At 46.2% G+C, this 144,179-nt stretch overlaps 2 protein-coding genes across 3 annotated transcripts; both read left to right on the top strand.

Moving 5' to 3' along the window:
* The first annotated feature begins 51,323 nt into the window (after positions 1–51,323).
* On the top strand, positions 51,324–116,853 carry RPH3A (rabphilin 3A). 2 transcript variants are annotated; one of them, XM_055405118.2, is made up of 20 exons: positions 51,324–51,394; positions 55,843–55,854; positions 68,464–68,610; positions 87,749–87,878; positions 89,394–89,480; positions 89,627–89,798; positions 91,832–91,870; positions 91,969–92,121; positions 93,862–93,948; positions 96,702–96,764; positions 98,661–98,900; positions 101,053–101,132; positions 104,248–104,322; positions 105,773–105,882; positions 110,641–110,767; positions 112,745–112,801; positions 113,529–113,683; positions 114,253–114,334; positions 115,643–115,739; positions 116,723–116,853. In XM_055405118.2, exons 1-20 carry the CDS (start codon positions 51,324–51,326, stop codon positions 116,851–116,853), a joined length of 2,115 nt encoding a protein of 704 aa, XP_055261093.2. The 2 variants fall into 2 exon arrangements, with proteins under 2 accessions (XP_055261093.2, XP_088683968.1); XM_088827842.1 differs by lacking the exon at positions 55,843–55,854.
* A 3,422-nt stretch (positions 116,854–120,275) lies between these two features.
* LOC148774896 (2'-5'-oligoadenylate synthase 1-like) lies at positions 120,276–135,564 on the top strand. The gene is made up of 6 exons (XM_088827860.1): positions 120,276–120,332; positions 123,782–124,054; positions 124,829–125,138; positions 126,812–127,005; positions 130,438–130,670; positions 131,466–135,564. The coding sequence occupies exons 1-6, from the start codon at positions 120,276–120,278 to the stop codon at positions 131,665–131,667; spliced, it is 1,269 nt and encodes a 422-aa protein (XP_088683986.1). The 3' UTR covers positions 131,668–135,564.
* The last annotated feature ends 8,615 nt before the right edge of the window (positions 135,565–144,179 follow it).

The following is a 144,179-nucleotide window of genomic DNA, read 5'->3' as shown; positions in this document are numbered from 1 at the left end:
GAGTAGAGGGAGGCATCAGTTTCACCTACACCTCATGGACAGACTATAGGGGAGAAGTGATTTACTTGAAAAGCAGTCAGGAGCAGGGAAATGTGTGCTGCTTGGGCAAGGTTACAGGTGATTTCTGAGATAATGTGCTAGTCTGGGTCCTTCAGGAAGCAGACACTGAGATTAAATACTGCAGGATTTAATTAGGGGAAACACCTGGGGGAGGAAATAGCAAGGCAGCTGGAAGGCTTGGCGAGCCATCAGACTCTGAGTGAAGAGGAGAGAGAAGGAAGATGCAGTAGGAGTGTCCTGGACTCCCAGGCATTGCAAGAAAGTTTCAGCAAGGTGTCAGGAGTCCTCTCCTGACAGTCTCTGGCAGAGAAGTCCCATCTCTCCCCCATTAGTCCTGTTTTAGCATTCCCGCTGCTTTCAGTTACTGGCTGGGAACAGCCCATGGGAAGCGTGGCCTCGTTTGCACCGATGGATTTGAGAGCACAGCAGCTGGCGCCCTCAGTCAATTAAGCTTCCTGTAGCCGGAGCTTTGTAAGGCACGTTCTCATGGCTGTCACAGATAATAGCTCATATTTGTAAAGTATATCATAGATTAAAAGGTGCTTTAATAGGTCTTAGCTTAATTAATGCCCATGATACAGATAATGATCGTCATCTCCTTTTCCCATTTTACAGATGGGGAAGGTAAGACAGGAGAGGTCATGATTTGTCCAAGCCCCTAGTCAGTGAAGAGCTGGACTCAGATCCTGACCTGCCTCCCTACCTATCATCCCCCCTCTGTACTCTTGTTGAACAGCATACCCCAAACTCATGTCCACCTGGAGCCTTATTTAGAAATAGAGTCTTTGCAGATAGAGTTAGCTAGGTTAAGGCCGGCCATGCTGGATTGGGGTGGACTCTAAATCTGATGTGACTCGTACCCTGGTAAGAAGAGATAAGGACAGAGCCACCGGAGAGGCAGAGAGGAGAAGCCCACATGGTGACAGAGGTAGAGATCAGAGTGACGCGGCCGCAAGCCGAGGGTTGCCAAAGATTGTCAGCAACCACCGGGAGGGAGGAGAGAGGCATAGACAGGCCCTTCTCTACAGCCTTCAGGAGACAGCATGGCCTTATTGGCACCTCGGTTAGGACTTCTAGCCTCCAGAACTGTGAGAGAATAAATCTGTTGTTTTAGCCATCCAGTTGGTGGTAATTTGTTACAGTGACCCTAGGACACTGACACATCCTCTTAAAAGAACCTGTCACCTCTCTGATTTTCCTCTCTGTGCTGTGTGACTCTGCCCCCACCCAGCCCCATGGGCAGTGCTGATTAGATAAACCCAAAGCCACAAAGTCTGGTAAAGCAAATATATGCCAACTAAAAATCCAGTGATTAAGACTCCACAGTTCCACTGCAGGGAGCATGGGTTTGATGCCTGGTCAGAGAACAAAGATCCCATATGCCGTGTGGTGCAGCCAAAAATAAATAAAGAGTCTTAATAATAAATAAATTGCACGTTAAATTCCACCCCCCCCCTCAAAACAAAGAAACAAACCCAAAGTCACAGAGTCTGTGGTTAGTTAGTGAAAGTCACTCAGTTGTGTCCAACTCTTTGAGACCCTATGGGCTATACATGGAATTCTCCAGGCCAGAATACTGGAGTGGGCAGCTATTCCCCTCTCCAGGGTATCTTCCCAACCCAGGGATCGAACCCAGGTCTCCTGCATGGCAGGCAGATTCTTTACCTGCTGAGCTACTGGGGAAGCTCCAAAGCCACAGAGTCTGTGGTTAGTTAGTTAGAAATACTGGATCAAGAAGATTTGGGTTGTATGCAAGTCTAAGGATAGCATCTGAAAAAGAGACATAGGCATGTTGATATCATTTGTCCCCTGATGGGACGTGATGAGAAGGGATTCCTGCTGGAAGTTCATAACTCCAGTCTAATCATGAGAATCATCAAACAAACTCAGATTGGGGAGATGTTACGCAAAACATCTGACAGTACTCATCAGGTGTTTATGTCATGGAAGAAGGAAAGACTGAGAAATTTCAAGTTTGGACAAGGAGACTAAGAGATGAGATGACTAAATGAATGTTGGATCCTAAAACAACCAAAAAAAGACATTGGTAAAATCCATAAAAAGTCAGTATTGTACCAATGTTAACTTCTTAGTTTTGACAAATGTACCATGTAATGTAAGATGTTAATGTTAGGAAAAGATGCATGAAGGGTTTGTGGGGACTCACAGTTCTTCTGTAAATCTGAAATCATTGCAAAATAAAAATACTTATTTACGAAAATAAATCTCCATACATTTGAAAGGGAATAACACTGATGTTTCGCTTCCCAGGTGACGCTAAGCGGTAAAGAATTCACCTGCCAATGCAAGAGATGCAAAAAACATGGGTTCGATCCCTGGGCCAGGAAGATCCCCTGGAGTAGGAAATGGCAACCTACCCCAGTATTCTTGCCTGGAAAATCCCATGGAGAAAGGAGCCTGGCGTGCTATAGTCCACGGGGCCACAGAGAGTGGGACACGGCCGAGTGACTAAGCACACAGCACACAACACAGACGTTTAGTGGTGATTTTTACTGCCTTCAGACTGAACAGGCATTCTTTGAACACTTGCTGTTTGCTGGGTTCTTTCATATGTTTCAATCCCCCTGTGGTCCTTATAAACATCTAGGAAGGTGGATAAGCTTGCCCCCATTTTACAGGTGAGGATGGAGAGGCTCAGAATCACCTCTCCCTTTCCCTGCAATGAATTACAGCAATATCAGGATGGGCTGATGAGGAGAAATGATTTTGTGCTTTGTTGCCCCTCAAGGTTGACTTGAGAATGGCACATAAATTCTTATGAAAAGTACCCTCTGGAAATTATGTAATTCCCCCTAAAAACCAGTAGGCATTTTCAAAATGCAGCCAGATTCTTGTTCCCTGTGGCTCTCTCTCTCTCTCGGTTTCCTGTGCTAGAAAGGGCTGGTGTGAGGTTCCTGGGTTTGCTGCCTGAGTGAGCAGGAATGTCCCATGTGACTGCAGCTTTAGAAGCATCAGCTCTGGGGCAGGAGACTTGCAGCTGTCCTCCCCCACAACCATCACTCCCTTTCTTTCCTCCAAGCCTCCTCCTCCATGTGGGACCCTGGCTGGATGGGTGGCCTGTATTTCTTTCTGCTCAGTGTCTTTGCAGTTTCCTGAGTGTGGTGATAGTGGTAGAAGACTCAGTGAGCTTTTTGCATCCAGCCCAGAGGAAGAAGCAACTTTTATCTAGGAATAAATAGTTGGCAAAAATGATGCCCCCAATCATTCTTTCATTCAGCTATTTATTTAGTATTTATCCTGTTAGGTACATAAGACGGATGTAGTCCCCTGTGCTCAAGGAATAGATATCTGGAAGCAGCCAGCACCTCTGGCCTTGGTCTTGGCAGGTGATGATGATCTAGCCGAGGTCCTTCTAAACTTGTCCACAGAGAACAGCATCTGGAAGACATGGGGCTTCTTGCAGAATCCTTTTCACCAGTGACAAATTCTAGTTATGATAACTAAGCCTGGAACTTAGGCTGGTCAGATGTCTGTCTCCCCCATGTTTTGGATCACAATGGAAAGAGACAAGCTGTTATAGTGGCCAGATATGTGCAATGGGCACAGAGAAAAGGAAAGTCCAACCCTGTTGGGAGGAGTTGGGGAAGGCTCTTGGAGAGGGCAGTTCCAGGGTCTTCCGTGTTTGCTCAGCACAAATATGGTACTTAAGAGCATGGGCTCTGATGTCAGACAGAAGTGAGCTGAGTCCCTGCTTGACTGCTTGCTAATGTGTGAGTTTGAACAAATATGTTAGCTTCTCTGAGCCTCAGTCTTCTCATCCAAAAAAGGGAGATCAACCCTAGGACTTATTTTCCAGGGTTGCTATAATCATTTAACAATATCCTGCAAGTAAAGAACTTAGCTAAAATCTTAGGAAATTGCTATTATCCTCCTTCATAAATTCTGGGGCGGGGGGGGGGGACTACCAGGGATCAGAAAAGAGGAACTATCAGAGAGGTCTCCCTGGAGGAAGTGACCTTTGAGTCTGTAAGCTTGGCAAGAGCAAGGACGGTAACACTTTTGCATCCTTCTACACGACTAGCATCTGGCAATCAAGTTGGCTCTCAGCATGTTTGTTGAGTGAGTAAATGAATGACTGGCCAGAACTTTGAAGGAGGGATATAAGGATCTTTCCAGCATTTCTGTCTTCCCAGGGACCATAGTTATTAATGGGGTAGCTCAGTTGGTAAAGAATCTGCCTACAATGCAGGAGACCCCGGTTTGATTCCTGTCAGGAAGATCCACTGGAGAAGGGATAGGCTACCTACTCCAGTGTTCTTTGGCTTCCCTGGTGGCTCAGCTGGTAAAAAATCTGCCTGCAATGTGAGAGACCTGGGTTCGATCCCTGGGCTGGGAAGATCCCCTGGAGAAAGGAATGGCTACCCACTCCAGTATTCTGGCCTGGAGAAGTCCATGGACTGTATAGTCCATGGGGTTGCAAAGAGTTGGACATGACTGAGTGACTTTCACTTTCAAGCCATATATACCATTTTGTACATTTTAAAAATTAAAAACAATATTTTTTGGTCATGCTATGTGGCATGTGGGATCTACTTCCCTGACCAGGGGTTGAACCTGTGCCCCTTGCACTGGGAGCATGAAGTCTTAACCACTGTACTACCAGAGAAGTGCTTTGTATTTTTTTTTTTTTAAATAAAGATTATGTCTTTCGGGGGTTATACCAAGACTATAAGTGTGGGGCTGCTTCACCTTCCCTGGTATGAAATATTTTTGTTGCCATTGTTCAGTTGCTAAGTTGTGTCCAACTCTTTGTGACCCTATGGACTGCAAGCACTCCAGGCCCTTCTGTCCTTCACCACTTCCCAGAGTTTGGATCACAATGGAAAGAGACAAGCTGTCATAGTGGCCAGATATGTTCAATGGGCACAGAGAAAAGGAGAGTCCAACCCTGTTGGGAGGGATTCATGTTGCTCAGATTCATGTCCTTTGAGCAGTGATGCTATCCAACCATCTCGTCTTCTACCACCCCCTTCTCCTTTTGCCTTCACTCTTTCCCAGCATTAGGGTCTTTCCCAATGAGTCAGCTCTTCTCATGTATACCACAGTTTATTTAAACGACCCTCCTACTGTTGGATATTTAGGTTGTTTCCAATTTGTCATCACGATAAGCATTGTCATGATGACAGTCTCTGTTATTGTTCAGTCACTAAGTTATGTCAAACTCTCGGCAACCCCATGGACTGCAGCACACCAGGTTTCTCTGTCCTTCATTTCTAGAGTTCACTCAAACTCGTGTCTATTGAGTTGGTGATGCCATCCAACCATCTCACCCTCTGTCGTCCCCTTCTCCTCCTGCCCTCAATCTTTCCCAGCATCAGGGTCTTTTCCAGGGAGTCAGCTCTTCGCATCAGGTGGCCAAAGTATCGGGGCTTCAGCATGTCTGTAATCTTTGTACGTTCATCTATTTGTTTCTTTAGGTTAAATTCCTTAAGAGACTCTCAGGGGTCAAAATGGTAGGTGCATATAATTTTTAAGGTTTTGGACACTTTAGTGCTAGATCACCCTCCAGGAAGGCTGTGTCATGTACATTGCTGGGTATTAATCGGCTAATCTGATCTCCAGCCTGCTTCCTGAAAAATGGCCTCTCACCATTTCCACAGCACTTTTCACTGCCTTGCCTGCTTGGCCAAATGGGATTGCTGGAGAGAACCAGCCTCTTCCTTTTTCAAGCCTTCTGGATATCTGTCGTGTCATGTTAGGATTACGTAAGTGTGATCTTGAGAAATTTCCTTGGAGGAGAGATGCTCCCAGATGTTGGAGCGAGTACTGGGGAGGGGAGGGAGGGACACCTAGGGCACTGGGAGGTTAGTCACGTGGCATGTCCCCCTTCCCACCCGTCCGCTTCCCTTGACTCCCGTGGAGGTAACCTTGTTCAACCTCTTTCTACTGCACACACAGAACAGAAACAAGCGTCCTCTCTGTACTATGCATCTCGCAGCTCTTTTATAGACTTGTCATCTACTGTTTTGTAATTTGGGGGACATTTCTCTATCTCTCTGGCTGGCCTGTAGCATGGAAGGGTAGAATCCTACTCCTTTCAGTATCCCCAGTATCTGGCAGAAGGTAATGACAAAACAAAACATAAGATGAGGATAATAATAACAATAGCAACAGCTAATGTGCTGGGCACTTGCTATGTGCCAGGGGCTCCCCTGGTGGCTCAGTGGTAAAGAATCTGTCTGCAACGCAGGAGACACAGGAGACCTGGGTTCGATCCCTGGGTCCGATCCCTGGGTCAGGAAGATCCTCTGGAGAAGGAAATGGCAACCCACTCCAGTATTCTTGCCTGGGAGAATTCCCTTGAACAGAAGTGCCTGACAGGCTACAGTCCACGGGGTCACAAAGAGTTGGACACGACTGAATGACTATCATATCATATCAGGAGCTTCCCAGGTGGCTCAGCAAGTAAAGAATCTACCTGCAATACAGGAGAGCTGGGTTCAATCCCTGGGTCAGGAAGATCCCCTGGAGAAGGGCATGGCATCCCACTCCAGTATTCTTGCCTGGAGAATTCCATGGACAGAGGGGCCTGATGGGCTACAGTCCATGGGGTTGCAGAGTTGGATACAACTGAGTAACTAACACTTTCACTTTCAGGTACTTCACAGACTGTATCAAGCCACATATTTTATCTCATTGAATTATTCCCTTAAACATATGTTGTAGGTATTAGTATTGTTCCATTTTACAGATGAGGATGCTAAGGCTCAGAGAGATAAAGTTACTTACTCAAGGTCACACAGCCAGTGAGTGGAAGAGGTGGGACCCACGACAAATTCCCTTTCAGTCATTCTTCTAGGTGCTTGGTGAGTATCTAAGTCACTTCCTGAGGAGCCAACTTTCCCTTTGAGTGTGTGTGCGCTCAGTCATGTCTGACTCTTTGCAACCCCATGGACTGCCATGGACTGTCCATGGGATTTTCCAGGCAAGAATACTGGAGCGGGTTGCCATTTCCTACTCCAAACTTTCCCTTTGCTCCTTCCCTGATACTGGCTGATGAATGGGAGATACCGACAGATATCTGTTCTCAGCAGAAGTGAGGAATCTGGTTTACTTATTTTAAGAGGAAAGCCAGACCAGGGTTTGAGAGGGTATTCTTGGAGGTGTGCTTTGAAAGACCTAACGGGATATAGTTCTGCCTCTCCTGATCTCCCCACTTTCAGTCAGAGTGCCTGGGATCCCTCCATTATGGATTCATTCTTAAAAAAAAAACAAAAAAACCTGGAGCTTAAAGCTTCTTGTGAAAATGTGGATTCTCCCAGCAAATGTCAGTCCCCTCCATCCCTCATGCCTTAGTGGGCGTCAGGACAGCTGAACTTCTTTCTCAAGCTGCTCTTCCTCACTCAACTCTTCTTGTCCAAATTTAACCAGCTTAAAATCTCACTCCGCAGGCGAGTTTCCTGGCCTCTCCTAGCTTGTTCTGCTCTCTCCCTGTAGCTAGCAACTCTGATATTGATCATCTTGGATGATGATCTAGCCCCAGTTCTTCTAAAAGTGTTCAAAGCTGGCTGTATCTTGAGATATGGGGCCCCTTGCAGAATCCCATGATCTACTGTCATATCTCATTTACAGCTATACGTGCAATTTCAGGTGGTCAGACACCCTCTTTCTGAGATTTCAGTAAAATAAAAGATACAAATATTAAACATTCTAAGGATAACTCACTTATTCAGCACTGCATGTGTTCTAAGCCAGGCTCCTCTGTCCATGAGGATTCTCCAGGCAAGAGAATTCCTTTCTCCAGGGGATCTTCCCAACCTAGGGATCAAACCTGCATCTCTTATGTCTTCTGCACTAATAGGTGGGTTCTTTACCACTAGTGTCACCTGGGATGTCCACATGCAGAATTGACAAAATATCAAAGTGGTCTGGGCCCTGAGAACTTAGAGACACTCAAAACTGAACTGTGTTCTTGAAGCATCCAGTCTGATGGGAGAATGGATTATAATGTATGCTGGACCCAGGGAGTAGGCTGTATTTCAGGAGCTCAGATGATGGACTAATATATGGTTAGTCTTCAATAAGTGTTATTTATTTGTTATAGGCAGGAGGAGAAGGGAACGACTGAAGATGAGATGGTTGGATGGCTTCACCAACTCGACAGACATGAGTTTGAGCAGGCTCTGGGAGTTGGTGATGGACAGGAAAGCCTGGAGTGCTGGGGTCCATGGTGTCGCAAAGAGTCGGACACAACTGAGCGACTGAACTGATTCGTTACAGACCAGGAGTAGATTCTGGAGGGGGTCTGGGAGTGCAAAGATTCTGCCTTCTTTCTTTATTTTCTTGTCATTAGACCATGCTTGTGAATTTCCTGGAGTAAATGGAGCTCCCAACCCCCACCCACGAGAGATGCAGTTGCTAAAGGTATTGGGGGCAGGGCAGTTAGGTAAATCTAGCATACCTCAAGGATGGATTTAGGGCAGATAATGCTATTGAAGTGCTGGAAATAAAAGAGAAAATCAAACCTATTTTTGCCTTACATTGCATCAACTTATGTATACTTGCATAGAAGAAAACATTATGTCACTACTGGAAATTAAAATACAATATTTTTTCTGATGCACTTTAAAATAAATATATAACATTTAAACCTTTAAAAAAATGTGTCTATAGGCCACCTAACATGACCCTTTTCACCTCAGCACAGCATGTATTGCCCTTTGGAAAATGCCTCTCTTCAACAATAATCATCATCACTATAGTAACAATAATAAGCAAAGATGATACACATGGGGTTTTCTATGTGCCAGGTACTCTAAGGGATTTACATACATTAGTTAATGACAGCCATATGAAGAGATACTGTTATAATCTCCACCTTACTCATGGGAACACTGAGACACAGAGAGGTTGGGTATCTTCCTCCAGGCCACACAGTTTGTATGTGGTAAAGCCAGATTGGAACCGACCTAGCTTTACCCTAAAACCTGGCCTTTTAACCATTTTGTTATACTGACTCTGCTGATGCTCCTTCTTCCAGTACCAATAGTAGTTTGAGGCTGGATGTTTAACTGCACTCCTTGTGGAAAAAAATGAGCCTAGCTAAGCACCCAGCACATAGTAGGGGCTTAATAAATAGTAACTGCTATTTTTTTTAGAGTATATAACACTCATCCACATTCATTGAAATGTCCTAGCCACATTTGCAGGTAGATGGGAAGGGTCTTGCAGTCCCATTTTACAGTTGGTGAAACTGAGGTTCAGAACATACAAGTGACCTATCCAGGGTCACACAACTGGTGAGTGGGGGGAGCCCAGGATCAAGCTCATAGCACCAGAAGGCAAGTCCAAGTTTCTTTCCCCTAGAAGTGCCTTGCCTGATAACACCGAATTGACTGGTTAATAAGTAATACTTGTTGATTTGTTTTAAAAGCTTATCTTGTCACGTCCTGCAGCATCTCTCCTGTACTTAGCCATATTTTCTCCAAAGGGGACTAATGGGCTTTCCTAAGATTTGTCCTTTTCCTGGTGGGACAGGATCTTCCAGGGCACAAAGCAATTGTGAGAGGAACCCAGCGATTCTCTCTCCCTCTTTAGCTTTTTCTCTCTTTCTTGCTCACTTGTCTCTCTGCTCCATCTACTTGTTTTGTCTTTGACTTATCCCCTGTGATGAGTTGTGCTCCTGGAAAGCTGCCCTGTGACATTTCTTCTCTTTTGTGGTCCCGATGATAGCATTTTCCTGGAGGCTCTTAAAAAAGAGAAGGAGGGAGTGAATAAAGCATGTCGTGCCCTGCCAGTGCCATGCAGTGACAGAACTTGGCGGTGGGCTGAGGCTCTGAGCATGAATCTTCTCTCTTGTAGGACCTCCTCCTGTGTGCACTCGTGTACAGTCGTGTGTGCACACGCACACCTGCACACACGTGTTCACTGTATTGTTTAGAATAGGCAGTGACATGACTGACGCCCTGGGTCCTCTGGCCAAGAGGGGGCTCAGGTGTGATTCCTGAGGCTGATTTGCCCTGGGTTTCTTATTGTAGGGTCCTCCAGCAGACTTGCTGTATGGGTTTCCTATGGCTGCTGTAACAAATATCAACAAACTTGGTGGCTTAAAACAACACGGATTTATTGTCTTACAGTTTTGGAGGTCAGAGTGCTAAAATCAAGGTGTTGGCAGGGCTGTGCTGCATTTGGAAGCTCTCAAGGAGAATCTGTTTCCTTGCCTTTTCTAGCTTCTAGAGGCTTCCCTCATTCCTTGCTTTGTGACCCCTTCCTCCATCTTCTGGAGAAGGAAATGGCAACCCACCCCAGTGTTCTTGCCTGGAGAATCCCGTGGACAGAAGAGCCTGGTGGGCTGCTGTCCATGGGGTCGCACAGAGTCGGACACGACTGAAGCGACTTAGCAGCAGCAGCAGCAGCCTCCATCTTCAAGACCAATAACACAGCTGTCTCTCTCCATCCCTCCCTCTGTTTCTCTTTACTTCTCTCTCCCTCTTCTCCTTCCCTCTCCCTCCATCTCCCTATCTCTCCCCACCTCTCTCAACCCTCTCCTCCATTATCACCTCTCCTCTCTGATCCTCCTGCTTCCCTTTGCCCTTATAACACCGTAGTGATTACACTGGGTCCACCCAGAGAAACTCAAGGTAATCTCTTTATCTCAGGATCCTTAATCACACCTGCTAAGTGCCATTTGCCACATATAGTAACATGTTCACCACTTCTGATGATTAGCATGTGGACATCTTTGAGGGCTATTATTCTGCCCCACTTGCCAAGTGAAATGGGAACATTTGCTCTTTCTGGACAAACTCAGCACCATTTCTCTGGGAGACAGGAGAGCACATGTCCCCTGAGACTGACTGTTCAGATTCACATCCTGCCCTCCCCATCTCTTTCTAGCTGTCTTACCTTAGGCATGTCACCTGTGCTCTCTGTGTCCAGTTTCTTCATCCCTGAGATGGGCATATAATGCAGTACAACCTCATTTTGCTGTACAAGCCATGAATATTGCGGGGGTGATGAAACATGTCAGCTGGTGAACCATACGCACGTGAAATAATGCAGGCAGCAATTTAAACTAGGATGTTATACAGCGTAATAGTTACAAACCTCAGTCCAAACCCAAGTGGTACCATTTATGAACTAAAGGGCTAGTTGTTTGAGGCAACCGAGTCTCAGTTTTCTCATTTTTTAAAATGGAAATCAAACAGTTGCCATCTTAACACACAGGATTGTTGTGAAGATGACATAACAGCATGGTCATATGAGTCACCCAGCACACGGTGGGAAGCTCTTGCTACAGTCACCACCACCATCACCACTGTTTGTCTATTCTGGAGGTGATGGAGAGTCTTAATGGACTGCCTCTGGCCTCAGCAGCACAAGGACAGGCCAGGACAGCTTGCTGAAACCAGGGCCCTGAGAAATCCCTTTGCAGTGCTCCATCCTCGAGAGGATCAGAGCCTGGCTGGGCTTAGTTAGCCTTGGGGTGTCTGGTGTCCAGGCATCTCCCTGCTGCAGAGCTGCCAGAGCTTACAGCCGCAGCTGGTTCTCTGAATGAAGGGTTCTCTCCAGAAGCTCTCAGAATGGAAGAGGGGTTTGAAGATGGTGACCAGGGAGGTAGGGAGGCTGGAGGCAAAATCTGAGAAGGCAGAGCTGGTTCCTAGATGGCATGGTCACTGGGCAAGGTGCAGAGCTCTGGTTTCAACCATATTATTATTTTTTAATTTTGCTGCAAAGCTCTGTTCCAATGAAGGCTTGGGCAGATGCCCAGTATGCAAAACATTTAAAAGTGCAACTGCTCAGGTCTTGAAAGCAGGGGTGGAGGCGGGTGGTGGAACTCAGGCCTCACTTACACTCCAACAGGGGCCTCTTGAGAGGGGGCCAGTTTGAGAAAAAACTAGCAGGGTAGCAAAAACAGAAGCCCTGGAATCAGACAGACCCAAGATTTGCATTTCTGCCTGTGCCACTTCTTGGCTGTGTGAGCTTCAGGGCTTTACTTCACCTGAGTCTCAGTTTCATCAACTGAAAATGGGACAATAACAGCACCCACCTTGTAGTTATAAAGATTGGAGTTAGCAACCGTAAAGTGCTTAATACAGGTGGCAGATATCTAGGCATTTAGCAGGTGGTAGCTATTTTCATTCCCTAAGGGTGATCTGAATTCATGATAGACCTTCCCAGAACATGTGCCTAATGCCAGGGAAGCTGTGAGGGTGGGGGAAGGTGGGTAGACATTCCTTAGAACTGGGAGCCAAAAGACCTGGGAATTAATTGGATTCTGATTCCAGCATTAGCATCCTATGTGGGTTTCTTGAATCAGCCTTCAGATGTCTACTGAGACATGTATCTGATACTGTTCTAGACACTGGAACACGGGCATCTGAAAGGCGTAAGGTCCAGACTCAACTCTGCTACTCTCTATCCTTTTGGCTGTGGGCAAGCCACTGTCTCTCTCTGTTCCTCAGTTTCTCCATATGCAAAATGAGGGCATTGAACCTGTGTCATAGGATCTTTCTAGAAAAGATTCAATGAAGTTCTGCCAAAGAATTGTAGAATGCATTTGAACTTGACTCTGAGAGAGACATCCTGAAGCATGGGCTTTGGAATTCTACAAGCCTGGATTTCAATCCTATGTCTGACATTTCCAGTGTAACATTATGCAAGAGACTTAACTTTTTGAGTCTCAGTTTCCTCAACTGTAAAATGGGAGTAATAATACAGTTCCCTCAAAAGGTCATGGTAAAGATTCAAGGAAATGACACATGTAAAGTCCTTAGCCAAAGGGCTTGTGTGTAGTTGGTTCTCAATAAAATGACAGCTGCCATCATCATCACCACCACCATCATCACCATCATCATGATCATCGATAAAGTGAGGCTCTAAGTGGTCTCTAAGATCCTGACATTTTAAGCCCTACTTTTCTAGGAGGGGATTAGGTGACGAATGTGGTAGCTCACTCTGGACCCTCTCAGTGGGACTGTCTAGAGGAAGGTCCCTAGTAAAGAGGGTTCTGATTCACTTTGCTGAGAAGTTCTAAACAGATCCTGGTCTATTTGAGATTTCCTGTCCTTTCCTCCCAACAAGCAGGAATAAGACCCATTGAGATCTGGAATGTTGGAAGCCATGGGAATCAACTTCTCTCTTTTATGACCCAGAGGGAGGATAAAGGGAAGAGGGAGGTGGGAGGGGGGTTCAGGAGGGGGAACTTATGTAAACCCAGGGCGAATTCATGTCAATGTATGGCAAAACCAACCAATATAATATTGTAAAATAATTTGCCTCCAATAAAAAATAAATTAATTACTTAAAAAAAAAAGTTCATCAGTGTTTGGGATGCTCAGAGAATGCCTGGGTTAACAGTCATTCCTAAACAAAGGTTGTATTTATTTAACTGATGAATGCCTCATTATATTAATAAAGTATTGAAAAGAAAAAAAAATTATATATTTTATTTATTTATTTTTTTGCTGTGCTGGGTCTTCTTTGCTGCACACAGGCTTTCTCTAGTTGTGGAGAGCGGGGGCTACTCTTCAGTCATGGTGTGCGGGCTTCTCACTGCAGTAGCTTCTCTTGTTGCATCACACAGGCTCCACGCAGGGGCCTCAGTAATTGTGATGCATGGGCTTAGTTGCCCCACGGCATGTGGAATCTTCCTGGACCAGGGATTGAACCTGTGTCCCCTACATTGACAGGCAGATTCTTATCCACTGTACTACCAGGAAAGTTCAGTCAATTTCTCTTTATGTATTTCTCCTTTTAATGATTTTATTTTCTCGTCTATATAGTGATTTCACTTCAGAAGATGAATCTGGGTCTTTGGGGTTTAGGTCTTTGGCCATGGCTTGATTGTCTGAGTTAGACCTTCTATAATCTCCCAGCTTCATCCCACTCAAACCATGAACTGAAAGGTGAGGCTGGCATATACCATTCTGGATTGGCTGTCAGTTCCTTTCTCCTTCTGTCAAGACATTTGAATCACAGGACAGGTTATGGATCATGGGATTATAGCAGCCTACATCTTGGATGTTCTTATTGTTGCTTTTTAACTTCTTGCGTAGTCATATGCTCATTTTATGCAGATAAGACTTGGAGATGTTAAGTGACTTTTCCAAGGTTGTATGGGGGCTCGATTTGGTTCCAGAAACCTGTCAAGCGCTTATTCAACTAAGCCATCCTGCCCCATAGAAATTTCCATTTCCTAAGCCTCATCTTCCTGCCCTGATTTTCAAGGCACCTGAGGTATAGGTCAGAAATCTGCAGCATTGTGGGTGAGGACAGGTCAGCTAGGCTGATTTGGTGGGGAGGAGCCACTTGGAGGCTCCCACACTGGGGTCAAACTCTTTTCTGAGCGAGCAGTGAAGGTCTGGGGGCGTATGTGGAAAAAGGGCTGTAAAGTTACAGCTTCTTTGCTCCGAGAGTGAACGACAAGATTAGAACAAGTGTGTGGTAGGTAGGCTGTCACTGACTTCACTGTGTGATGTCGAGAAGTCCCGTTCCCCACCCCCACCCCACCTCCCCTGGACTCTCCCCCTTTTCTTCTCTAACCATCCAATTACTTAACTTCGCAGCCTGAGGGTTCGCTTCCCGCCCATCCCCTCCGCCGCATCATTTTAGCGCTGTCCGCGGTGCTGATCGCCAGTCTCCCGATTGCCATTTCCACTAGCTAGGATCTCTGTGCGCCCAATCTCACCTCCCGGGCTCCCACCCCTCTTTCTCCAGGTACCTCACACATAAATCACTGCGGGGGGAAGGCAGGCTTGGCTCCCTCTGCTCCGGGAAATCGCTGCCCCCTCCCTTGCTCACACCGGGTTTTGCAGCAGTGGTGGCAGCCGCCACTGATTCCCGCACCGGGGAAGCAATTGATTCGTCTACTGCTAGCAGCCCCGGAGTTGCCTACGAGGACGACAGAGAGAAAGAGAAAGAGAGACAAACAGGGAGAGAGGACAGAGAGAGAAAGAGAGAGAGATTCAGAGTGAAAACCTTCATCCGTGTGGAGGGCAGGCTGAGGGAGCCACTGTCTTTACCTTGTCGACTGACTGGTCTGAGTTTTCTCCTCTTCCGCCAGTGGTATTTCTTTTCATCTTGGACCTGCGAGATTTAGGGATAGTTGCTCTGTGTGTGTGTGTGTGTGTGTGCGCGCGCGCGCGCGCGTGTGTGCAGTTGCTTTGATTTTATTTTGGGAAGAGTAGGAAAGTCAAATGAACAATTTTCTTTCAGGCACCTCCGCTGAGCTTTCAAACCAAGTCATCCAGAGTTAGCATCTTCTCACCCATCAGGGAAGAGAGGAGTTGGCAAGAATTTCGCTCGCCCATTCCCCCTGCAATCCTCTGGTGTCTTGGTAAGTGATATTCTTCTCAATTGTGTAAATGGGCTAAGGGTATTGGAGTCCCATTTGCAACGAGGTGTGTACATGACCTGGTGGGATAGAGGTTAGGTGGGAGAGAAAGGGTGTTGAGAAATGACCACGTTTATTTGCCCACATTCTGCAGTGTTTGATTGCCTTAGCAGCACCCCAAAGCCAAATGAGATTTCGGCTCACTGCCCAGGGTGGGGGTAAAATATGCTCATGTTTTAGGCAATGCAATCAAAATTGTGGCTTCTGCCCAATTTGTCCTCTCCCTTGCAACAAAAGCTTCTGAAAGTAGCCAGCAGTTTTGTGAGTGAATTAACCCTTTGTGGTACTGGCCAGCCTGGCATGGACAGTCTCTGGGTATTCTGACCTAGTGGGTGGGCACCTTGACTCTGGGTGAGAGAGGATCACTTATGGCTGGATGGTTAACCCTTGCCTAGGGTAATGTAGGCATGCCAAGTGAAGCTTGCATAGGAGCAGGTGCAGATTGTACCATCTTCCAGGGACAGCTGAGTAATTTAATTGTGGTGATTTTGTGCAAGCTTGCCTCTTCACAGTTTCCTGAAATGAGAGATCTGGGAAACATGAAAGGATCACATTTTTCTTGGAATGAGTGGTCAGGCAGGTCAGAGGGGAGCAGCCAGCTGTCTGCTGAGCAGACAAGGTTTTATTTTCACAGGTGGTATAACCTGTAAGTGATTACACAGAGGGTGCACCAAGCCCGGGGGACTTCATCCTTGAGCCTGTCTCAGAGTAGGGAAAGGAGTGAATAAGGTTTGTTTGGCTTCTGGGGAAGGGTTCCAGGCTCCAGCTTCAAATCTCTTCCAGGACAGACCATACCCTGCTCTAGTTTCTCTATTCTAGGCTGATGGGATCAGCCTCACCAACCTGTTAGTGAGTGGGAGGGGGAGGTCCCTTGTAACTGAATCCAAAACTCACATTTAATTTTAAATGCCTTTGCTGCTAATCTGTGACCCATCAAAAGGGGATTTGCTTTGCTTCCTGATTTGATTATATCTACCTTTCTGGAAATGAACGTCTTTATTTTTAGCATCTTCACTATTATCTCAGGGGCCACCCCCTCCCCGAGGATTTCCTCTTCCAGTTCTTATTCTTGGAGGTGGGAGGAATAAAACATCAGCCCCCAAAACTGGCAAGCGTAAGCATGGCCTACTCAGTCACTTTCTCCAGCCCCAGAGCCAAGTGGGGACACCAAAATCCCAAAGCATATGACTGCTCAGGCAGGACATGACTTGTGAGGCAGTGGGAAGGGATGCTTGGTGGTTAGTACCAAAGAGTTGGTCCTCAAAAATTCCAGGTTTTCCTTGCTGAGTGACCTTGGGGAGGAAGTTGCCTTTGTCTCCTCCTTGGGAAGCCTAAGTGTGAATGATGAATGTGGGGAAATTTGGAACCACAGTCAAATAAGGAGCCACAGATCAGCCCCTGGGTGATATTTAAAATTTTAAACTTTGGCACTAACTGGTCAGACTGGACCAGGGCTGGGGCCCTGGAGTGGGGGATCTCAGGGGTCTCCTGCTGTGCTGAGTGTTAACTCTTTAATTGCTGGATTACAGGGAGGTTTAGGGGGCTGGGGCAATATAACCAGTCAATGCAATATAACCATCCAGTATAGGAGTGTGTATGTGTATATATATATATATATAAAACCAGAGTTGATTTGCAATTTTGCATTAGTTTTAAGTGTACAGCAAAGTGATTCAGTTACACATACATATGATAACCACTGGTTCAGCCATGCAGGGCAGGCCAGCCCACCTGAGGTAGCTGGAACTGGGCCGTCCACCCATGGGTGCTTTTTGAACATCTACTCGCTGCCTCCCATCCTTACTTCCTTGGGGGTGGTTAAGATCCAAGAGGCTGCCCTCCCTCCCCCTTCATCACATTTGATTTGGTGCATTGTGGTGCACCAGCGTAAGGAAAACAGATGCTTCTGGAAGGAGCTTTGGAGTTGGATCAGGAGACCCAGCCCTGCCTCCACTTTCTGGGCCTCAGTTTCCCCATCTGTGCTATGAAGTAGCTGGTCCAGGTGGCCCCACAGCCGCCTCCATCCCTGAGGCTCTGTAACTGTGTGATGGGTACTGAGCATGTGTATTTGTGCTTGGGCACACTCACGCTTCTAGGAAGGGTTAGCCCTGTGTTTGGGAATTGGTCAGATGTGTTGAGCAGGTTTTGCTTGGGTGAATCAGGATGGAAACTGCCTCTTGTAAGAACTTTTCTAGGTTCCTAGAATCCTGTGCTCAGCTGGAGAGGGTCTTATTGGTTTGTGGCTTCAGTTGCATAGCCATCCAGGTCTGGCAGTGCTTGAAAGCCCTCTAGAGACTTATCCCAGAAAGACACCAAGGATCCCGTTGAGAACCTCCACTCTGTAAAGATGCCTATGCCCTATAGCCCACCTGAGCACCTCGAGTTCAGAACCTCTGATCTAGTCTTCAGGGGGACCAGGAAGGGCAAGCAGCTTGCCCAAGACCACACAGTGAGTCATACACAGCAACATACAAAGACAAGGCACCCGCCTTCATTCCTGGCTCCAGCAGCTGCCACACCCCTGACCCAACCTGGGTGCAGGGGTGGGACCTTCAGCAGCTCCTTTCCAATTTTCTATCCTGTGAGGTGATCAGGAAGCATAGCTGTGGGGACAAATGCGGACGTTTCCTTTCTCAGTGGTGGGAGGGAGGCAGTGGCCAGAGGTTCTGCAGTCCGAAACGGTGGCCTGGGAGGTCAGTCTCCCCAGCTTGTTTTGCCTTTTGTTTTCTTGCTGCCTGTACACATCCTGGCTGCCTATCTAAGGCTGTGAGTCGGGTCAGAGTGGCTGCTCCGGGGGTCTCTTTGTAAGCCAAGATATTTACTCTTTATTTAACCCTCTCTCTGTCTCTCTGTGGGTCACAGAGAATCTGACACTTTCTAATAAAAACCACCATGGCATATGGGCTTATCTTCTGCTCCTTATCCCCTTCAAGTTGGGAGCTGTTCATGAATGCAGACAAATCAGGAGTTGATGTAAAGGCGATGAGAAGCAAACAGCATGGTTTATTTCTGTTAAGCACTGTGGCTGTAACCTGGGATAAAAATAAATCCGGGACCCAGTAGTGGTGGGCTGGAGTGATGAGCTTAAATTATTCAGCTGCCACCCAGGATGGAGATCCTTGATGTGCTAGGAGAGTGAAGGAGGTACCACAAAAATAGCCACCTCTCCTTCCTGTTCCCCACCCCTGTCTGTTTCTTTAACCAGTCTTTTTAGCCTCTAGGGGCTGCAGTGTGAGATTCTGGGAGCAACCAGACCAAGTTTGAATCCTGGCTCCAGTGCTTGGTTGCTGTGTGACTTCAGGCGAGACCCTTAACCTCTCTGAGCCTCATTTTCCTCAGGTGCAGTAAGGGAGTACAGTGTGTTGGTAAAGAGCATAGCCTCTGGAAATAGGTCTCCTGAGCGTAAATCCTGGTTCTAGCACTTTCTAGTTATGTCATGTCACCTCTCTGGGCTTCAGTTTCTCCATCTCTAAAGTGAGGATAATAAAGGAACTGTGAGCATTTTGAGTTAAAGCTTGCAAACTGCTTCTCACTGAGCCTGGCAAGGAGTAAGTGTGCAATAAATGTGAGTGATGGGGATGCTGTTGGTGATGGTAGCAGTGAAGTCAGCCCTGATCTCAATAAGACTGAGTTAGGATAGAGAAAGCTGACTCCTCTGTGCCAGGCATACAGCTCTGGGGCCCAGGAGAGAGAAGACATGTTGTGGAGACAGGGGGCTTCCAGTTCTACTTACTTAGTATGTGGCCTTTGTGCAGTTGCCAGGGGGTGGGGGTGGCGGACCTCAGTTTATTCACCCATGAAATGGGCATAATGACCACCTTTCTTTAAGTCTTTGAGGCCCCAAGGAAACAGGGCAGTCGTGAGTGTGGTGGGCAGGAAGGCATTCAGGAGGAGAAGCCCCCTGACTACTCTGTCTTTTGTTTCTCCAAATCCTTAGGAGGCTTTTGCTGAATCATCTCTACTCACCAGCGTGGAGCCCAAGGATTTTTCCTAGGAGACTTGAGCTTTCCCTCCCTTCCCTGTCTTGGTGCTTTCCCTGCCACGGTGGGTGTCCCTACATACAGCTCCCAAGATGCTTCAAGGCAAGATCCTTAGGGCCAAGGCTGTACCCCCGTCCTTTTTAGAGTCACAGTTAGCATGGCAGGGGCTCAGTAATGACTTGCATGAGTGAAGGAATGAAACCTTGATTGACTAGTGAGCTAAGCCTTTAGCCTATGGTCTAGCCAGTGACCTGCATGCAGTAGGTCCTTAGTTAGCATTGGTTCATTATGATGAGTCATTGGTGAAGAGTTTAATAAGGGTTGGCTTTCATCTCAGATCTGCTACAGGCAAAGAACTGGCCTTTCTCTCCTGTCAAAGAGTTAGCTGACATTTATCCATATGTCATACATTTATTGAGTACTTACAGTATGCCTGGCACCATGGTAGGCATTGGCAAAAAAAATAATAGTGACAGAGACAAAATCCCTTTGGGACTTAGATAAAGTAAGCGACTGCCTACAAAATGTGATCTTTTCAGGAAGGGGGCAGGTTTTAGTACAAAGAGGGCTTCCTTCATCACCCTAAAACACTCAGCTCACTGATATGTGAAAATCCATCATTAAAGTTTCATTCTTTGTCTTTAGGCTTTGCTCTTGGATGAAGAGCAGATGCTTTTGGGGTGGAATAATGCATCCTGCCTTATTAGTCACTTACACTTTAGCGAGGAGGAGTTGTAAAATCCTTTCTGAAAAGCGAGGGGAGCTTTTTGAAAAGCTTTTTGTGAGTGAGAAGCGGCATTTGCACAAAGTAAGCTTGCGGCTTTACCTGGGAGGGCAAAAGGCAGAGAAGACAAACGTTGCTGGGGTCACATTCTGCTGTACAAAGCTCTCAGTGCTCAAGAGACTGATTCACCTGAACTGGGTGGTTCATCTGACTCGGTGATTCTCAGAGTACGGTCCTCGCCACCTCCCATCCCCACCCCCAGCGGTATCACTATCATCTGAGAACTTGTTAGAAAAGGCAAATTCTCGGGTTAGATTCTGGACCCGTCCCATTAGAAACCCTGAGTGCAGGGCCCTGGGCTCTGTGTTTTCCTAAACCACCAATGCTATAGATTAAAGAGTTATTCGAAATGCAAAATACTTTTACAGGTGTTAGTTATAACAGTTCTAGGTGTGTTGTGAGCTTCAGACTTTTTGCCGTGGTCCCCCACCCTCCGCATCACCCAAGGCGCTAAGAACTGGGTCTGTTGCCTCCCCAGGACACATCATTAACTTTCTGCCACTGGCTCCCTCTATTTCCCATGGGAGCACGAGCTGGACCTAGCATTCCCTGCTAACCTGAGTGCTCTAGGAGACTGCTTCTTTCTCAGGCAGGATGCAAGGACTCAGGTTATAGGATGGTTCGTTGTCAAGGTGGTAAGGATCACCCCTCCAGTCTGGTCAGGGAACAGACTTGGTTCCTCTTAGTTCAGCACAGCTTCCCATTTGGGCCAGGGAAAAGTGGGAGACCAGGGTGCAGTGCTGAGGCGCCAGACTGCATACGCAATGTCACTGTGGTTTCTTCGAAGTAATTGTTTTTATTTTTTTATGTCATTTTATTTTATTTATCTCATTACTTTTAAAGACATAATGCACGCTCAAATCTCATTGTAATGGAGCTGTGTCAGACTCTGGCTTAGGAATGCAGCTAGTGAGCAAGATAACTGGCCTCGGGAAGCTGGAGGCTTTGCCCACCCCTCTGTAATCAATCAACAAGAGGAAATTCACCTGACAGCGTCATAATGATGTTTGGTTTGTGAAAGATTTATTTGGAGAGCGGGAGAAAAAAAAAATCTCTCTGCATCTCTTAATATAATCTTCTAAGTTCATTCAGCTGCCTTTTTCTTCTTTCTTCCTCTCTCTCTCTCTCTCTTTCTCTCCCTCCTTTTCTCTTGAATGCATCTATACCATGATAAGCAGCAGCTTGTGAATGGAAGCGGCTTTCAGTAGAGAACAGATTAGGCAAGCAAGTTTGGTGCCAGCCATTGATGGCGAGGTGGTGTCTGGGGCTCCTGTGAAGAGAGATGATTTCTCAAAGTTTGTCGGGAGGCCCTCTATGCAAGATGCTGCCAGGAGGCATCTGTGTGGTCCGCTCTTCCCCCCAGCCCAGCCTGCCCTGTCCCGTCCCCTCTGTCAGTTTTTTCTGTCACCGTAGCACTGTGTCTCTAAGTCTCTGTCGCTTCTCTCTCCCCTTCTCACACCCCCACCGCATCCCCTTCTCCATCTTTCCCACCCTTTAAAAATTCCCTTTCTTTCTTCTCACAGTTCATCTTTCCTCCCCTTCTTTCTCCCTCATCTGATCTCTGCTCTCTCCCTCTGGCTGGCATTTTCTCCCAATCTCTTTCCATCTTCCTCTCCTAAATTCTGCCCTTCCCCATCCCATCTTTGGTCTCACCCAGGTAGATATACCAAAGTAACTTGCGAAGGGAATGCATTTACAAGTCCCGAGACCTCAAGTCGGGTCTCTGAGTAGGGTGAACCAGCTCTCCCAGTTAGCCTGGGGCTGGGGATTCTTGGCGGGCAGGACTTTCTGTGTTAAAACTTGGAGAAGCTCAAGCAAATCAGGACCACTTGGTCATCTTACTGCTAAGGTCAAGTGCTTGGGACTTTGTGGAGCTTTCAAAAGGCCAGAGATGTAACTTCCTGGGACAGTTGCCTGTCCTTCTGCTCTGGAGAGGAGCAGAGTGGTTTCTGAAGCCCTCCTCAGCCTCAGTGTGTTCAGCACGGCTCTGCATGGCTCTGAAGACTACTTGGGCATACAAAGGCCAGTGTAGTCAAGGCCATGGGGCTGACTCCTTCCTCCTTTCTGACTTCCTTCCTCCAACAAGACTGACCACCCAGCCAGTTATCTCTGCACTCCTTAGTCACGAGAAAGATCTGGCGAGAGACTGCAGGTGGTCCCTATGACAGAGATTCCCAAACTTGAGCCTGGGTCAAAATTCCTTGGAGGGCTGTTAACACAGAGTTTCTGATTCAGTGGGACTAGGATGGGGCCCAGGAATTTGCATGTCTAGCACATCATTCCCCTGGGACATGGGTGCTGCTGCTCCAGGAATTCCACTTTGAGATCCACTGCCTTCTGCAGACTCATTCCCTCTCATTCAATTATTCCCTCATTTACTCCTTCATGCTTTCATTCTCAGATATTTATTGTGTCCCAGCATGTGCCAGGCACTGGGGACTCAGCGAGGAAGGAGACAGAGTTCCCTGCCTTTCTAGAGCTGACAGTCTAGTGAGGAACAAAAGACACACACAAACAAGATGGTTTTAGACTATGTCACGTGCTCTGAAGGAAACAGCATGACATGACAGATAGTGATAAATGGTGTGCAGGGAGAGAGATAACTTAGTAATTAAAATTTAGTTATATGCTGTCCACCTGAAATTATCACATAGTTAATCAGCTATCAGTTCAGTTCAGTTCAGTCGCTCAGTCGTGTCCGACTCTTTGCGACCCCATGAATCACAGCACGCCAGGCCTCCCTGTCCATCACCAACTCCTGGAGTTCACTCAAACTCATGTCCATCGAGTCGGTGATGCCATCCAGCCATCTCATTCTCTGTCGTCCCCTTCTCCTCCCACCCCCAATCCCTCCTAGCATCAGACTCTTTTCCAGTGAGTCAACTCGTCACAATCAGCTATATTCCCATACAAAATAAAAAGTTTTAAAAATTAGTTACAAAAAGGATGGCCGGGGAGATGGTAATGGTTGGATTGAGAGCTGAGTCTCTAGAAGGAGCCAGAAGGATCCAGGCTGGGGGAATGACAGTTGCAAAGGCAGAGGCAACTGTGTTGTCTTGATGGAACAGCAAGAAGGCCGGTGCAGTGGGTCAGGGGGGAAAGTGAGGGGGCCGAGGTGGGAGGGGCCTGCGGGCTGCAGGACCTGCCAGGGTAGGCATGGAGTCTGGATTTCATTTCACTGGGGGGTGGGGGGAGGGTTTGAAGTAGAAGACTGGCATGACCTAGTTTACAATTTTGGTAATGATCGCTTTGTTTTCTGAGTGGAGAGCAGACTGCAGGAGGCAAGGGTGGAAGCCAGGAGGCCAATGATGAGGAAGCAGTGACGCAGCCTGGGGGACCAGGGGGTGCAAAGAAGATGGTGGTCAGATTCGGGGTCGCTTCTGCAGTAGCTCGGCCACCTCTCACTGATGGATTAGGTGTGGGGGTCCGTTCTTGGCAGTGGTTCAGCGGCTGTGATTCCGGGCACCGAAAGTGGGGCCCGTGGGTTAAGACGCCAAGACCAACAGGGTGTGCAGAGGAAGGGGCCTCTCAGGGGGGTCTGCAAATGCCCTTCCCAGGCCGGCTAATGTGTACTGTCCCCTCCCTGCTCCCCCACACCCCCAGGAAAAGGCAGCAGCTGGAGTTTTTCTTTCTCCCACGAGCAGTGGCTGGATTAACCTGGCAGCGTTAAGGAGGACATCGGCAGAACTTGGCGAAGCCCAGGAAGCCACTGGAAGTGGCCGCTGCGCCATGTCAGGCTGGGGTGCATGGCCAAGTCTCTCTCCCAAAGGTCTGGAGATCGGGGTGGGGGCTTGCGGGAAAGGTTGTTGGACAGGATGGCGGACCACTTCTGGCGTCTGCAGCTTCCTCTCTGATCGTTGGAGACCTACCTGTGGCTCACCTGAGCCGGGAACCTAGGCCAGACGGCATGTCGGCACTGAGCATGCGCCGAAGGACCAGCTCTGGGGGACCTTCATCCCCCTGCCGCGCCCCCTCCCTCGCCGCCCCCGGGCGGGGTGAAAAGCCACGTGCAGACCAATGACGTGCCTAGTATGCCTTTCAGAAAAGCATCTGCTGCTGTTTCTTTTGGTTTGCTTTCTCTCTCTTTTTTTAAACTTTGAAAGGGTTGATCTAGCCAGGGCCGACCTCCGTGTTATCTGTGTGTTTTTTAAAGACGGGCCTGGGCGTCTCAACAGCGCATAAGCCACTTTGGGGAGAAATCCCCAGGAAAAATAAATAGTGCTTATATGCTGGTTACCAAGTGGGGGCTTTACTTCTGATTAAAGTGGGAGGAGAGCTGTCCTCATTCACAGCCTCTCAATTTTCCACGGAGAACTCATCTGCTTTACAGATTAGCCTGAAATTTTCGTTCTGATACAAGGTGCCGAGAGTGAATTTATTCTTTCTCATATCCTAGTACACGACCATGACCATCATCTATCCTTGCAGGCTTCTTTCTCAGTTTTTTATTTATTCTTTATTCTTTATTTTTAAAATTTATTTAATTAATTTTAAAAATTAATTTATTTTTAATTTATTTATTCTTTTATTCCCCTACCCCACTACTGCTACTGCTGCTAAGTCACTTCGGTCGTGTCCGACTCTGTGTGACCCCATAGACGGAAGCCCACCAGGCTCCCCTGTCCCTGGGATTCTCCAGGCAAGAACACTGGAGTGGGTTGCCATTTCCTTCTCCAGTGTGTGAAAGTGGAAAGTGAAAAGTGAAAGTGAAGTCGCTCAGTGGTGTCGGACCCTTAGTGACCCCACGGACTGCAGCCTACCAGGCTCCTCCATCCATGGGATTTTCTAGGCAAGAGTACTGGAGTGGCTTGCCAATGCCTTCTCCGCCCCTACTCCACACCCCTCCCCTAATAGGCAACCCTTCTATTCTGTTCAATGATCATCTCTTTTGTTGTTCATGCACCTGCAAAACGTGTATTTTTTTTCTTAACTTTTTATTTTGTGTTGGAATAGCCGATTAACCATGTTGTAATAGTTTCAGGTGAACAGCGAAGGGTGTCAGCAATACATATACATGTATCCTTTCTACCCCAAATTCCCCTCCCATCCAAGCTGCCGCATAGCATTGAGCAGAGTTCCCTGTGCTATACAGTAGGTTGGCTATCCATTTTAAATATAGCAGTGTATACATGACCTTTCCAAACTCCCTAACCATCCTTTCCACCTGCAACCATAAGTTCACAAAACATGTATTTTTAATTTACATAAATGGTATGGTGCTATAGATCTCATTGTTTCTCACCTTTTTTCCCCCACCCAGCACTGTTTTTTAAGAGATCGTGAGATATGCATCTAATCCTTTGCTTCTAATTGTTGCTGTACTCCAAAGTGTAAATCCCCTATATTTCACCCATTTTCTTATATTAGTTTCTCTCCAGTTACCCAGATCATTTCTGGAAATTTCCCTGCAATAGGCAGCTGGGATTCTTTCAAGACATAGAGACTCATTTTAAATAGAACTTTAATGTCATTTGGGGCTTCCTTGGTGGCTCAGATGGTAAAGAATCCACCTGCAATGCAGGAGACCCTTGGTCAGGAATATCCCCTGGAGAAGGGAATGACTACCCACTCCAGTATTCTTGTCTGGAGAATCGCTTGGTGGGCTGTAGTCCACAGGGTCGCAAAGAGTTGGACATGGCTGAAGCGACTTAGCATGTAGCACTGTCATTTGAGAGGTGCAGGTTGATGCTTTACTGTTTTGCTTTGGATGGTTTGCTCAGCAAACACTGAGGAGCAGCTTCTAATATCAGACCCCATAGGCATGTCGAGGAAAGCAGAGGTCAGGTTGATGGGGTCTGAAGCCAGGGACATCTGGGTTTAAATTCTATCTCAGATACTCATTGACTATGTGACCTTTGGCAAAGTGAGTTTGTCTCTCTGAGTCTCAGTTTCTTCTATAAAATGGGAATAGTCTTAATATTCTTATTTTATAAGATTGCTTGAGAGTGAAATGAGATTATGCATGATGTGGTTTGTGTAAGGAAACTTTGTCTTAAATGATACTTGGGGATGGGATGTGGATAAATAGGTATTAATGGCCCCTCCATGTTCTGCTGAATTTACCCTGTGTGGAGGGGTGTATGTGTGTGTGTTGGGAAGCAGTTTCCTGGCTGAGGTTGAGGCAGTTATTTCCCTCAACAACCTATTGAGTAGTCATCTCCCCAACTACACAGAGAGACCCGGATCATGTCCCAGACTCAGCCGCACAAGCTGCTCTGTGTACCCCCCAGAGCCTTGGTTTCCTCCTCTAACACTAACGTGGCCCCTGGAAAAACACTGGTGGCAGCAGAAAGGATCGCATTGGCCCTGAATATGCTTAGAGGGTAAAATGCTTCAGAGGCTGGTAGTTGGCCTCCTCAAGTGGCTGTAGAGGCTCCCCAGAGCCACTCCAAGGCCCTGGGATTGAGTAGGTTTCCGCTCTGGAAAATCCTCCCTCTGGTTGTCATGGCAGCAGATCTGGAATGGGAGCCTTTATCCCGATGGAGCAGCACGGGGGCATTTCTGATTGACACAGACTGTAATGGTGGCCTCAGGGCTCTACTAGAGGGTGGTCTCTGATGCCCTTGGGAGCTCCCCACCTGCTTTTCACCCTCTTGCTAGAAAGGTGTCTGAGATAAAGTCTATCCAATTGGGTTCAAGTCCCAGCTATGCAACATGGTAATTATATCCTGGAGCTGTAGTTTTATACAGGAAGCGAATGAGTTGGGGGATAGCAGAGTAGTCCCAAGGACTAGCCCTGTGCTTTTCATTCACATGAGCGACTGCCCTTAACCCTCAGAAATCCTTGGGAAAGAGGCAGTAGTATTATGCCCATTTTGCATACAGAGTTCTGAGGCAACAGAAAGCTGGAGAGGTCTCAGTCCCGCCCCCCGCCCCCCTGCCCACCCAGTTCATTTCGTAAAGGGTGGATTCAGCAACTCAAATCCAGATCTTTGGGATATTACAGTCAAGTTTCCATAGCAAAGAAATAAACTTCCCAGGGCCTCATTCTTCTGATCTATAAAATGGGCTTATGGTCAGTTACCACTTCCCTTACTATTCAGAATTGTTGCAAAGATTGAGCAATTTAGAAACAATTTTTAACAATGTAAAGCTCTACAGAAAGGGATTGTCTAGTCTTCAGCTCCTTCTGGTTTGTAGCCAAAGCAAGAACATCACTCTTGTAAAGGACTGGATCTCACTGACCAGTAGGATGCTGTATTTTCAGTGGTTAAAGCACAGCCAATGCCTCTAGACTTCTTTGGAATTCAGCTGTGCTGCTTGCTGGACTGTGACTTTGGGCAAGTTGTTTGGCTTCTCTAGCCTCAGTTGACTCACCTATAAGATGGGAATAATAATATCATCTCCCTTGTAGAGTTGCTATGACGATTACATGAGTTAATATACATATGAAACACTCAGAACAGTGCCGAGTACATGGTCAACTATAGAAATGCTAGCTGTTTATTATTGCATAGGACCTACATTTAAAAAATTACTTTTAGAGTCAATGGTGTTTCACAATAACCTTCTTAAGGGGAGAGTTGGGATTTACTCCTTTCATTTACAGATGAAGGAACTAAACCCCATAGAGGTAAACCTTTTCCCTAAGATCACAAGGTAAATTGGGGACCAGAAAAAAGTTCAATCTTTAGGGATGACAATGGCTAAGCCACAGAACTCTAAAGCACAGCAGGTCCACCAGGCCAATGACAAGTCATCAAGCTGACAAAATGTGACAATATGCTGGAAAAAGCAGGCAGTTAAAACTGTGTCCTCAACATCCTTCCTGGTGGGCCCCAGCAGCTGTGGCTGTGAGCACTTCCAGATGGGTGGCTCCAAGTCATAAAATACAGCAGGTGGCTGACTCCCATAGCATGCTGGGAGCCCCAGGCTAAACACACAGGGTTCTGTAGGCTACTTCTCATGCTTTGGGGAAAGTTGGGTATCTCCCCCTCTCCCGGGCTTCTGTTCTCACTCCCCTGCACATGCCATCAACAAACCTCTGGGCTCTTTGTTGTTCACTCCACCAGTTGGTTGACTCAAGGTTGGGGTATGCGTGGACCAGGCATTTGTAAATAACCTGACTTGCCTGTGGGACAGCCCATCTGTTAGGGGCTTAGCATTGAGAGCTAAGACTCCTTGGGTATTCAGATCTCCATTTCATCCCTTTTAACTGTGCAGACCTGGCCAGTTACTAAAGTTCCCTGTACCTCAGTTTTTTTCCAACTATAAAAGAGGAATACTGTTAACCGCAACACAGATTTTACAGGGTTCTCACAGTCAGATGGGTTCATATGGGCAGAGATGCCAGGATCCTATCATCACCATTGTTGTTATTTTTTAGTAGCCGATACAAATTTCTCAGATCTTGGGATCTATTCCTAGTTCAGAGGGGCTCTAGGAGATCACTTGTACTAGTGGTTTCCAAACATGGATCTGGCCTGTAATAAAGTTCCCACTAGCCTTGGTGAAAGGAGGAAATTAGGCCTTTACAGACAGGCAAAACATTGCCAACTAAATTTTCCCAGAACGACTTTTCATTTAGTCTGACGTTGTCTTTTCTGCTCATTTAATGTTAAAATATGTTCTTTAAAAATGACACATTGGCAATAGTTGATGGTAGTTTCTTTAAAAAAATTTTTTTTTAGTGCCCTTCCTTGGAAAATAACAAAAACAACAAAAGTAGACAACCCTAGGGAGTGCCCCCCTAAAAGCTGGAAGAGAATTGTGCTCGTTTGAGAAATCCAAATGTCTGGGAGCTTATTTTGCCCAGTCATTAACTTCAGGGATTATTTAATTTTAGTGTATGTAAGAATCTCCTGGGGTATTTTTTAATTCTCAAGGCCCATCCCTAGAAATTCTGGCTCAGAAGGTTCAGGTTGTACCCTGGAACCTGCAAGGTAAAGGGTTTCCTGACTGATACGGTTGCAGCTGATCCATGGGTCATTCTGGGAGGAACAGAGCTCTTTCCCATGGGTGAATTCTCTTCATCACTCCCAGGGCAGTGGGCTTGAGTGCCTCTAGGATGCACCTACAAAGTCATTCTGTGCATTGCTGAACAGGTCTGATCACCGTGGTTGTCCTTCTTGATGTTAACTTAGATCTGATTCCTGTCACTCCTGATCATTTTACCTTCCAGAGCCAAACTGAAGAAATGAAAATCCTAAGACAGAACATGATCTTTAAGTGCACATTAGGTGTAATTGTATGAGGCTATAAATCTGAGTTCATTTTTGTCAGGGGGATAATTCAAAAATGAATGTCTGGTCTGCTCTGCATTGAATTTAGAGGTCCTCTCAACCAAGATGCAATCATTTATTCATTCAACATACAATTACCACTATTCAGTTGATAGATATTTATTGACTACCTACTACCATGTAGGTCAGATGTCCCCGGATAATAAAGTGGACCTTCAATTTCCACATTTTCCCTGTAAAATCAATCCTTCCTGACTTGCACAAAATAGTTAGCCAGACTTTAAAAAATAACCTATTAGGAGCTGAAAGAAAGAAAACAAAACCTATTAAGGGATATAGATGAAATGGTCAAATGTCCATTTATAGTCTTTGATTCATCAACTATATTATACAAAAATACTTATAATATGAAATAATCAAGTAATCCATAAAAAACTATGCTTTGTGCCACTGACACATATTTTAAAAACAATCAACAAACCAAAAAAGTAAGGACAATTTTATAATTTTTTTAAAAAGTCATTGCTACAAATACTTTTTGTTACAGAATGGGAAAAGGAAGAGATACCATTTGGAGCATAATGGTTGAAAAGTTTAGAAAGAATTTCCCAACTATTTTGTTATTCAAAACAAGTAAATAGAGAGAGAGAGAGAGATAATGACAGTGTAAAAACTTTAAGGACCTAGATAGAAGGTAAATTTCCATTTTCTGAAGGATATCTGGTTGAGGGGGTCCTTATGTTCTATTTGGCCATTTTTAGTATTTATCGGGCACTGTGCTCACTGTGCGGATACAGTAGAAAAGAATTTAGAGTTGGTACCTTCCCTTGAGGAGGTAGACATAAATCAGTGATGATACAAATGAATGTATAATTAGAACCTGAGGCAAGGGTTCTAAGGAGAGGAACACAAGTTTATGAGCACATGTCACAAAGAAATCTGACCTCATCTTCCTGGAGGAAGTGACATTTGACCTGGGAGCTGAGGATAGACGTTAACCAAGTAAAAAGAGAAAAGAACATTCATGGCAGGGAAACAAGGCCCTGAGATGGTGATATTCAAGGATCAAACAAGGCCAGCAGCACACAAACATAGGGTTGTGGGGAGCTCAGCGTGAGATGAGGTTGGTAGTACCTGCAGGGCCATCACGAGGCAGTTTGTCTTTATTCCGGGACAAAAGGATGACCTCGCCTAATCTGTTTTGAAAATGACTTCCTGGTTGCAGCACAGGATTCACAACGAGGAGAGGAAATACTCTAAGCTGACTGAGAAAGTTTCTTGTATTGGCCAATCCCCCCACACCCCTTCTCTTTACAGCACTGACTTCCAAGAAATCAGGAACCCAACCAGGGAGTGTTCTGCAATTAATCATGGTAGAGGGTCCAATTCCTGAAAATGTGGGGGCTGAGAGTGGAGGGAGGAGGTAGGGATAGTTGCCCGTCTGCCTGGGTTTGAATCTCAACTCTGCTGCTGTGCAGGCTTTCTGGTTAGTTCAAATAGTAAACGATCTGTCTGCAATGCAGGAGACCTGGCTTCGATCCCTTGGTCGGGAAGATCTCCTGGAGAAGGGCATGGCAACCCATTCCAGTATTCTTGTCTGGAGAATTCCATGGACAGAGGAGCCTGGCAGGCTACAGCCCATGGGGTCGCAAAGAATCAGACATGACTGAGTGACTGACACTTTCACTTTTCTGCTGCTGTGTGACTTTGAGCAAGTTACTAAACCTCCACGTACCTCAGTTTCCTCATCTGGAAAATGGGGATGACAATAACATCTACTTCCTGGGATTGTCTTGGGAATTTAAGAAGTATTTATATATATATATAATCTTTGCTTGGAATAGGCATGGGGCTTCCCTTGTGGCTCAGCTGGTAAAGAATTCGCCTGAAATGTGGGAGACCTGGGTTCAATCCCTGGGTCAGGAAGATCCCCTGGAGAAGGGAAAGGCTACCCATTCCAGGATTCTGGCCTGGAGAATTCCATGGACTGTATTATAGTCCATGGGGTTGCAAAGAGTCAGACACAACTGAGCGACTTTCACTGGAACAGGCATGAGAGATGCTTGATAAATACTGGTTACTGTTATTTTGATGATGGTGATGAAATTACAGAGTTCGACATTCTAGAGGGGGTACTCTTCATCCTTTCCACTCTCTGCCCACTGCCTCACTTCCTTTTGGACTTCACTTAAACATCAGCTTCTCAGTGAGGCCTTTTCTAATCATCTCATTTAAAATATCACCCCCCTCCAGAATTTTGCTTCTTCCTTCTTTATTTTATTTTCCCCTCTAGCACTTAGCACCATATGACATACAATTTTACTTGTTTATTTCATTTGTTGTCCATCTCCCCCCACTAGAATGTCAGTTCCACCGGCGCAGGAATATCTGACTATTTTATTTATGACTATAAGCTCAATACGCTGTATCCCACAGCGTCTGGCAACACAGTAAGTGCTCAGTAAGTACTTGTTAAACAAATGGGTACTGACAGAGTCAGTCTAATGCTCTTTGCTCTTGTTCGAAACCTGACCCACTCCCCAGGCTGCTCTGACTCGTCCTACGGTTCATTAAATGGAAAAAACAGTAAAAGAGAAAGCAAACCCCATGCCTTAGAAGGGGTCGAGGACAGTCAGGGAGGGTGCTGATGCACCGGAGATTTGGGTGATGGGAAAGAAAGTGAAGGTCTTTTATAAAACCAGCTCAGTAGCCTGATCTTTGTAACCTGATTAATGATACTAATCCTTTGTCAATATCAACATTACCTCAGCTCTGGCTGTGGCCATTGGTGGAACAGCAGACTCATTCAATATTGAAGAAGACCTGCATTGCAGGAGAAGGATGTGGACTGCGTGTGGAAGCACACGCAGCAGATGCCGCGTGACGGTCTCTTAAGTGGCGGATTATTTCTAAAAGCAGAGAAACAAGAGAAGAAAAAGCCCTAAAGCCCTCAGCCTCCCCCTGGGCTTCCTTGGTGTCTGGTAACATTTGCTCTGACTCAGAGCGAAGAGAGTGCTGTCAGCAGAAGGGAAACTATGGACCAGGCAATTTGGTCTCCTGGACTCCATTTTTCTAGCATTACTTGCAGAGGTGGTCCTTGGAGTGTGTGTGGTCTCTAGATCAGCAGCATAGCATCACTCTGGAACTTAGAAAGGCAAACTGGGGGGCTCTATGCCAGACTTCCCGAATCAGAGTCTGCAGGGCTGGGAAGTGGGCATCGGTCTACTTTCCTGAGCTCTCCAGCTGACTCTGGTGTGCGTTCAAGTTGAAGGTACACTGGCTGGAGGAGAGGGAGCCTGGAAAGAGCGTGGCTCAGGGCACATGGTTCTAAACTTGTGGTTCTCAGCCCCAGCTGCACAGTTACATCATCAGGAGGACTTTCAAAAAGTATGATGTGGGTACCCACCATGAGCATTTTCTTTAGTTGGTTTGGTTGGGATCCTAGAATTAGCATTGTTGACTCTTCCCATCCCCCCTCAACAATTCTAGGGTGCAGCCAGGGATGTGACACTTTGTTCTAAGACAGTCCTTCTGTTTACCACTGATGTGCCTTGGGTGAGTCATCTTACCTCATGTGTCCTCATTTTGGGCATCTTTGAAGTGAGCCCTAAAACTCTAATCTTGTGTGACTTGCAAGGAAATGAAGATTAAGAGGGATGCTATTGTGATATCTTTGTAGGTGTTAAAATGCTGTGCATGTAGAAGAGTTGATGAGGGTCTCCTGGGATGTGTCAATACCTTTTGATGGTTCTTGACCATTTCCTTCTGGTTGCCTCATTGACCCCTCTCATCCTCTTGGGGATCTAGGGCCACAGAATGCTCACCTCAACCCCCAAGATTTTAAAAGATCACCGAGGCTCCTCATTGGAGATTACTGCACTTGGGAGAGGAAAGATAAACACAAGGTGCAGAAGGCAGGGAAAGAAGAGGACCTGCACTTAAGTTCAGATCTTACAGGCTGTGGCTGGCAATGAGGACTCTGTATGGGAGTTATTATTCTTTTGAAATGAGAACTCCCAGTTTTTGAGCATTTAATGTGGGCCAGGACTGTGCTAGGGGTGCTGCATGTCTGATTTCATCCAGTTCTTCCATCTGTCCTGAGTAGAAGGCACAGTGAAAAGCCCCATTTTCTGGACAAGGAAGGTGAAGAGCCAAGGAAGTTGCTCAAGGTTCCAGGCTAGCAGGGGATAGAGGCAGGACCAGCCTCAGTGACATGTCTGGATTTAGGTACTTCAAATGCAGTGAGTCCCTAAACTAAAGACAGGTTGGCTTCCTGGGAAAGGTAATTCTTGAGGAGAGGGTCTGAAGATGTCCCAAGAAGCAGCAGGTGAAATGAGTGTGGGAGGAGTTGAGCATCACCTCCTCTTCAGTTTGGAGAAGGAAATGGCAACCCACTCCACTATTCTTGCCTGGAAAATCCCATGGACAGAGGAGCCTGGTGGGCTTCAGTTTATAGGGTTGTGAAGAGTCAGACACTACTAAGTGACTTCACTTTTCACTTTCCTCTTCCTTTTGCCTCTAAATCCAGACCCTTAACCCAGCGCCTCCTGCTGGCTTCATTTCTACATCACAAGAGCTTGGTTTTTTATTCAAGCCTTCTCTGTCACCAGGTCCCATTGTTGGGGACATTTTAGTTTCCTTTCTTAATTTTCCTTGCAACTTTGTCATGCAAAAACCAGATTAAAAACTCAGAATAACTGCAAAACTTCAACTCCTCTTTTAGAGAGAAATGACCTTCAAGTTTTCCTTTCTTTCCTGAATAAGAAGCTGGGAATCAGGGACAAGGGGACTCAATCTACACTCATTCTTGGCTTTGAAAGATGAGGACTATCCTACTCCCCTAAATCAGCCCTCTTAAGTGACCCATTTTATTGTAGAAACTGAGCTGGCCGCCTGGCTGGAGAGGAACTACTTGCAACTACCCCTGGCTCACTGCAAACCTTCTGCCTTTGAGCATGCCCCATGGATGTTAGAGATTAAAAATATACTTAAAAACCCATTTGCTTCCAGCAGTGGGTTGTTATCTGATTAGACTCCAGAAAGGCTGTGTACCAGATGATTCCTGCAAGCTTTCCATCCCCAGTTGAACCCCAAGTCAATATGTTCGCTCTTGGCTGGTTTCCATTCTTCTTCACCTCATTCTGCCCCCAGAAAGGCGATGGTGTAGGAACAGGACTTGAAGTGCACCTCTGGTCTTGCATGGGAGAAACTGGCCAGGAAGCAAACCACAATGACAGTCCTTTCAGGTCCTTGGCACTTTGCCTCCCAAATTGCCTCTTTGCATCAATTATCTTATTATCAGCCCTCTGCCTCTATCGCACTCTGAAAAATAAAATAGAAAACAGACAAACTACTAAGCATTGTCCCATTTAATAATCCTCTTTGTAAGAGGAAAAGTGGAAAGGTAGGAGTGCTTGCTGATTAGTATTCTATATATATTTACATATGATACATATGTATATATGATATATAGCATCTTTACATATTATGTATATATTATTTATTTTATATATACATACGTGTGTGTGTGTTTGTGTGCTCAGTTGCTCAGCTGTGTCTGACTCTCTGCCACCCCGTGGACTGACTGTAGCCCACCAGGCTCCTGTGCCTGGAAAATTCAGGCGAGAATACTGGAGTGGGTTGCCATGCTCTTCTCCAGGGGATCATCACTCCCCCACACAAGGATCCAACCCTCATCTTCTGAGTCTCCTGCATTGCCGCAGATTCTTTACTGCTAAGCCACCTGGGAAACCGTGTGTATGAATGTGTGTGTGTGTGGAGAGAGAGAAAGGGAGGGAGGGAGCAGATTATCATTCTTTGCAGTAGTTATGTTCTGTAAAGTTCCTCATCGTGGTCACTGATGAACAAATGACTGAACCATTGCTCCCAGAGGAAAATCAGGGTTAAGTTCCTGCACGCTTCTGGTCACACTGCATCAACCAATCTGTATATATCCTTGCTTTCTGTGTTTCTGTTTAAAGACACCTTATTTAATACATATCTTAATCTGCTTGAGCTACATTGATGGAAAACCTGACTCAAACTAATTCAAGTGATGCTAAATGACATCTATTGGCCAGAACAATCAAAGAGTCCATGACACAGCTGAGGTGTGACTGGATCCCATAGCTTAACAGCTGTAGGAGTGAGATCTGACTGTCTCTTCATTCTGCTTCCCTTTGGGTTACCCTCACTCCCAGGCAGATTTTCTCTACCTGGTCCAACCTCATCAAGTTAAGTTTGTCTTATCCCATCTTCAGTCCAGTAAAGAAAAAAGAGAAACTCCTTCCTAAGATATTCCAACAAAAGTTGCAGTACTGAGTCTAATTGGCTTGTATTGGGGAACCAATACAACTTTGAATCAAAAGAGGAGAATATGTTGATTGCCTGGACCATGGTCATGTGACTGTCCCATGGCTGGTAGTTGAGGTCATTCCAATCAGAACCATGGGTAAGATAGGAAAAGGATGGTTCACTAAAATAAAATTGGAGTGCCGATACCAGGAGAAGGAGGGACAGTTCTCCACTCTCCATCCCCCCATGGAACATTCCATCTTGTGGAGGGTGATTTCTGTGAACTATAGGAGCCTAAGCTCTGAGTTTCTGTATTCTAAGAACTTTAAAATTTCAGAGATGAAAGGGTTCAAGGGGCTATAGAAGGCATCATGGGACTGTGAGAGTTGAACTGGGACTTGAGGTGTTGAGTGGATGAAAAAGGCTTCTCAACACCTTACCATCCTGGTAGCTTCTGTTGCATGAACCTCGGGGAGAAAAGTGTGAATGACATCATAAAATGATGGTGGATCCCAGCTCTTAGTTCATCAGTTACTAGTTTCACCCCTATGTACATACACACACACACACACACATTTTCATATATTCACTAAAATGAGAGAAAAACTGAAAGTGAAATTGCTCAGTGGTGTCCGACTCTTTGAGACCCCATCCATGGATTGTAGCCTACGAGGCTCCTCCATCCATGGAATTTTCCAGGCAAGAGAACTGGAGTGGGTTGCTATTTCCTTCTCCAGGAAATCTTCCCCACCCAGGGATCGAACCCGGGTCTCCTGCATTGCAAACAGTCGTTTTTTACCGTCTGAGCCACCAGGGAAGCTCCAAAATGATAGAAGTAAAGTGTTAAACGTGTGCCACTGTCTGTGGTCCTGAACCATAGCTCAGGCCAAAGCTCTCTTGATGTCTCCCCAACTTTTCTAAGTCCTACTTCTTATTGGTTCTGATTCAGTTTGGGGGAAAGCCAATTAGCTTTATTAAACCTCAACTTTCCATCTGTAAAATGGACTCAATGATGTCTCTTTGAGCACTGTATGAGCCAATGTATGTAAATCATTTAGTGTCACTGGCACCCAGTAAATGGTAAATACCATTAGAGCTGTTATTCTCAGCCATTATATCCTGGAGATGTGACAGGATATAATGGAGACTGCCCCTTATTTAATTCTAACCATGTACCAGGCACTATTCTAAACACTTTTCAAGTATTAGCTCATTTAATCCTTCAACATCCCTACAAAATAAATACTACTATCACTATTATTATGAAGTTTTTCATATGAGGAAACTAAGGCACTGAGAGATTTAGTAACTATCCTAACATCATACAGCTAGAAAGAGACAGAGTTGTCATTTGAACTGTGGCAACTCAGCACCTTTCAATCTCTGCACTCCTCTGCCTCCAGTGATGAAGGTCATAGCACCCACCTGCCCAGGTCATTGTGAAGACCAAGGACCTGTAAATTGCAGAGTGCTCCATCCATTCTTGCTCTGGTGGCTGTTTTCATGGGGACATAGGGAGAGGAACAGGAACTTTGGGGTTCATTTGGGTTCTCTAGCCAACACTGACTGAGATTCATTTTTCTATTGCCTTCCCCCCATCTGGTGTCAGGAGAGCAGGAGAGAGGAGTGGATGGAGCCAAGTCTTCAAGATTTATTATTTATGGGAACCAAGAGAAGCTTTTTGTTCTTTCTGACCTGGTCTCAGATTTCTTAGAATCCACATCCCAGGGAGGTAGCGTGGCTGGACCATCTGAGGCAAAAACTGTCCTTCCCGGCCAGGGACCCTGTGACCTGTGTCCATTTGGAGGGTGGGAATTCTGCAGGAGCCCCTGGATGACACCAGGTGAGGGCTTGCCCCGCCCAGTGCTCACCTCTATGCTCTCTCCTGCTGTGTTTTCCACTGCAATGTCTCAACACCCTGTGAAGGCAGGGCTGCTACAGCCCCCATTTTACAGCCTCAAGAAAACTGAGGCTCTGAAAGGTTAAGTAACTTTTTCCAGGCTCACCCAGCTCAAGTTTAACTGGGGGTTGAACCCAGGTCCATGTGACTTCAAAGCCTGAGCTCTTGGTGGAAGATTCTGTCATGGACTTTGTACCATGTGTGAAAACGACTGTGTTGCGTGTGTGTGTGTGTGGGGGGTTGGACCTGAAGATGGTTGGTGTGTAGATGCAATTGGGTATGGGGGTGACTGTCATAAGTGTGGGTGTGTTGTGGGTGGAGAAGGTGCTGGGGGTGTGGGAGGAGGGGTGGTTAGGAGTGTGTGGAGTGTGTGTGGTAGAGGGTGTGTGGATGTATAGTTTGAGTATGAATGCGCCTAAGTGCATCAGAATGTTGTCAATGGGGATGGGCAAACCTAAGTATGTGGTGTGGGAAGGAAGGGGGCTGTAGCAGGGGTGTAGGTAGGTGTTGGTGGACCGAAATAGAGGGTGTGGGTGATAGTGAATGTGAGTGTGTGTTTGTGTGTGTTGAGGTGAAGAGGCAAGCAAAGCTCTTCCTGATCCCTGATTGCCTCTTCTTCCAAGGATGAAATGAAATATGCATTTTCCCAGGGCAGGGCGCATCTGAGACCAGAGTACTGAGTCTTTCTGTCTTATAAACGGAAGCTGGCCTTGCTTGCTTGATGAGAGAGTCAGACAAGTGAAATGTGAGGAGTTTTGCTCACACATAAGAGGAAAGTCTGTGAACTTGAACCATTCCTTTTCAAATGCAGAAAGAGGCCATTTCAGAAAAGCTCATAGCCCTCTTTACAACAGTCTCAACAAGTAGTTTTGCTGTGTGTGCTTGACCAGCTCCAGTGAATGGGAACTCATTACTTCTCAAAGTAGCACATCTCCTTCTGATACCTCTGATGGTATCAGTTCTAACAAGAGCTGGATTTTGTTTGTTTGTTTCGGTTTGGGGGATTTGGGGCCACACTGGGATCTTGTGGGATCGAACCTGAGTAGGGTTCGAACCCATATCTCCTGCAGTAGAAGCTCTGAGTCCTAATCACTGGGCTGCCAGGGAATTCCCAAGAGCTGTTCTTTACCTTATGCCAGACTTTTCCTCACTGTACCTTTCACTTGGTGCCAGATCTAGCTAGGCAGCTGTGTTATATGACTGGCTGTCCACAGTAGTGGTCAGGAGTATTGGTATCAAGGGAAGATACACCTGCATTTATACCTGGTTGGCTCCATCATTGCTGGAGAAGGAATAGGCTACCTACCCACTCCAGTATGTTTGGGCTTCCCTTGTGGCTCAGCGGGTAAAGAATCACCTGCAATGCGGGAGACCTGGGTTTGATCCCTGGGCCGGGAAGATCCCCTGGAGAAGGGAACGACTACCCACTCCAATACAGTCCATGGGGTCACAAAGTGTCGGACATGACTGAGCGACTTTCACTTAAAAGAACAAATATTGTATTATTTGCAACAGTAGTTAAGATAACAGAGTGGTTCATTTATACAAGACCCAGATCCAGGAATATCTTTGGATTTTCCACTTGCTACCATGTGACCTTAGCAAACCAGGGCCTCAGTTTCCTTATCTGTAAAATGGGAGTGCTATGTCTCCTATCTATGATTTATGAAAGTGCCCCTCAGATGAGAGGCTGCTATTTTTTCAAAGGGATAAATGCCCCTCTCTGCTCTGAGTATTTCATCCCTGAGGCAAAGGAGGGATTAGGGTGACACTTGTGGTCTCTGTGACATGAGGAGAGTTAGTTTAGGGCTGCGAATAAGTCAGTTTCAACTGAGTTTTAATCAGAATGAATGGTATTGCAACTTGAGCCTGAGTGGCAGCCAGAGGCCATTAAGCTAAATTACTTGTTTTAATACGCAGACCTGTCTAATCACATTTTCCTGTTTGGGGTTGTGTGTGTCTGTGCAAGTGTGTGCCAGTGCAGAAATCAATCCTGAGCTTTTCCTCTTCTCCTTACTCACCACAATGGAGTTGGAGCAGAGATAAACTCAATTAACAACACAACAAAGGCAAACGTCTACTTTATCAAGGAATCAGGTAATTGGCTGGGCTGTGCAGGGAGCCCTGAAGAGTGTTCTGTTAATAGTGTCTGCCTTTGCATTTTATTGTTCAGTATTTGGGTGTGTAGACTCGGGGTTCAGAGGGATTCATAACCTAGGGAAAGAGGGAAATGATGGGGGCACCTCCCTCGGGCAGGAGACATTTTTCCCCCATAAAGATCAATTCTGGATGCTCTGTCCTGCTTTCAGTGTGTGTCATGTGTTTTCTGCTGTGGACTCACTTTGAATGCATGCACTGTTATGGCTTATTGGCTGTATGTCCTTGGACAAATGACCTTACCTCTCTGGGCTTCAGTTTTCTGATCTGTAAAAGTGGGAACAAAAGCTCCTTTTTTCTAGGATCTTTATGAAGATACAACTAGATATTGCACATGAAACACTTAGTGCAGTTACCGGCTCACAGTGAGTCCAGAAAGGATGGGTTAGGTTGTGCTGTGGTAACAGCGATCCTCAACATTGCAAGGGCCAAGACAACAAGAAATCTGTATCTCACTCATGCTACCTGGATATGGTGGGTTAGCAGTGGGTGTCTGCTCTGCATTTGTCCTCACATAGGGACCCAGATTGAGGGGGGAGCTCCATCCTCATACATCTATGATTGTCAAGACAGGAAATGGGGAAGTGGTGATGTGAGCACTTGCTTTAGAGTTTCCACCTGGAAATTTTTTTTTTTTGCCAAAACAGTTTGTGTTCCAGCTTTCCAGGAAGAGGGAAGAGCAATCCTATTGCATTGTGGGAAGTCAGAAATATTTAGTTTTCAGTGCTAATGACAACCATGATGATCTAGACACTAAGTTGTATCCAACTCTTGCGACCCCATAGCCTGCCAGGCTCCTCTGTCCATGGGGTTCTCCAGGCAAGAATACTGGTGTGGGTTGCCATTTCCTTCTCCATAGCACTCTCAAATAATCCTTGCATTAGTACAGTTATATTGTTTTTATCATAATAACAGAATGTATTTTGTTGTTGTTTTTATTTCCATCATTCATTATCATGCTTCACATGCTTAATCTGGCTTCAAGAATCCTGAGACATTTCCTACTCATGCCAAAGTTGGGTTCCCATTTCTTTAAGAAAACCTAACTGATATTTTGATTAATAATAACATAAATAAATGATAGTTCCCACTTACAAGAGGATGACTTGTATCAGGCCTCATCTCATTTAATCATCACAATTCTATTTTGAGATGGGTCCTATTATTGTCCCCACTCTACAGATAAGAGAACAGGTCCAGGAAGATGAATCCACTTGTCAGGCTCATAAATGGCAGAATGGACTTGGCCCCCCAACTCATACCCTAAGTCACCTTGCTGAACTGTCTGCTAAGAATATGTGGTCTTATCCTCTGATCTTTAACTGGAAGCAGGGGTTGTCTGGGTGGAGAGTCTGGAGACGCTATGTACTGTCCTTGTTGACCCACAGAAACAGGGGTTCATCGCTGGGACCTAGTCACTCTTTTCTGATTTCCCCTTTTCCAAGCCCTACAATCACCCCAGGCTCCATCCCCCTGAATTTCTCCATTCCTTAAATATTCCATGTCCATTGAAGCCTCTGAATATTTGCTCACTCTATTCCCTCATCTTTTCCTCAAGTCTTCATGTCTTGCGTACTACAGCTCATCCTTCAGGGAGCAGTCCCAGTCTTCCCCCTTTTGGGAAGGACCCACCCCACCCCCACCCCCAGACAGAGCCCATCCCATAACCTGTCTGCTTCCATGGCATTTTGTACATTAATAAATCTAAACATTTTCTAGACACACACACAATGCAGTCCATTTGGAGGAGGGAAGAAATTAGTCTTTGTTTTTAATTAATGCCAGTTCTCTCATCCTAGCTTTTAATACCGGCACCTCATTTGTCTTATTAAGTACTTGGTTTTGCTTTTAATTAGTGCTGTTTATTGTCACTGAATTTTAATTGTCAGTGCAGGGTCTCAGCAGGCCTTGGTGAGGATGCATTACAAATGTTTCTTGTCCTCTTGCATAACCTCAGCTTGGGTGGCAGTGCCTCTGAAGTAAAGAGGGGGCATCTTTTGGGGGGTGGATGAAGATGGATTTTTTTCCCCAGACTTCAGCCAATTCTGGTTTTCTTTGAGATCCCCATTTGCTCCAAGGTAGCTGGTTTATAAAGTCACATAGAGAGAGGTTAGGAGGGTTGTAATGACAGAAATTCAATTCAAATTTGACTTCAGGAGAGAAAAAAAAGAGAACATGTTCGTTCATATGTTAAACATATAGTAGCCAAAACAGACCATGAGGGATTCAGGTGTGGCTGGATCCAGCATTCCAACAGCATCATCAGAAACCAGTCACTCTCCATCTCTCAACTCCACTTTCGTCCCTTGACAGACCTTTCCCATCTGGTGCCAAAAAGTGACCAATAGCAGCTCCAGGCTTCTGTTCTATCAGCTTAGCAATCACAATGGAAAAAGCAGTCTTTCCACATAGTTCCAGCAAGTCTTAGGGTATAACTTTACTGGTCCACACTGGGACATGTGCCTATCCCTGAACCCATGGGGCATATAATACACTGATTGGTTAGAGATGAATCTTTGGTCCACCTTTAGGGACCAGGTTTGGGTAATCGCCATCTGAGCCACGCAGATTGATATGAGAGAAGGATGGTTTCCCAAAGGAAAATTGGGGGTGCTGTTACTTTAAAAAAAAAAAGACGGGATGAGTGCTGGACAGGAAAAAGCAAGAAATCTCCAGCCCAGGCATCCACTGCAGTGTCTCACTCAGGCCTAAAAACACCTAGAAATTAGACACCTGTTGTTCTCCCCAGCCCCATCCTCAAGTAACACTACCAATGACCTCTTTGCCTAATCCTTAAAAAGTATTTTGTATTACCAGGCCTCTGCACATGTATTAACCCTTTGGCTCTTCCCAAAAACCCTGTGAAGTGGGCATGACAACAGATAGGAATTTTTACATCCTCATTTTAACCAGATGCAGAAACTGAGGCCCAGAATGACTAAATGAGATGCCAGGAAATGAATAGGGGAGCTAAGGTCAGATCCCAGACTTTGGGTCCAAGGCCAGGAATTGTTCCGCAACATGGGCTGCTCCATCAGCCAGATCTTGCTGCTTAACAAAGCAACCCACAAATGAGTGAATTAGAACAACAGCCATTTATTTATCTCAAGATTGTTTAGAAGACGCCCGGCTCCTGCGCAACCGACCACGTGCAGAATCGTGGCTGAGATGAGCTACCCCGTGCCCAGGGTTAGGGCGGTGGCCGAGAGGAGCTGTACCACGTCCAGGAGGCGGTGGCTGCTTGGGCACCGGAGGGCCGAGAGGAGCTGATCTACATTCAAAGCAGGAGGCGCGGCCTTGAGGAGATACCCCTCGTCCAAGGTAAGGTACAGCGGCTGCGCCTTGCTGGAGCAGCTGGGAAGAGATACTCCACGACTAAGTGGAATATAAGAATCCAGTGTTCTGGGGAGGAAGAAACAAGATGGCGGAGGGATAAGATGGCAAGACCACTTTCTCCCCCACAAATTCATCAAAAGAACATTTGAACACGGAGTAAAGTCCACAAAACAACTTCTGAACACTGGCAGAGGACATCAGGCTCCCAGAAAAGCAGCCCATTGTCTTCTAAAGGAGAGAGAAGAAATCCAGCTCCACCCACCAGAACACCGACACATGCTTCCCTAACCAGGGAACCCGGACAAGTCATCCGTCCAACCCCACACACAGCGAAGAAACTACGTATTAAAGAGAACTCCACAAACTGCAAGAAGAGGGAAAGGCCACCCCAAGCAAAGCAATATAAGCAAGATGAAGAGGCAGAGAAATACCCAGCAAGTAAAGGAACAAGATAATTGCCCACCAACACAAACAAAAGAAGAAGATATAGGGAATTTACCTGATAAAGAATTTCAAATTTTGATGGTGAAAATGATTCAAAATCTTGAAAGCAAAATGGAGTTACAGATAAATAACCTGGAGAAAAGGATTGAGAAGATGGAAGAAAGATTTAATAAGGACTTAGAAGAAATAAAAAAGAGTCAATATACAATGAATAATGCAATAGATGAGATCAGAAACACTCTGGAGGAAACAAACAGTAGAATAACAGAGGCAGAAGACAGGATAAGTGAACTAGAAGATAGAATTGTAGAAATAAATGAAACAGAGAGGAAAAAAGAAAAACGAATTAAAAGAAATGAGGACAATATTAGAGACCTCTGGGACAATGTTAAACGCTCCAACATTCGAATCATAGGAGTCCCAGAAGAAGAAGACAAAAAGAAAGACCATGAGAGAATACTTGAGGAGATACTAGTTGAAAACTTCCCTAAAATGGGGAAAGAAATAATCACCCAAGTCCAAGAAACCCAGAGAGTCCCCAACAGGATAAACCCAAGGCGAAATACTCCAAGACACATATTAATCAAATTAACAAAGATCAAACACAAAAAACAAATATTAAAAGCAGCAAGGGAAAAGCAGCAAATAACACATAAGGGGATTCCCATAAGGATAACAGCTGATCTTTCAACAGAAACTCTTCAGGCCAGAAGGGAGTGGCAAGACATACTTAAAGTGATGAAAGAAAATACCCTACAGCCCAGATTACTATACCCAGCAAGGATCTCATTCAAATATGAAGGAGAAATCAAAAGCTTTACAGACAAGCAAAAGCTGAGGGAATTCAGCATCACCAAACCAGCTCTCCAACGAATGCTAAAGGATCTTCCATAGACAGGATACACAGAAAGAGTGTATAAACTTGAACCCAAAGCAATAAAGAAAATGGCTACGGGATCGTACTTATCAATAATTACCTTAAACGTAAATGGGTTGAAATTTTCAAAAAGGCTAGGAAACAATTCTCATAGCCATCAATAGTTCAGTGTTGAGTTCATGAATAGTTTTTAAAGTTTGGGACAAACTGTAGTATTTGCTATTTGAAGTACTATTTGTAATTGGCATATTACTTTGTAACATTGGTCTACATTTCCATCTTAAAACGCCTAAAAATGCCTAACAGGTTTTTAGATTTGTGAATTTTAGTTGAAATGTATTTTACGATGTTACTAAACCTGCAGAAATATTGAAATATTTCAGAGAACTTATTCACTGTACATTTAATTTATTTTATTTATAAAAGTTATGAACTGTAAAAAAAAAAAAAAGATTGTTTAGAGTCAGCGACTGCGTTCAGTGCACCTGGGTGGTGGTTCTGGTCTAGGCCAGACTTGGACGATCTTGGCTGGGCTTGTTCACTTCTGGGGTCACCTGGTATGGTAGCGGGGACTGGCCAGTTTATGATGGAGCAGCTGCATAGGCTAGGACAACTGTGGCCCGTTACAACATGGTCTCTGCAAATTGCCAGAGTTGTAGAGCAGTGGGGGATGAGCTCTGTGCCTGCCTTAAAAACCCATAAAATCCCGTGGGATTTTTTGAGGGCTTATGGCAGGAATCATCTGTTATTGCAATATGGTGATGGGAGAACACTGGGGAGATGACAGTGAATTTGCTGTTTCAAGGCTGGCAGCGCAGAGAGGCCTTCATCTGGAGCATCTCTCAGACTTGTTTCTGTCCTCATCTTGAACACCAACCAGCTCAGCATGGAAGGAGTCAAAGTCTTGTCATTCCAGATTTGGCCAGGTTCAGGGGAGGCTGGGGATGACCCAACTGGTTCTGGAAGCAAAGAGAAGCCAGCGGCAGTCTGCACCCCCTGATGAAACTGGGGTAAAGGATGCTGGGGCTCTGCGAGAGTGTAATGGCAAGGCTTGCAGGCAGGTGGAGGCATGCTCAGCTCTGTCAAGTACAGTAGGTGGGGCAAGAGACCATCGTCTTTCTCTCACTGGACCAAGTGTCCTTGCCATGGCAAAGGTTTGTAGGAACCATGCTGCTGCTGCTAAGTCGCTTCAGTCGTGTCCAGCTCTGTGCGACCCCACAGTCAGCAGCCCACCAGGCTCCTCCGTCCTTGGGATTCTCCAGGCAGGAACACTGGAGTGGGTTGCCATTTCCTTCTCCGATGCATGAAAGTGAAAAGTGAAAGTGAAGTCGCTCAGTCGTGTCCGACTCTTCAGGACCCCATGGACTGCAGCCTACCAGGCTCCTCCATCCATGGGATTTTCCAGGCAAAAGTACTGGAGTGGGTGCCACTGCCTTCTCCAGTAGGAACCATGCTGCTGCTGCTGCTGCTAAGTCGCTTCAGTCATGTCCAACTCTGTGCGACCCCACGGACAGCAGCCCACCAGGCTCCTCCGTCCCTGGGATTCTCCAGGCAAGAACACTGGGGTGGGTTGCCATTTCCTTCTCCGGTGGGAACCATGAGTGCCTGTCAAAGAATCAAAGCTGGATGCATGGTTGAGACAGAATAGGATATATTCAGTTCACTTCTCAAAGTCCTTCTGTGGCTCCTACATCACTCAGAGTAGAAGCTTAAGTGGTCCGGATGATCTGACCTCCATTGCTTCATGACCTTCATGACCTACACTGCTGCTTCAGCTCCCACTCATCTCCCTCTTGCTCACTCCACTCCGGCCACTCTGCCCTCCTTATCATTTCTCCAACTAACCAGGTACCCCGGAGCCTTGGTACTTGCTTTCCCCGCAACTTAGACTGCTCACGTGGCTCAGTCCAATACCCACTTCAGGTCTTTGCTCAAATATAATTTCTCAGTGGGCCTCTACCTTTTTTTTTTTAAACCACATCGCACAGCTTGTGGAATCTTAGTTCCCCAACTAGGATTCGAACCCAGGCCCCTGGTAGTGAAAGCACTATCCACTGGACAACCAGGGAATTCCCTAGACCACTTATTTAAAATCAAACTTCCCTCTCATTCACCAACCCTTCGTTTTTCTCTAAAGCGCTCAATCACCAGCTGACACGCTTTCATTTGACTCACTGTTTCCCTACTAGAAGGGAAGCTCCATAAGGACAAAGATTTTCCTTTTTCATTCGTTTTAATGCCATATCCCTAGTGCCTAGACCAGTGTCTGCCACAAAGTAATAGATGTTCTATAATTTTTTTTTATTCTTCCCGTTTCTCAAAAGAAGCTGGCAATCTGTGTTTTTAATTATTTAAATCCTGTGCCTTTAAAATACTGGCTTACTTAAAAACTCTTGAATGGGCCAAACAAAACATACTTTCAGCCTGGATGCTGTCTGTGAAGTCCCCCCAGCCCCACTTCACTCCTGTTTGGAGCCCTTGGTGTAAGTTGCATATCCCATCCTATCAAGCAGTCTGAGTGATTCCTGCTGCCCCCCCGCAACCCGGATTTCTAATTGAGTAGAGATAGGCTGGACTCGGAGGGAGAGGAACAGGGCAGGAAAAGAGACACAGAGATGGAACCTACTTGGCACCATCCAAGCTGGTGGCTGCAGGTTCTGCTGTGAAGCATCTGGTTTAATTCCAGCTCTGTGGGGCTGAAGACTGGCTGTGGCATTGAACTCCACGCAGACAGCTGCAGCCCATGCTGGGTCCCCGCAGCCCCACCGCGGCACGCTTAGACACCTGCTGTGACTCTGAAGCTTAATGGACATTCAGGGTTTGTTTTTTTTTTCAATTCAACTAAACCCAGCAGAAGACCTTGGAGATTCTGGGGAATGGAGGCACAGTTCCTTAACAGTGCTGATGGGAGCCAGGGGAGAAGTAGGTAGAACAAAATGCAAAGGGAGAAAGGCAGGGTTCTGGAATCTTTTCTGGGCTTGGCACTGGGTCTTTGAGTCATTTTAAAATGCAGGTGATTTAAAGATTAGTACCAAGCTGTGGAGTTGGGCAGATCTGGAACAAGGCCTGGCTCTGTCACTTATACACAGATTTACCGAGTACCTGCTGCACTCACTGAGCTCTAGGACTTGTGTGGAGATTCATTGAACATCTACTGTATACCACACTCCTGCAAAGTGAGAACATAAGGCCCCTTGTTCAAATACTATAAAACATTTTGAGATGATGACAGCAAAACATTAAGCCAAGTGTGGACTCATCTAAGTACAGGGTCATTCTAAGTTCAGGGTCCTTCTAGACATGGGTCCCTGTGCAACTGTACAGGCCAAAGCTTCATGAAGTTGGTTCCACATGCACTGGAGTCATTGCTGAACAAATACAGACCCAGGCCCTGTTCTCATGGATCTTATGGAATAGGTTGGAAACAAACAGTGAATAAGTTAAAAAATAATAATAATTATATATCTTGATAAATATTATAGAGGAAACAAACAGTGAGAATTAAGTAAGGAGTGAGAAGAGGTGACTTAGAGGGTGTAGTCTGTGAAGGCTTCTTGGAGGAGGTGACATTTGAGCGGAGACCAGCAGAGCATTAGCAGAAACCAGCTATGCAAGAGTAAGAGGAAGAAGCTATCAAGGCAGAGACACAGCAAAGGCAAACACTTGGCAGCTGGAAAAGCCAGCGTGACCAGAGCATGGTCCAAGATCTAGGAACAGTAGCAGGTAGAAGGTCATGACAGTTCTCTGAGGTCACAGAGAGAGTCTTAAATCTTATATGCATTGGACAGTCAATAAATTGAAGTAATTTATTATTTTAAAATTATCTTTTAAAAAATATATGTATTTTTGAATAGCTAAAGTGTCCTCATGGTTGCAAATACAAAGGGGTATCACGTGACAGTTCTTCCCATCTCAAGCCCAGCCTCCCAGGCTCCCTCCATAGAGGCCAATGGTATTGTCCATTTCTTGTGTGTGCTTTTCAGAGATGCTTTATGCATATACAACCTAAACATGCACATTTTCCTACTTTCCCTGTCTACACAATAGTGTTGTTCTCAAACAGTGTTCTATGTCTTGGCCTTGCCACTAGACAAGTAATCTTGGTGACCAATCCGTATCCGTCATAAATTCTCATTATTCTTTGCAGCTGTGAAGCCCTTCACCATACAGATGCACCAGCATCCTGCTAGCCAGTGCTTGTTATTAGGCATTTCGATTGCTCCCTTGAAGGGCTTCAAGAAAGTCCTTGGGAAGTCCACTTAAACTCTCTGTGACTCAATTACTCATCTGTGAAATGGGATAAGGACATTTACCTCCTAAATCTATTTTGAGGATTGTTGTTCAGTCGCTACATCATATCCAACTCTTTGTGACAGCATGAACTGCAGCACAGCAGGCTTCCCTTTCCTTCACTATTTCCCAGAGTTTGCCCAAACTCATGTCCATTGAGTCAATGACACCATCCATCCATCTCATCCTTCTGCCTCCTTCTCCTCCTACCTTCAATCTTTCCCAGCATCAGGGTCTTTTCCAATGAGTTGGCTCTTTGCATCAGGTGGCCAAAGTATTGGAGCTTCAGCTTCAGCATCAGTCCTTCCAGTGAATATTTAGGGTTGATTTCCTTTAAGATTAACTGGTTTGATCTCCTTGCTGTCCAAGGGACTCTCAAGAGTCTTCTCCAGCACCACAGTTCAGAAGCATCAATTTTTCGGCGCTCAGCCCTCTTTGTGGTCCATGTCTCACATCCATACATGACTACTGGAAAAACCATGCCTTTGACTATGCGAACCTTTTGAGGATTAAATGAGATCAAACCTGAAAGGCAGTTAGCAGGTACCAAACCCTTGATATTTGAACTAGTGATTGTTGCTGTTGTTCCTTTCATTCCTTGGGGCTCACAACAGGGCTGTGGTGGACCCTTTGCTGTGGTGCCCAGCAGAGAGCTGAGCCTCTGGCTTCCAGGGAAGGTAATTATTTTATGCTTTCTGAACTTGCCGCTGCCTCACTAGTTTTAAGCCAGGGTTTTGGCTCTAACAGAACATGTGATCTCCTGACAGGGGTCTGGGTGGAGAGGTGTCTGTTCCGAGCATCAGAATTTGGAGATCAGAGTTCCTGGGCGGGGACTGTGTATCACCCGTCCCATCCCCTCATCCCCGCCTCCTGGGATCCTTCAAGGGCACTGTTCCATCTTGCTTCAGGAGGCGATGCATTCAAATGAACGCTTGGCTGTTCCTGTCAAGGGCAGCCGAGGAAGTTCATTACTGAGGACTGAGGACTGGGGTCCCCAGCAGGGACCAGGGGACCCCAGGGGGCCCAGGAAGCCTCATTCAGCTCTTGGCACAGGCAGTAATGAGCAGTTAAGGTTCTTTTCAGCATATTTCCTTCGCAACAGGAGTCATCGCTCCTTTTTCTGTTTTCAGAGTGGAACAATGAAATGGTCATATTATTCTAGGAAGATTATGTTAACCACCTGGGAGCAGATGAAATGGCTTTTCTGTAAGGGGTCTTTCCTCTCCTGTGTCCAACCATCGGAGTCCTCCACCCCCACCCCACCCACGTGAATATTTAATAATTGCACTGGTTGCAGAATAACTGCCTTTCAGGTTTGATCTCATTTAATCCTCAAAATGTTCTCCCTGTTCCCCTCCCAACTGCTCATCTATTCGGCTTCCTAGGGAAGAGGACTGTGATGTAACAAGAACCTCAGCGAAATCAGGACCCACTGGACCCCATGACCTACCTTCCAAAACTTTTTAAAACAATAAATTAAATGTGATCTCCATGGTCTCTTTCCCCTTACTCTTTGGCTATACCTGGGGGAGCAGGGAGGAGTGGAGGTCCAGAAAGAACACAAGTTTGCCTAAGTTCAGCTGGACTTGCTTAGCACTGATGAAGACTCATTCACACATTCAATAATTATTTACTAAATGCCTTATCCATGTCAGGAGCTATGCTGGGTGTTGGAGATTAAACAGAGAACAAAACAGGAAGAGTTCTGCAAGAGGCTTACATTTTAGCGGGAGAGTCCAATTGTGGTGATGCTCTTTTCACAAGCTGTGGTTTATGTCTGTGACCATCTCCCTGGTCACTGTGTGGAGCATAGACTGAGGTGGGCCAAGAGCAGAAGCAGGTAGACAGTGGAGAGGCTCCTGTAGTAAGGCAGACTGGGGCAGCAGAGATTTGGATCAGCACAGAAGCAAATTGGGCAGAGAATATTGGGAAGATTATGACTCTATTTATGACAATCAAGCCATGACTTTCTGATGGCTTGGGTGCAGAGTATTAAAAAAGAAAGCAAGCCAGGGATGACACTAGCATTTGAGACCTCAAAGCTCTGAGAGATGAGTTTTGCTTTTTTTTTACCTACCCAAGGCCAAGTTGACTAGTACATGAGCCAGATGACATCCTCTGGTAGAAATATCCTGGACTGGAGTTAAGAGCTCTTCCCAGGTGGCTCTAGTGTTAAAGTACCCACCTGCAGGAGGCAAAAGAGTTGCAGATTTGATCTCTGGGTGGGGAAGATCCCATGGAGGAGGGCATGGAAACCCTCCAGTATTCTTGGCAATAGTCCAGTATCCTTGCCTGGAGAATCCCACGGACAGAGGAGCCTGGCGGGCTACAGTCCATGGTGGGGGCAGAGAGTTGGATACAACTAAAGCGACTTAGCATGCACATATGCACCCTTCCTCTTGCATCAAAAATGAATGGGAGGAACACAGATTAAAGAGAAAGAGTTCTTAACTCTGATCCATTTCTGCCAAAAGGGGGCTGTGACAATTTCCCTCTTGTTCCTGAAGGTCCCATCTGGAAAGCGGAGAAGCTGGATGAAGCTCTGTTTCTTCCCCATACCACTCAGACATAGACAAGGGACCTGAGAAATAAGGAGTGATTGAATGACCGTTTGCATGATGACCTTTCTGGACTGATGTTTTCCAGGAGTGCTGGGCTTCAGCCATGACTGACACCGTGTTCAGCAGCAGCTCAAACCGTTGGATGTGTCCCAGTGACCGACCCCTGCAGTCAAAGTAAGTCACTGGGTATTCCTGGAAGTCATCTGCTTAGGGGCAATGAGGTACTGATCTACACTTGAAGGAGGAGAGGAGTAGTAGGGAAAAAAAGAGAACTTTCATCCCTGGGGTGCGGGAAAAAAGAAGCTGGTGGGAGTTCTGTTGTGGCAACTCCCCCACTGATTTTACTACTTTGCAAGGTTGAAGTAACAAGATGAAACTCTGAGCTCCATGCCCTAAATGAGAGATGGTCTGGCGAAATGGAAAGAGCACTAACCTATTGGTTAGAATCAGACTTGATTCTGGTCCTAAATCTGAACTAATTTCCTGAGTGAGTCTCTTTCCCTTCTTTGGGCCTGTTTATCATCAATTAAATAAGGAAGGTGGACTCGATCAGAGGTTGCAAACTGACAGGCCACCAGCTGACTCTGACTTGCAGAAATGTATTTTTTTTAGTTTTGGCCTGATCATTTAAAAATTGGGAAATTTGCATAAAAATAACTTCACATTCTGTATTAAGTAATTATTATACCTGAATCAGTGGTGTATTGGCTCTGTACCATGCTGGCTCCTTAGAGCTGTTGTTAAATTTGCAGGAATTTTGCAAGTTGGTTGTTAAATATAATAGTTACTAAAAAGTAAGTTGTATAGTTTTATAATTAAATTATATTAGACAAGGGTGGTGAATACTCAGCATTAATCATTTCTTCCTTATTTTGCTACATTTTGCTATTCTCTGTGTTACTTGTTGTCTGTGATACTTGTATAGTGAAGCGTTGTATGTTAGTAGCTACCGCATGTTTCTTACCAGTTTTGCATTTAGTGATATCATATAGGTACTCAGAATCAGCCTCAGTGGGGTTTTTCTCTAGAACTGCAACTGTTAAACATTCACCAGCTTACTACCGCCTAAAGACCTTGACAATCTACCTCTATTGTTTATCATCACTGAAGATTTTCACTCAAAGGTCTTATTTTTTGAACGCTTGGTAATTTTTTAAATTTATTTATTTTTAATTGAAGGATAATTGCTTTACAATGCTGATTTGATTTCTGCCATACATCCATATGGATTCGTCATAGGTGTACATATGTCCCCTCCCTCTTGAACTTCCCTCCCACCTCCAACCCTTTGCCACCCCTCTAGATTGTTACAGAGCCCCCGTTTGAGTTCCCTGGGTCATACAGCAAATGTTCACTGGCTGTCTGTTTTGCATCTGGTAGTGTACATGCTTCCGTGCTACTCTCTCCATTCGTCTCACCCTCCTACCACCCTTGTCCATGACGCCTATGTCTTCTGCATGTCTGTGTCTCCACTGCTGCTCTGCATATAGGTTCATCAGTACCATCTTTCTAGATTCCACATAAATGTGTTAATATAGGATATTTGTTTTTCTCTTTCTGACTTACTTCACTCTGTATGATAGGCTCTAGGTTCATCCACCTCATTAGAACTGACTCAAATGTGTTCTTTTTTATGGCCAAGTAGTATTCCATTGTGTATATGTACCACAGCTTCTTTATCATGATTGCTTGGTAATGTTTTATTGTGAGCTCAGCCTGTGAGAATCCTGGGGATCTAGCATGAGAATATTTTCTTCAGAGAGATTTGCATTTGCTTCTGCCAGGAAGTGTGTGCTGCTCACCAAGGGTGTGATCTGAGCTCCCTTAGGGGGTCCCAGATTCAGCTTCTTCATCTAGTTAGGAGCTCAGAGTCAGTCTCTGGGACACATTGGTGTTTACATTGGTTTCCTGCTCAGAGCTCCCAGTTCTGGATTCAGTTTGCTGGGTTTTCTTTTTTTAAAAAAATTGCCTTTTAAAGGTCTAACGTACCTCCAACAGTACACATCTAAAGTACAATTTGATCATTTTTACACTTATATGCATACTCATTCCCTTTTGCCCCTCCCGGTCACCACCCATCCCTAAGTAATTATGTAAATGGAATCATCTCTTTGAGGGAAGATGTCTTCTTTCACTTGGCATAATTAAATCATGATCCATCCATATTGTTTTCCATATCAATAGTTTATTCCTTTTATTGCTAAAAAAGTAATAGTTCATTGTGTGGATGTACTACAGTTTGTTTATCCATTCATCTGTTGATGGACATTTGGTTTGTTTCTAGTTTTTTTGGCTAGTACAAGTAAAATTTGTGTAGACATATACTTGTACTTCTCTTAAGGAAATACCTAGGAGGAAAATACCTCAGTGGCTTAGTAGGTAAATGTTTAACTTCTAAAAACACTTGCAAACTGTTTTCCAAATTGTTTGTAGCACTTTAAATTTCCACCAGAAGTGTATAAGAATTCTGTCTGTCTCCTTTCTTACCAACACTTGATATGATTTGTCTTTTCCATTTTAACCATTCTATGTGTGCATTGTGGTATCTGTTTTGTGACTTTAATTTGCACTCCCCTTAATGAATAATGATACTGAACATCTTTTTATGTAAGTTTGACATTCATATAACCTCTTTGTTAAAGTGTCTGTTTAAACACTCTGTCCTCTTAAAAACCAGGTCATTTATCTTCTTGTTATTAAGTTTTAACATTTTTTTTTAATGTGCTGTCGATAAAAGACGTTTGTTGGAGACACATTTTGCACATATTTTTCTCAGTCTATGACTTGCATTCTCTTTTTCCTAACAGAGTCTTTTGAAGAGGAAACGTTTTTTATTTTGATGAAGTCTATTTTGTCTGTTTGTTTCAAAGGTAGAGGGGTTTTGGAGAATTCCTTTACTTTCTAGCAATCCTCGAACTGTGTTAATAAGATTTGCCCTTAATTATCAAGGTCCTAATTATATATTGATGAGGGTCTTTCAGAGTATTTACTCCACTTGTATTCTCTGAAACAAAAGTCCCTGTCTGTTTTCTATTTCCACCTAAAACCTCCTCTAGTTCTACAAGTTTAACAGTTTTGAAGACATTATTGAACTCTGTTGATTTCCGTTTTGAAAGGAAACTTCTAGTTTCCAAGCCCTTCGCATGAACATTCTCTTGATACCAAACTCATTTGGCAAAGAATATCTTATCAGCCAAAAACTGTCTCTCTATAAGATAAACAGTTGCCTGAAGGTGGATGGGGTAAAATATTTATTTTATTTAAGAAATGTCAGTTAATTAAAACCCCATCCATCACAGTTTACTTTAGTCAATATGAAGCCAAACAATTTGCCTTACAATTAAATTAGAATTATTCAAGCAGTCTGGATGCTATTTCCTTAAAGTGCTCCAGGCTCCTGTGAAACATCTTGGCATTCCTAATGCATCTGGCTGGCTTGATTGCTACTGCATTTTCTTCAGATATTAAAATTATTTTCCAATAAATGTTAATGGGTGAATTATAGTCATCACACATGCTATCTAGTCTGCAGTAGTGATGATGTGCTAATGCAGATGATTCTCTGATGTCTTTCTCCAGTAAATTAAGAAATCTAGTCTTAATTAACTGCTGGCTAGCCAGATACACTTACTGCCTTTGTGATTTTCAAATGCCTTCCTCTCTCAGTCTCCTTGAATCCAACGATGGTGTTCGGAAGACAATTGTGATTGTGTTTGAAAGGAGAGAATGTATTTCTCTCTTGCACGGGTGGAGCAGGGATTCAGTTCTCTATGTTGGGGATACGTGGGGAGAAATGCTGTCTCTGATGGTTGACTATTCGCTGTGGCTTTCAAGTCTGCAAGCCTGAGAGTGGCAGAGACCAGAGGTGGAAACCGAGGCACAAAGGGAAGATGTGACCTGGCTGTGGTAGCATGGCTAGTAAATGGAGAGGCTGGTCTTCTTTTTAGAATGGAAGGACTTGCTTCCCCAAAATGGGGCACTGTGAGTTCTGCTTGTGGATGATCCAACCACTGTTCAGGGCTCTTTGTCCTTTCTTAACATGCTCCTTAGAACTTCCCTGGTAGATCAGTGGTAAAGAATCCACCTGCCAATGCAGGAGATGCAGGTTCGATCCCTAAGTTGGGAAGATCCCCTGGAGAAGGAAATGGCAATCCAGTCCAGTATTCTTGCTGGGAAATCCCATGGACAGAGAAGCCTGGCGGGCTACAGTCCATGGGGTCACAAAGAGTCAGACACGACTTAGCTACTAAACAATAACAATGTGCTCCTTAACCCTCAGTGTTTGAAACAACAGAAAACAAGAATGGTGGTGGCCTTGTTATCATTAAATGATTCCTCTTTAGTGCCAAAAAAATATTATTCAAATGATCAGACAGGTTAATTAATAAACTGAACTGATGGGTCATGTTCATCAAAGCTGTGAATATACAATGCTACAGCAACTGTGTTTTAGATGTGCTAAAATAAGATAATAATGACTGATAAAAAATGGAAGTAGGTCATTGTAATTTAAACCAAACTGTGTGGTTGTTGCATCCAGTGCTAATATTGTTACGAGATGTTTTTTCTCCCTAACTTTATTCATTTTTTTTTCTTTTTCTCCTTTCTTTGCCTACCTTCAGTGATAAAGAACAGTGAGTATTTTATGATACTTTTATTTTTCTACAGACTGAATTTTATCTTTTCTGATGAAAGTGGCTTGCCCCTAAGGAGAGATGGTTCAAAAAGGAACTAACATGTTTTATATATCTTATAAAAAAAATCCAAGTTGTTAAAAAAAACCATATCCCTCTTGAGAAAAAAATATGAAATTTCAAGAAAAAAATTCTTGATAAAAGGATGGAAAACATTCCTTAGGGGAGCCCTCAATTTAATTTTTGTTAGCAGCTTGTGGGATTCAGCAAGTTTATTAGCCACCTTCTGTTTCTTTTGCATTTTGCCTGGGAACACTGTTCTTAGATAAAGAAAATATTAACTCAAATGACTGCTGTCATTAATCAAAGATGATGAAGAACAGAACAGAGCTTGTGGGAAGTTATATGCTAAACACATGGTCTTTATCACCTCATGGGAGGTCAGCCTGATTTCCCAATGAAATGCCTTTGACTCAGAGGTCCCATCTTTGCTCATAACTTTTGTTTTAAATTAGATTCATTTCCTAAATATGCATGACGGATTGGATGCTGGGTCCAATAAATGAACAGTTAGGCTGCGAAGCAGATGGGGTTTTGGTTGTGTGTACACACTTGGAGAATACGGAAGGTCATTTTTACTCTCCCCACAGTAGGGGAGTTATCGCAGATCCACAAGCAGAGCACTGAGCCTGGCCTCAGAACACCCAGGCCTAGTTCTGCACTGGGACTCAGTGTCACTTCCTTGAACCCTGCCATCTCCGTTATAACATGGGTATGTTAACCCAGGTGGCTCAGTGGTAAAGGATCCACCTGCCAATGCAGCAGGAGAGAGAGACAGGTTCAATCCCTGCACTGGGAAGACCCTCTGGAGGAAGAAATGGCTACCACTCCAGTATTCTTGCCTGGAAAATCCCATGGACAGAGCCTGGAGGGCTACAGATGATGGGGTTGCAAACTGTCGGACATGACTTAATGACTGAGCATGCGCAAAACTCCTAGCTATGTTAACCCTGCCCTTCCACCTTCACTGGGATGTTCAGTCACTCAGTCATGTCCGACTCTTTGTGACCTCATGAACCGCAGCACACCAGGCCTCCCTGTCCATCACCAGCTCTCAGAGTCCACCCAAACCCTTGTCCATTGAGTTGGTGATACCATCCAACCATCTCATTCTCTGTTGTCCCCTTCTCCTCCTGCCCTCAATCTTTCCCAGCATCAGGGTCTTTTCAAATGAGTCAGCTCTTCACATTAGGTGGCCAAAGTATTGGAGTTTCAGCTTCAACATCAGTCCTTCCAATGAACACCCAGGACCGATCTCCTTTAGGATGGACTGGTTGGATCTCCTTGCAGTCCAAGGGACTCTCAAGAGTCTTTTCCAACACCACAGTTCAAAGGCAGCAATTCTTTGGTGCTCAACTTTCTTTATAGTTCAACTCTCACATTCATACATGACCACTGGAAAAACCATAGCCTTGACTGGATGGACCTTTGTTGACAAAGTAATGTCTCTGCTTTTTAATATGCTGTCTAGGTTGGTCATAACTTCTGTAAAGTACCAAGCAAAGTCAGAGGAAGGTGTGGATTACAACCTTACCTTACCCTTGTGTGTGTGCATATATATGTACACTATATATATATATACACACCTTGTATGTGTACATTGTGTGTGTGTGCATATATATATATATGGCATGTGTTCTACATTTTCTGTTGTTGGTTGGTAAAATCCTGGTCAGACAGTATCTTTTTATGAATATTGTGCATATATCTGAAAGAGATGGAAATACCAGACCACCTGACCTGCCTCTTGAGAAACCTGTATGCAGGTCAGGAAGCAACAGTTACAACTGGACATGGAACAACAGACTGGTTCCAAATAGGAAAGAAGTACGTCAAGGCTGTATATCGTCAACCTGCTTATTTAACTTATATGCAGAGTACATCATGAGAAACGCTGGGTTGGAGGAAGAACAAGCTGGAATTAAGATTGCTGGGAGAAATATCAATAACCTCAGATATGCAGATGACACCACCCTTATGACAGAAAGTGAAGAAGAACTAAAGAGCCTCTTGATGAAAGTGAAAGAGGAGAGTGAAAAAGTTGGCTTAAAGCTCAACATTCGGAAAACTAAGATCATGGCCTCTGGTCCCATCACTTCATGGCAAATAGATGGGGAAACAGTGGAAACAGTGGCTGACTTTATTTTTTAGGGTTCCAAAATCACTGCGGATGGGGACTGCAGCCATGAAGTTAAAAGATGCTTACTCCTTGGAAGGAAAGTTATGACCAACCTAGATAGCATATTAAAAAGCAGAGACATTACTTTGCCAACAACGGTCCGGTTAGTCAAGGCTATGGTTTTTCCAGTGGTCATGTATGGACGTGAGAGTTGGACTATAAAGAAAGCTGAGCACCAAAGAATTGCTGCCTTTGAACTGTGGTGCTGGAGAAGACTCTTGAGAGTCCCTTGGACTGTGAGGAGATCCAACCAGTCCATCCTAAAGGAGATCAGTCCTGGGTGTTCATTGGAAGGACTGATGCTAAAGCTGAAATTCCAACACTTTGGCCACCTAATGTGAAGAGCTGACTCATTTGAAAAGACCCTGATGCTGGGAAAGATTGAGGGCGGGAGGAGAAGGGGAGACAGAGAATGAGATGGCTGGATGGCATCACCGACTCGATGGACATGAGTTTGAGTGAACTCTGGGAGTTGGTGATGGACAGGGAGGCCTGGTGTGCTGTGATTCATGGGGTTGCGAAGAGTCAGACACGACTGAGCAACTGAGCTGAACTGAAGTGAACTGAAGCACTTTAGGTTTCCTGAGCGCTGAGAGTTGAAAGGTAATCTATGTGTTCATGCTCCTTCCCTCCCTCCTTCATGCTCTCCATCCTCTTCTCCTCCCTCTCCCTCCCTTCCCTTTTTCCCTTCATTAACAAATACCCAGTGCTTAGTATGTATCATGCATTGTGCTAAGCATCAGGAATACAAGGTTAGTCAACATCTGAGTGGATGTCTCGAAGGGTTTCAGTTCAGTTCATTTCAGTCGCTCAGTAGTGTCGAACTCTTTGTGACCCCATGGACTGCAGCACGCCAGGCTTCCCTGTCCATTACCAACTCCAGAGCTTGCTCAAACTCATGTCCATCGAGTTGGTGATACCATTCAGCCATCTCATCCTCTGTCGTCCCCTTCTCCTCCTGACTTCAATCTTTCCCAGCATCAGGGTCTTTTCCAATGAGTCAGTTCTTTGCAACATGTGGCCAAAGTATTGGAGCTTCAGCTTCAGCATCAGTCCTTCTAATGAATATTCAGGACTGATATCCTTTAGGAAGGACTGGTTTGATCTCCTTTCAGTCCAAGGGATTCTCAAGGGTCATCTCCAACACCACAATTCAAAAGAATCAGTTCTTTGTCACTCAGCTTCCTTTATGGTCCAACTCTCACATCCATACATGACTACTGGAAAAACCATAGCTTTGACTATATGGACCTTTGTCAGCAAAGTAATATCTCTGATTTTTAATATGCTGTTTAGGTTTGTCATAGCTTTTCTTCCAAGGAGCAAGTGTCTTTTAATTTCATGGCTATAGTCACCATTTGCAGTGATTTTGGAGCCCAAGAAAATAAGGTCTGTCAATGTTTCCATTGTTTCCCCATCTATTTGCCATGAAATGATGGGACCAGAGACCATAATCTTAGTATTTGAATGTTGAGTTTTAAGTCAGCTTTTTCACTCTCCTCTTTCGCCTTCATGAAGAGGCTCTTCAGCTCCTTTTCGCATTTTGCCATAAGGGTGGTGTCATCTGCATATCTGAGGTTATTTGTAATTCTCCCTGCAGTTTTGATTCCAGCCTGTGCTTCATCCAGCCTGGCATTTCGCATGATGTACTCTTCATATAAGTTAAAATAAGCAGGGTGACAATATACATCCTTTACATACTCCTTTCCCCATTTTGAACCAGTCCATTGTTCCACGTCCAGTTCTAACTGCTTCTTGATCTGCATACAGATTTCTCAGGAGGCAGGTCAGGTGGTCTGGTATTCCCATGTCTTTCAGAATTTTCCACCGTTTGTTGTGATCCACACAGTCAAAGGTTTTAGTGCAGTCAGTGAAACAGAAGTAGGTGTTTTTCTGGAACTCTCTTGTTTTTTCTATGATCCAGCAGAGGTTGGCAATTTGATCTCTGGTTCTTCTGCCTTTTCTAAATCCAGCTTGAACATCTGGAAGTTCCAAGTTTCTGTACTGTTGAAGCCTAACTTGGAGAATTTTAAGCATTCCTTTGCTAGCATGTGAGATAAGTGCAATTGTAGGGTAGTTTGAACAGACTTTGGCATTGCCTTTCTTTGGGATTGGGATGAAAACTGACCTTTTCCAGTCCTGTGGCCACTTCTGAATTTTCCAAATTTGCTGGCATATTGAGTGCAGCACTTTCACAGCATCATCTTTTAGGATTTGAAATAGCTCAGCTGGAATTCCATCACCTCCACTAGCTTTGTTCATAATGATGCTTCTTAAGGCCCACTTGACTTCACATTCCAGGATGTCTGGCTCTAGGTGAATGATCACACCATCATGGTTATCTGGGTTATTAAGGTCTTTTTTGTATAGTTCTTCTGTGTATCCTTGCCTCCTCCTGTTAATATCTTCTGCTTCTGTTAGGTCCAAACCCCAGAGGGGTTTACAAACAAATAAATAGTCAGTCACCAACAAATACACTTTATTGTGCAAGGAGCTATAATAGCAGAACCACATTGTCCTGTGGGAGTGCAATGGTGGGGAAGTATCCTGGAAGAAGTATTGTGTAAGCTGAGACTGTGTAAAGGAGGTACATGACAGAGAAGAGACAGAGGAATCCAGGTAAGGGAACAGCATACGCAAAGTCTAAATAAGAAAGAGTACATGGGATTTTAGGAAAGCTGAATGCAACTCAGTCTGGTTTAAAAGACTTCCAGGACCCCGAGATCCCCTTAGCTTCTGAAGGGAGTTAGGGAACCACAGCATCCTTCTGGCACCCCCTTGAGTCTGGTAGGGGTAAATTTCATCCAAAAGGGCCTTTATACCAGCAGGACTTGTATAAAATGTTCTGTGTTGTGGATGTCCCTCCTTCCTCACCCTCCCCTTCAGGATTCATTAAAATCTCATTCTCTGAGCTGTAAAGAGACTTCCTGCTGACACCTGCTTCTGTTGGCATCCTGGGGGAAGGGAGGGGATAAGAAGAAAGAAAAAGGATTAATTTTCTGCACACCACCGCTGTTTAATGCTTCAGAGCCTTCATGCCCTGACAGCATTTCCATCATCCCACTCCTTTGGGGAGTTATAATATATTAATAGAGACATCTGGTGGGTATTTATTACGTGACTATTGTGTGCATGAAACGTAGAATCAAGGTAGGAGGCAGGAAGAAGCTGGGAGTTTGCGCTTTGCAGTGTTTGGGGGTGGGTGGGGAACATCTGTGAGGGGCTTCCACCTGGAGTCAGGACTACTTTCCTTTTCTATTAGAGGCCACTGTTGCTGGTTTGTTGGGGAGGGTTCCTTCCAACAGTCTCTAGATGCACCTGAGCAGGTACATTCAGGTCACAGATGAAGCGCACCCAGAATGCTGGTTTCTTGAGCCTCTGACCATATCCTCCCCACACAGCTCTCTTGGCAATTCCCTTCCCTCTTTTGAGGGTTGGGCATCTGGAAAATGAGCAGGTCAATTGCAGTGATCTTTAGACTTATATTAGCAGCAAAATTCTTTCTGTGAATACAATTGTATTCAGAAGCTAGATATATAAGACAGATAAAGAGTGGAGCTGGATAAAGATCTTTAGTGGCTAAAAGCATTAAATGTATCGTGGTGCAGCTGTAAGTTAAAATAATACCAAACTATAAAGTAAATGTAGTGAGTTTAGCAAGCTTCACTTTGTTGTTGTTGCCACAGTGGATGGTGCATCAGTTCTCTTTTGCTGTGTAACAAATCTGATGCTCTGTGACAACCTAGAGGGGTGGGATGGAGTTGGAGGTGGGAAGAAGATTCAAGAGAAAGGAGACATACACAGACCTATGGCTGATTCATGTTGATATACGGCAGAAACCAACACAATGTTGTAAAGCAATTATCCTCCAACTAAAAATAAATAATTATTAAAAAAAACTCAGTGGCATAGAACAATGATGATTTATTTTCTGGAATCTGGACCTGGCTGGTGGCTCTGCCAATCTTGGCTGGGCTCTCTTGTGCATCAACTGTCGGCTGATCTAAGATGCTGTGGCTGGAATGACTCAGCTCTGCGTGCCTCTCATCCTGTCCTGAGCTTTTGTTTCAGTGACGAAAGTAAATAGAAACATACAAGGCTTTTTCAGGCCTAGCCCCAGGATGGCCCATCTCTCCCCTGTGTTTTATTGGCCAAAGTAAGCCACAGTCCCATGTGGGATTCAAGGGTTGAGAAATAGACTCTGCCCTTTGGGTGAAAGCAATTTTAAATCCACATGGCAAAGGGCATGCATCCTTAGAAGGGTGAAGTATTGAGGTCACCAATGCAATAAACTAGGTCTCATGGTTTTATTAAATATTAAATTCTTAAAAATTGCTTTTGCTCTCTCTTTTTAACTGGTATCCTTACTTTGCTAGTGGGAACCCAGCATTGCCAACTGGGCTGAAGTGAGGATGGAGGGCTTGGTTCCCTGTCCACTCTGTCCCTCCACGGCCCACTCATCTGCAACCCTTTGAGATCCCTTCAGGAAACTACAACAGCTTAGACTATTTTGGGGAATAAGAGGCAGGTTCCCTTTATAACGGAGAAGGCAATGGCACCCCACTCCAGTACTCTTGCCTGGAAAATCCCATGGACGGCGGAGTCTGGTAGGCTGCAGTCCATGGGGTCGCTAAGAGTCGGACATGACTGAGCGACTTCCCTTTCACTTTTCACTTTCATGCATTGGAGAAGGAAATGGCAACCCACTCCAGTATTCTTGCCTGGAGAATCCCAGGGTCAGGGGAGCCTGGCGGGCTGCCGTCTATGGGGTCACACAGAGTCGGACACGACTGAAGTGACTTAGTAGCAGCAGCAGCAGAGGACAGCCCTTTATAATTCTCCAGGAAGCCTTGTCCTAAGTATGTGAATAAGAGTGGAGATGGGTCAGCCCTCTTCGCCCTGACCTGCCTGAGCCACTAAGCCAGGGGTGTTTCCGCATGCAGCCACTGAGGATCAGGGGTAGCCTCTGAGGGACTAAGTGGGTAAGACTTCTCACTCCCAATGCAGGGGGCCCAGGTCTGATCCCTGGTCAGGGAACTAGATCTCACATGCCACAACAGAGTTCACAACAAAAGATCCCACATGCTGCAGTGAAGATAGAGGATCAAGGGTCCTGGGTGACGCAGCTAAGACCTGGCACAGCCAAAGAAAGAAATGATTTTTTTTTTTTTTTTAATAAAAGGAGTAGCCTCTGAGAGTCCTGGCAGGAAACAAACATGAAATCCTTCTCACTTAACAGATCTGAAATGGTCATTCAGACTGGTACAGGGCCCCAATGTACACTACTAATAAGCAACAGACCCAGGATTTGGATCTTAAACCCCACTAGGTCAAGGAGGACTCAAGCTGGGTGTGCAGTAGGCCCTCTAGGCATTTACTGGATTAAATACAATGCTCTGAGGAACTTGTCCAAGGAGGCAACACTTTGGTCTCCACTTTTGGCTTCCCTTGTGGCTCAGATGGTAAAGAATCTGCCTGCAGTGTGGGAGACCTGGGTTCGATCCCTGGGTTGGGACAACACACTGGAAAAGGGAATGGCTACCCACTCCAGTATTCTGGCCTGGAGAATTCCATGGACAGAGGAGCCTGGCAAGCTACAGTCCATGGGGTAGCAAAGAGTTGGACACGACTGAGTGACTTTCACTTTCACTTTTGGTCTTTAATGAGATCCCAACACTGGACTTTGGTCTTAAGGATATGGAGCCCAAATCCTTAGTGAGGATGCCACCTTCTTGTCACTAGAGTATTCTCAAGGCCCCCATGTTCACAACGCTCCCCACCCCACAGGAAGCCCAGATACGGCCGTTCTCTCCCTTCAGAGCAAAGGCTTTGGTTTGAAAAACCAGCTTGTTTCCTTCTGTTTGCTTTTGAAATTAAAACATGAAAATCCACAGGAGGCTTGCAAATCCCCACTGGGACCAATTGGTGACATTTTCAAACACTAGATGAGTTGTTTGTCAGTTGCATGTTTTGGAGCAGAGGACGGGGAGTGGGTAAGGTCTGGAGAGATGCTGGGAGCTCCAACAGGCCTTTTGCTCATCTGCAGATGGAGGCAATTATCCTAGTTGGGCCTCTTGGGGACCCCTATTACTATTTGTGTTTCTGGAGTCATGCATTTCCTGTGTGTGCTAATCCCAGCAAGTTGTGTGGTGGGGTTAGAGGCATTGACTTCAGGTCTGACCATACCCATGACCAGACTGTAAGCTGTAGGAATGTGTCCATGAAAGGGTCTCTACTGGGTATATGGCCCAGCATCTCACGTGTGCTCCGTCTTGGTCCCTGAGCTGCTTTTTTTTTTAAAGGCAGGAGATACCTGGAGACTTCCCTGGTGGTTCAGACAGTAACGAATCTGCCTGCAATGCAGAAGACCCAGGTTCGATCCCTGGGTAGGAAGATGCCCTGGGGAAGGGAATGGCAACCTACTCCAGTATTCTTGCCTGGAGAATTCCGTGGACAGAGGAGACTTGTGGGCTACAGTCCATGGGGGTCACAAAGAGTCAGACACAACTGAGCAACTAACAATTTCACTTCACTTTTAATACGCAGAGGGGGATCAGAAGAGAGAGAAGAAAGAGAAGTGGGGATGAAGGAGGAAGAAGAGGGGTAGTTGAGACATCCATTTCCATGGAAAACCAGAGGGACCTGGGGAGGTGGCTGGATGAGGTTGTAACTAAGGCTCTTGGGAAGGATGGGTGGTCTTCCTCATGCAGGAGTCCAGTGGGTGCTTTGCAATTGATGGGAAGAAACATCAGGCTGAGGGACATTAGCATACCTTGAGGAAGATCTTTCCAACAGAATGGCATAGACTCCTTATGAGAGAGTGAGGTCTTCACCACAGGGAGCATTCAAGCAAGGCTGGAAGGACCCCAATAGGGAGGCTGTGTAAGCCAGGCTTTTGTGTAATCCCCCATGGCCCTTCCCTCCTGGCATTCATGTCTTTGTGTAACCTCCTCGCCTGGAGTGTGGGCAGGACCAGAGTTGTGTTTCTAACCTATGGAATACTGCAAACCGGATGGGACCTCAGCCCTATGATTACGTCATGTTATGTAAGACTCTGTCTCACTTGACTGGAGCTGCAGAGTCACCTTGCATACTTGATGAAGGAAGTGGCCCATGGGATGAAGTTGAAGTCCATTTGGTTAGGAATTGCAGCCTGCCTCCAGGACACGGAGGTGACCTCTTGCCGACAGCCAACAAGAAGTTGGAGTCCTAAGTCACCTGGTTGCTGGGAAATGAATTAGATTTACCTGGAAGCTTGTTCTTCCCCTTGAAAGCCTCCAGATGAAATCTGAGCCATCTGGAGCCATCTGGAATCTGACCCATCTGACATCTGATTGTAGCCTTGTAAGATGCTGTGCAGAGGACCCAAAGCCATGCCTGGACTCCCAACATGGAAACTGTGACGTAATAAATGTGTGTTGTGTAAAGCCCCTAAGTTTGTAATAACTTGCTATGCAGCAGTCGAAAATGAACATAGGCATTGTAGATGGGGCTTTGTTCCACCCCATCTATATCCTCTGCTAGGTTGATTTTTCCAATTATCTAATGGTGCTGAAGCTGAAATTTTAGTACTTTGGCCACCTGATGTGAAGAGTCGACTCATTGGAAAAGACCCTGATGCTGGAAAAGATTGAGGGCAAGAGGAGAGGGGGATGACAGAGGATGAGATGGTTGGATGGATCACTGACTCAATGGACATGGGTTTGAGCAAACTCAAGGAGATAGAGAAGGACAGGGAGGCCTGGCATAGTGAAGTTCATGGGGTCACAAAGAGACACGAGTTAGCAGCTGAACAAAAACAACGCTACAGAACAAATCACATCAAGCACAGTGGCTTAAACAGCAGTAACTGCTTATTACCTCTTGCAGGTTTTGTTGGTAGATATTTGAGAGTGGCTTGGCTAGGTGGTCCTGGCAGAGCCGCAGTCATATGTCAGCAGGGGCTGAGGCCATCTGAAGATTTGACAAGGGCTAGAGGGTCACTGGCAAGTTGGTGCTGGCTGTTGAGTGGCGGGGAGGTGGGTCAGGGGCTCAGTTCCTCTGCACAGGGATGTTTGAGTGTCCTCATGACTTGGCATTTGACTTCCCCTAGACCGAATGACCCTAGAGACCAAGGCAGAAGTTGCAGTGTCCTCCATGACCTAGCCTTGGAAGTCACCCACGGTCCCACCCATTGTATTTAGCTGGTCACACAGCACCAGCTGGCATTCAGTGTGAAAGAAGACAACACAGGGAGAGTGAATACCAGGAGGCAGATAACCTGGGGAACCATCTGGTAGACTGGCTGCCATATTGATCTTTCTTTCATTGAGTATGTTTGGCATTTGTTCATCCCCAGAGGCCCCTGATCCAAAGCAAGGTACGTTTCCATCCGTGTTTCCCCCAGCCGCTCCCTCCTCTTTCTCACAAGACGTCTGCTTCCAGTTGCTTTCAAACTCTTCCTTCTCTGCTCTTCTGAACAAACCAGCTAAGGTGGGCGGATGTGAGAGGAGGTGGGGAGGGAGGAGGAGGGGAGACAGGGCTTTCAATTTTCAACTTCAAGTGTCAAAAGGCAGTTTCATGCCTGCTGACGTGATTAGAGCAGTGGAAGTAATAGAGGCTGGCAGCGAATGGGGTGCTGGCTCCAGGGGATTTGTAATTACTGATTTTTTCCCCCAACAGGGACAAGAATTTCTAGTGGTGTTGAGCCCTGCATTCCACTTGGGTGATGCCCCTCAGCGCCTTGGGGGTGGAGGATATTATTAGTGGAGAGACTAATAATTTGCCATAGACCATAGCATTAGATCTCTACCCAGCTCTGATCTTCTGCACCATCCCTGGGGCTACACGGACAGGCATTCAATTCACCTCATATTGGGGAGGTTAAGTGTGCAGGCTGTCCAGGTCTGACTTCACCTCTGCCACTTCCCAGCCGTGCAAACTCAGGCAAGTTGTCTAATTTCTCCACACCCGAGTCTCCTCACCAGAAAATAGAAAATAACCATCCCTGCCTTGTAGAAATGTTGTGAGTATTAAATGAAGTAATGTGGGCCTCCAGGAGGTGCTGTGTCAGTATTTGCTGCTGCTAAGTGGCTTTAGTCATGTCCAACTCTTTGCCACCCCAAGGACTGTAGCCTGCCAGGCTCCTCTGTCCATGGGATTTTCCAGGCATGAATAGTTGAGTGGGTTGCCATGCCCTGCTCCAGGGGATCTCCCTAACCCAGAAAACAAACCCACATCTCTTACATTTCCTGCATGGCCAGGCAGGTTCTTTACCACTAGTGCCACCTGGGAAGTCCATGTCGGTATTTGCTTTTTTATTGAAACAAAAAAGTCAAGAGCACAGGATGGAACTTAAAATGCTACAGGAGCTTTGGAGGCAGGAAATCTAGATGTTTATGTGAAATGGAGAGACTTTTATAAAACTAGTTGGCAACTAGTTTAAATTTGAAAAAAAAAAAAAATTCTGTGACCCACACTAAACATATTTGTGCCAGGTAGGGGTTGGAGTAAACCTGGGATCCAGGGCTTCAGACCACTCTCCCAGAATCTTTTCCACTCCAGTTGTAGAAGTCTACTGTTTGGACTCTTTTTCCTGAGAACACCGTTATCCTCCAGGTTTCCATGAAAAGTGGAAGTCGCTCAGTTGTGTCTGACTCTTTGCAACCCCATGGACTGTAGTCCACCAGGCTTCTCTGTCCATGGTTTTCTTCAGGCCAGAATACTGGAATGGGTAGCCGTTCCCTTCTCCAGGGGATCTTCCCAATCTAGGGGTAGAAGCCAGGTCTCCCACGTTACAGGCGGATTCTTTACTGGCTGAGCCACAGGGGAAGCCCAGGTTTCCATGAACTTCCTGCAAATGTCAAGTCAAGAGTGTGTGCCGCATGCTAAGCACTTAAGAAAAATGAATTCAGCAGAACCCTGTGAAGGATCTGTATGTTCCGCACTGTGTGTGTGTGTGTCTGTGTGTGTGTGTGTGTGTGTGCTCGCGCGCGCGCGCGCAGGCGCGCGCATGCTCAGTCGCTCAGTCACATCCTACTCTTTGCGACCCCATTGTCTGCAGCCCACTGGTCTCCTCTGTTCATGGGATTTTCCTGGCAAGAATACTGGAATGGGTTGCTATGTCCTCCTCCAGAGGAACATTCCTGACCCAGGAATTGAACCCCTATCTCCTGCGTCTCCTGCATTGGCAGGTGGATTCTTTACCACTGTGCCCCCTGCAAAGCCCCCATGTGCCCCATTGTAGAGATAAGCAAACTGAGGTTCTGAGAGGTTGGGATTCTTTTGCCTGAAGGGATTTGAACTGAAGTTAACCAGACTCCAGAGGCTAGAGCCTAACCACAACGGCCTACTTTCTCTTCAGCCTCACACCTTCCCGAATTACCTTTCAGGCTCCAGACAGGATGGTCTGTCCACCCCAGCGGTCAGCCGGACAGACAGCGGAAACAGGAAGAGCTGACAGACGAGGAGAAGGAAATCATCAACAGGGTGATTGCTCGCGCCGAGAAGATGGAAGAGATGGAACAGGAGCGAATTGGGTGAGGCCCCGCGCTTCCCTCCATTCTGAGAGCCATCAAGCGCTGGGAGGCCGTGTTGCCCAGGGCAGGGTGCTGGGGGAGAGGACGGGGCAGGGCTGCCTTTGGGGTCTGTCATCTGTGATGCATTGAGCCAGCCTCTCAGGCAGAACCAGAATCCTTGGTGCAGGAGATGAGAGAGCCGGGAGAGGAGAAAAGAGAACAGAGGAGAGAGTGGGCTGGGGGCTGGCTGGGGAGGGGGAGCGTCTGGGCTGGGGGGAGCATTAAAGGTGGAGAAGGGGGCCCTTCTCAGAGGCAAATGGGAGATTGTCTGTGGAGGCTGGCGGTGTGTGAGCACAGGCGTCTCACAGAAATGTGTTCTAGTGACATAGGCCGTGCAGGTTCCAGAAGGTCCAGCTGAGGGTGAGGTAAGGGGGAGCATGTCTACGTCAAAGACACAGTGGGGGAAAGAAAACGTGTGCCTGAAATGAACTACATGAGAGAACGGGAGAAATCCTTCCTAAAGGGGAGCCAGCATGAGAGTGAGGCTGCAGAGGTTAAGCTGGTGGGTCTGGACGCCAAAACTCAGGGTTCCATCCCCACTCCCCGCTTACCAGCTGCAGCTCCCATGCATGTTGCTTCACCCCCTAAGCCTTGGTTAGCCCTCTCTAGAATGGGGGAAATAAAAGTCACCGTCCCATAGGACAGTCATAAGGAATGAAGTGATGCTTGTATCGTTCCTGGCCCAGGCCTGGGCATTCAGTTCAGTTCAGTTGCTCAGTCGTGTACAACTCTTAGCGACCCCATGGACAGCAGCACGCCAGGCCTCCCTGTCCATCCAACTCCCAACACACAAATACTCACTCTTTGCAGTTCATGGCATGGGTAGAAGTTTCCACTCCAACTCCCGGAGTTTACTCAAACTTGTCGCGTCAGTGATGCCATTCCAACCATCTCATGCTCTGTCATCCCCTTCTCTTCCCACCTTCAATCTTTCCCAGCATCAGGGTCTTTTCCAGTGAGTTGGTTCTTCGCATGAAGTGGCCTGGGCATACTTTACATTTAATGAATGGTAGGAGGGAGGGGGAAAGTGGAGTTTGGAGGGCAGAGGTAACAGAAACACATAAGGGATGTGTGTGTCAGGGAGTGACAGCGTCAGTGAGCCAGGGCAGTGTTAGACAGAGAGGGAGGGCTAGTGGGTGGGCTTGGGAGGGGTGGGTGGGGAAGTGAGAAGGGAGGCGTGCCTGGGAGAAGAGAAGAGTGAGTATCTGTGTGTTGGGGGTTTGGGGGTGCAGTTCATGGCATGGGTAGAAGTTTCCACTGCCAGGACTCAGGGAGGCCACCAAGCGGTCCTCCAAGACTGAACCTCAGATGGGAAATGGGAGGGGTCACCGAGATGTCACCTCCTTCCCAGACCTTTCTTCCCTGGGGCAGAGTGGGGAGCAGCCTTTGCTGACTGCTTACAGCTGGTTGGGCACTGGGGTGTCCTTTCATCTCCCTGCCCATCCACTCAGCAGGGGGTTAACAAGATTCCTGGGTGGAAAATGATGTTCTGAACACACAGGAAGTGGGTGCCTTTGATTTGAGACTCTGCAGATCATTTTATTCAGGGTAGGCTGGGGCGATCAGAGGTGATGTTGACAAGTGACAGATAACCTGGCATAGGCGGAGTCAGCTTGTGTTCAGCCCTCCATCAGCTTCCTGAGTAGGTTGCTGAAGGGGAAAGGTCTTGACGGGTTTGCTTTCAGGGTTGAGTTTTTATTTTGCTTTTAATAAGATATATCAGGAGTGAGAAGTTGTCCAGGCTGGAGGTCTTGTGAGTGTGTGGGTGTGAACTTGAGTGTGTGTTCACTTCAACCAGCAAGGGGCCTCAGCCTTGCAGAAAGGATATCCTTGCAGAAGGATATAGATGTTAAATTCTTGCTTGGAGGCAAGAACTTCCAACCTTTTTCCTACATAGCACTTTCCCACCAGCTAACACACGTATTTTACATTGAGTTAGACTGTTGTATGTCTCTCCCTCCCAGATGGTAAGATTCCTGAGTGTAGACATTGTTGCCTGTTTTGTTTGCCATGGCATCCCCAGACCTAGTACATAGTCGGTGTGCAGTAAAGTATTTGTTGAGTGGGTGAGTGAGTGAACACGGTAGACAATGCTCCTCCCACCCACCCAAGCCAGTTTCTTTCTGCATCTCCTGTGGCCATGAGGCTGGAGAGCTTGGAATTTTGTAGACCAGGGTCCGAATTTCCAGAGAAGACATGACGACTGGATGATTTAGATTTATATCAGAATCTATCCCTGTTAACTGGGCTGCCTTTGGGTGTAAATTAAGGGGATCTCTGTGAATTAAGTGGATTCTAGCTTGAACATTCAAGAACAGGGTAGATGGGCTCCCTGCCTTGCCCCCATGTCCTGCTACATTGCCTGATCTGGTGACGTGGTGGAGAGCTCAGCAGTTAACCCCTGAGGCCCCAGAGTCAGAGAGACCTGGGTTCAAATTCCAGCCCTATTTCTTATCCCCTGTGTGACCTTACGCAAGCCCCTTGAGCTCCTTCTTCCTCAGTTTCCTCATCTGCAAAATGGGGAAGCTCTGCAGATCATTTTATTCCTGGATGGAAAATGATGTTATGAACACACAGGAAGTAGGTGCCTTTGATTTGAGCCTCTGCAGACCCTGATGCCGGGAAAGGTTGAAAGCAGGAGGAGAAGCGGGTGACAGAGGGTGAGATGGTTGGATGGCATCATCGACTCAATGGACATGAGTTTGAGCAAACTCCAGGACATAGCGAAGGACAGGGAAGTTTGGTGTGCTGCATTCCAGGGGGTCGCAAAGAGTCAGACACGACTTAGCGACGGAAGGACAAGAACAGGGATAACTTAGCACACACTTCTCTGGGAATGTTTAATTCACAGGCAAAATAGTATCATTAATGGTGATGATCATTTAACAACGCATTTGCTGAGGAAGTGCGTTTCTTTACACCGACCAAGGCCTCCGTTCTAGAATTATGCCCGAGACTGTGGTTTGGCAAGCCCCTGGCTTCCCCTGAAGGAGATCTGAGAGCCTTCCAGTGAAGCCGGGGCCAAGCCCATGGTGACAGAGTGTCCCCTTGCTGAGACACTACATTTTCTCATCCTGCCAGGAGGGAGGACAGTCCTGGAGGATTCTGGCTGCCGCTGTTTCCCCATGCCCTTCCAGCTGCCAGCCCTCGCTGATAGTATCGCCAGAGGCAAACCCATGCTACTTGTGTCTTATGAGCTCGAACCTGCCCTCATTCCTGTTCAACCCACACTTCCCTGGGAGAGGATCAGAGTGGAATCAGATGAAAGGGGAGCAGCACATCAGACGCAGAGTGAGGCTGAAAACGGGGTGCCATGCGGGCCCCCCTCCAGAACCTGAGGCTCAGTTCATGAGCCTTGGGGGCTTCAGTTCCCCACCCATCCAGTAAGGCAGGTCAGCCTGGGTCTCAGAATCCTTCCTGATCTGCCTGTACAGTATTTGGGAATGTCTGGTGGAGGACCCTGTACCACGTTATTGGCTGCGCCTCTCAGCAAATGAGCTCTTTCTATTAAACCTGTGGATATAACTGTGTCCCCTTCTGGGCCCAGACACCAGCTCTGTGATGCTGAACTTCCTTTTCTGTTACCTAACAGTCATCTGAGAGACATGAAAAGTCATTGTTTACATAATAAGCAATTATTCCATTTGTAGGCTGTGTGCCAAACACTGAATCTAAAAACTTCAGTTCAGTTCAGTCGCTCAGTCGTGTCCAACTCTTTGCGACCCCATGAATCGCAGCACACCAGGCCTTCCTGTCCACCAACTCCCGGAGTTCACTCAAACTCATATCCATCGAGTCGGTGATGCCATCCAGCCATCTCATTCTCTGTCGTCCCCTTCTCCTCCCGCCCCCAATCCCTCCCAGCATCAGAGTCTTTTCCAGTGAGTCAACTCTTCTCGTGAGGTGGTCAAAGTATTGGAGTTTCAGCTTTAGCATCAGTCCTTCCAATGAACACCCAGGACTGATCTCCTTTAGAATGGACTGGTTGGGTCTCCTTGCAGTCCAAGGGACTCTCAAGAGTCTTCTCCAGCACCACAGTTCAAAAGCATCAATTCTTTGGTGCTCAGCTTTCTTCACAGTCCAACTCTCACATCCATACATGACCACTGGAAAAACCATAGCCTTGACCAGACGGACCTTGGTTGGCAAAGTAATGTCTCACTTTTTAATATGCTATCTAGATTGGTCATAACTTTCCTTCCAAGGAGTAAGCGTCTTTTAATTTCACGGCTGCAATCAGCATCCGCAGTGATTTTGGAGCCCAAAAAAGTAAAATCTGACACTGTTTCCACTGTTTCCCCATCTATTTACCATGGAGTGATGGGACCAGATGCCATGATCTTAGTTTTCTGAATGTTGAGCTTTAAGCCAACCTTTTCACTCTCCTCTTTCACTTTCATCAAGAGGCTCTTTAGTTCTTCTTCACTTTCTGCCATAAGGGTGGTGTCATCTGCATATCTGAGGTTATTGATATTTCTCCTAGCAATCTTGATTCCAGCTTGTGCTTCTTCCAGACCAGTGTTTCTCATGATGCACTCTGCATATAAGTTAAATAAGCTTCATATAGGCTTAACTCATTAACTGCTCCTCTCAGCCCGATCAAGTAGGTTCTATTATTATCCTCATTTTGCAGCTGAGGAAACTGAGGCTTAGAAAATCTAGGTCATCCAAGATCACACAGAGCTAAGAAACATGTCCCTCTCTGGCTGACTCTCAGAATTACGCTCCTGACTATTAGGTATCTTTCCTGAAGGCCTGGCCTCAAATTGTTAGACTCTGCAGAATATGGGAACAATTAAAGCTTAGGTTTGGAGGGGATATTGGAGAAGGAAATGGCAACCCACTCCAGTACTCATGCCTGGAAAATTCCACGGACAGAGGAGCCTGGTAGGCTACAGTCCATGGGGTCAGAAAGAGTTGGACATGACTGACCAATGTCACTCACTTTTTGGGGAGTTAGAAGCTAGAATCCCTTCTATACTGGCCCAGTGATGCCTTCCCAGTGATCTTACTAACCTGTTTCTACTTCCAAAGCTGTCAGAACTTGTCTCCATGGTCCTAAGGCCGTGGAGAATTCCAAGTGAGAATCAGCCTCAGGTGTCCCAGGAGGCGCTGCCTCCCTGGGGTGGTTTAGCTAGAGTTAGATGCCCCATGGAGTCCCAGGCGATGCAGCTGAATAGAGCTGGTTCTCACCTTGGAGCCTCTTTGCTTTTGACCAAGAGGGTGTCTAAACCTTTACTCACTACTCAGCCCACAATCAAGCTCTGCTCTCTTCAGCATCCCTGGAGGGAAGGATGATAGCCAGAAGGGATACTCATTAAAGGGCCTCATTTTGCCCCACATTCCTTATTCAAGCCTAAGTGGGATCTCAGAATTTATTTTGCATGTCCTGACTGCTGTAAACTTTCTATACTAGTTAGAACATTTGGCTTGCAAGAAAGGAAATTAATTCCAGCTAGACTGTTTGAGTTATCTGTGACTGCATCACACACCTACTGACCACCAACAACCACAATTTACTATTTGTCATGATTCTGTGGGTTAAGAATTTAGGCAGGACTCTGACAGATTGATTTTCTGCTCCTTGTAGCATGGGCAAGGGGTCACTCATTCAACTGCATTCAGTGGGTGACTGGGTTGGACTGGAAGGGCCAGGAAAGCTCCAATCCTTTCACACAGTGTGCTCTGCATGGCCCCTCTCTTTCCAAGAAATCTTTCCTTCTTCAGTCGTCTGATCTGAGTTCCTTTACCTGGCAAAGAAAGCAAAGATGGAAGTCATCGGGATTCTTAACAGCTAGGTCTGGGACTGGTAGAGCATCAGTCCACTGGGTTCTACTGGAGAGGAGAAAGAGATCCACCTCTTCCTGGAAGAATGACTTATGCATCCAGGGGAGGAAGCTGTAAATGGGAGTTTTCTTTGGAGATTCTACTCCATTAGGCAAAAAGGGGAATTGAATATAAGGTTTCAGAGGTATCTCAAGGGATACACAGGCAGGGACACAGCCTAGACTCACGAAAGTTCTGCTTCTCATCCACATCTTAGAAAATATAGTCACATACTATACCTCTTCGGTTGCTATAATTCTTCTTAGCCCTACTTCCAAATTCCCAAGAAGGGAACTCTGAATGGTCCAGGTCACCCTGAGTGCCTGCCTCTCATCCAATCAGCCGTGACCAGAGGTGCCAGGCTACACAAACAAGGATGCTGAGTGCTTCTCAAGAGAGTGCTAAGGTCTTTTGAATTGAACAGACACCCAGAGCGTGCCCACAGGACTTTTAAAGCATACTAAATCTGGAATTAAACATTTGCCTGGGGAAACTTGTGTGTGCAGGTTTTGTTTTCGTTTTGCTTCCCTGGTAGGCTCCTCCATGTCTTTATCATATTTCTTTCTTTCAGAGCCTCTCAAAGGCATTTGCTCATATATTCTGTCTGCAAGGGGACAGGCAGCCTGGTAGTTTCCATTCGAGGTTGATGTCCCTCAACAGATGGATCCGAAGAAGTAATTAGGATTTGTCACTAACCTTGGTGTCCAAACACTGTGAAGGAGGAGGAAGTCAAAGAGACACTGGGAGACCTGTTGTTGACAAAATCTGTTGGATTTCTGTCACCTCCCCATCTCAGTTACCATCCCCTATAGTCCTAGCCCAGAATTTTTCTCAAAGTGTGGACAGAGGGAGAAGTGAGTAATAATGCTTGGAATTTGCCACATCCAGTTAGCTAGGCATCTTTCCTGTGGCTTGACAAGCTGACAGAAAGCCAGGGCATCTTCTCCTCCCTGCTGCTGTTGTTTTAACTTGGAGGCCTAGACATTCTGTGGATAGAACTCAGGGGTTCCGGGCATCCTGATATTATAAACATAGTTATCTGTGTGTATGTGTTCATTTTTAAGAAGAAATATTCATAGATGCCATCAGGTTTGGGGGGACTCGGAACCCCAAAATGTTGAGAAACACTGAGTAGTACCTCAGTTTTTCAAGGGATCAGATCCACACTTTCTTATGTCCATGCATCCTTAATAATATATGGAATCTGTTTGCACAAGATGAAAACAGCGAGCTCATGAGTGAAAGTCGCTCAGTCGTGTCTGACTCTTTGCGACCTCATGGACTATACAGTCCATGGAATTCTCCAGGCCAGAATACTGAAGTGGATAGCAGTTCCCTTCTCCAGGGGATCGTCCCAACCCAGGGATCAAACCCAGGTCTCCCACTTTGCAGGCAGATTCTTTACCAGCGGAGCCACCAGGGAAGCCCAAGAATACTGGAGTGGGTCAAACCGGGGTCTCCTGCATTGCAGGCAGATTCTTTACCAACTGAGCTATATGGGAAGCCCCCAGTGAAAACAGGTGTCTTCCTAATTCATTAAGCAGTCCAGTGCCTAGCATAAAAAGAAGAGAGCAAATGAATGCATGTTGGATGATTCTAAACCCAACTGACTAAGTCTCTCATTGAATGATTTTAACTTTGAGGTTTACCAAACCTCATCTATAAAATGGGGAGTTGGAGTTGGACTATGTCCATCTCCAAGTCCATCTAGCCCAAGGTTCTTGAACCTTGGCAGTATTTACATCTGGAGACAGATAATTCTTTGTGGTGGATGTGGTTCTGTGCCCTGAATTTTTTAGCAGCATCTCTGGCTCCCTCCAACTGGATGCCTATAGTAACTGGGACTGTTACCAAGCCGTGACAATCCAAAATGTCTCCCGACATCACCAAATGCCCCCTTGAGGGGCAAAATCACCCCCTGTTGAGAATCACTGCTCTAGCCTTCTTGCTGAGTGACTCAAAAAAGGAAGAAGAGACAAATGAGAATTTTCTTTCAACCATAACTCAACTTCTAGGGAAATAATAATAGTTCACCCTTACAAAGCACCATGTGTTGGCAGTGTACTCAAAGGTTTATGCAGATTCATCTATGTAACCCTCACAACAGCTTTATGCATTGTTATGTTATTATCATTCCCATTTTACAGATGAAGTAACTTAGGCACAGAGAGGTTAAGCAACTTCCTAGGGTCTCACAGCTAATAAGCAGTACAACTGGGATTGCAAACCCAGACTGACTGGCTTCAGAGTTAGATGCCTATTCTGCTACTCTGTAGAGAGATTTAAGCTATGGTTTTCCCAGTAGTCCTGTATGGATGTGAGAGTTGAACCATAAAGAAAACTGAGTGCCCAAGAATTGATGCTTTTGAACTGTGGTGTTGGAGAAAACTCTTGAGAGTTCCTTGGACTGCAAGGAGATCAAACCAGTCAATCTTAAAGAAGATCAGTCCTGAATATTCATTGGGAGGGCTGATGCTGAAGCTGAAGCTCCAATACTTTGGCCACCTGATGCGAAGAACTGACTCATTGGAAAAGACTGTGAAGCTGGGAAAGACTGAAGGCAGGAGGAGAAGGGGACGACAGAGGATGAGATGGTTGAATGGCATCACCGACTCAATGGCCATGAGTTTGAGCAAGCTCTGAGAGTTGGTGATGGACAGGGAAGCCTGGCGTGCTGCCGTCCATAGCATTGCAAAGAGTTGGACACAACTAAGTGACTAAACTGAACTGACTGATAGAGAGATAATCATTTATAGCCAAGCATTCTATTAGGAACTTTCAGATATGTTGCATTACTTTAATCCCTACTATGTCCTTTCAGAGTGACAGACTACTGTCTTTACTTCACAGATGAGATTACTGAAGTTCAGAGAGGTTAAGGCACTTGCCCAGGGGTACACAGTCTTTTCATGGCCAAACCAAACTCTGAACTTGAATCTGTCTTTCCACATATCTTACTGCCTTTCAGAGGTGCGGGCAGGGAAGGCAACTGACAAATGACTTCAGAGCTTCAGGGAAGTCAATAATTTACAGGGTGTCTCATATAGTCACTCCGGTTAAAAGATTCAGTGTCACACTCTTCTTCCTGCAGTGGGGCAGTTCACCCTTCTCCACTGTCCCCTGTGGGCCTCAGCATCATATTCTCTCAACCCTACTTTCCATGACAAGAAAGGGCAGGTGCAGGAGTTAGAAAGAGCCCCAACTGTAAGCACTGAAAAGAAACAAAGGCTTCATTCTTCCAAAGCGGGTAACAGCGTCTAAGTAGCTAGACCTGCCTCCAGACCCATCTTGGCCACCTGCTGGCTGTGTGTCCTTGGTAAGTGACTTCCTGTCTGTGTGCCTTGTCCCCCCCTCCCCTGTAAAATGGGAGTGAATAATAGAACTGACCTCGCAGGTTGTATGGCTTAAGGAAAACAATGCACAAGGAATGCTTAGCACCGCACCAGATAGCTGTTGCTATTATTGGGTTTAAATGACCCAGTTCCTTGCCTGGCTGACTACATAAGCCCAGTGGAGCCCTCAGGCTTTCTCTCTTGGCTCCAACCCTGACCCAGGGTGACCCGCTTCCCCAAAGTGCTGGGGTCCAAACAGGAATCCCCCTGACCAATCCATCAAGGAGAGAGAGTAGGATCAACAGTTCACCAGGTAGTGATGGTAATAAACAGCAGTAGAAATTAATGAGTCTGAACTGCACGCACCCTGCATGACAGCAGCATGGCTTCATGACGGAGGGACTTAGTCATCTAAGGACAGGTTCCCGAGAGACCTTGGTGTTGGAGTCTCAGACCAGCCCCCTTCAGAGCAGCCGTGTTCACAGTCTCGATGACCCAATCTGGACTTCAGGAAATGCCACGTCTAATAAACCTAATGGTAGCATCTCCCCACTTGGCAATTACGGTGATGGGGAAAGCAGCATGACTCTGGAATTAATGGTGTGTGTGCGGAGAAGGCAATGGCAAGCCACTCTAGTACTCTTGCCTAGAAAATCCCATGGATGGAGGAGCCTGGTGGGCTGCAGTCCGTGGGGTCGCTAGGGGTGGGACACGACTGAGCAACTTCACTTTCACTTTTCACTTTCATGCATTGAAGGAAATGGCAACCCACTCCAGTGTTCTTGCCTGGAGAATCCCAGGGATGGGGGAGCCTGGTGGGCTTCCATCTATGGGGTCACACAGAGTCGGACACGACTGAAGTGACTTAGCAGCAGCAGTAGCAGCAGTACGTGAGAGAGAGAAAGAGACAACATGACGCACTCTCTCGCTTGGCTGCGTCTTACAAACCGTGTGCAGTCATGCTCCATCATGGCTCTAAAGGCAGCTCTGTCTCCACACCATCAGTGATGGAAGCCCAGCTTTTCACCATTTTCCTCACCAATTCAGGGACCACCTCATAAAGCCAACACACCTTCACAGGCAGGGTGTTCTTCTCAGCTCTGCAGCTCACCCCGTTAAACCTACTTTCTGGAGCAATTGTACATCCATTAGGCTTCTCTTCAACATTCATCAAGATGTTGCAGCAATGCTGGTTTGAAAGCTCCAATTCAGTTGCCTGAACATTTCTGGGGCCAATTTGGATTTTTTTGGAGGGAGCCTGAGCTCAACAAACAAGCACTGTCAGATCTGCAGTTGGCTGGTATCCTTGTCTGCAGAAGGCAGCCAACTAGGGCTGGGCTCCTTGCAAAAGCAGAGTGTGTACAGCTGTGTGTATGTGAAAGCATGCTCTGTATGTGGGTGACAGTCCCACCCATGTTCCTGTGTGGTTGTATGTTCCATCAGTGTGTGTGTTTAGAGATGGGCACATGAGTTCTGTCAGTTTCTAGTCACAGCAGTGCCTTTAAAAGCTTTAGAAAGATGGATTTCACGTGCAGATTTTAGCACCCTGGTTACAAAGAAAAAAAAAATGTGAGCATAGGGAGCTATTAAAGCCACAAATTTCCAGAAGAAATAATAAGCAGCAGCCACAACTGAGTAGTTACTGTGTTCCAGGCATTTTACAAACACTCTCGTTTTATCTTTGCAATAATTCCAGGAGGCAAGGACTTTGTTTTCATTAAATATACAGATGGAAAGCAGAGGCTCGGAAAGGTTATGTAACTTTCTTAAAGTCTCAGAGCCAGGAAATCGACAAGTCCGAATGTGCACCCAAGCAAGGTCACTGCAGAATGGACACCCCGACTCCTGCATCATAAGTGCCTCACATTTCTTAATTCTGAAAGTGTGTGTGTGTGTGTGTGTGTGTGCGTGTGTGTGTGCAAGTGTTCATGTGCGTGTGCATATGTGGACAGAGTCTATGTTTTCCTGGGGTTGAGTACCCAGAGAAGGTGATCAGAAACTCACAGAGTCCAAAAACTTGATTTGTCTGACATTCACAGCCAGGCAGGGAGGAACTGCCCAAACCTTGCTCCAGAGAAGAGGATTTGAATCTGATTCTGACCTGAACTAGGTGGAAACAGAACTTGCATGCCAGATTGGGCAGGTATATAGGTGTAGTGGGTAGAATAATGCTACCCTGCAAAGATGTTCACATCCTAACCCCTGGAACCTGTGGCTGGGTTACCTTCCATGGCCAAAGGGACTTTGCAGGTATGATTAAGAATCTGGAGATACAGAGATTACCCTGGAATAGCCAATATAATCACATGGGTCCTTATAAGAGAGAGGTGGGAGAGTAACAGCAAGATTGGCAAATGCTACACTGCTGGCTTTGAAGATGGAGGGAGAGGCCACAAGCCAAAGAATGTGGGCGGCTTCTAGAAATTAGAAAAGGCAAGGGAACAGATATTCTCCTAGAGCTTCCAGAAAGAACGCAGCCCTGCCTGCAAGTACCTTGACTAAGTGAAACCTGTGTCAGGTATGTAATCTCTGGAACTGTTATGTTGTCATAAGCTGCTGCTGCTGCTGCTGCTAAGTCACTTCAGTCGTGTCCGACTCTGTGTGACCCCATAGACGGAAGCCCACCAGGCTCCCCCTTCCCTGGGATTCTCCAGGCAAGAACACTGGAGTGGGTTGCCATTTCCTTAAGCTGTAATTTGGGACAGCAGTGCTAAGAAGCTAACACAGAGGGACTCCTTGAAGCCAGCTAGCATGCAATGGCACCTCATGGGCTTCCTGCTAGTGTGCCCTTTCACCACTGAATTAGATCCACTGGGGACAATCCAAACAAACTTTTTTTGACAAAAAGTTTCAAGAGACCTGGCCCACTCCCATGTGTAGACAAAGTCTGGTGACCTGCCTGCCTCATTCCACCTAGAACCACTTTGGCATTTGAAACTCACTGTTCCAAGACTCCAGGGACTCCATTCATATGTCCATACATTGTCTCAAAAATGGGGAAAGTTGGGTTTCCTCTACCAAAAGCCCTTTCATGCTTTCCCATCACTGTTAGACCCAAGACTTTGCAGGGAATGTCCCCTGCCCACCTCTCCAGCCTCATCTTCTGCCATCCCACCCAAGCCCTTTTAATCAACTCTCACCTCCCTTGTACTTGCTGTTCCTTCTTCTTCCAGTGATTTTCCTCACCCTCTTTACTGGTCCAGCTCCTCTTTATCCTCAAGGTCTCATTTCAGTGGTTGCTTTCTCTAAGGCCCCATCCTACTTAATGTCCCTCCCTCTGAGTTCTCACAGCTGCCCATGCTTGTTCTTCAGAGTACTTACTCTGAGCTTAATCATGATGACCAATGTGATCATTTACAGAATGTCCAAGGCTCTCACTAGAACGCCAGCTCCGTGATGGCAGGCACCTCATCTGTCCTGCTCCCCATTGTGTCCTCGCTGTTACTGTCACATAGTAGTTTCCCTATAAATATCCGTCACCTGAATGAATAGCCCATCTGCGTCTATCTGGACAGCGAGGTCAGAGCACCTTGGGAATCCACTTCCCACCACCTCCAGGGGTTGTCTGTTGGTGCCCAGAGGAGGAGACCATTAACCTTTCTGGTGCCTCCGGAAACATCCTGGGAAACGGGCGATGCCCACCCAACTTCACTGAAAAACCATCAGCTCCCCTTAAGCACCCAGCCTGGTGATGGATTGGTTTCCTGGATCTGAGGCAGGAGTAGGAATCATAAAGTTAATCAGGCATGTAAAGACATAACTAGAGAGTGACAGCCACTTACAGTGTCCAGCTAATTGGGCGCTTAATGTGAAGACATTAGACAGGCAAACAAAGCTAGCCTGCCAAAGCGGATGGGTCTTCTCTTAGTCAGTGAAGGTCCTTTAGTTTCAAAACACAACGGGAAATCTTGATGCTTCAGCCTCAGCATCTGAGAATCCCTGAATGTTGCCCAGGGGAGGAAGCTTGAGGTGCATCTCATCTAACTGCTCACATTATTGTCTGGGGTGAAAGCACGCAGGGCACAAAGCTTTTTCTAGGTCGTTGACTGTATAAGGGGTAGAATTTAAGGCCATGGCTTTTAACCCTTGGCTTACATGTTTTCTATCTCCAAAAATGCTAATTTTATTGTCTAACATAAAGTAGCTCATGTTTATTATAGAAAGTTAAGAAAGTATAGAGGAGTCCAGCTAACTGGGTGCTTAAGGGAAGAGGGTAGCACAGGTATTAAAGAAGGAAATACAAGTTGCTCATAATCCCACCACCTGGAAACACTCATTGTGAATATTTCAGTGTGCTGCTTTTCTAAGTTTTCTTTTGCCTGGTGCAATCTAGGCAAATGTATTCAGATGAGCATATTCCAAACCTGGCCTTATCTCACGATCACAGTTCTGAATGGATTTAGGGGGTTTTCCTCCACTTAGCGTAATGAGAGCATTTTCTCGTGTGCTTTGTCCCAACGCTTCCTTCCCTACTGAAGCGTTTCTCAACATGCGGCCAAAACTTCCCCAGCCCCAGGATCCCAGAGGGAGCTCCACCAACTGCAGACGCTTGGGGCCCATCCCAGTCCCGGAGAGTCTGAATGGTGAACATGGCCTGGCCATGTGCAGAATATACCCCCATGCAGTGGCTCTCAGCAGGACCACAGGCTGAAATACTGGTTTCTGGGTGCAATCAAATCCATAACCGAGAAGTTTTAGAGCTGAGACCCCAGGCGTTTTTTGTTTTCTTAAAAAATTCTTTCTGGGTCATTAACATGCGTTGAGGGTTACAGGCGTCTTTCATAGTGCATACAGGACTTTTCTGCCAAGACTGGTAACAAGAAACATTCCTTGTGGGGTGAAGAAACTGAAACGTTTTATCACCAGGATAAAGACCCATCTATGACTCATGCTCTTCCATGACATAATTTGGACTTAGTTCCCTGCAAAGTTTTATTTCCAAATTTACGCTTCTTGGCTATTCAGGTGCTCCCTGTTGAGGCCCTAGCATCTGAGGCTGCAGAGAGCTTGTCCGAATGGTCAGGCTACAGGAAACACCCCCACACCTGCCACCCTGCTCATCCCTGTCTTTGAGCAGAGAAGGAAGGTCTGCCCAGCCCTACTCCACTACCTCTCTCTTTATCGGTCTGTACTGAATTCACAAATAACAAGGGTCGCTATGCTGAGAGATCTGGATAATGATCTTCAATCTGTTTTTCCATGCCGTTTGCTGCCACTGATAGAAGCTAATGAGACACTCCCAGTACAGTGAGTGTTAATGGGGCCTTTTGGAGTTGAGGACTGAATGATGGAAGGAGCGAGCATCTTGAGAGGGATGCGAGAGTGGCAGCTGGCAAGTGGCAGCAGGTGAGCCTTCCAGGTTTCCTGAGTAAAGGATGCTGCAGTTTAGAATTGGGTCGTCTATCCCATGCTCTTCCTGAGCTGGGTTGGCAAAGCTTGACTTGAGGCAGGAGGCCACGAGGGAACTTCATGGAAAGCAAAGATGGTTTCCTGATGCAGAGAACTAGATTCTAGCCGGGCTTGGTGCTCTCTGTGCTTTGGGACTGCCCCCTTCACCACTGTCACCACCACTGATGGAGTGAGAACAAAATGTAACTACTTTCTGGCTAGATGAGTCACTTCATCTGGCTGTAGATGAAGGGGAAAAATGTGAGAGCAAATGTGTGTCAAAAAAAAGAAAAAAATATATATGACACTGTGCAATTACCACCCCCTGCCTCCACTGGCTTACCTCATTGTCTCATAACATTTTGTAATTCTATGGCATTGAAAGGCATCTTCAAATTTGTCTGCTCCAGACAACTTCACGCTGTTTCTTTAAATAGTGAGATCAACTTTCTGAAGGAAATCTGATTAAAAAGCTCAAACAAACGAAAGAGATAAACACAGATATATTCTGAATGAAATAGCTTTCAGCATTACTCCCACTATACCACTCCAGTGAGTGGCCCCAAGATGGTCTCTGAGGAGCCTCTGGGGTGCCATAAAGCACAATTTGACAATGACCAACTTAGCCCAATACCTTCTCCTTTACCGATGAGGAAATTGCAGTCCAGAGAGGCAAAATTCAAGACTAACATCCAGATTTCTCCACCCTACGTTGAGGACTCTTCAGGGGGAAAAGATGGCAGCTCAGTTGTTGGGTGTCTTATCCCAACTTCTGAGAAGTCAGAGGCAAAAGAGATAGAATCATGTGTGCAACTTGGTACCTACCAGTGATCAAGGCCCCCTTGGTGTGAGAAAGGCAACGGAACAGAGCAGGGGGAGATTAGACTGTTCAAGAAGGTCCCCATGGCTCTGCTTGGCAGTAGCAACAGCGAGGTCTGAATAAGAACAGGGATTTGGGGATGACCCAGAGGGAGGATAAAGGGAGGAGGGAGGTGGGAGGTGGGTTCAGGAGGGGGAACTCATGTACACCCGGAGCAGATTCATGTCAATGTATGGCAAAACCAACCAATATAATATTGTAAAATAATTAGCCTCCAATAAAAAAAAATTTAAAAATTAAAAAATAATTTAAAAAAATAAAAAATAAAATCACTAAACAATAAAAACAATAGAAAACAATTAAAAAAAAAAAAGAACAGGGATTTGAAGGAGTGGTCCAGTGGTTAAGACGCTATGATTCCACTGCAGGGGTGCACAGGCCCATGCCTTGTCAGGGAACTAAGATTTTTTATTTACTTAAATGCAAAATGAAAAAAAAAGAACAGGGACTCAAAAACCAGACTGCCAGACTGCCTGGATCTGGGTTCAGCTTTCCCTACCCACCTCCCTGCTGTGTGACTTGAGGGCCTCACTTAACCTCTCTGTGCTTCACTTTTCTCATTTGGAAAATGAGGACAAGAATAGTCTTCCGCCGGCAGTGCTGCTGGAAGGATTTGTGGAGGAAATCCACGTGGAGTGCTCGCCTCTGTGCCTGGCACATTGTAAATGCTCAGTAGATACCAGCTTCTGGTGTACTGAGGCTGAGCTCCGGAGCCCCTGGATTTAGTTACCTTGCATCATCCTACAAAAACCATTTCTAGGGAGAGTGTGGGGAGGGCTGGGGCAGAGGAGGAGAGCGTGCTGCCTTTGCTTTTTCACGTGCTGCCTCCCTAAACAGCCCTGTCTGGTCAGGGTCACAGCAGGCTCTAGCGCCCACAAGCTGCTTTTGGCTCCTGCTTGGGCTCCCCTGTTGAATGGAACACAAAGAGAGAAGCTGCTATTTATAACACAGCGACTAGAGCGCTTTGAGCGGGTGGCGGGACCGAGGAGAGATGGCTGTGGGGAGAGTCAGCATCAGGTGGCTGCCAGCAGGGCTGGCCAGGGACCTCCTGGACCCTGTGATGCCCAAGTGCCATCCAGTGGTTCTCGTGCCTCTGGTGTCCACAGCTGAGAGCCAGCACGTGGAGGGGTGGGCGGGGTCCAGCTTCATCTGAGTCCGCTGGCAGTGGCTGGAACGGAAACAATAAGGTTTTGTTTGAGGGGAAAAGCCGGAGATGACTTCAGGCTGATGTGTGCATACTAAGTCGCTGCATTCATGCCCGACTCTTTGCGACCCCATGGACTATAGCCCTCCAGGCTCCTCTGTCCAAGGGGATTCTCCAGGCAAGAATACTGGAGTGGGTTGCCATTTCCTTCTCCAGGGGATTTTCCCGACCCAGGGATCGAATCTGTGTCTCTTACATCTCCTGCAGGGATGGCAGGTGGGTTACCACTAATGCCACCTGGGAAGCCCCTCAGACTGGTGGGAAGTGTCAAAAACAACCCACTTGAGATCGAAGCAGGATGCCCCCACAGGTAGAGTCATTATGTGCAGCTTTGTGCTATTCAGAGTGTGTCCTGGGACCAGTAGCATAGTGTGGAATCACTTGGGAGTTTTCTAGAAATGCAGCACCTCAAGCCTCACCCCAGACCTGACACCTTGGAATCTGAATTTTAACAAGATACACCACCAATGTGACTTGCATGCACATTAAGTTTGAGAAGGGTTAGCGTGATACATGGGCTTCCCTAGTGACTCAAAAGGTAAAGAATCTGCCTGCAGTGCAGGAGACATGGGTTCAGTCCCTGGCACAGGAAGATCCCCTGGAGAAAGGAATGGCAATCCACTCCAGTATTCTTGCCTGGAGAATTTCATAGACAGAGGAGTCTGGCAGGCTACAGTCCATGGGGTCGCAAAGAGTCAGACATGATTGAATGACTAACAGACACACACACATGCACACACAGTGTAGCACATAAGATACGTGGGTTTCAGTTTTAGCTATGCTACTTCCTAGCTGTGTGACCTTGGGCAAGTAATTTAACTTTAAAGAAAGTGCCTTACTTTCTTTACCTGCAAAATGGCTTATTAATAGTACCTCCTAGGGTTGGATGGCAAAGTACTTCATACCATGCCAGGCGTATAATAAGCACTATGTATTCAGTAAGTATAAGCTGCTATTATGTGTCACTTGACATTCAACTCAGCTTGCTTTTGCTGAATATGTATTCGGGAGGCGGGCTGCATTCATTCAGTCATTCATTTGACCATCATGTGTGAACACTCACTGTGGACCAGGCACTGTTCTGGCCCTGAGGACAAGATCCCTGACCCAGGGGAGTTCATAGTCTAGAGATGGACTCACAATTCGCTAATTACTTAATATAGACAATCCCACAATTACTTATACATGTGAAAAGTGCTATGCAGAAGGGTTGCAATTAGAGTAAATAAAATGGGTAGTCAGAGAAGCTTTCTAAGGGGAGGGGATATTGGAATATGAAATATATATGGAATATGAAGGATAAGGGGAATCTAGACAGGAAAACTGTGTGTGTGTGTGAGAGAGAGACAGAGAAAGAACACAGAGATGTGCAATGCGCGAAGGCATGTTTCAGGCCCAAGGAACAGAATGTACAGAAGCACTGAGGTGGTTAGGAAAACTAGAACTCAAAGAAGACCAGGGTAACCAGAGCAGTGGTTCTTCAACTTTTGCCAGAATCCCCTGGAGGGATTGCTAAAGCAGGGTTCTAGGCCCTACCCCCAGATTCTCTGATTAGGTTATTCTGGAGTGGGACCCAAGAATTTGCATTTCTGACACATTTCCAGGAGACACTGGTGCTGATGGTCTGGTCATCAGACTTAAAGAACCACTGAACTATAACACTGAAGCAAAACTAAGAGGGAGAAGAAGTTTAGGGTTTTATCCAGGGCCAGACCACATAGGATCACGGAAACCTTGTGGAATGGGAACCAGCTAAAGGTTTTAGGGGGAAGAGGGAATGCCACGATCAGATTTATGTTTTAGGAATCTCTCCATGGCTGTGGTGCGGAGAACAGACAACAGAAGGAGATGAATGAAGACACAGAGACGGAGAGGCTCCCGCAGTCACCTGCAGGAGAGATGTCTGTGGCTTGACCGAGAAATGGGTGGATTCTGGAAATGTCAGGGAGTTAGACACACTAGGATTTGGTAGGGTCATTGAATGTCTGGAGAGTAGGGGCTCAGGAAGACCCTCTAGGTTTCTGGTTGGACCAAGTTAGTGGATAGCACTACTGCTTCCTGAGAATGGGAGCAGTTTTGCTGGGGATGGAAGTGAAGAGCAGCCAAGATGAAGAGTTGAGTTGAAAGCTGAAGTCTGAGACCCAAGTGACGACATTGTGTAGACAATTATATAAAAAGATCTGGCGTTCAGAAGACAGTGTCCCCGGAGGTGGTGACAGGAGTAAAGATTAAAGTTCTTAATCTGAAATTAGTAGAATAGCTAGGCTTTGGGATACAGGAAAGGGGTTCCATGATGTTCTGAAATATATCAATGTATGTACCTTTCTTCTGGGGAGGGGCCCAATAATCATCATCAGATACTAAAGAATATGTGCCCCAAAGAAGGTTAAGGCCATCAGCCAGATATTGAGGGAGATGCTGGTGGTCCCTGGTCCTATAAGGCCTGTATAACCCTGACTCTGCTTCCAGGCGCCTGGTGGACCGCCTAGAGAACATGAGGAAGAACGTGGCCGGGGACGGGGTGAACCGCTGCATCCTGTGTGGAGAACAGCTGGGGATGCTGGGCTCCGCCTGTGTGGTGTGTGAGGACTGTAAGAAGGTACCATCTCCCTCCCCTTCCCCACTTCCCTGCACATCCCATGCTGAGGGCCTGAGCCTGGGGTCCAGCCTTCTGGGGGCCTTGGGTCTTAGGGATGGAGCTTGGATCCTGAAGGGTAATTGCCAGAATGTGATTCCTTCTAGCATGCTCTTGTGCCTCTTCATGGTTCCTCCCCTAGATGTCATGCTGACTGTCTGTCCCCTTGGAGCTCTGCTCCATACAGGATGAACTTGGGAGAATGAGGCAGAGCATGAGCTATGCTTGAAGCTACAGGCATTCTGGCTTAGCAAGATATTGATTATCCTAAAGAGCATACTGGGGGGCTTCCTGGTAGTCTAGTAGTTAAGACTCCATGATTCCACCACAGGAGGAGCAGGTTCAATCCCTGGTTGGGGAACTATCACATATGGCAAAAAAAAAAAAAAAAAAAAAAGGATGCTGGGCTTATGTCTACATACATGTGTACATGGAAAGCATACACAGCATGCTCTACCCTGGGTTACAGTACAAGCCATTTTAGAAAGCCCCTCTCTAGCCAAGTTAGGCCAAGTTAGACTTTGGTCTTCTTAAGCATTCTTTTTTTTTAAGATGTTTTGACATGTACTATTTTTAAAGTCTTTATTGAATTTGTTACAATATTGTTTCTGTTTTATGTTTTGGTTTTTTGGCCATGTGACATGTGGGATCTTAGCTTCCCGACCAGGATCAAACCCACATCTCCTGCATTGGAAGATGAGGTCCTAGCCCCTGGACTGGCAGGAAAGCCTCAAGCATTCACTCTTAGGGCTTGTATGCTCTCTACCTTGTACCCTCTGCTCAAGTTGTCTGCACTTGACCATTCCAGGACAGAAACACAACTGTCCTTGGGTCTGTCTGATTCCCAGGAAAGGAAGTCAAGGGAACAATCCAGTTGGAGAGATCCATAATATCACCTGACTTCTACTTGGGGTCCCAATTAGCATTTAGAATGGAATATTGGGGAAAGGTTATCTACTCCAAAAAACCTGCCTTCTGTAGTCAACTAGATAGTGAGAATTTTGTGACCTATTTGTTTTGGCTGGCAGGAAACTCAGCTGGAAGTATGATGTTCCATCACATAGTCACCACATTTTCTCCGATAACGTCCTTCTTTGTAAGGAGTTGAACCTATAGTCATAGTGTAGGTTGTCTCCGATTCATTTGGGAAAGAAAGAAGAAATAAAGTAAGAAACAGATAAATAGTCGCTCTTTAAAAAATTATGTCAATGATCTCCCTGGTATGGATGCTGAAAACTCAGGCCCCACAGAGACTCTTGGGGAATCCCTGCATTGAGGGCTTGGGAATGACTCCAGTTCTTGTTATCAGAAATCAAGACTCAAATTAGAATTTTATTCTAACTGGCCTTGGTCATGGGGGGCAGGTGAGGAACAAGGGAGATTGGGGCTTCATTGCCATCCTTCCCAGCCACTTCTGATTACCAGCAGTTCCGAGCCTGACATATCTTGAGTGTGCACTGGGCTGTGTTTTGTCTCTAGAACGTCTGCACCAAGTGTGGGGTGGAGACCTCCAACAACCGCCCACACCCTGTGTGGCTCTGCAAAATCTGCATCGAGCAGAGAGAGGTGAGTGGACGGGTCCCATTTGGCTTCTGGAGCCTATTGTGTCAGAGCTCTAAGGACAGGGAGCAAAGTGGAAAATGAGCATTCATCAAGACAGGAGCAATAGTGCTCAGATGCCATGTCTTCATCTTCTACCTCTCCTCCTCCAGGTGTGGAAGCGCTCTGGAGCATGGTTCTTCAAGGGCTTCCCCAAACAGGTCCTCCCACAGCCTATGCCCATAAAGAAGACCAAGCCCCAGCAGCCAGTCAGTGAGCCTGTGCCCGCTGCCCCTGAGCAGCCCACTCCTGAGCCCAAGCACCCTGCCCGGGCCCCAACTCGAGGTAGGAAAATACAGCTGCTTCTTTTAGGACCAAGGACAGATCTTGGCTAACTGGTCTACCTGAAGGGTATCCTGACATCATGTCTGTGTTTCTACCCAGCTGGTGGACAGCCAGCCAGCCTCTGGGCTTCGGTCTAGAACTCCTGTGTCCCTTTCACAACTCACCATGAACCCTTATCAAGAGAGTAGCACAGGGAACTCTCCAGCAATGCCAGGCTGCCAAAAGGCTTTGTTGTCGTCCCTGATGGAGCATTTAGAGGTACAGCAGAGGTGGAAGTCAAAATTAGGAACTGAGAAAGACTCCCAGCACCAAAATACACACTGGAGTCTGGAGGACGGGGAATTGGAGGCTTGCTGAAAAGGCCTTATTTTCTCCTGATATTTCTTATATCAATCACCAGCAAATCCGAAACTGGACTAATTAAAAGTGAAAGATGAATAAAAAGGAAATTAGCAAAAAGAAAATTACTACTACTATGGATATTATCACTATTATCTATCATTATTAATTATTAAAATGATAATAAAAAGAGTGACAAAACAGTAAAAAGAAAAAAATGTGACCTCAATAGAACACATTTTAATTTAATAAGACCACTAAGACTGACCACATAAAGCTCTTGCAGTACTTTTGATTAACTAAGTGATAAAAACTAGTCTGAATGACAATTCCAGAGTTGAGTGCAGGCAGTACTTCTGAAAGGAGAGTTATAGTTGAAGGTCGCAAAAATTGAAGTGCCCAATCATAGCTTCTCAAGGCACCCAGTAACATGTCTGACACTCAAAAGGCACTCAACAAATACTTTTATCCTGGCAAGGCATGAGCAATTTCTGCTCTATGCAGAGACTCACTAAACTGTCAACATACTCTGTAGCCCTGGGTTTCCATCACTAGAGAATCTTTCTCCCTGGCTAAGCATTACTCCCTCTAAGATGAGAAGATTGCATAGCATAACTGTCAACATCTTGAACATCTGAGCCCAGGAATACTTGAATTTGAATTCCAGTTTTGCAGCTTACAAGTTGTATGAGCTTGGATGAGTAATCTGACTTCTCTGAAACTCTTGCCTCATCTATAAAACGAGGTTAATAACTCATGGGGTTATTTCGAAGATTAAATGAGATGCTACAGGCATACCTTGTTTTATTGCACCTTGCTTGCACTTCACAGTAATTGCAGTTTTTCACACAAAAAAAATGGTCTGTGATCAGTGGTCTTTGTGTTACCATGGCAATTGTTTTGGCATTTTTTCAGCAATGAAATATTTTTAAATTAAGGCATGTACATTTTTTAAGACATAATGATATTTCACACATAATAGATTTAGAATTATGCCCATGATATGAGCTTTCAATATTCTTTTAACAAGCAATTACTGAACACCTAGTGAGTTCCAGGCTCTGTTCTACGCCCTAGGGAGTCAGTGAATGAAGCAGATAAAGTCCACGCTCTCATGCAATTAAAGTTTAGTGGGACAAACAGATGCTCAACAAACAGCAAATGCAAATACAATCAGTTCAGTTCAGTTCAGTCGCTCAGTCGTGTCCGACTCTCTGTGACCCCATGAATCACAGCACAGGTAGTTATAGATGCCTGGAAGAGAAGTAAAACAGGTAGAGGGGATAGAAGCTTCCTGTTGGGCAGAATGGTCAGAGAAGGGCTGTCTGAAGAGATGATATTTGCGAGAAACTGACCAAGGTGATTAAAAGTGCCCATAGAATCTTTGGGAATATCACTTACAAAGGGCTTGTGGTTGGAGCATGCCTGATAATCCTGGGGAAAATCAAAGTAAGTGAACAAAGCACAGTCTAGAAAGAATACAGAGCTGATGATCCCAACTCATCTGCAAAGGAAATAATGTGATATTGTAAGCAGTCTCTACATTAAAGGGTAAGTTGGGAGAGGAAATTTTTATTTATTTATCTATTTTTAAGCTCTTAGGAATGGTGGACAGACCCTTCTGTGAGCTCCTTAAGTGATGCCTCTTCAAAAACATCAAATACATTCCCCTCGTCGGTTTTCTCTCTCTGCAGGTGACGCTGAAGACAGGAGGGGCCCAGGTCAGAAGACAGGTGGGTTCTGCCGACTCTGTCTTCTACTCTGGGGACAGGAGTCCTTTCCCCCATTCCTCCGGCGCCCTTTCTGCATTCAATACATGCTTTCCTTCCAGGCCCTGACACGACCTCTGCTCCTGGGCGAGGAAGCTACGGGCCTCCTGTGCGCAGGGCCTCTGAGGCACGAATGGGCTCCTCTGGCCGGGACTCAGACAGCTGGGACCAGAGCCACGGCATGGCTGCTGGGGACCCCAGCCAGAGCCCAGCAGGTGAGAGAGATGGGCAAATCCGGACAGGCTTCCTGGGGGAAGAGAATCAAAAGGAATGGGGAGGACAGCGTTTTATCCATTTATTCATTGGCCATTGGTAGACATTCAGTGAACACTTGTTGAATGAGCGAGTGGGTCAATGGATGGATGAGCAAAGGCCAAAATGAACAAGCAAACAAGCTGTGCTAATGCAGGACCCTGGGATAAGACCTGGGGATTAGATAGTCCCAGCCAGAGGTGGCCAGGTACTTTCTGTTCTGAGCATTCAAGCATCTCTCCTGTGAAAAAGGTTTCAATTCAGGACTTACCTGGTGGTCCAGAGGTTAGGACTCAACTCTTTCCATTGAAGGGAGCATGAGTTTGATCCCTGGTCAGGGAACTAAGATCCCACAAGCCACTCAGCATGGGCAAAATTAAAAATAAAAAAAATAATAACAATCAGGATTTCCCTGGTGGTCCAGTGTTTAAGACTCCACGCTTCCAACACAGGAGACACGGGTTTCATATCTGGTTGGAGAACAAGGATCCCACATGCCACAGGGGGCAGCCAAAAATAAATAGGATTTACTATAAAGCCTACACATTTTTATTTCTGGAAATAAAAGTTATACATTTTTTAAAAAGATCTAAATTCAGGAAAGGTAGGATCCAGCTCAGTGAGGTGAGAGAGGACAAGGCATTCCTCTGGGAATGTCTTACCTTCTGGGTACCAGGAGCTGCTATGTGTATCATCCACATTTGATCCCCCAGCAAGTCTGCAAGAGGCAGTAGTGCCTAAAAGTCTCAGGTAGACTCCAGAGGTCAAACACCTGACTTCAAACCCTGGCTCTGCTACTAACCAATCAGGAGACACTAGGTGAGCTCCTTAACGCCTCTGTGCCTCAGTGTACCCATTTGTAAAATGGAGCTCATAAAGCACCTACCTCCCAGGGTGTGAAATTAAATAAGTTCTTGTAAATAAGCATCAGCCCATTGTTATCAAGTGGGTAGAGTTGCCCGAATAAAGCATCTGAGGTTCAGAGAGGGTGAGTGACCAGCCCAAAGACACACAGCTTATAAAAGAAAATTCTGGGGTGCAAAACTACGTCCTTATGAAGATAAGAACAGTCTTTCAGGACTTACTCAGCCATCCAGGGGTTAAGACTCAGTGCTTCCACTGTAGGAGGGGCACGGGTTCGATCCCTGGTTTGGAAACTAAGATCCCATATGTCACAAGGTGTAACCAAAAAAAAAAATCTGCTTGACACAAGTACCAAAATAAATTCCAAATTGATTTTTAAAATCTACCAGATGTTGAGTGTTTACTACATACCAGGCACTGTTCTGAGCACTTAGCATGTGTTGTATCATTATGTCTCCACCATAGCCCTGTGAGCTAGGTACTCTTATCCCATTTGACAGATGAGGAGGCTGAGGCCCAGAGAGGGCAGGTCATTTGTGCAAAGTCATAGATGTTGGGAGCAACATCACAGATCCTGGGCTTTTCAATACGCACGTTGCTACTGTGACTTGCTCAGGGTGATCTAAGTACTGAAAAGAGAGAACGCACTGAGGGGAGGAGTAGAAGGTCTGAAAGAGCCGAGAATGTCAGGGAGCTGCCTCCAGTTCATACCGAGAGGACCGTACCTTATGCCAACTCACCAATCCCAAGCTTCTCCCTGCTTTGACTGCATGTGTGTATGTGCGTGTCTGTGTATGTGTGTGTGTGTAACATTACAGGCTCTTTTCTTTCCCCTACAGGTTTGAGACGGGCCAACTCAGTCCAGGCTTCTAGACCCGCCCCGGCCTCAATGCAGAGCCCGGCACCTCCCCAGCCTGGGCAACCAGGTACCTGCCACCCACGTGCCCACCCAGGTCGTCACTCAGCTGTGACCGCAGTACCTCCCACCTTTGCTTTGCTGGACTTTTTGCAAAGCTGCAGCCACTGGCAAACTCTAAACTCTTCCAAGACCCTTAGAATGAGTAGTATTAGACTAGAATGAGGCTGGGAGCCCAGCCTGGGTGGGAGGGGGGTGGGTAGCATCGTATCCACCTAAACCAAACAGTGACAGTATCTCATGCCCCAGTGTGTGCCACCTCCCAGTACTGTCACTCCACTCTCACAATTCTCACCACATACGTCTGCCCTCTGCCCTCTTATTTCCTTAATATTTTCTTCAAATTGACCTCCTTTAAAAACATAACTGAGAGAAGTTGTTATCATAAACTCTCTCTCAAGGAAAATTTAAGGACCTTGGACTCTAACAAAAAAGCAAATGTTCTCAGACAGGTTTGTGAGATTCAGGAAGAAATAGTGGGCAAGAGATTAAATTTGAGCACTTGTGGCTTGTATAAAAGAATGGAAATAATTCCTAATAGGTGCATTTAAAAAGCTGTTATTTTAGGTACTTCCCTGGTAGTCCAATGGCTAAGACTCCATGCTCCCAATGCAGGGGACCTGGGTTCAATCCCTGGTCAGGGAACTAGATCCCACATGCTGCAACTAAGACCTGGTACAGCCAAATAAATAAATATTTTTAAAATTTTATTATTTTAAAAGAAACCTATAATAATGGGAAACCAGTATTCCATACCAGAAAAAGAGAGAGTGTATTATTAATAGTTTGCTAGGGCAGACATAAATGTTCATTGGAAGGACTGATGCTGAAGCTGAAGCCCCAATACTTTGGCCACCTGATGTGAGGAGCCAACTCATTGGAAAAGACCCTGATGCTGGGAAAGATTGAAGGCAGGAGGAGAAGGGGACGACAGAGGATGAGATGGTTGGATGGCATCACCCACTCAATGGACATGAGTTTGAACAAACTCCAGGAGATGGTGAAGGACACGGAGGCCTGACCTGCTGCAGTCCATGGAGTCTCAAAGAATAGGACACAACTTAGTGACTAAACAGCACAAAGGGCAATCATAACAAATGTCACAAGCTGGGTGGCTTAGAATAAAAGAAATGTATTGTGGCCCAGTTCTAGAGGCCAAAAGTCCAAAATCAAGGTGTTGCCAGGGTTGGTTCCTTCCATGAGCTGTGAGAGAGAATGTGTCCCCATCCTCTCCCCTAGCTTCTGGGGGCCTCAGGCATTCCTTGGCTTGTAGAGGTATCTTCACATCCTCCTCCTTCCATGCTTGGGTCCTGTGTGTCCAAATTTCCCCTCGTTATAATGGCATAGTCATATTGGATTTGTGCCCAGCCTAATGACTGTGTCTTCACTTGGTCATCTGTAAAGACCCTCTTCCTAAATATTCACATTCACAGGGACTGGGAGTTTGGACTTGAACATCTTTGGGGGAATGCAGTTCAACCTATGGTGGAAGCTATGATAAAAATTAGTATACTGGGTCTTCTCTGGTGGTCTAGTGGTTAGGAGTCTGCCTGCCAATGCAGGGGGACATGGGTTTGATCCTTGTTCTGGGAAGATCCCACATGCCATGGGGCAAATAAATCGATGTACCACAACTACTGAGCCTGTGTGCCTAGAGCCTGTGCTCTGCAACAAGAGACACCTGGGCAATGAAAAGCCTGCATCCAGCAATGAAGAGCAGACCCCACTCACCACAACGAGAGGAAGCTCACGCATGGCAACGAAGACCCGGCACAGCCTGTATTAAATTATAATTTAATTTATAAGTTAAACAGATCTTTAAAAGATTAACGTACTAAAGATAAAAGAGTGCAGTAATATTCCCAGTACACTGGCCTACTGAAGGTTTGGAGCCTGAGGCCTGTCCTCTTTTGCTTTTTCAAAAGGGACACTTATAAAGGTTCAGTTCAGTTCAGATGTGTTAAAGAAAAGTAGCACTGCAGTAAGATTTTTCCCGTGATGGGCTCAGTATCTAACCAATGGAGCCCAGAATGACTTTCTCACTGTGTCATTGAATGTTATTTTTATTTCATGTCCCGAACCTGTGGCTCTCTCGCACGTCCCAAGCTTTGGAAATGTAGAGAACCCTCTGGACTGGTAATGACCCTGTAATAATGGTGGACACAAAGCATGGACTCGCCTGTTACCTTGCAAGCGATTCTTATTCCATTAGCTCGTTCACCTCATAACAGCCAGCAAAACATGAAGAGCAGGTATCACCAGCCCCACTTCACAGCGGGGAGGAAGCTGAGATTCAGGAAGGAAGGACTGGGGCTTGAAGCTGCTGCTGCTGCTGCTAAGTCACTTCAGTCATGTCCGACTCTGTGTGACCCCATAGACGGAAGCCCACCAGGCTTCCCCGTCCCTGAGATTCTCCAGGCAAGAACACTGGAGTGGGTTGCCATTTCCTTCTCCAACATCATTTCCTAGTTTTCGACTCTGGCTAACCCTCTGGCCCACTGGCTAACTTGGGTCTGGCTCGCCAGCACACTGTGTGGCGAAGCCCTAGCGGACCCGCAGCCGGGAGAGCGAGTCTTGAAGCTAGGCCTCTCCAACCCCAGGATCCCCCCAGTGGGACTGTTCCTGCACCCCTGGATACTTCTGCACATCAACCACTACCCCTGGGCCTGTGTCTGCACCGTGAAATGAGGAGGGCTTGGGGCAAACCCCCAAATGATGCCGCCTTCTCGGTTCCAAGCTTCTTTCTCTCTTTGCACCACTCAGGACCCCCAGGAGGCAGCAGACCCAGTCCGGGGCCGACGGGACGCTTTCCAGATCAGAGACCAGGCAAGTGTTTGCTTCTTTTTGTGCCTGTGCGGGTGACCACCTCTCTTTCACTAACCGAGAGAGAGTGACAGAGGGGAGGCGGAGAGAGAGAGCGGGGCCACCAGACACTGGTCCATTCTGCATCCTGAGGCCTAGCTGATGGTCTCGAAGGGATCCCCTAATTCTAAAGCTCTAGTGAGTCCGTACCAACATTTGATGGACAGAAAATGGCAATACATACAATGGTTAAGAGCACAGGCTGCCTGGCTTCAAATCACTGCTTCTTCACTTCCCAACTGTGTGACCCTAGGTAAGTCACTTAACTTACCTGAGCCTCAGTTTCCTCATCTCTAAAATGAGAATAACACAAAGACCTACCTCATAGAGTTGTGAGGATTAAGTAAACTGATACATAGAAAACCTTAGCACGTGGCCTCTGCCCATCACCTGCTGCCCCTGGGCCTGTGTCTACACCTGTGAAATGGAGGCAGGGCGGTGCTTGGGGCTAACACTCAAAAGACGTCACCTTCTCTGTTCCAAACTTCTTTCTTTCTTTGCCAAGATCACTCCAAGTGACAGTGATTATTACATGATAGATATGTAACAACCCCAATCAATACAACGTGTTCACTGCTTGCTAACGCACCAGTTACTGTGTGATGTGCTCAGTTCCTCGGGCATGTCCGACTCTTTGTGACCCCGTGGACTGCAGCCCACCAGGCCCCTCTGTCCATGGGATTTCCCAGGCAAGAATACTGGATGCGTTGCCATTTCCTCCTCCAGGGGATCTTCCCAACCCAGGGATCAAACCCGTGTCTCCTGCATCTCCTGCATTGGCAGGTGGATTCTTTACCACTGAGCCTCCTGTGCATATATTAGAAAAAAAATGTTTAAATAATAGCTATTCAGTTCAGTTCAACTTTGTCAGCAAAGGTCCATCTAGTCAAGGCTATAGTTTTCCCAGTAGTCATGTATGGATATGAGAGTTGGACTATGAAGAAAGCTGAGCACCGAAGAATTGATGCTTTTGAACTGTGGTGTTGGAGAAGACTCTTGAGAGTCCCTTGGACTGCAAGGAGATCCAACCAGTCCATTTTAAAGGATATCAGTCCTGAATATTCATTGGAAGGACTGATGCTAAAGCTGAAGCTCCAGTACTTTGGCCACCTGATGCAAAGAACTGACTCATTGGAAAAGACCCTGATGCTGGGAAAGATTGAAGGCAGGAGGAGAAGGGGATGACAGAGGATGAGACGGTTGGATGGCATCACTGACTCGTTGGATATGAGTTTGAGCAAGCTCCAGGGGTTGGTGATGGATGGGGAAGCCTGGCGTGCTGCGGTTCATGGGGTCACAAAGAGTCGGACATGACTGAGCGACTGAACTGAACTACTATTTAGCACACTCAAGTCTTAAAATTCCCCGTTTTGGGGATGAGGAAACTAAGGCTCAGAAACAAGTCACTTGCTCCAGAACACACAGCTGAGATTTAAACCCAGGCTGCCTGGCTTCAGAGCCCACACCAGTCAGTGCCATCAGTGAGGTCTGTTTTGCCTCCATTTGAATCAGCCCATGGGTCTTGTTATAAAACATAGATTCTAAGACCCCATCACGGGGCCTTTAGATTCTAGTTGGGGCCTGGGAACCTGCATTTTTGCAAACCTTCCTTGGGTAGCTTTGACAAAGGTGACATTCTGAGATCTGGGGAACAGCAGCGTGAGCCGCCCCCCACCATCGTCCAAGGGAAGTGACAGTCCCCCCATTGCAGAGCAGTGGGTGATTCTGGTGCAAAGCTTGACAAGCACCTGGTTCGTTGGTGCTCATCACTCGCAGTAACACTGCAGCAGTTGTCATTGCTAGAGTTCCAACACAGGGACTCAGCTGCCTCTTTCTCACCCTCTCCCATCTCCCCTGCAGAGGTGGCTCCCAGTGACCCCGACTATACAGGGGCTGCTGCCCAAACCCGGGAAGAGAGAACCGGGGGAGTCGGAGGCTACTCGGCAGCTGGAACCAGGGAGGACCGAGCGGGCCACCCCCCAGGCCCCTATTCCCAAGCCTCTGCGGCTGCTCCCCAGCCGGTGGTGGCCCCGGCCCGTCAGCCCCCACCCCCTGAGGAAGACGAGGAGGAAGCCAACAGCTACGATTCAGATGAAGCAAGTAGGTGACAGAGGGGTGGCTGGAAAAGTCGCTTCAGTGGTCACCCCCTGGGAAACAGGAATGGGTCTGGGGACAGCCCTATATACCCCAGCCCCCCATAAACATATTAGTCAAGTTATAAAAATACAAATCTGTGTTACTAAGTTCACAAAATGACATCAGCTTTCTCAAGTATAGGTGCTACATGGTTTTTCATCATTGTAAAACACACATAACATCAGTGTTACCTTTTTCATCATTTTTTATGAGTACAGTTCAACTACATTCACAGTGTTCTACTGGGTGATTTCACAGAATTATCATATGACCCAGCAATTCCACTCCTAGGTCTATACAAAGAGGCATGTGTTTTAATAGTTTCCCAAACTCTTCAGTGCGTCTTCTAAAAGTTATTTTTTTAACCATGATTTAAAATTTTCTGGTATTTCCTCTTGCATCCATCCACTCGATGATTTATAAAGTGTCGACTCTGTGCTTCTCTCACTCAGAGTCTGAGTCCCAAGGGGACACACACACACCCCCCCCAGTGGCACTTCTCCTGGGTGTGGCTGGGCGCTGCCGGGGAGAGCTGGGGCGGCCCTTGTGAGCTGGAAGGAAGCACAGATGGGTTGTGTCTGGACCTGATTCACGTTGTGGGGTTGGAGGGACATTCAAAGAGCTGCTGGTCAGACAAGGAGACTGGACCCGCTCTGAAGAAATGGACCAATGGCTTTGGTCCTTCAGGCTATCTCTCCTCATTGTAAAAAGGGGAGTGAATACTGCCTCCCATGAGGGGCTGAGGGGAGGGTAAACTGAGTTACCTCCAGGGCATTGAAAACCAGAAATCATTTTATATAGTCCAAAACACACATGAGGAATTATTATTATGCAACATGCATATCAGAAGTAATAATAGTAATAGTCAATACCTTGCTGAGCACTTATTTTGTGCCAGGCACTTTTCTAAGTGTGTTACGTGCATGTGCTCACTTTAACCATCCCAGTGAGTCTAGGAATAGTCGCTTTTCTTATTCTGACTTCACAGATTGGGAGATGGAGTCTTGGAGAGGTTCAAGGGCTTGTCCTAGTTCACATGGCCACTGAGTGGAGGGGCCAGCGGTCAGTCTCAACGCTGCAGCAGATTGGAGGCCAGACCTGGAGGAAATACCAGCTGTCCTGTCTCCCCCAGGGGTGTGGGGCTGCAGGCTTGGGGAAAGGAGTCTGAGCTGTCGGCCACAGGCTGCTTCTGCTCTGGAAAGGCACCACGTCTGTCCCACCTTTTGGCTTTCTGAATCCTGGTCCCTCTGTCCAGAGCAGTGACCACTGCTCCTTCCATCCACCTGAAGTGTCTCTTCACTGACCTGCCAAGCCTAGAATATCCCTCCCAGCCTATGTATATCCCAAATAGAAGCTGTCCTTGATGATTTATAACAAGCCTGTCTATGTATTTGTCTCCCTCCCTCACTCATCTCTGTATTGACAAGTATTTATTGAGCACCGACTAGGTGCTCCTAAACTATTATAAGTGTTAAGGATACCATGGCAAAAAAAAAAAAAAAAATGACAGACAAGATGGCTGATCTAATGGAACTAACATTCTAGTGGAAAGACACATAATATACCAATGAGCTGATTTCAAATAGAGATCGAGCACGGTAAAGGAAATAAAATAGGGTGAATGACCAAGAAGGTAGCTGCTTTAGATGGAACAATCAGAGAGGGCTTCTTTAAGGAGGTGGCATTTAATTTAAACTGAGAAGTGGATAATGAGAAGTCACCAGCCACATGAGGATCTAGAGGAAGTGCATTCTAGACACAGGCAACAGCAAAAGCTAAGACTCATTTATTCCTTCAGCAAGTAAGTGAGTGCCAACTGTGTGCCCTGTGCTGTGCCCAGTGGGGACATAGCAGTGAACAAGACAGTCACAGCCTTACCGTCATGGGGTTCTCAACCTAGCGGATAGAAGTCATTAACTAGGCAATTGCACAAATGATTAACTGATCATAGGTGTGCTGAGGGCTCCAAGAAAGAGGAAGGTCTATGGGGATGAGAAGTCCAGATAAGTCTTCCTCTCCCCTGTAGGCGCAATGCCTTTACCAGACAAGTGCTCAGGAAATGTTTGTTGAATGACTGAATGAATGTCTTCTTGGTACCTGCCTCTGTCCTCTTCAGCCACCCTGGGTGCCCTGGAGTTCAGCCTTCTCTATGACCAGGACAACAGCTCCCTGCACTGCACCATCATAAAGGCCAAGGTGGGTGAGGGGGCCAAGCTGGGGACCGCTTAGTATGCTCTGGCATCTCTAGGGGACTTGGGGAGGACATGGGTTATTAGGCTTGTCTCCTGTCATGGCCTTGTCTATCCGTGACAGTGACAGTAATGAGATAAGTGCAGGAATTGTCCACGGCTAATTCCTTTAGGGGAGGACTTCCTGTGGGGATGGCCCGGGAGGGGTTTTACTTAACTGTATCTGCCTCGTGGGAATGAAGGCAACCAAGCTTCAAGGGCAGAGCTGAGACCTGCCCCATCCACAGCCTCTGGAGGGCACCGCAGAGGTGTCACCTGGGAGGCAGTGACAGCCGATCTTGACAGCTGACATGTCACTGAACAGCTCCTTCTGCAGATGTGGCTGTCAAGCTGGAGTAGCAGACAATCAGGGGCCTGTTGTTGCAGATAGGGTGTGCTAAGTTTCCTCAATAGTGTTTGACTCTTTGCAGCCCTATGGACTATACGCAGCCTGCCAGGCTCCTCTGTCCATGGGATTTCCTGGGCAAGAATACTGGAGTGGGTTCCCATTTCCTACTCCAGGGGATCTTCCCAACCCAGAGCTCGAACCCACATCTCCTGTGGCTCCTGCATTGGCAGGAAGATACTTTACCGCTGAGCCACCTGGGAAGCCTTGTTGTTGCAGATACAAGGACAGTCATCTGGTCTTCTGAGGGGGCGGGAAGGGCAGACCAGGTTGGAAGAGCATCTCTACGCTGCAGGTTCCAGGGGCAGGGAGCCGACTCCACTCTAGCCCCTGAGGAAAGCTGGATGATGCCAGTGCCAACCCCAGAAAGTATTAAAAACTAACCAGGATCTCCCCTGCCCCAAGCCTGGTCTATAGAGAACAAGCAAGGCTCAGGAACCAGGCTTCCTGAGTTCTAACACTAGCTCTCCTGCTCCTAGCTGTGAAACTTGGGGGGAGTTACTTAACCTCTCTGTTTCTTGGGGATAATAGTAGAGCCTCTCCCATAAGGGCGATGGTGAGTATTACACAGAAGGTAGCTGGGTATCCCAGTTTGCACAGATGGTCCCCATTATGCCCGTTGCCTTGTTTAAATAATTAAGAACTCTCCTTCCTACTCACAAAATGTCCCAGTTTGGATGGTCAGTGATGTGTGAAATGCTTAACACAACTTCTAGATCAACACCCAGGTCACTTCTTCAGCAGGTATTTAGATGCATTTACACCCCACACCCAATAACATGGTGAGGTAAGGCCCTGCATTAGCTTGTTTAATTTTCACAGGAACCTCTGAGGAAGAGATTATTATTAGCCCCATTGTACAAGTGGGAAAACTGAGGCTTAGAAAGGTAAAGCCTGAGGACACTCAACTGGTAAGGGACAGAGCTGGATTTGAATCCAGATGTTATGGCCTCCAGCTTTAGAAATGGGAGAAAGCCACACCATCACAGCCCCCTTGAGACAGGGGCTTAATGACTTATGGGCTAGGTTGGTAATAGAGACAAGAAGAGAACGTGGAAAGTGTTAGGGAATGGTAGTAACTTTGGTAAACTAGTATGTTTACCAAACCAACATGTTCCAGTTTCAATTTGAAAACAACAACATCTGCTGATTTGCAAACTCACAATCCAAGGAGACTTTCTAGAAATGCTTAATAGCTACTGTGTACCAGGAACTACCCTAATGCTGGAGAATGTTAGAATGAACGAGAAAAGGCAGTGCTCTCATGAACTTTGTTCTAGAAATGGATAAGAAACCGTCACCATTGCATCTCCTGAGTGTTATTCGGGCTTCCCTGTTGACTCAGCAGTAAAGAATCCACCTGCAATGCAGGAGACACAGGAATCCCAGGTTCCGTCCCTGGGTCAGGAAGATCCCCTGGAGAAGGAAATGACAACCCACTCAAGTATTCATGCTGGGAAATCCCATAGACAGAGGAGCCTGGTGGACTACAGTCCATGTTGCAAAAAGTTGGACATAACTGATCAGCTGAGCACTCCTGCGCACACGAGTAATATTCACCCTCTAGGGCTTTCTACAGATTATTTCGTCCCATTTAATCTTCACAGCAAACCTATGAGGAAGGTTCCACCATCATTCCCATTCTGTAGACGGGGAAATTGAGACACAGGGAAATTAAGGGACGTGCTCAGGTCACAGAGCCAGGAAGAAGTGGAGCTAGGATTTGAACCAATGTTGTCCAGCTCAAAAGCCTGTGCTCTTACTCACTAGGCTACCCAGCCAGATTTACCCCTTGCACCCTACTTTGTGGCCTCCTGTCCCCATATAGTACTAACAAACACTGATCATACTTAACTTATGCCAGGACCAGAGCTTAGCCTTCACAGATGAGAGCTCCTTTACTCCTCCAAGAATCCCATGAAGCATTGGCTGTGATCAGCCCCATTGAACAAATGGGGAAACTGAGGTTCCCAGAGATCACAGGATGTAACACATGGGATTGGAGATTAGTGCTCTAAGAGGAGACCATGGGAGCCCAGAGATAGGGAGTGGACAAAGTGTATCTGAGCCCCAGGAATTTTGGAATTGCTCATACTAACAAGCCCAACTTAACTCCTATCCCAGACAGACTCCTCTCCCTATGGTTGATTTGAGCCCCGTGTCAGCTCTGAGAGGAACCAGACAGAGACTGTGATCTCCATCACATGGATGGAGAAACTGAGGTCTCAGAAGCGAGTGAAGAGGCCAGGGCCAGAACGCAAGCCTCCTCTCCCTAGCCTTTCCTCCTCTCCCACCGATTCTGGGACATGCCCTTCCATCTCAGCAATAAAAATCCAAACTTGATGGAGCACTTCTAGTGTGCCAGGCACTGTGCCAAACACTTTACAAGTGGGAATGCATTTAGATCTTACCAGCCCATGACACATCCTGTTTGACAGGTGAGGAAAATGAGACTCAGAGAGGTTAAGACACTTGCCTAAGGTTACACAGCCAGTAAGTGACGTGACCAGGCTTTAAACCTCATCTGCTCCAGTACTCATTCTGAGATGCTGTATTTCCTTTCTCTTTCTTCAGAGGAGGAAGCACACAGGGTGGACCGATAACTGCACATTGCCTCTGATAGCTGACTGCCCAAGCCCTCCCCAGGTCCTCACACCATTGCCTTCTTTTCTCACAGGGACTGAAGCCCATGGATTCAAACGGCTTGGCCGATCCCTACGTTAAGCTGCACCTCCTGCCGGGAGCCAGCAAGGTACCATATGGCCTGAGCCTCTCGGCAAGCCGGGCACATGGGCTCTGGAAAGCACCCAAGGTTCCCAGCTCAGAGCCTAAAATAGCCCTATCTGCAAGCCCCCTTTTCCTTGATTAGCAAAGTCCTTGCACAGGGTAAGGCCTGGGCCAGAGCCATCCTCCTTCAAGAGGCAGGGGCTCTGCTCATTTCTCTAACTCAGAAACTGGGATCCAGTAGACAAGCAGATGCCATGATTATGCCCCGACCTGCTCAAACGCCTTCAGTGGCTCCCCAGTGCTGACCATGGTCACCTCCTCCACCCGTTTTGTGCCTCAACCAAACATCTCTCAACAGGGATAAATAACCCTCTCCAGATAACTTGAGAAATTATTCTATCATTAGGAGAAAATGGGCCCCCATACCTCCTACCTTTCTCTCCCATTCCACCTCACCTGCTGATCATTATTTTGCTCTGGGGAGGAAAAGTGGGATTAATTCTCCTTTCTTTGGATTGACCCCCTCAGAACACAAAGCTGGAAATGAAAATGTGCCTTCTTGAGTTTTATTTTTTGCTTTTTGTTCATTTGACATGAATGTCCTAAAAACAAAGCTGCCTATATACTTGGTATATACTATACATGTGATCTTAGGAAAACGCCTTTTCAAAAATTTCTGTAAGTATCAAATTCCCCATAAGACAAAAAAGGATATACATCCATGTGTGCAGGCATAGACACACACACCCACACCCACTTTATCTCACTCTTTTTTTGTTTAGATCAAGAAAAGACAGTCCCATCACTTGTCGGCCTTTAGGCTAAGATCAAGTGAAGAAAAGACAGTCCCATCTGGCAATGGCCAAACTGGTTGGCCACTACTCCTTCTAATCCAAGTGACATTTGCTTCTCCTTGATGCTCTCTCCTTTGCCCACTCGTAAATCCAAACCTGCTTTGCTAAAGAATCCAGTCAGTCATACATGTTAGTGTGAATCAAATTTGTCACCAGGTGTATTTCTAGCCTTCACTCCTAGAGTAAAATAAAAAATTTTGTCCCCTCCAAGGAATTTCTAGCATGGAGGATTCTATTTGGGGAAATTGAAAGAATCATCCTGATATCCCCAGAAATTATGTCTTCACTGCCTAGGAGTGAGTGACTCTCATTTCTGCCTCCCTGTCCTGGAAATAATCATTTTTCTCAAAGAAAGACATTGTAACTCTCTGATCTTTATGAAAAGGTCAATGAGAGGGCCTGGAGGGAGGGGAAGCCCACTGCCCAGTGTTGGTGATGCACCCTAGAGCCTGACCCTGACTCCCCCGAGAACGTGCACTTGGGAGAACAGAGCCCTGGACACTCCTAAGGGGAGAGGACTCCTAAGTCACCCAGCCACCCTAAATGAGCCCAAGGGATGTGGCTGCGGGGCTGGCTCCCCACTGAGGCAGGTGTCTGTCTGTCCATCTCTCTGGGTTCTAGTCCAACAAGCTTCGTACAAAAACCCTGCGGAACACCAGAAACCCCGTCTGGAACGAGACTCTGGTCTACCATGGCATCACAGACGAGGATGTGCAAAGGAAGACCCTCAGGTGCCTGCTGGGCGGGAGGGCAGAGGCGGGGCCGCGGCTGCGCAGACACACTCGCGCGGTCCCTGGGAGCTATGCCTTAAAACGTCTCAGGGTAGTTTTACTTCTCAAAGATGGCATCTATTTCAAGTAGGCATTTTTGAAAGTACAGATAAGTGAAACTGTTAACATCTTGGTGTCTTGACATCTGGGTTTAGCATGTGTATTTGTGTGTGTGCGCGCGCAAAAGTATTTTTTTAAATAAAGTTAAGTATATTTTAAAATGTTTATAAGAATGGACCATCCTATTGAGTAATCAGCCAGCTTCACTTAACGACATACTGATGCCACTTCATATTCTTCTGTAATGTATTAAAATGCATTAGGCAACCCGTTCCAGTATTCTTGCCTGGAGAATCCCATGGACAGAGGAGCCTGGCAGGCTACAGTCCGTGGGGATGCAAAGAGTTGGACGCGACTGAAGCGACTTAGCACACAATAAATGAGTCTCTTCTTCTTGTGAAGAATTACTGAGGAAACAAAGCTGCTTTAAGTGTTTGTCCCTTCCCCAGCCTGGGTCTCTTTTCTCCTTCTGCGAGTGTGTGTATATTCATTATATACATACATGGTGGTGGTTTAGTTGCTTCAGTCATGGCCAACTCTTTGCAACCCCATGGACTGTAGCCTGCCAGGCTCCTCTGTCCATGGGGTTCTCCAGGCAAGAGGGCTGCATGCCCTCCTCCAGGGGATCTTCCTGACCCAGGGATCGAACCCACATCTCTTAGTCTCCTACATAGGCAGACAGGGTCTTTACCTAGCACCACCTGGGAAACCCCCTATACATACATTTAGTGTACATATATATACAAACACCGTCATTTACAGTACAATAAATGTCTTTTCGAATATATCTGGAACTTGCCTTTTTTCTTAACAGTATATCTTAGGTTTGTGGCCATGAGAAGGCATTTCAGTTCAGTTCAGTTTAGTTCAGTCGCTCAGTCATGTCCGACTCTTTGCGACCCCATGAATCACAGCATGCCAGGCCTCCCTGTCCATCACCAACTCGCGGAGTTCACTCAAACTCATGTCCACCGAGTCGGTGAGACATTTAGATCCATCTAATTTTTTTCAGGATATTTATTTTACTTTTTAATTAGAGTATATTTGCTTTGCAATGTTGTGTTGGTCTCTGCTGTAAAACAGCGTGAATCAGCTGTATGTATACATATATCCCCTCTCTCTTGAGTCTCCCTCCCACTCTCCCAGCCCTCTAGGTCATCACAGAGCACCAAGCTAAGTTCCCTGTGCTGGACAGCAGCTTCCCATTAGCTATTTATTTTACACATTAGATCTACCTAATTTTTAACTGTTTCAGAGTATTCCACAGCATAGATTTATCACATATTTTTAAATGCTTTATTATTAAATATCATGAATATATATACAGGCTTCCCTAGTGGTTCAGATGGTAAAGAATCCTCCTGCAATGCGGGAGACCTGGGTTTGATCCCAGAGTTGGGAAGATCCCCTGGAGGAGGGAATGCCACCCACTCCAGTATTCTTACCTGGAGAATTCCATGGACAGAGGAGCCTGTCGGGCTACAGTCCATGGGGTCCGAAAGAGTCGGATGTGACTGAGCGAGTAACACTTTGACAGAATATGAAAAAAAAGTCTTTCAAAAACCTTAATGTTTTGTTGTATTTGCTTCTGCTCTTTCTTTTTTGTAAAGAATTAAGCACTACAGATGCAAATTGAAGCTCCTCTTGTATACTCCACCCCCACCTCTTTTCTTCTTCCTTCCCCAGGGCTAACCACTGTTCTGAATTCTATGGGTTTCATTCCAGAGCGCATCCTATGCTTCAGCTGCATGACTATGTCTGTAAACAGTATATGATATTGTTTGGCCTGTCTTAAAGTTCTATGTGACTGTTTACCCCTTTATTTACCCAGTTCCCTGTGGACAGACATTTAGATAGCTTCCAGCTTTTCTCTATTATAAACAAATTTTCAGTGAGCATCCTTCATGCTTCCTTGTGTTCATATGAGTATTTCCTTAGGATAGAAATCAAGGAGGAATATTTGCTGGATCATAGGATATGGGGTGTGGATCTTTTTAATTTTACAAGACATACAAACTCCTCTTCAAAGGGGCTGTTCCAAGTACATTCCTGTCAGCTACAAAATTTTCTTAAGCACGCATTTTTATAGCAGTGTGTCATCCGTTTAGAAAAGTGCACACGGGAAAAGCGTACAGACAGATGAATTTTCACAGAGGGAACACGCTGAGTTAAAAAAACAACAGCCCTGGACCACGGAAGCCCTCCCCTGGTGCCCCTTTCAGTGAGGACCTTTCCCCGCAGGGGGCTCACCACCCGCATTGCTAACAGGACAGGTTCACTTAGTCTAGTTCTGTGCTTTATACAATGAAATCACACCACATCATTCTTCTTTCATTTAATAGTCTATGTGTGATAGTCACCCGAGTTGTGTGTAGGTGTAAGCTGTTCTTCCTCGTTGCTATTTAGTATTCCATTGTGTGTATATAACACAGTTTCATTTATTAATTATACTGTTAACGGGCATTTGGTTGATTTTCTGTTTGGGGCTTTTACAAATAGTGCTGCTGGGAACATTGTAGTAGCTGTTTCTTGCATGCATATATACACCTGGGAGTGTAATGACTGAACCGCAGTATATGTATATGTTTAGGTCTAGTAGAAACTGCCAGTTTTCCATAGTTTTAGCAGAAACTGTTTTTACACTTCAACAAGCAATGTCTGGGAGTTCCAGCCACGTCCTCATCAACACTTTTCCGTTTTGGCCATTCTGGTGAGTGTGTAGGGGTGTCACATTGTGGTTTTTGCATTTCCCTGGTAATTACAACATTATTGTCAGTGTGTACTGTTAACGTTTCCAAGATTATTTCATAATTTTCTTAAGATGGCTCCCCATTATAGAATACTTACGTTATTTCTGCTTTTTCACAATTACAAACAGAACTATAGGAAGGATCTTTAGTTACATGTTTTTGCACTTATGTCTTCAAGATAAGTTCCGAGAAGTGGCATTGCTAGGTCAAATATGGTGACTATCTTTAACTCTTTGGAGACACATTGTCCTGTAGAAAGGATGGTGTTGTTCACACCCCTACTGGCTGAATGCTGTGTACACATGGGGCTCAGAAGGAAGGTGTTCTGACCCTCTAGAACTATGAACCTTGTTCAGCAATTTTTTATTGGAGTATACTTGTTCAACAAATGTTGATGGCCTAGAGCAAGGTGGGGTTAGTTCCTATCTGCCTCCCATGCCTTGGTGAGGGGGAAATTCCTTCCTTCCTCTTAGTATACGTCAGGAAGAATTATCATGCCTCAAGTGGTCCTTTGGGCCTCCTGAGGTACCTTTCTCATGACCAGACAATTTTGTGTCTCTAGGAGAACCCCAGGGACGGCGGAGCCTGGTGGGCTGCTGTCTATGGGGTCGCACAGAGTCGGCACGACTGAAGCAACTCAGCAGCAGCAGCAGAGTACTTAATGCCGTACAGAATGGACAGCAAAAGACAATACAGCGTTTTGGGGTTCAGGAGCTTCAGACTCTGGTTCTGCGCCTTGTGTGATGTTTAGTCGCTCAGCTGTGTCTGACTCTTTGCGACCCCTCGGACTGCAGCCTGCCAGATTCCTCCATCCACGGGATTCTCCAGGCAAGAATACTGGAGTGGGTTGCCATCTCTGCCCCTCACTAGGGAAAAATTATTCAACCTTCCTGGGCCCTAGTTTCCTCTACAAAGTGGGAAACACAGAAGTTTGGGAGAAGAGAAAGAATTAAATGAGAAGAGGTCCTAGCCTAACTTCGCAAAACGTGCTGCTGAAATGGCCACAAAGCAGATGCAAAGGGGGCTGAGCTTCATTGCTCATCAGGAAAATGTAAATTAAAACTACAAGGAGATCGATACCATGGCCTACTCAGAAGTGCAAAAGTTAAAACTGACAAAATCGAAATTAGAATGAAGACCAACCAGGACCCGCATAAACTACTGGTAGGAATATAATTGGAGGAACCACTTTGGAACACTGTTTAGACATTTCTACTGAGGTGAAATTTGTGTGTTAACCTCAGGAGAAGCTTGGCTCAGCAGTACCCAATAGAAACACATACATGTGCATACAAAAAGGCATGAATGTGAATATTCATGCAGCTTCATTCATAACAACCAGAAATAGCTCAAAACCAAATGCCCATGTGTAGCGACATTATTAGAGCATATTTACATGATGGAATACTATACAACCAAAACAAGGACAAATTACTATAGACATGGATGAATCTCACAGACATAATGTTGAACAAAAGAAACCAAATGTAAAAGAATCTATACATCTGATTTTATTTATATGCAGGTCAAAAACAAGACACTGAATCTTGCCAAGGGGACAAAATGGTTATCTTTGAGGAAGTTAGTGACTAGGAGGAATCATGAGGGTCTTCTGCAGCTGAAATGTTCTACATCTTGATATGAGTGGTGGTTACATGGGTGTATGCATATTCAAAAATCCAGCAAGCTAAAAATTTAAGTTTTGTGCATGTTACTGCTCATTAAGTTTTACTGTGATCAAGAAGAAATTTAAAATACCTGGCCTAGTGTTCAATAAATAAGAGGTTGTATTATTCCTGTGCACATTATACGTTCCCTACCATCATCAATCACACACAGCTCTTGGTACACAATAGGTGCTCAGTATATGCTCTTTTTTTTTTAATCCCCTCCTTTATATTGACCACAGAATCTCTGTCTGTGATGAGGACAAATTTGGCCATAATGAGTTTATTGGTGAGACCAGATTCTCCCTCAAGAAACTGAAGCCCAATCAGAGGAAGAACTTCAATATCTGTCTGGAGCGGGTGATCCCGGTGAGTGCCTATTCCCTGAGCGTTCAGTGAGGGAGAGGATGGGATAGATCTGTCAGGTGCCAGACAGGAGAGGGGCTGCGACAGCTTTGGGGAGGAGGGTGAAGATTTCAGCTCAGAACATCAGGGTTGCCTCCTGGCTATGCCTTCTTCCAGCCCTGGTTAGCATCACTTCTGAAGGGCAGTGTGGTGTGGCAGGGTGGTCTGCCTGAGTTCAAAGCCCTGCCATGTCCCTGCTCCCTGGCCTTCGCCATGGGTCTGAACTATTCTGGGCCTCAGTTTTTCTTGTCTATAAAATTGGCATTACAATAGCACCTGCCTCGTAGGAGGATTATGTGAAAGACATAACTAAAACAACCTTGCACATAATGAGCACGCATAAATTAACTATTGTTATTATAGAAAATAATGCTGCCTTACCCACCTGTCAGTCAAGAATTTCATAAAGCATCGCAGAGATACACAGAAGGCAGGATAGCATAGTGCTTAAGAGCATGGGCTCTGGAGCCAGACTGGGTTTGAGTCCCAGTTTCTGCCACTTGCAGTGTAACTTGAATCCCTTGACTTAACCCCTCTGTACTTCAGTTTTCTTGTCTGTAAAATACGGTACCAACCTCATAAGGTCTTTTAAGGATTGATGTGGGAGTACATATAAAGCATTACAACTGCTATTTCTCACCTTTTGAGAAAGAACAAGAACCACACTGAGGCTGTTCAATTGGGCTGCACCTCAGAATCAACTGGAGATTTTAAAACCAGAGCTTTACAAAATAGATTTCATGGGAGATCTCCTTGGATATTCTGACTTAGCGAGGAAGGGTGAGACCTAGCAATCTGTATTTTTACAGATAATCCAACCTACCCAGTTTTTTTTTTTTTTTTAACCTCTGAGCCACCTGGGGCCCAGAAAGAGGAGGGAGTTGCTGAGATATACCACGAGTTGGTGACTTTGCTCTCAGACACCGGCCATAGCCCAGCTTTCCTGCAATGACCAGTGTGCCTTCTCACTGGGCAGTGAGCCAGTGTCCCCATGGAGATGCCTGCAGCATCCTCCCACCAGATGGCCAGCCCCAGGAGGGATTCTCATGTGTGCCACACCATGTTCTATAGCACAGACAAAGCAACAAGGAAAACTTTACACCGGATGCCAGGCTCCAATAAATCGCCAGATGTGCCTAGGAGGAAGCCTTTCCTCTGGGTCTTTGCCTGGTAACAGCTGGCTCTTCAGGCTTCATCTCCTTCCCCTCACTCAGTGGGTCCAGTCGGTCAGGACAGGGCCAGGCCCCCATCTGGGTCTTCAGTTGCTGGGTCTGCTCATCTTGCTGTGATGGACACAGCCAGTCCCGGAGGCACAGAGGTGGCAGGACAGGCCTGCGCTGGCCCCAGAACCCTGCTGATCTTTGCTCTTAACCCTCTCACCACTGACTCCCTTCATGTGTCCCACCAAGGACAGGGATCTCCTAAGCACTGTGCCCTTTCCTCTGGACCTCAGTTTCCTCATCTCTAAAGGGGAGAGATTGGATTTAACCAGCGCTTTTCACATTCTGTTCCCCAAAGGAGCCATGGGGGAAGAAGCATCTGGTGGACCAGATCTCAAGGCCCCTGTGCCACTTCAACCAGAGTAGGCAAAACCTTATCTGTTTTGTGGATCCGGTAGTCTGCCATTTACTGATTGGGGCAAGTGGTTTGACCACTCTGAACCTCAGTGTCATCATCTGCAAAATGGGGACATTAATACAATCTACATCATAGGCTGTTGTGCATTAACACGGTCTCTCAAATGGTTAGCATTTTATATATGTATATTTTAGCTGAAAGGGGGAGTGCTGGAGGGCTACTGAAGCTTGGAGGACCTCTCATCATGGCTCTGGATGCTAGTGGAGGGGAAAGGAAGGGGTCTCTGGTCTTTCTGGAGTAAGGCGATGAGCCCCATTGACAGTGCTATTTTTCTTTTCTATCTTTTCTGTCTCCCTCCTCAAGATGAAGCGTGCCGGAACCACTGGGTCAGCCCGCGGCATGGCCCTCTACGAGGAGGAGGTGAGTGCTGAGTAAAATGGAAAAATACAGTTGAAGCCACAAACAGGGTTTGACATCTCCCTTTTCTCTCCCTCCCTGGCCCCTTTCCCACTCTTTCTCCCCAAACCACCCAGCTGTTGGTTCATGATGAGAGGTTCCCTTGCCCAGGGCATTAGCACATGAGATCAGGAGCATGTTTTTCACACCTGGAGCCCCCATGGTGGGGGGAGCCCCATCCTCTTGCCCACAGGAGACACCCTCGGGTTCCTTGGCCTTGTTTGCAGAAGCTCTTCTAGTAATTCTGCTGCACTAGGGCAATGCCACACACTCCTTGGGAAGGCAGGACAGGTTCTTTAGGCTGTGCATCTGGCAGAGGCTCGAGTTGGCTTCACAGCCATGCCCTTGGTCCAAGGCACTCCGCTTTTGAGAAGACTGGTTGCATGGGGGTTTCTGAGCTCAAAGTCGGGCTGGCATCAGGGTCAGGCTCAGTCTATGCCCAGAGTCAGACTTAGTCTGTGACTAAGTCAGGATAAAGCCACCGGCCCCCATGTGCCAAGGACTGGGCCTCTTGGCTTTCATCATTTGCTCCTCCCTGGAGGTTGGAGGGGAGTGTCTGCTGCTTGTGGTGCTGAACTGCACTTGTGCTGGCCCAAGTCCTCCTACTTTCCACAGACTCTCTTAATGATCACCATCCATGTTCCCAGACCCCATCCGTCCTAGACCCACACACCCTCTTCTCCTACTGCAGCAGGTAGAGCGTATTGGTGACATAGAGGAACGTGGCAAGATCCTGGTGTCCCTCATGTACAGCACACAGCAGGGAGGCCTCATCGTGGGCATCATACGCTGCGTGCACCTGGCTGCCATGGATGCCAATGGCTACTCAGATCCATTTGTCAAGCTGTGAGTCAATGCCGGGGCCTGTCAGTGGGCCCGAGAGGGAGTCCTAGGTCCTTGCAAATGGAGAACTAGAGAGCTTCCCCAAGATCATTTTACACTGAGGCCTGGAGAGGTCAAAGAACCTGCCCCAGGTCACACAGTGAGACAGATGCCCAGCTTAAGAGGTAATCAGTAGTGAAGCCCCAGAAACCATCATCCAGGTTCTCAGTGATCACTGGGAGAAAGTCCTGGCTAAGAGCACAGACTCCAGAGGCAACAGCTGGCTTGAGCCCCCAGCCATGTGACTGGAGGCACATATTTCAACTTCTCTGATCCCTCAGTTTCCTTATATATAAACGGGCGGTTGTACCATCTAGGGTTTGTTGAGGATTAAATGTGCATAAGGTAGATGCTTAGGTAATTTCTGGCACCAGGTAAATGCTCTAATGCACACTGGTCATTATTAATGTTGATTCACTTTCTGATCTGTTCATTAATTATTCTCCTGACACTAGTTGGACATTTAGGGCCATCAGGAGGCTATTCCTATTCATTAAACTTCATTCATAATAGCCTCTTATGTCTCCTCTCAGCTGGCTGAAACCAGACATGGGAAAGAAAGCCAAACACAAGACTCAAATTAAGAAGAAAACCTTGAATCCTGAATTTAATGAGGTATGGTTGTCCCATTTTTTGTCATATGCTGTAATATTTCCTATATGTGAAGGTGGAACAAATTCCCTGCTAGAAAGTTGTAAAGCACATTTTTTTAGAAAAAGCTTTCTTTCATAGATCACCTTGAATTATCTAAAGAAGAAGGAATGAGTTCCTCATCACTAGAGGGAATCAAGCCTAAGACAAAAGCCTATAGATTTGGAATGTCAAAGGGAAGATGTTGTGTTTGGAGAGACAATGTCTTTACCAACTCTAATTGTGTATAATACTGATATTTGAGGAAATAAATAGGAGCAGTTGTCCCCCTTACCAGCCACCCGGTTGGCACTGCCCTCTCCCTCTCCCTCAATTCCCAGATCCATCCAATGCATCCAGTCCTGCTAAAGCCACTCTCCAGCTACCCATTTAAGGTGTTCCTTCCTCTGTATTCGCACTGTGACTTGTCAGGAACCTAAATCGTCAACTCTTGGGCACTAGGTTATGGACCAGCCACGCAGCTGGTAGATGAAGCCATTAAAGTGGTGATTTAGAAAAAAAATTCTTAACAAATAAAGTGGTGACGTAGAAAAAACTGCTAACATGCAAAATTGGTTTTTACCATCTGTTATAAAATGAAAAAAGGAAACCACAGTACAGTATATTCATATTGTATTTCTATAATTTAATATTTGAATATTTCATATGATATAAAATTCAAATTAATATTCACATTGTTTTTTTAAGACATATACCAATATGGTCACACATGGGAAACGTTGACTGAGGTCATTCTTGGGTAGATAGATAGATTACAAGTTTGGTTTTGGGTTTTTGTAGGGGGGCCGGGGTTGCCTCCATGTTTGTTTTAAAAGTGAACATGAGTGAATTTTATGATTGGGCAGAAGAGTTATTGAAAAAATCAGGTTATCTGAAAACATAAACACCTAAACCTCAACCACCTTTAATCTCTGAATGATGAAGAGGGAGGAAAACCACTTCAGAAGCTATTGGAATGTAAGGATTGAGTTCATGTCTGTCTACCTTCAAGGAAACGTGACCAGAATCAGCCTTCTTAGAAAAACCCCACCAGTCTTCCCAACATCAAGCAGAGTCATTGAAAAGAGAATTATAGGGCCTGGGAGGCTTTGCTATACAGAGTGTTTGTTGAAAGGGGATTATCAGGCCTGGGGTAAAGACCCCCTTGATTCCAAATAACCAATACAAGGGCCTCCCCTTGGTCCATGCACCCCTTGGACTCAGCCTCTTAGCTCCTGATGCTGAAGGCTCAGAGAACCCTGTCACTCACACACCTTCCTCTGCTGTGTCTAGGAATTTTTCTACGACATCAAACACAGTGACCTGGCAAAGAAGTCGCTGGACATCTCAGTCTGGGACTATGACATCGGCAAGTCCAATGATTACATTGGTGAGTGTTCCCAGCTCCCGGGTAAAACACTATCCTCTCTCCTCCCAGGAGAAGAGAGCCTTACCCAGGGATACAGAGGTTTGAGGACCCTGCTTTACTCTGGCAACTACTTTGTCCAAATGCAAAGTCAGGACCCAGGGTCCTCATCTGGGTCCAATTTGGGTTACAAAGCTGGGAAGATTGGATCATGATTGGTTATTTGCTGAACAAATCACCTCCAGTGGAATAAACAATTGCAGAGGAGAGGAATGTGTGGCCTCTGCAGAAAATAGGGTGCAAAGGACGTCTCCTTAGTCTATTGGCAAGTGCAGGATGAAGGCTCTATTGTTCCCAGTCCCCCTCCAAATAATGAGGAAGCACCATCATTACCTGTGGAGCAGGGAGGGAATTCCAGACGATGGATACAGCTCCAGCAAAGGAGTGCAGGCGGGATTGAGCAGGGTGATGAAACTGACTCCTCGGAAACGCATGCTGAGTCCCCAGAAGTAGTGAGAGAGAATTTCAGTGAGCAGAGTGGTGATTTTAAAAAGGTCTTTAGGGGCTTTCCTGGTGGTCCAGAGATTAAGAATTCTCTGGATTCACCTCCCAATGAAGAGAATGTGGGTGTGATCCCTGGTCGGGGAGCTAGGATCCCACATGCCAAAAACATAAAACAGGAGCAATATTATAACATATTCAATAAAGACTTAAAAAAAATAAAGAAGGTCTTGAAAAATAGACAGTGTAGTTACAACTTGATGCCACAGTAGGGAGCCATGGCAGGTTCTTAAGCAGGGAGTCTGTAGACAAAGAAAACCAGTGGTAATAATAACGTCACAACCACAACTTCCAGGAGAAAGGATGGATCCCAAGTGGCTGGCTGGGTGGGTGGTCACTGCTTGGTGGCAGGTTTTCCCCCAACTAGACATTTGGGTCTAGAATGCGATTCCTGTGCGTCCCTCTACTCCCACCACCTGCCCCTGTCTTCCCCTCTTGTCCTCCAGGAGGCTGCCAACTGGGGATCTCGGCCAAGGGAGAACGCTTAAAACACTGGTACGAGTGTCTGAAAAACAAGGACAAGAAGATCGAACGCTGGCACCAGCTACAGAACGAGAACCACGTGTCGAGCGATTAGGATGGCGCCCAGGTCCCCAGGTCCATGCCCCGACCTTGTGCCCCTCACCCCCACCCCCAGCCTGCCCCAGCTGCCCATTGCATTCTGATCTCTCTTCTCGACACCTTCCCCACCCATCCCTCCTGGAGCCTGCCTTTGAGGTCTCCCCTGCACCGCGGACATTGCCACCAATAACCTCTGCTCTCCGCGATGCTGCGATGCGGGCTCTGAATCCAGCCTGTCTCAGATCCCTCCAGGATGGAGCCGTAGGGATGGGGAGAGTTTCACAAGGAGGTTATTCATTTAACAACCTCTCAGCCCGGGTGAATTACAGAGGCTCTTCATCATTTAGGACTGTTTTTAGACGCTCCTGGCCTTGGACACACCTAACATCCATCCGCCTATACCCTCAGCTGTCAGCAGAGCCAGACAAGGTCATGAGGATGAGCCCTGGGACAGAAATGGAGCATCCCAGCTCCCCGCCACCTCTTCACATCATGCACTCAATTGCCACAAAACAGACTCCTGTGTTTAAACGCTCCAGTGACTAGGAACACACTTCCCGGCTCTAGATGCATCAAGAAATGACCAAGCAGAGTACCCCAAGGGACTGGGTAGCCCCTGCTTTCAGGATGTTCCCTATTTGCTTCCTAGCAGAAACTAGCCCCATTCTGTACCACCCCTCTCCCACTTCTTCCTTTCGCCCGAGGCCACGTTCATCTTTTTCTTCCTCACCCCCTTATCTCTTCTCTCCGCCCCCACCTCTCGCCCCTTCTTCTTTCCCCTTCTCTGAGGGGATAGAATAGCAAAAGCAAAAACGTGTATGTTAACACAGGCTCACCTCCTCGCCTCCTCTCACCAGCCTAACGAGCAAATGCTGAGAAACCGGCAAAATCCTGAACAACCACGTAGGTCCCTGCTTCTGTAACCACTTCTCCCCTTGGCAGAGCCGGGTGTACTTGGACCTTGGGCCGCTCGCTAGCACTGCCCTGGGTGCATGGCAGCATCCAGCAAGCTGTGTAGATCCTCCGCTCAGAGGGCCTTTCTCAGCCCCTGACCTCCCCAAGTGGGCGCAGAAGGTGTTCAAACCAGAGCCCTGGTTTCCAGGGGGCCTCTCCATAGAAGCCCCCAGTCTCTTCCCTTTGCGCTGAGTTAAGTGAACACATGGCCCGCTCCCCTCACTCCCTCTCTCTCTCTGACTCTCTTGTATCCTGCCTCTAACTCAGAATCATCTCTGGTCTCTCTGTCGTCTCTTTATCTCTTGCACCCTGTTCATGGTGTTGGGAGAATAAAACACCATCGTTCACATAAAACGCTAGAAAGTGACAGATACTGACACCAAAGGCTTTTGTTCCATCCTGGATTGTTCAGTCTTTCTAAAAATTTTTTTAGTTGTTTTAGAGGAGGAAAAGGCAATGAGGCCAAACTTTATAAGATTTGAGTTCAGGTCATCTCCAGTGCCCTACGAGAAAGGTTCGACTTTTTTCTCCAATTTCCAGTAAGTCTTCCTCCATGAAAATCACCCCGTTCTCTCCAAAACCCCACCATTATCTACAGAAGTAGCCAGATGGACACTAAAACTCTCACTGTCTCCAAACGCACACCTATTAACCTTCCATTTCAGGGCCTTCCACCCCCAGCTCCCTCGACAAGTCATTGGAAGGCATTGATTTCTTGCCTTGAATAACCATTTTCTAGATGCCAGGCACCTCGCCTTCTCTACAATGGCCAGCAGCTTCCTGGCTGCCATCTTCCCTGCTGACCCTCTCTTTCCCCAGGGGCCCCCTTGGTGCCCATTCTCAGCCCACCTCCTTCTCACGGTTTGCCCTTAGGAGAAAGCATGCTGGCTGTGTCGCCCAGGCCTAACGCTGGTATTGGCGCTGGACTCAGCATGCGGCTAGCACACAGTGCCTCGGTCCAGGCGCGCCCCCTCCCTGACATATGTAAGCACCTCCCTGCCTAGAACGAACACACACACACACACACACCCTCTGGTGCATGCAGAACTACCCATCGCCTTTCTTTGTGATGATGTAGCCAAAAATAAAGTAGGAATATAATGGAAAACCGGTGGCCTGGGTTTTTGTCCTCTCTGGTTTTTGGAAGCTTTCTCTTCCTGCCGACATGCATGATGCCTACTCAGATAGTCAGTATTTAATGAGCATCTACTGTGTTGCAGCCACTGGGGTTACAACAGTGAACAAGGCAGATGTGGTCCCCGAGCCTATGAAGTGTGCTTTCTGGTGGATTTCATCTTGGAAAGGTAGGCTCCAGCCAACTTAGCTGAGCTCACACCCTCCTGGAAGAATGCTTTTTGCTGGTGTCCACTCAATAAGAAGGGGACATCCTTCTCTTCTCCTGCCTAGCCCAGCCTTGGGGAAAAACCCCCAGTGGTTGTAAGATCAGATAATGTCGAGGCTGAAAGAGACCATAGAGTTGAGTCAGGGTCTAGTTCAGTCATCTCGCTTTTCTGACAGATGAATAACCCAAAGTCCGGAGAAGGGAATGGCACACCCAACGTCTCATGGCTGCAATGCCAGGAAAGGAGCTAGATCAGTGGACTCCGTTCCGTGTGCACTGCTCTTAACGCACCAATCCAAAAAGGCAACTCACCAAACACCTCCTTGGTATTCTAGCACTTTCCATCCTGCGGTGAGCCTTTTCAGAGAGGATCCCTCACTTGAGATTCTCAATGGTCCTGAATGTGAGCTAGTAAGTAAACTTTCAGAAGGATTTGGAAACTCCCTGCTAGTGAAATTTTTCAGTTTACACCAAAAGTGCTTAAGCAACTCATCAGGAAGGTTGGTTACCTCTCAGAAGGAACTGACAATTGCATCCAAGGGAAACTTTTCTTCCATGCCAAGTTTGAGGCAGTTTCCTTTTCTCATCCCCAAAAGGGTGGTTTTCAAGGTTGGGGACAAAAGCTGGAATATTAGAATCACCTGAGGAGATTCTTTTTTTTTTTTTTCAAACTACCGTGTTTGCCCTGCCACCTTCTCTGCTCCCTTCAGATTCTGCTACACCCTGGGGACTGGAGGTATATTTGAAAACATTTCCTGGTTGATGGCTTGGTCTCCCCACCTCCATCGTGACTTTGCAGACCTCTGCCCTAAACGTCCATCATTTTGCCTCCAATCCCGTCAGCTGCCACCAGGTGGAGAGAGTGCCCCAGAGCTCTCTCGGGAGTGGCAGGAGACCCAAGTCACCACTCGCCTTCCCCTGCTGATGGGGCAGCACTAGACGCTACCGCTGAGAAAGAGTGGAGGCGGGAGGAGAGGGGACGACAGAGGACGAGACGGTTGGATGGCATCACCGACTCAATGGACGTGAGTTTGAGCGAGCTCCACTTCCCTGATGGACAGGGAAGCCTGGCGTGCTGCAGTCCATGGGGTCGCGAAGAGTCAGACATGACTGACTGAACTGACTCACTTCCCACAGAACCTATGAGCAGCATCTGTGTCCTGCTCAACCCTGCAGTCTACACCCAGCATCCACCATCGGTCAGTCCTGAGCAGCAGAAAAGAAGAAGCCTAATTTCCACCTCTAAAATGGTTCATCTCCTTACCCGGGCATGGGGACACGCTTAACGGGCTGAGATGAATATACATGAGGAAAGTTTTCATATATATCAGTACACCTAACTTGGCTAATTTTCTTTTTCCCCACTGAAACCAAATATATCATAAGAGGGGATGCTGTGTCCTGAAAATCACCTGACCAGGAAAGCACACCCGCTATTTAATTCTCTCAGTGTGACACTGAGATCCTGACTATCACTTCCTAGCTGTGGAACCTGAAGTCTCTGAGCCTCAGTTTCCTCATCTGGAAAATGGGGACAATAATAAAGACCTCAAATAGGTGAGACCAAGTTGTCAAGGTCTGGTCTCCCCTCTGGGTTGACAAAGGTGAAGGTCAAGGGGCTGGTGGCTCCTGGTGAAAGCTGGGCACAAGCCAAGTGGGTTAAACACCCAGGGCTCTGAAACCCCCTGGGCTGGCCCCACCTCAGCTCAATCAGACTTATCAGGGGCCTTGCCTGATAAGGTTAATTAATCATAATAATCCAAGCACCGTGGAAACAGAAATGGCTGTCCATGCATGTAACCAGTATAATATTTTGCTTGACTCTGGCCCAAATTTGCTTCTTGAGCTTGAGCAAGTCTCTTCCTCCTGTGGGTCTTCAATTCTGTAGGCAGGACATCAGAGTGTCCTGATTCTCTCACTTGGGTCCCCAGGCCCACAAATGTGCCTTCATTTCCCAGTCATTCAAAGAAGGCCTAGACCACATCATTGAAGGCAGACACCCTGACTGAAATCCTGTATTATCTGTCTCACATAAAACACACGAGAACGAGCCACCTATGGTTTCCTGTGCCTGTTTCTTTAGAGGAAACAAGAACATAAAGCCACTTGCAAAGGCATACGGGCCTAATTCCGGATTTTCCCAATTATGCCTTCAGTTTTTTCACAGTTGCCTCACTCATACTTAACTCTATGCAATGTTTTAGGGAACTTGGCTTTATTGCATCTTGCCAAAGAATTCAGTGCTGGTTTTCTAAGGAAAGGTCTCTTTTGTTCTAGGGACATCACCGACTCAATGGATGTCAGTTGGAGCAAACTCTGGGACATGGCGAAGGACAGGGAAGCCTGGGGTGCTGCAGTCCCTGGGGTCGCAAAGGGTCAGACACGACTCAGCGACTTAACAACAACAAGCATCTGTTTGCATATACTTTGTCAAAAGTATATATTTCATTAATATGTATGATTGCTCAAAAGTCATTTGGGGGCAAACAGAATCTCTGATAAACATATATTCCAAATGGATGTGTAGAGTGTCACATAGACGGATACCCATCCCCTTTATGGTTCCAAATACCTTAGGCATGTCAATATATTACACAGAAGAAGTGGGGAGTGTCAGTTAATTGATGAGCTGGTTAAGACAAGGGTGATTCAGAAAAGTAGCTAATTGGCACTTACAGACAGCTTCACCCAACAGCCAAATACACGTTTCTCAAGCTCGCATGGGACATTCAACAAGAAAGACCACTGTTGGGCCCACAGGATGCACCTTAACAGATTCAAAAGAATAGACAGCATAAAGTATAGAATTAAACAAGAAATGAGGAAAAGAAAGACACTTGGAGAATTCCAGCATCTTTGGAGATTAACTAACATGTGGGTCCGAAAATCTGAGAGGCGTGGAAAAATTATTTTGCACTCAAGGAAAAGAGAAAAAACCAATTAGAATCTTGAGATGCGATGAAAGCAGCACTTCGAGGAAAACTTTTAGCACTGAATGCATATGTTAGAAGAGGAGAAACATCTAAACTCAGGGAGAGATGAGCTGGTGGAGCAAGAGGTGAAAACATTCTGGGGTGATTTCATAATTGGTGGAGATAAGACATTATGATTTTGGCAAAGTCATAAAATGTACAACATAGAGTGAACCATAGAGTGAACTTTGAGCTTTGTTTAATAATAACATGTCAACATCAGTTCATCTTACCACACCAAAGTCAAAAATAGGGGAAATGATGGGGACATAAGTGAACTCTGCTCTGAAAAGTTCAGTTCAGTCGCTCAGTCGTGTCCAGCTCTTTGCGACCCCATGAACCGCAGCACACCAGGCCTCCCTGTCCATCACCAACTCCTGGAGTTTACCCAAACTCATGTCCATTGAGTTGGTGATGCCATCTAACCATCTCACCCTCTGTCGTCCCCTTCTCTTCCCGCCTTCAATCTTTCCCAACATCAGGGAAATGAGTCAGCTTTTCAAATGAGTCAGCTCTTCTCATCAGGTGGCCAAAATATTGGAGTTTCAGCTTCAAGTGAACTCTGTTGCTGCTGCTGCTGCTGCTGCTGCTAAGTCGCTTCAGTCGTGTCTGACTCTGTGCGACCCCATAGATGGCAGCCGACCAGGCTCCGCCGCCCCTGGGATTCTCCAGGCAAGAACACTGGAGTGGGCTGCCATTTCCTTCCTTCTCCAATGTGTGCAAGTGAAAAGTGAAAGTGAAGTCGCTCAGTCGTGTCCGACTAGTAGCAACCCCATGGACTGCAGCCCACCAGGCTCCTCTGTCCATGCGATTTTCTAGGCAAGAGTACTGGAGTGGCTTGCCATTGCCTTCTCCGAGTGAACTCTGTACTTATACTCAATTTTTCTGTAAACCTGAAGCTTCTTTAGGAAATAAAGTCTATTAATCAAAAGGTGGGGTGGGGGGAAGTACAGGACAACGTCATCTAGAAAAAAGAGACACACGGTTGTCCATTAACCTATGGGGGAAAATATATATATATATCTGAAAATATCTACACCAGAATGCTTATAGATGTAGTTCTTGAGGTTTGGGATCCTAGATGGTCTTTACGCTCTCTTATTTTCCTGGTATTTTTCTTTTTGAAATATGCAGGTAGTGCTGTAAAGATCATAGGAGACTATAAAACAGTTTGGTAGGCAACCAAAACAGACAAAGGAAATCTCCCAAAATGTTTTTACTTATAATTTCTCTTGGGTGAGGTACTAACCTGGGTTAAAAAAGCAACATTTTCAGAATAGTCTCAAGAAAGGCCTAATGCTCTAGGGCAGGGGTCCCAACCAGGCCACACAGCAGGAAGCAATTGGCTGGCGAGCAAGCAAAGCTTCACTGGGGCTCCCCATCACTCACATTACTGCCTGAACCCCCTGCCAGAATTCATATATCTTCTTCCAAGAAACCAGTCCCTGGTGCCAAAAAGGTTGGGGAGTGCTGTCTAGGGGGCTGGTTAAAAACAAAAAGTCTCAGAAAACAAGAGAAAGAGGTGGGAGACAAAGGTCAGGATCAAACAGACACTTAATTTCTTCAATGCAAAGAACAAGGGTATGGCTCCTCCCTTCTGAAAAAGAAAAGTGATGATAGCCCGGATTCTGGCAAGGCTCCGCCTTTTCAAGGAAATGAAACTCATGGTAGCCTAGTCCCAGGCATCAGAGAAGACAGCAGCTAATAGGTTTAGGCTACCAGTTCTGCCTCCCTCCAGTGGTTCTCCTGCCCACTCCTGCCTGAGCATCAGGAAGAAACTCAGAAAAACCCAAGCCAACAAACTGGACGAGTTCATCGAAGACCACCTCCTGCCACACAAGGAGTTCCGAAGGCAGGTCAACGAAGCCATTGACATCATCTGCACTTTCCTGAAGGAGACGTGCTTCCGAGAGGCCACCCACCCTGTCCGGGTGTCCAAAGTTGTGAAGGTGAGTCCAGAACTGCCTGGCTGGGGAGAAGGGGGGCTGGTGAGCAAGCATTTCCACACATACAGACAGAGAGCAAGAGGCTGAGGTCTCTAGGGCTGGTGCTTTCTGATTTATCCATGCCAGAACTATAACCACACTTGTGAAAATAGCTTCTGGGAAGAGGGCATCCATCTGTAAGTTTTTAACAAATGCCCTGGGAAGTGTATAAACCTAGGTCACAAATCTAGGCAATCTGAATCCTACAGTTCACTAATCTTGACCAGGCTGGGGTCTCACCATTTCTGCAGAGTCACGAGCTGGTTGAGTATACGTTTTGAAAGCAGATAGCACCTGCTGGCTGTGAAATCTTGGGCAAGTCACTTAACCTCTCTGTGCCTCAGTTTCCTTATCCAGAATTTTCAGGCTTTAGATCAAGTGAAGTCAGCCATTGGCCAGTTTACAGTGTTAATCATATAAGGTCATAAATTACAAGACATAAAGAACACAGACTTTAGAAAAAGACAACCAGGATGTGAACTGCATCTCTGTCACCTACTAGCTGTGTGACTGGACTGATGATCTCTCTCAGCATCTGTTTCGCCATCCGGAAGATGACAACAGATAATAACAGTAGCTAGATCTCAGAGTTCTTATGAGCATTCTAGGAGTCATAGCCTCTGATGCCTGCAGAGCAGTGGCTAGCACTCAAAATGTTAGTGATTGTTCTCAGCATTTTATTTAGGGAGGCTCTTCTCAAAGATGAATGTCAGTTCTCATTCTCGTCACCTGTTTTAGGGCAGCTTCTCGGGCAAAGGCACGACCCTCAAGGACCTCTCAGATGCTGACCTTGTCGTCTTCCTCACCAATCTCACAAGTTTTCAGGAGAACTTCAAGCACCAAGTAAGATTCATCAAGGAAATTAGGAGACAGTTGGAAGCCTGTCAAAAAGAGGGAATATTTGAAGTGGAGTTTGAGGTCCAGAAGCGGCGAAAGAGGAAGTCGTGTGCTCTCAGCTTCGTGCTCAGGTCCCCCTTGTTCTGCCAGGCGGTAAAGTTTGATGTCCTGCCCGCCTTTGATGCCCTGGCTAAGCACTCCCAGTCACAAGGTATTTCAGTCTGTGTCCTATGTCACGGATTTTTTCTTTTTTTTCATGGTTTTAAGCAGAAATCTCCCTCAGTTCAAGAGCCTTTTAAAACATCCTGTCAACATGGAGAGGAGATCTTATTATCTCTCTCAGAGCAAGATAATTAGGGTCATACTCAGCCACCATGGCAATATTAAACAGCAAATTGGTACAAATTCAGGGTAAGATGTTTCTTACAGCTAGGATTACTAGTTCTACTTATGCCAAAGTATGTGAATCTTACCTTACTAAAAATGAGGAAGCTACACATAAAACAGATCACCAACAAGGATTTACTGAATAGCACAGGGAACTATTGGAAAAGGACATGGCAACCCACTCCAGTATCCTTGCCTGGAAAATCCATGGATGGAGTTGCCTGGTAGGCTAGAGTCCATGGTGTCACAGACAGTCGAACATGACTGAGTGACTTCACTTTAAATAGGGAACTATGTTTGGTATCTTATAGTATATCTTATCTATTTATAACGGAATCATATTGCTGGATACCTGAAACCAACACATTATTGTAAATAAATTAACTTCAATAAAATATTAATAGATAAGTGAAAGTTTTAGTCGCTCAGCTGTGTCCAACTCTTTGTAACCCCATGGACTGTAGCCCGCCAGGCTCCTCTGTCCTTGAGATTCACCAGGCAAGGATACTGGTCTGGATTGCCGTTCCTTTCTCCAGAGGATCTTCCTCACCCAGGGACAGAACCTGGGTCTCCTGCACTGTAGGCAGATTCTTTACCATCTGAACCACCAGGGAAGCCCAAGAATAGATAAATCCCATCCCCCAAAATGAAGCAGCATAGATCTAATGTAAACTCAAAATGTTAATTTCATCTATTTTTCAAAGCACGAGGAACCTCAGCAAACTTATGCTGAGTGTTGGCATCTATCGACAATCTGCAGGATCCTATGACAGGGAGCAATACATCTCTGAGGCTCAGTTTCCACTGTGTACCTTGGAGGTGCAAGGCATTTTCCATGGCCTAAATGAGACAGACAGGGAACCTCTCTCCTGGAGCCTGACAATATGAACACCAGGCATGAGATGATAACTCGCTCTGACAAAAACTGAATATGGGGATCCAAAAGAGAGAGGTGGGGATCAGAGGACTTCCACAGACAGGGCAACAAGGGAGGTGACCTTTGACCTGAGGCCTGAGGGATGAGAAGAAGCCAAGCACTCAAAGATCTGGGGGTTCCAGAGGGGGAAACAGCAGGTGCAAGATAGGAATGACTTGGCATATTTGAAGAAGTGAAGCAACCAGGGGAGTCAGTGGCAGGGGGATCGAGGCAGGGGTAAGACGAAGGAGGAGATAGGTCTCACCATCTGCGTGGGCCACTGTGAGGACTTAGGATTTTATCCAGAGGTCCTGGGAAGCAAGAAGTGGAAGGATCAGGTTTAAAGGCCTTTGTATGGGCTGTGGAGGATCCAGGGAGGAGGATGCCGCCACCTCTGCTGAGCCCAGGTGAGAGACGATGGGTGACGGCGGTGGAGACGGGAGAAGGGAGGACCGGGGATGGACCTCAGGCCTCCTGGCTCTGGGTCTGCTGACCTCCTCACTGTCCCCCATGGCCAGTGAGCTTGTTGTCTAGAGAAGAGAAGAGCTGATGCCTTAAAGTTCTGGATGCCTCCTCCATAGGTCAGGTGACTGAAGATTACAAACCTGACCCTCAAATCTACGTCCAGCTCATCCAAGAGTGCGAGAACCTGAGGAGAGTGGGCGAGTTCCCCCCTTGCTTCACGGAGCTGCAGCGAGCCTTCCTGAAGGAGCGTCCAGCCAAGCTGAAGAGCCTCATCCGCCTGCTGAAGCACTGGTACCCGATGGGATGGCCGGTCCCATCTGGGCAGAGAGCCGAGGACGAGGAGGAGGGGACGGGAGAGAGTGAGGGTGGGAGAGGAGGGAGGGAGGGATGGCGTGGGGGGAGGGAAGGAGCAGGGAGAGGTGTGGGGAGGAGAAGGAGGAGAGGAAGGAGGAAGGGAGGAATCAGAAAGGATGCGGGAGGCAGGAGGGAGATGGACGGAGATGAATGGAGAGGACGGAAGGGCATGCAGGAGGGGAGAGGGCAGGAAACAAGAAGGAAAGGGTGAAAGGAAGAAGGTGGAGGAGTAGAGGTTGTAGGGAGGGGGAAGGTTAGGGAGAAAAAAAGGCAGGGCCTGGGACAGGTGCCAGTGGACATCTCATTCTTCCTAGTCTTCCCATATCACGAAATGAGAGCTCCATCCTTCCAGCTACGTTGGGCAGAACCATGGGTCTTTCTTTATCTTTTTCATACACATACGCACACACACACCCATCCTACCAGTCTGCAAGTGGCTTGGTCCTGTATCTAAAATAAACCCATTATCATCAACTGCTACCGTCTCGGTCACTTCCACTGACCCCCATACCCTCCCCCCACCGTAATCTTGGGAGGCTCACAGGATCTGCCCTCACCCTCTCTGAAACCCTCTCTCTGCCCCCTCACCACCACTCCCAGGCTGTTCTCTCCTCTTCATTAGTTCTCCAACGAGGAAACTCTTCTCCAGCCTCAGGGCCTTTGCATGAGCTTATTTGTTTGTTTATTGTCTATCTCCCCACTAAAAATGTCCACAAAAGAAGGGATTTGTATATTTTATTTATATATATTATATAAATATACAATATCATATTGTATATTTTATTCACTGCTGTTGCCACAGAGCCTAGAATAGTGCCTGGCACATAATAGGTGCTCGGTGGGTCATTATTCAATGAATTAATGAGTGCTAATCTTGAGAGTCCCTTGGACTGCAAGGAGATCCAACCAGTCCATTCTAAAGGAGATCAATCCTGGGTGTTCTTGGAAGGACTGATGCTAAAGCTGAAACTCCAGTACTTTGGCCACCTCATGCGACGAGTTGTCTCACTGGAAAAGACTCTGATGCTGGGAAGGATTGGGGACGGGAGGAAACGGGGACGACAGAGAATGAGATGGCTGGATGGCATCACCGACTCTGTGGACATGAGTTTGAGTGAACTCCGGGAGTTGGTGATGGACAGGGAGGCCTGGCGTGCTGTGATTCATGGGGTCGCAAAGAGTCGGACACGACTGAGCGACTGAACTGAACTGAACCCCCTACTCCCCACCTCCCAACACACACTCTTTTGTTCACTTCCTGACTGTCTGAATTTGGGCAAATGAAGTAACCTCTTGTGCTTCCCATTTTCTCACTTGTGAAGAGTAACACAGCACAGCAACACTAAACCACATTCCATGATGTGCATATGGTTTGTTTGGGTGATTTGCACATTTTAACATTAATTCCTCAAATCCATCATCACTATATCTCTTCATTTATTTTTGTCATCGTTAGTTTCTCTCATCAAAGTCTTATACTCTGCAGGGTACAAGTCTTTCGCCTCTATGGTTAAATTTATTCCTAGTTTTTAAAATTCTTTTTGATGCAATTATAAATGGGATTGTTTTTAAATTTCTCATTCCAATAGTCTGTTATTCATGTATAGAGGTACAGCAGATTTCCATGTATTATTTTTGTATCCTAAAATATTCCTGCATTCAGTTTGTGGTTGTCTTAAGTTTTTTGGTGGTGTCTTTGGGGTTTTCTATGTATAATATCATCTGCAAATAGCAGTAGTATAACATCCTCCTTTTTCCTCTGGATATGTTTTGTTTCTTTTTCCTGCCTGATTGCTATGGACAGACTTCTAATACTATATTGGATAAATGTGGGGAGAGAGGGCATATATGTCTTGTTCCCGGTCTTAAAGGGAAAGCTTTCAGCCTTCACCACTGAGTGTGATATTAGCCGTGCATTAGTCATATACAGCTCCTATTGAATTATGTTCTCTCCATACCCACCTTGGAAAGAGTCTGTATCACATACGGCTATTGAATATTCTCAAATGTTTTTTCTGTATCTGGGAAAATGGTCATATGCTTTTTATCCTTTCTTTTCTTTTCAATTCTTAGTCTAGTGTTTTTATTTTTTTATTTTACGTATTGTCTTATCCAAGTGTTTTCTTAAATTTTTATTTAATAAATGGTACAAAGCACAATGCCAAAACCATTAGCAGTTAAAATTTCACCAAATGAAAAAATACTATAGAATACACAGGTGTAAAAAGCTACATTAAGTTATTTCACAACTGCCTCAAGCAGCAAAAAGAAAAAAAACCCAATGCCATACCTAAGTTATCCCTCTCTCAAAATAATGCCATTTATATTATAAACCATGAGCATCCCATCAAAAGACGGGAACTGCTTTTGTTAATTCATATATGTATATATATGACTGTATCACTTTGCTATACAGCTGAAACAAACACAACACTGTAAATAAAATATAGTACAATATAAAATAAAAATAAGTAACAGACCTTTGGGGCTTTACACCGAGTTAGAGTTCCTATCAGAGGGATAACAGCACCACAGCCGTACTGAATCCTCATGAAGGAGGCACACGAATGACTGGATTACAAGAGTTACAGGAATGAGATCTGCTTACTTCCCAGAAACTACAGCTCACAGAAAGCCAACAAAGGCATGAGATACAGACCATTTACTTAAGAATGTGTAAAACTCAAGAAAGTCCACATTATTCCTACAACATGTTGAAAGTGCTTCAGAATTCACACAACACTAATTTTCTTATGGTTCTGGTTAAATTATATATACCAATTTATAACAAATGGTAAAATCTGTAACTCTGTTCAAAGTTTTAAAAGATTACTTAAGAATAGTTTCTTGTATTTCTATGCCACCTTTATAGTTCTGGTTTCTCATTTCTTAATTAGTAAAATTCAGCATGCAGGTTCTATCCCAGGCTAATTTATACACTTCCAGAAGGAACGGCCTCTTAAATCCACAGAGTGTTGAGGTGGGGAGCCCCCAACCATGTCAGATTCGTTTCAAATATGATAATGTACATGTTTCAATTTTATTTTCTTAATACAACTTTATTTTCTTAATACAGCTGTATCAATTGATTGATCTGTGATACTGAAGCATCCTTGCATCACTTGAGTATATCTAACTTGATCATACTGTATGACCTTATAATGTGTTGGAGAATTTACTTTGCTAGTATTTTGTGGAGGATTTTCCCATCTATGATTATCAGGCCTGTCATTTTCTTTTTTGTGCTGTATTTGTCTGGTTTTGGTATAAAAGGAGTTTGAAATCACCTCTTGATTGTCCCTTTTCTGGAATAGTTTGAGAAGCATTGGCATTAACTTTCATACAAGAGCTGAAAAATTTATGTTTCTAATTTTTTTCCTCTTCTCAGTGTAAGAAGAGATATGGAAAAAAACTCCCCTCACAGTATGCCCTGGAGTTGCTGACTACTTATGCCTGGGAGCAGGAAGGCTCAAAAACAAAATTCAGGACAGCTGAAGGATTTCGAACTGTTTTGGAGTTAGTCCTGAAGCATCAGGACCTCTGCATCTACTGGAAAAAGTATTATGGCTTTGAAAACCCTATTATTAGACAGTGCCTGAAAAGACAACTTGAAAAACCCAGGTAATCTATCCTCACATGGCTTAGATCCCCATATAAATGAAGCCCTGATTACAGCTGTGGAACCCTGGAAATGTAGAAAGAGAAAGGGTTCCACATTTATTGATCATCAGCTATTGTCAACCATGCTGAGTGCTTTACTCTTACCATGCAATTTAAATAATAACCTGCAACCCTGTGAGGCTGGCACTGTGCTAACCATTCCACAGATTAACTGAGGTTTGAGAAAGAAGAGCTTGTTCAAATCTTCACAGAAAATGAGTGAAATAACTGAAATTTTACTGACATAGCAATAGCTATAGCAATCATAAAAATTGCTTCCAGGAAGTAAGAGCTTGCTGTAAGACAAAAACACTCATAATAGTGGAATTTTGGTTATTAAACCTGTCATGTATGGACCCTTGTTATGTTTCAGTTACTGTTGGGAGCATGTCAAGTGCTTCTCTAGATCCTCATACAACATCCTTTGAAGTAGGGATTTTCAAATCTGCCCATTTCACAGATGAGGATACTGAGGATTAGAGATTCAGGTGACCTCCCCAAAGAGACACCTCTACTAAAGAGCAGAGGTGAGATTCAAACCAGGTCTCTCAAGGCCCAAATGCAAGCCTCCTTCACCTCGTGTTCAGTGCCCACTGTTGGGCAGGGCACCCAGGTCACAACCCAGGGAGAGGTGTCCATGAGGCCCTCCAGCTGCCCCCAGACTCTGTCTGCCCAGGTTGGCATTTTGCCCTGCCGGGAGCCCTGAACACCCCAGACACAGCCCATGTACTCACCTGTCCTCTCTGTTGTTTCCAGGCCTGTGATTCTGGACCCAGCTGACCCAACTGGAAATGTGGCTGGTGAAGAGCCACAGAGGTGGCAGCTCCTGGCACAGGAGGTTACAGTCTGGCTGAGGTACTCGTGCTGTAAGAATCGAAATGGGTCTCCAGTGAGCACCTGGAACGTGCCAGTGACACCTCCTCATTACTTACGTGAACTGATATTGATGGCACGTTGAAATAACAACTTCTAGAAATGCTACTTAAGTCAAGTGGAATTTCATCTCGGTCTTTGGATTCTTTCAACATGGTTACTAGAAAATGTAGAATTATACCTGTGTCTGCCCCAGAATGAATCACTGGGTTAGACAGCAGGCTTACAAACTTATATTATCACCCTGCCTTGGCACCAAAACCAATGTGTCATTTACAAAAGTCCATTCCAGAAAAACTCCCATAAGGATGCACAAAAGATCAAGATGTTCTTACCACATGAGTCACTGGTCACCTAAGTGGCCGGAAGACGGCCTTTGGCTTCTCCACATTGCTGTTCCTCCTTTGAGGCCTCCAGCATCCCTGTGAGATGGGTTTTACTCTGATTCTCATAACAATACATGGAGACTTGGCCACTCAGTCAGAGTCCCCTGGCAGGTGAGAGATGGGAGTGTGAAGTTGAACCCTGGTCCTTCTTGCTGTGAAGCGCCTGCTCTTTGTCGCTGCTCTCAATGTGTCTTCATACACTGAATTTTTCTGTTTCCCATTTGGGGACCATGAGAAGGAATCTAGCAGAGACTCAGTGGAGGGAACATACTCAACTGGGGGTCCCAGCTACTGCCCTCTACAGTCCATCTCCACGTTGACACCAAAGCCACGCTGCCTACCTGCAGCTCCCAGACAATGACCACGGGTGCCAGAGACACTGAGGCAGCCCCATTCCTGAGAGTCAGGGGAAGCTACGACATGGGACATTGGCGAAAGGACTCTCCACGACCTTGCTGGACTTTGTCTTGACTGCAGAGCCAACTGTCCTTCCTTCTTTCCTTCACCCAGAGTCAGATTAGATCATGGCTGTCAGCTTTCCCAGCTTCTATAAAATCCCTGATCATTGTCTCTCACCAGGGTGTTTCCCCAAATAACAGTCTCCCACATTTAATCTCACATTGGCATCTGCTCCTTAGAGTGACCCAGACCCACACAAGCACCTCTGCCACCACCCTCAAGGTAGGTGTGGGCTTTGCAGCAAATCCTAGCTGTGATGATAACCCGAGGTACCATCCTGGTCATCCTCAGCCATCACCTCTTCTCAGTCAATGTCACTGCCTACGAGGTGGATCCTAGACGAAGCCACCATCTCACCCTCTCCCCACCCTATCTCAACCCTCATTCCTGCTCCTTGGCCGGGGCTTCTGTGTTTCAGCTCAGTTCAGTCGCTCAGTCGTGTCCGACTCTCCGCGACCCCATGAATCACAGCACGCCAGGCCTCCCTGTCCATCACCAACTCCCAGAGTATACTCAAACTCATGTCCATCGAGTTGGTGATGCCATCCAGCCATCTCATTCTCTGTCGTCCCCTTCTCCTCCCGCCCCCAATCCTTCCCAGCATCAGAGACCTTTCTATATTTGTGTTCTCAGATGCTTTGACATTTGGGCCGTGCTGATCCTGGAGAGACTGCCCTCCTGGAGTTGGCTGTTTCCTCGACACAGCCAGCAGCTCACCTGTTGGCCTTTCCCATGCAAACCTGTCAAGGATTTCCTCTCTGCTCCACTGCCCAGACTCAGAGCCAGTCTGAGCCACAACCCACCCTGCCCCACTCATGCTGGGGCCAGGTACCAGATGACTCAGGAAACCCCTTACTCTCCACAGGCCTCTTACATTATACATACTTGCCATCCAAAGACTGCTTTCCCTGCCTCGCCTGCCTTTCCCAGAGAAATGGCCACAAAGGTCTTGGCCTTGTTTTCCTCTAACTCAGTCTACCTCATGTAAGACCCTGGGGGTTCCCGTGTGGCCTGGACACAGGATGACAGGCTGTGTCTCCTGTTTCTAGGGACCTGTGAGGACCATACTTGGTCATTGATTTAAACATGAGAGTGAGAAATTTTTTTAAGAAGAGGAAGAATCCCAAAGTATCTCCAAAATTTGGGATCTTTTCTTTTCTGTCTCAATTTTCATGTCTATGTCGAGTCTTTCTGAACATGGGATTTTACCCCAGATGGGGTTTTGTTACCACTGCATTATCTTTAGCACAGGTATCTCTTCATGCCGAGAGGACACTTTGGAATCACATGTAATTACCACGTGGGTGGTCCACTTGTATTGCTTTCTGAGAGTGTTTCAGAATTATACATAAAGTACAGTCTCTAAATAGTTGCTCAGTTGAAGAGCCACATGGATCATATGGTAGAACTATTGTTAATTCTTGAGGAACTGCCATACTGTTTCCATAGTCGTTGCACAAAATTGCATTCTCAGCAAGAGTGGTCAAGAGTTCCAGGCCCTCCACATGCTCACCAACACGAGTGTCCTTTAACACATGTAATAGCTGTGCTAACGGGTAAAAGCGATGTCTTATGATTTTGATTTCCATTTCCCAGATGATTCATAATATTGAGTATGGGAATTCCCTGGTGGTCCAGTGGTTAGGACTGGGAGCTCTCACTGTCGGGGTCAGGGTTCAATCCCTGGTTGGGCAACCAAGATCAGGCAAGCTACACAGTGTGGCCAAAATAATAATAATAACGATGAGCATCTTTTCATATACCTGTTGACCATTTGTAAACCTTCTTTAGAGAAATAAAAATGCAATCCTTAGCCCATTATATAATTAGGATATTTGTCCTGTAGCCAAAGCCCTCATTATTTTGCTAATTAACCCCTTATCAGATTTGTGGTTTGCAATCATTTTCTCCCTTTCCATTACCTTTTCTCTATTTCATTTTATACATTTTTTTTTCATTTTAAATATTGGAGTATAGTTCATTCACATTGTGTGTTACTTTGAATGTACAGCAAAGTGATTCAGCTATACTTATGTCTGTTCTTTTTCATCAGTTACCTTTTCACTTCATTGTTTTGTTTTTTTAATTTGCTGTGCAGAAGCTTTTTAGTTGGATTAGTTCCCCTTTGTCTATTTTTGTTTTATTGTCAGTGCTTTGCTTACACAGTCAACTATTCTTTGGCAAGGTTGTCAAGAATATACAATGAAGAAAGGACAGTGTCTTCAATAAATCAAGCTGGGAACATTGGATATCCACATGCAAAAGGATAAAATCACACCTTTTTCTTACAACATACACAAATATCAACTCAGAATAGAAATAGAGAAAGACCTGAACATAAAACTTGAAACTGTAAAACTCCTAGAAGAAAACACAGGGGGAAAACTTCATGACATAGATTTGGCAATGATTTTATGAACATCATATCAAAACACAGACAAACGGGTGTGAGTTGGGGGTCCAGCACTAGTTCCTCTATGTGGATGCCAAATATTCCAGCAGCATTTGCTGAAGGGACCATCCTTCCCACTGTTCTGCAGAACCACCTTAGACATATGTCTGGAGTCATCTGTGTGTGAGCCTATGTTGTTCCATTGGTTAGTTTTTGTGTCCTTGAGTTAATACTACCTTGACTAATTATGATAGCCTGATATTAATTCTCAGTGTCTTGTAGAAAACTCTGTTCTATCCAAACTAATGTCTTCTCTTGGTTCTTTCTATCTCTATGTTAATATTATACTCAGTTTGTGAATTTTCACCCAAAATACAGGGAGGCATTTGATTAAAATTCCATAAATTGGTTCAGGGAAAATGACATCCACATAATATTGAGAATTCCAGTCCACAAACTTGGAACTTCTTTCCATTAATTTTCTTCTTTAATTACTCTGTAACTACATTTTACAGTTTTTCCCTGCATTGCTATTACATATATTTTGTCATATTATTCCTAGATATCCATTTTTATACTACTGTACTTAGTAAGTTTCCTTTAAATTCATTTGTAATGTTGGTTTCATGAAGACCTCAATGTTTTCAGTGGGTATGTGGATTATAGTATGATGAGTGAGCTTTATACTTTTCTTAATTATATTGCTTGTATGACCACAAGAAACAATAAAGCATTTTCTTTCAAAGCTTTTTTTGATAAGTATTTGTCAGCTGAACTTTGATAATCTGGTCAAAGCTGGTAGACACAGGTGACAGAAAGCTCGAGGGTGCTTCACTTCAGAACTGCTGGTTCAACCACAAATTCATGAGACTCAGCAACAGAGAAGAAAGTGTGTAAGGGATGATGGACATGCTCGTATGAAATTTGAAACATCCAAGTCATAAATGCCTGATTGCCCAGAGCTGAGTCCCCATTCTGAGCCACTTCCTGCTGAGGAAACTAACCTGGGAGGAACTGAAATTAAAGCAGGAGAGATGAGGGTGGAGTTCTCTGAGCCCCCCTGGACACTCAGCATCCTGTCAGGTGCCCCAGCCCTACCAGGGGTGCGGTCTGCTGTGCTACCTGTCTTCGGGGCTCCCAGCTCCATGGGAGCTGTCCTGTCTCAGGGCTTCTTTCTCTCTCTGTTCTCGTTTCTGAGCATGTCTCCCACAGTTCGAGAGCCTTACCAAAATGAGGTGTCTCTAAAAAGTGGAGCAGAGACCATCATATCTCTCCTGGGGCAGTCATGCCTAAACCAAGCAGGCAACAGGAAACAGTAAATTGGCTCAATTCAGGGGCAAAACCCCTATCAGGCTTACCTGTTTGAATTATGGCAAAATGTGTGAACTTAATTTTTCTAACAATAGGGCAGCATAGATCTGTCCTCTGCAGTTGGAGATCTGAGATGTGCATCTTTCTTTCTTTCTTTTTTTTTTTGAGATCTGCTCCATAGGAAGTGCTCAATAATATCTGCCATTATGGCTCTAATTACCGTCACTATCCTACTCACAGCAAAGAGTGTTTATTACCAATCTCTCCAACCTGGTAGGTACTCCCTCCCATGCCCTGGCCCACAGTGTTTCTGATAATAGACAGCAATGCTTCCCTTGAGAACCCAGCTAAGAATCAGGCCAGTGTGGATGTTGCTGCAGATTTTCTTCAAGTAAAAAATTCTTAACAAAAAAATACGCATGTCTGAGATGAGTCTGGGTTTTCACATGCAAAGTCGCTTCAGTCATGTCTGACTCTGTGTGACCCCATGGACTGTAGCCTGCCAGGCTCCTCTGTCCGTGGGGATTCTCCAGGCAAGAATACTGAAGTGGGTTGCCATGCTCTCCTCCAGGGGATCTTCCCGACCTAGGGATCAAACCTGCGTCTCTTATGTCTCTCTTACGTCTGAACAGGCAGGCAAGTTCTTTACCACTAGTGCCACCTGGGAAGCCCTGGTTTTTCACAACTTGGTGTAATTTCTCATAGAGTGCAGTAGAGAACATTAGCTCCTGGGCTTCTCTACTACACTCCCTTAAATCCCAGTCACACGCAAATTGCTTTCTTCACCAGCTCCCCCAGCACCCTGTCTACCCAACACTCCAGAAAAAGGCTGCAGTCCATGGGGTCGCTACGAGTCGGACATGACTGAGCAACTTCACTTTCATTTTTCACTTTCACACATTGGAGAAGGAAATGGCAACCCACTCCAGTGTTCTTGCCTGGAGAATCCCAGGGACAGGGGAGCCTGGTGGGCTGCCGTCTATGGGGTCGCACGGAGTTGGACACGACTGAAGTGACTTAGCAGTAGCAGCAGTAGAGAACATTAGCTCCTGGGCTCCTCTACTACACTCCCTTAAATCCCAGTCACACGCAAATTGCTTTCTTCACCAGCTCCCCCAGCACCCTGTCTACCCAACACTCCAGAAAAAGAAGAGTTACAGCGGCCACCAGTGAAAGAGCTGCCCTGGTGACCATTGTGAAAAGGGGAACAGGAGACTTAATGATCTTAAATTAGCCAATTTAAGATCAAAGGTGGTGCCGAAAAGTGAAAGTGAAAGGTAGCCACTCAGTCGTGTCTGACTCTTTGTGAGCCCAGGGACTGTAGCCCACCAGGCTCCTCTGTCCATGGGGGTTCTGCAGGCAATAATACTGGAGTGGGTTGCCATTCCTTTCTCCAGCAGATCTTCCCAACCAAAGGATTGAACCTGGGTGTCCTGCATTGCAGGCAGATTCTTTACTGTCTGAGCCACCAGGGAAGTCCTAAAGGTGGCGCGAGTGGTAAAGAACTCGCCTGCCAGCGCAGCAGATACAGGACACATGAGTTCGACCCCTGGGTTAGAAAGCTTCCCTGGAGGAGGGCATGGCAACCCACTCCAGTATTCTTGCCTGGAGAATCCTATGGACAGAGGAGCCTGGCGGGCTACAGTCCCTGGCATTGTAAAGATTCGGGCACAACGGAAGCAAAGCAAGCAGGCCACAGAATTGTAAAGTCAGAATTGCCCTTTAATTTTGCTGCTTTGATACCTTTCATCTCTCCTTTTGTGTTTCTTCTTTCAGATTATCCTCTAAAGTAGTTCCATGAGGGAGAGAAAAGTTTTTCTGAGAAATGGAATATTGCCTGCCCTATTAGTGAACAAGGATGGCACAGTCAACAGGGGTGGTGAGCTGGTGAGCCCTGAGGGAACTCGGGAAGGAACACTACCTGCCATCTAGCAGCCACTCCTTGCTGTGGGCCCTGAGGAAGGAAAGATCAGAATGTGAAAACAGGACACTGGCCCCAGAGAGCTGAGATGCATTTGAAAGGAACTTCGCTGAGCCCAGGCTCTTTTATACATCAGTTCAGTTCAGTCACTCAGTCGTGTCTGACTCTCCGCGACCCCATGAATCACAGCACGCCAGGCCTCCCTGTCCATCACCAAATCCCGGAGTTCACTCAAACTCATGTCCACAGAGTCAGTGATGCCATCCAGCCATCTCACTCTCGGTCGTCCCCTTCTCCTCCCGCCCCCAACCTTTCCCAGCATCAGAGTCTTTTCCAGTGAGTCAACTCGTCACATGAGGTGGCCAAAGTACTGCAGCTTCAGCCTTAGCATCAGTCCCTCCAATGAACACCCAGGATTGATCTCCCTTAGAATGGACTGGTTGGATCTCCTGGTGGTACAAGGGACTCTCAAGAGTCTTCTCCAACACCACAGTTCAAAAGCATCAATTCTTCGGCGATCATAGAAAGTGCTAAATTCCTTAACTTAGAATATCTGGTTTTCTTTCATTTACATAAAAAAGGTTTCTGATGTCCAGACTACCTGACCTATGTTGAAAAACTTCCAAACAACCCAGTTCCTCCCCTCGCCTCCTTGGAGCTGTTCTCTCAGGGTCACTTGAGAGGCTGTCTCCCCGGCTTCAAGTCCTAAAAATTCCCACGGAATAAAACATAACTCTCAACTTTTATGTTATGAATACTTTTTAATCTGCCGCCCTCTTTACAGATTGGGCCACTGAAGCATGCCAGGTTACATTCATGTTCAAACTGCACAGTTACAGACAGTTTGCAATTTTTCTGCCATCCGAAAAATGCCTTAGGAAATGTTAGGTAGTTAGACTAGGAAACAGGAGTCCAGAATGACAGTGGCTAAAAGACAAGGAAGGGAAAAGCCCGCTAAAATAGAACAAAGGAAGGTCCAAGGACTGGAGTAAGGACCTCAGGTAGGACAAACAGCACTCCTGGCTGGCCCAATTTACATAGGGCAGGCCTAGGGGGAGGAAAAAACATAAAAAGAGGAGCCAAAGGGCCAGGGCTCTCTCTCTTCTTTGCATCTTTTGGGTCGGCATGCCCTCACTCCTCAAGTATGTATTTTCCTTTTATTTTCTAAATAAAACTGAGCTGTAATTCAGAGCCATAACACAGTCTGTCCGAGAGTGGAGAGCTGTAACATGGTCTGTCTGAGAGCTGTGGCATGCCGAGGGTTTTAATGTCTGTTGCTTCAAATTTTTGTTGTGACGAGACAGAACCGAGGAGATTACACTCCCCTGATGTCTATGGTGCCGTGACTCGGATTTAACCAGACTGAAACAACCTCGGCCCCCACAAGGAGGAGGCCAAGCACAGCAGGAGCCCAACTCAATGAAAGCTCCACAGTAGAAGCAGAATGAAAAGAAAACCCAGCACAGGGGAAGTGACAAGAAGCCCATCATGCTGGAAACCAGGATGGTGAAAAACGAACTCAGCAGAAAGCTCACATGGCTCAGTCTCAGATTTGAGAAGACCTCCGGTTAAGGTAGGAGGTCCTCTCTCCTATGGCTGGAGGGACATATGCCTAACAAAATCTTAATTCCTTTACAGTCTCTCGTTTCTTGTTTCCTCAACACCTTCTCCCCATCCCCACAACTCCTCCAACCCCCCCCTCCACCCACTGCAAACAGGCGAGCGGCAGTGGGTGCAACTGGAGGACTCAAGAGGCTACACCTCGGCATGTCCCAAAGGCACTATCTGCTGAGCCCCAGTAGCTGTTACAAAAGCCAGTCGGGGTTCTTCTGTCCTTAATCTTTGTGCCAAGGATCAGGCCAATGAAAACTGTGAGCACAGGTCAGGATAGCAGATTTTCCGGCAGGCAATGAAGGGGATTCCTTGGCACGTTTTTCCCACTGCTTTTTCCTCCAGTCCTTCAGCCCCTCTCTCCCAGGACTTGAGTCTGGCCAAAACCCATGATGCCTGACTTCAGGACCTAATGCAGTTCAGGCTCTGATGTCTCATTGCAAAAATTCAGTGAGAGACAAAGCAATAGGTAAGAGGTGGATTTGTTAGGATTCAGAGAGAAGTACACACTGCAGGGTGTAGGCCATTGCAGAGGGCAAGGGCTCTCTGGCCATGGAATGTGGCCCTGCTAGGTTTTGCAAGTAGGGGGTGAGGGTTGGGGGATTCATATGCTAATGAGTGGGAGGATCATCCCAACCATTGTGGAACCACCCACTCCTCCGTCTTTTGACAGCTGTCCTGCCACCTCTGAGTGTGTCAGTTAGCTTACAGATTGGGGATTAAGGTTTACTTGAATTTGACTTGTTGTCTTGGACCTAACTGATTTTAATCAGTTTATGTTATGCCCTTGTGCTATGTCATTCTTTCAAAAATTGTGCCCTGCCCCTTTCCCTCCTGTTTCATGCTCTTTTCCTGAGCCCCATCCAGGCCTACAATGTTGCCTTTACAATCTTCTGGAGGGACAACCAGAAAATAGTTGGCCTTGGGAGGAAAATACTATATAGTATCCAATCCCTCTAGATATTCAGGCCTTCATCTTCCATGTTTCCTACAACATGTGCAACATCAGTATCTCTCAGTGAACCCACTAGGGTGGGAGACAGGCACACAATGCCTGCTAGAAGTCCATATGTTGGCATCCCTTCAAAGGCAATTGGGCTTCTAGGGATAATGTTAGCCACTTTGGGAGTTGGCCCTGCAGGCCGTTTGGGCCCAAACCTTTCCCACCCTTCTCCTAAAGTTACAACATACCCCTGGATCAAATCTCCACTCCACTTTTATGGAGCATCTGGTTTGTTGCCTCTTAACAAATTGTTCTTAAACCAATTACTAACTCCGACATTCAGGACCCTTCCCCCTTGCAGGCAACGTTGCTCCACCCAGTCTATTATTAAAATACTCTTAATGTGCCTAAGAGAGCCAGATAACCCACTCCTTTGTCATTACTTCCATTATTACCTAAAGTGGGTTTATGACAATGAAATGTTTACCATTGGAGACACCCTAACCCGCTCTTATGGAGGACTAGGGGAGGGAATCAGTGACTTACAATCCCTTAGAGCAGAAAGAGGATAAGGCTTATGACTGTTTTACTGTTTCCCAGTCACAGGGCACAGGCTTGGGTTGCTATTTACATCAGAGTATGTATTCCCATCTGTGGTGAACAAACTGGCAATGAGTTAAAATTCAGTTCAGTTCAGTTCAGTCGCTCAGTCGTGTCTGACTCTTTGTGACCCCATGGACTGCAACACACCAGGCTTCCCTGTCCATCACCAACTCCCAGAGTTTACCCAAACTCATGTCCATTGAGTCGGTGATGCCATCCAACCACCTCATCCTCTGTCGTCCCCTTCTCCTCCCACCCTCAATCTTTCCCAGCATCAGGGTCTTTTCAAATGAGTCAGCTCTTCGCATCAGGTGGCCAAATTATTGGAGTTTCAGCATCAACATCAGTCCTTCCTGTGAACACTCAGGACTGAGTTCCTTTAGGATGGACTGGTTGGATCTCCTTGCAATCCAAGGTACTCTTAAGAGTCTTCTCCAACACCACAGTTCAAAATCATCAATTCTTCAGTGCTTAGCTTTCTTTCCAGTCCAACTCTCACATCCATACATGACTACTGGAAAAACGATAGCCCTGACTAGATGGACCTTTGCTGGCAAAGTAATGTCTCTGCTTTTTAATATGCTGTCTAGGTTGGTCATAACTTTCCTTCAGTTCAGTTTAGTTCAGTTCAGTCTCTCAGTCGTGTCTGACTCCTTGAGACCCCATGAATCACACAGCACACCAGGCCTCCCTGTCCATCACCAACTCCCAGAGTTCACTCAGACTCATATACATCAAGTTGGTGATGCCATCAGGCCATCTCATTCTCTGTTGTCCCCTTCTCCTCCTGCCCCCAATCCCTCCTAGCATCAGAGTCTTTTCCAGTGAGTCAACTCGTCGCATGAGGTGGCCAAAGCCCTTAATCCTACCAAGCACTGGTCATGCTGGAGATCTTAGAGATGCCCAACTCCAGTCTGGGAGTACCAGGAGGTCAGCCTGCCTTGACCTGCCTAGGGATCTGGTCCTCAAAAGTCTGTCACGCCTCAACCTGCTCAGGGATCCGCCAATCCAGGGGTCCCAGGAGGTCATCACGCCTCAACCTGCCCAGGGACCCAATTCTCAGGAGGCTGACATGCCTCAACCTGCCCAGGGATTCAGTCTCCAGGAGGCTGTCATGCCTCAGCCTGCCTGAGGATCTGCACCCTGACCCAGGGATGCCTGGGTCTCAGGTTGCAACAGTACTGGGCAGGATAAGCTTCAGAAAGACTCGCCCCTAAGGAAGTCCACCCATGGAAATAGAAGGAAGCCTACGACTTGTGGGACTGCCCAGTCTCAGCAATAACTCAGGAGCCCAATGAGAACCCAATTGCCTTTCTGGAAAGGCTGAAAGAGGCCCTCCAAAAGTTTACCAATCTGGACTTAGACTCTTATGAGGGACACGTGATTTTAAAGAACAAATTCCTGTCCCAATGTGCATCAGATATGAGAATAAAGTTACAACAGCTACAGCAGCAGGACTCTGCTGCCTCTTTAGATGAGATGGTCCAGACAGCCACCAATACCTTTTATAACAGAGAACAGGAGAAGGAGGCCAAGGCCCAGGAGAGGGAGAGAAGGAAAGAGACAAGGCATGCCCAGATGCTGGCCACCCTCCAGGGAGGCCCTATGGCAAACCCCCAGTCCTTAAAGGACAGGCACGAGGCAAATGACTAATCTGTAGACAGGTGGGGCATTGGGCCAAAGAGTGTCCAAACCTTGACAAGTCTCCTAAAATGGCCTGCTACAAAGGCCATCAACTGGGACATTGGGCAGCACTCTGCCCTTGGGACCCAAGAGCCTCAAGGTCAAGCATCAAGCCTTCCCTCACGATGGTTCAACAGGACTGAAGCAACTCCCTCCAGCCAGCCCACCTGTCACAGGTAACCATCATGGGACTAGAGCCAAGGGTGCAACTGGATGTGGCATGTAGGTCTGAGAATTTGTTGATTGACATGGGGGCTACCTACTCTGTCTTGACCTCCTACTCTGGAGCCTTCTCCTCCCAAACCGGTACCATTTTGGGTGCTACAGGAAAAACAACTTAAAGATTCACCCAAGCACTTCTTTGTTGCTGGGATGGACAAATATTTTCCCACCAGTTTCTGGTGGTCCCTGAATGTCCTACTCCCTTATTGTGAAGAGATATACTCACTAAACTGGGGACTACCCTGTGATGGGAACATTTTCAGCCCCTAGAGTCCTACAGCTTCTGGTACTACTGAAGAACCCATTACACCCTCTCCAATAGAGAGGGACCAAAAACTATGGGAGGACAAAATTAACCCCCAGGTGTCGGACCAGGGGACTTCTGGATGAGCCCTCCAAGCTGAACCGGTCATCATTGTCCTCCGAGATCCCACTCGGTTTCCTAACTGGAAACAATATCCCCTCAGAAGAGAGGCTCGGGAGGGACTACAGCCTTTAATAAACAAATTCCTTGCTTGTGGGCTATTGGTTCCCACAAATTCACCATGTAACAGCCCGATCCTCTCAGTAAAGAAAAAGGATGAAACATGGCGAATGGCTCAAGATCTCCAGATCATAAATGAAGCTATAGTCCCCCTCCATCCCACAGTACCCAATCCCTATGTAATCTTGGGAGAAATCTACCCAGTGCCAAGTGGTTTACAATCTTGGATCTCAAAGATGCATTTTTTTTGGCATACCACTGGCTAAAGAAGCCCAATGTCTTTTTGCCTTTGAGTGGGAGGCCCCAGGAGAAAAACACCAACAGATGACTTGGACAGTATTACCTCAGAGGTTCAGAGACAGCCCCCACCTGTCTGGACAGGCCCTTAGCCGGGATCTCCTAGGTCTGGACCTGGGACCTAATGGGAAAATATTACAATATATAGATGACCTGCTAATCTGCTCTTCAGATGAGAAAAAGTGACAACAACATGCAATTCAGGTTCTAAACTTTTTGGCAGAAAGGGGATATAAAGTCTCCCGTGCTAAGGCACAGATGGTCGAGACAGAGGTCACTTACCTG

This window comes from Moschus berezovskii, chromosome 19 (genome assembly GCF_049115385.1).
Source record: "Moschus berezovskii isolate FMDL1 chromosome 19, NW_MosBer_1.0, whole genome shotgun sequence".
Classification (NCBI taxonomy): Eukaryota; Metazoa; Chordata; class Mammalia; order Artiodactyla; family Moschidae; genus Moschus; species Moschus berezovskii.
This window is presented reverse-complemented; position numbering and strand designations above follow the sequence as displayed.

What these genes read in the sequence shown, in the direction of transcription:
- RPH3A (XM_055405118.2), top strand. Translation starts at nt 51,324, where the DNA reads ATGACTGACACCGTGTTCAGCAGCAGCTCAAACCGTTGGATGTGTCCC. An exon ending in CTTTCCAGATCAGAGACCAG is followed by an intron (nt 96,765 to 98,660) that starts GCAAGTGTTTGC and finishes TCTCCCCTGCAG; the next exon opens with AGGTGGCTCCCAGTGACCCC. An exon ending in CTACGATTCAGATGAAGCAA is followed by an intron (nt 98,901 to 101,052) that starts GTAGGTGACAGA and finishes TGTCCTCTTCAG; the next exon opens with CCACCCTGGGTGCCCTGGAG.
- LOC148774896 (XM_088827860.1), top strand. Translation starts at nt 120,276, where the DNA reads ATGAGCAGCATCTGTGTCCTGCTCAACCCTGCAGTCTACACCCAGCAT. An exon ending in GGGTGTCCAAAGTTGTGAAG is followed by an intron (nt 124,055 to 124,828) that starts GTGAGTCCAGAA and finishes CACCTGTTTTAG; the next exon opens with GGCAGCTTCTCGGGCAAAGG. An exon ending in TAAGCACTCCCAGTCACAAG is followed by an intron (nt 125,139 to 126,811) that starts GTATTTCAGTCT and finishes CCTCCTCCATAG; the next exon opens with GTCAGGTGACTGAAGATTAC.